General features: G+C 44.3%; 2 protein-coding genes and 1 long non-coding RNA gene across 6 annotated transcripts in view; 1 reads left to right on the forward strand and 2 right to left on the reverse strand.

Annotated features, from left to right (window-relative positions):
- The first annotated feature begins 24,751 nt into the window (after positions 1 to 24,751).
- Positions 24,752 to 81,400, forward strand: LOC122920348 (transducin-like enhancer protein 1). 3 transcript variants are annotated; one of them, XM_044269794.1, is made up of 21 exons: positions 24,752 to 24,902; positions 28,514 to 28,583; positions 63,044 to 63,171; positions 63,441 to 63,504; positions 65,583 to 65,627; positions 69,311 to 69,373; positions 69,478 to 69,552; positions 70,010 to 70,199; positions 71,856 to 71,872; positions 72,694 to 72,798; positions 72,974 to 73,018; positions 73,114 to 73,269; positions 73,427 to 73,565; positions 73,650 to 73,819; positions 73,920 to 73,990; positions 75,547 to 75,796; positions 76,236 to 76,483; positions 77,259 to 77,406; positions 77,500 to 77,650; positions 79,281 to 79,357; positions 81,147 to 81,400. In XM_044269794.1, the coding sequence occupies exons 2-21, from the start codon at positions 28,560 to 28,562 to the stop codon at positions 81,252 to 81,254; spliced, it is 2,274 nt and encodes a 757-aa protein (XP_044125729.1). In that variant the 5' UTR covers positions 24,752 to 24,902; positions 28,514 to 28,559; the 3' UTR covers positions 81,255 to 81,400. The 3 variants fall into 3 exon arrangements, with proteins under 3 accessions (XP_044125729.1, XP_044125736.1, XP_044125720.1); XM_044269801.1 differs by having other exon boundaries at positions 24,892 to 25,029; XM_044269785.1 differs by lacking the exon at positions 24,752 to 24,902 and adding an exon at positions 25,114 to 25,266.
- LOC122920368 lies at positions 35,853 to 36,867 on the reverse strand. Its single transcript, XR_006386908.1, has 4 exons — positions 36,632 to 36,867; positions 36,270 to 36,526; positions 36,107 to 36,187; positions 35,853 to 36,028 (listed from the first exon to the last, which is right to left on the reverse strand). It is a non-coding gene; the product is annotated as an uncharacterized LOC122920368 (long non-coding RNA).
- A 38,528-nt stretch (positions 81,401 to 119,928) lies between the features above and the next one.
- TLE5 (TLE family member 5, transcriptional modulator) overlaps positions 119,929 to 144,179 on the reverse strand; it is a 25,785-nt gene continuing 1,534 nt past the window's right edge. The window contains exons 2-7 of one of the 2 annotated variants that reach the window (XM_044269821.1): positions 142,455 to 142,552; positions 139,884 to 139,947; positions 135,429 to 135,473; positions 128,199 to 128,261; positions 124,613 to 124,687; positions 119,929 to 121,153 (exon numbers count right to left, since the gene is read on the reverse strand). In XM_044269821.1, the coding sequence (XP_044125756.1) occupies positions 120,935 to 121,153; positions 124,613 to 124,687; positions 128,199 to 128,261; positions 135,429 to 135,473; positions 139,884 to 139,947; positions 142,455 to 142,552 (564 nt within the window). In that variant the 3' untranslated portion in view covers positions 119,929 to 120,934. The remainder of the gene's footprint in view (positions 121,154 to 124,612; positions 124,688 to 128,198; positions 128,262 to 135,428; positions 135,474 to 139,883; positions 139,948 to 142,454; positions 142,553 to 144,179) is intronic. The other variant, XM_044269830.1, reaches the window with a different exon arrangement.

Raw genomic sequence — 144,179 nt, forward strand, 5'->3', positions numbered from 1 at the left:
AAGCCTCATTCTCTGCTATGACATGCAGACTAATTCTCTGCTGACATGAAGCCAGATTGTCTGTTACGGGACCTCTCGCCTCTGCCTGTGTGCTGGGCCTAAATATATGCCAATGGACTGTTGCAGTGGTGGCTGACGTGAAGCCTCATTCTCTGCTATGACATGCAGACTGATTCTCTGCTGACATGAAGCCAGATTGTCTGTTACGGGACCTCTCTCCTCTGCCTGGGTGCTGGGCCTAAATATATGCCAATGGACTGTTGCAGTGGTGGCTGACGTGAAGCCTCATTCTCTGCTATGACATGCAGACTAATTCTCTTCTGACATGAAGCCAGATTGTCTGTTACGGGACCTCTCTCCTCTGCCTGTGTGCTGGGCCTAAATATATGCCAATGGACTGTTGCAGTGGTGGCTGACGTGAAGCCTCATTCTCTGCTATGACATGCAGACTGATTCTCTGCTGACATGAAGCCAGATTGTCTGTTACGGGACCTCTCTCCTCTGCCTGGGTGCTGGGCCTAAATATATGCCAATGGACTGTTGCAGTGGTGGGTGACGTGAAGCCTGATTCTCTGCTATGACATGCAGACTGATTCTCTACTGACATGAAGCCAGATTGTCTGTTACGGGACCTCTCTCCTCTGCCTGTGTGCTGGGCCTAAATATATGCCAATGGACTGTTGCAGTGGTGGGTGACGTGAAGCCTCATTCTCTGCTATGACATGCAGACTAATTCTCTGCTGACATGAAGCCAGATTGTCTGTTACGGGACCTCTCTCCTCTGCCTGGGTGCTGGGCCTAAATATATGCCAATGGACTGTTGCAGTGGTGGGTGACGTGAAGCCTCATTCTCTGCTATGACATGCAGACTAATTCTCTGCTGACATGAAGCCAGATTGTCTGTTACGGGACCTCTCTCCTCTGCCTGGGTGCTTGGCCTAAACTTATGAAAATGGACTGTTGCAGTGGTGGGTGACGTGAAGCCTGATTCTCTGCTATGACATGCAGACTGATTCTCTACTGACATGAAGCCAGATTGTCTGTTACGGGACCTCTCTCCTCTGCCTGTGTGCTGGGCCTAAATATATGCCAATGGACTGTTGCAGTGGTGGCTGACGTGAAGCCTCATTCTCTGCTATGACATGCAGACTAATTCTCTGCTGACATGAAGCCAGATTGTCTGTTACGGGACCTCTCTTCTCTGCCTGTGTGCTGGGCCTAAATATATGCCAATGGACTGTTGCAGTGGTGGCTGACGTGAAGCCTCATTCTCTGCTATGACATGCAGACTGATTCTCTGCTGACATGAAGCCAGATTGTCTGTTACGGGACCTCTCTCCTCTGCCTGGGTGCTGGGCCTAAATATATGCCAATGGACTGTTGCAGTGGTGGCTGACGTGAAGCCTCATTCTCTGCTATGACATGCAGACTAATTCTCTGCTGACATGAAGCCAGATTGTCTGTTACGGGACCTCTCTCCTCTGCCTGTGTGCTGGGCCTAAATATATGCCAATGGACTGTTGCAGTGGTGGGTGACGTGAAGCCTCATTCTCTGCTATGACATGCAGACTGATTCTCAGCTGACATGAAGCCAGATTGTCTGTTACGGGACCTCTCTCCTCTGCCTGGGTGCTGGGCCTAAATATATGCCAATGGACTGTTGCAGTGGTGGCTGACGTGAAGCCTCATTCTCTGCTATGACATGCAGACTAATTCTCTGCTGACATGAAGCCAGATTGTCTGTTACGGGACCTCTCTCCTCTGCCTGGGTGCTTGGCCTAAACTTATGAAAATGGACTGTTGCAGTGGTGGGTGACGTGAAGCCTGATTCTCTGCTATGACATGCAGACTGATTCTCTACTGACATGAAGCCAGATTGTCTGTTACGGGACCTCTCTCCTCTGCCTGTGTGCTGGGCCTAAATATATGCCAATGGACTGTTGCAGTGGTGGCTGACGTGAAGCCTCATTCTCTGCTATGACATGCAGACTAATTCTCTGCTGACATGAAGCCAGATTGTCTGTTACGGGACCTCTCTCCTCTGCCTGTGTGCTGGGCCTAAATATATGCCAATGGACTGTTGCAGTGGTGGCTGACGTGAAGCCTCATTCTCTGCTATGACATGCAGACTGATTCTCTGCTGACATGAAGCCAGATTGTCTTTTACGGGACCTCTCTCCTCTGCCTGGGTGCTGGGCCTAAATATATGCCAATGGACTGTTGCAGTGGTGGCTGACGTGAAGCCTCATTCTCTGCTATGACATGCAGACTAATTCTCTGCTGACATGAAGCCAGATTCTCTGTTACGGGACCTCTCTCCTCTGCCTGGGTTCCGGGGCCTAAATATCTGAGAATGGACTGTTCCAGTGGTGGGTGACGGGAAGCCAGATTCTCTGCTATGGGACCTCTCTCCAATTGATTTTGGTTAATTTTTATTTATTTAATTTTTATTTTAATTCATTTCCCTATCCACATTTGTTTGCAGGGGATTTACCTACATGTTGCTGCCTTTTGCAGCCCTCTAGCCCTTTCCTGGGCTGTTTTACAGCCTTTTTAGTGCCGAAAAGTTCGGGTCCCCATTGACTTCAATGGGGTTCGGGTTCGGGACGAAGTTCGGATCGGGTTCGGATCCCGAACCCGAACATTTTCGGGAAGTTCGGCCGAACTTCTCGAACCCGAACATCCAGGTGTTCGCTCAACTCTATTTACTATAGCTCCACCTCCATGCTCCACAATCAATTGGGAGAACGATCAGGTTATGCATTAGGGTCTCGATGTCACTCATGCTATCTAGCTACAGTTCAGCCTTTTCTGAGGACTCAAGTGCCACAAAGCCACCAGAGACTGCCTTCCTCATATGCCAGTTATGCAGACGCAGCTATGCTGTTATATAGGTGTGATCTTCTTAATGGAACTACTCCCTACAAGGTCGGGTGTATCTGCTGTCACTTATTGAGACCCAAGCCATGTCAGACTACATTAAAGAGAACCTAGAAAAAGGATTCATTTACAAGCCTTCCTCCCCTGGCTGAGACTAGCTTCTACTTTGTTAAAAAAAAAAAAATGAAAAAAGATGGCCCTGTTCAGTCCTACTAGCTGGGCACCCAGGGCTGCGAAAGACATTAAACTTTATTTCTCAACATTACTGCTGGCCAACACTTTCCTGGGATGTCCATGAGTATGTTACCTCCTGTGCCACATGTGCACAGAATAAGTCCTCTAGGTAGGAGCCTACTGGCCTGCTTCTCCATTTGCTATTGCCAGATGGCAACATGTCGTGATAGACTTTTTTATGGACCTGCCTCGATGCTCTGGATGTACTATAATCTGTGTGATTGTGGACCATTTTTCCAGAATGGCTTATTTTGTCCCTCTGACTAGCCTTCCTCCCACTCTTTATCTTTAGTTTCCTGGTCTGTGTTCTCATATAACAACCATTTAGGTGGGTCAACCCAATTCCTGAGTCCTTTTGAAGTTCTCAAACAAATTAACCCTGTCTGCTGTAAATAACCCCTTCCCTTTTCTCTACATGTTTCTCACCTCAGACCGTTGGTCCTCAATTGCTATTCCAGCCTTCAGTTTCTACTCCCACTCTGGTCACCCCAGAGGATGAGTTTGAGAGTTCTTGATGTTAAGAAGGTTGGGAAAAATACAGAACAGGGGTCCTGTACCTCCCATATGAATTGAGCGGCAGGTCAAGCATGTGCTGTGCCACTCCATTCATTCTCCAAGGAACTGCTGGAGACAGCAGCATACAACGTGGCTGTCATTGACAGTCCCAGAGAGAATGAATAGAGAGGCAGTGCACATGCCTCACTATTCATACAGGGGCAAAGGACCCCAGTTCTTGTGATCAATGGGGGTCCTAGTGGTCAGACCCCCACTGATCACATACTTATCCCCTATCCTGTTTTATTTCTAAGAAGGCTGGGGAAGCTAAGCTCTACTAATGCATATTTATGAGTAGCCATGCTGTGTAAGTTAAATATTAATGAAATAAATAACCTTGACATAGTTCAGAGTATATGGCCTAAAGTTAGTCTAACAACAGGAAATTCACTATGAATCCAGCTAAAATGTCTGGTAGGGCATGCTGCATTTAATAAAACGGTACATTTATGCTTTCTATTGCTGCATTCCCAAGAAAAAGATTTCTCATTCAATATGTAAATGAGCTGTAAAGTGCACTGAGGGTGTGCCTGAGTCCCTCAGTGCTCCTTAGAAGCACCACTGTTCTCTTCTAGACCCTCCCTTTCATAGTTGATGGACAGGATGAGTAGAGATTGTACAGCATGGTGCAAATGCAATATTACAGGAACAGAAGAGTATTAAAGCACCTGTCCACTTCAATCAATTAGGAGAGGGAGGGGAGAAAACCGGCAGAGCTAAGGTGCATCTAGGTGCTCAGGCCCACCCTCAGTGCACTTAACAATTATTTTCCTCAGAAAAGCAGTACTGATCATATCAATGGTCAAAACATCATATGCCTCAGAGGTATACTTAGCTTTCCTTCCCTGTATCGGTACACGCAGGGAAGAAAGCTAAGTATACCTCTGAGGCATATGATGTTTTGACCATTGATGTGATCAGTACTCTGATCCTGTTACACTTTTGCCTTATGTTTTGTATGTTTGATTATTGACCCTGTGATGTGAGGTGACAGGCCAGCCAGGAACATACTACTTGTGGGCTGCACTGCCAAGGTCACTGATGCTTGTATCTTACACATTGGTCCCCTGATGAGTTGGATTGTCACCAACAAAACGCGTCAGGACATTATTGGGACTTTTTCACCTAACCACAAATGGTAACAGGGTCTCTCACCATAGCTTGACGAAGCTGGACAGTCTCCATTGCGGCACAGGGACAAGGAGGGACTTTTTAGGTAACGAGGCTGTCACGGCCTATGGTATGTGGTGTGACACTTTCCTGCATTTGGTTGGCCGTGGCAACGTGTGGTCTTTAGTGCGTGTGGTGGCAGTGTCCCAGCCCTATGGCTGATCCCCAGGACATGATTGTCACACATGCCGTTGCCCGCGGCAACAGGTGTAGTGTGTGTTTTATGTGTGTATTCCCCTTTAAGTGGCCGTCTTCCCTTACCTTGTGTTTGAAGGGTTAATTCCCTTCTGTGTCTGTGAACACTGGGTGTGTTTGTTGGGTGTGGCTACTTGGGCCTATAAAGCCTCACTGTTAGCTCCAGTCTGTGGGTTGCTTCAGCCATGCTTAGCTGGAGCAGCCTCATGTTATTTCACCTGCCAGTGGGGGCCACCCTTGTGGTCATAAGTTTATGTCAAGTTTATGTGTGATGTCTATTTGATGTTGTCCTTGTTTTTCTGTGCAGCTATGGATCTGGGTCTCTGTGTGTGGATGCGTTGGGATCTTCAGCTTGCCACCACAGGGATCCAGTCAGCAAGGCTGTGGCAGGTAGGTGGAACTGGTTCAGTTCACCTGCCATATCCATAGATCTGTTTGTGTTCCCCCTTTTCCCTGCAACTTGGCCAGTGAGACCCCTGATCCTCCGTGTCCAGAAGGAACAGGCCATCTTACCCTGACTCCTAGTCCAGGGACCGGTCGGAGGGTGAGTTAGGGATCCGAGGTTCCTGAGCATGGGTCCTCCTACCTTAAAGGTCGGCCCATGCAGCTAGGAGTTAGGGTCAGATTAGGGATGCAATTAGGAGGTGACCTGCTCCCTAATTCTGTCGATTTTGGGTGCGTATTGCTCTTTAACTGTAGGGATTCAATATATTGTAGGGTCAGGTAGTAAGAGACCCAGTATTAGCCACGCTCATACCCTTAGCTCAAGGTTACCAGTGGCGCAGCGATTATGCAGTTTGTATTACAATTTTTTAGGGAAATGTTAGTGAATAATTAATAAAAGTTATATATTAAGGTGTCCTATTCAAATATGAGATAGTTTATGATCAATTTGGTTACCCATTGTTATTTCAGCATTGACCACTGCTCAATTTGGTTGTGTAAATAGTTAATTGGCCATACACAATGGACTGAAGTAGGTTGATGGTTACCATAAACTTCCCCCCATGTGCTGGGCCCCTCACAGGGAATATACTTACCCCGCTTCCCTCTCCCTGCGCAGCTCCTGCTCCCCGCATTGCTACTGCTGCTTCTCCCCGTGCGCCAATGAAAACATCCGGTGTTGGGAGGAGCAACCAATGGCAGGCGGGGACAGGGACGGGCCTCCCTAGCATCACGGGTCACTCTAGGGAGGCTTGTCCTCATCCTCACCTGCCATTGTTTTCATCGGCACATGGGGAGAAGCAGCAGCGGTGGTGTTGGGACCAGGAGCGGCGCAGGGAGCGGGGTAAATATATCAGGGGCCGGGCACATGGGGGGCAGTTTACGGTATTGGATAACCCCTTTAAAGAACCGTTGAATGAGCAATTTGTTTGTAAATTATCTTTACACCAAAGTAGTCATACACATTTTAGTCCATAATGACTTTTACAGTCATTCAATCTGTAAATACATGCTCAATGACACCGTGACGATCTTTCTGAAAACCTTAGAACATTCTTTCAGGGAAAGATGCAGAATCTCTTGTTTTTTCAGTGTGATGCATATGGGAGACATAATCACAGCTAGTCTACATCCACTAGCTCAGGAAACACTGAGCATGAAAGCAAGATGGAGTCTGCAGAGGAGAAACTGTTACAAAATGTCAGATGCAAGTCATATAAAGGCGTGAATGATGGAATTTCAAGGAGCAATAAACCTATAAATGAATAATAAAATAAACAGAAGATAATCTTACCCGCACTAGAGGGTGTGCAGCATTTTCTGCATGTCCCTGAACAGTCTTGTGGAAATCCTACAGAGAACAGGGGGTTAATTTTTGGCTGGCAGACAGCTGAGAAGCAGAGCTCAACCAAGGGGATGAAAAAGTAGTGGGAGGCACCTTCTACAGACATTGTTTTTCAGCCATTCATAGGATTGGATGCTCTCAGCATTAATTACTGCTAGGGACTTCAGGTACTTATGTTCCTGACCAGCAGCTGCTGGTCCCCCTCCAGAATTCAACTGTATCGCCATCTTTAGGAAGGTTATAATGTTGAATACAATATCTGGATTATCAGCATTTTATGCTACACTCTGATATTTGGTTCTGTAAGGGCAGTATTTTGTGCTACACTACAGTATTGCTGTTCCTGCCTACTTCCATTGTCCCTGCCTACTTGTGTTGCCCTACCTTCTTTCAATGTGGACCCGCCTACAACATGTGGCCACTTTTATATTTATTTTTTCCAGGGCCACTTTAAGTTCCCAGTCCATCCCTGGCGCCATCAATTGGATAGCGTCTGTACTTGGTATCACAGCTCAGCCCCATTTACTTGCCGAGGCCGAGGCGCTCCTCCTCAAACAGCTGAAATTCTGGGGTCCCTGATGCCGAACCCCTCCTGTCAGATATTGATGACGTATCCTGACGATAGGTCAGCAAAATCTGGATCTCGGAAAACCCCTTTAAGAGTGAAATTGCTGAATTTTTTTGATGTTTTGTTTGTATTCTTTTATGTTTACTGTCCCTTTAACTGGTTCCTGAAGCTATGAAAATATACATCACAGTCGGTTACTAGTTTCCACTCTGCAACATACATTATAGTCATGCTAATCAGTGTACCTATGAAATCAGCAGCAGGAGTGGGGCTGTATTACACAACCTTGGTCCTGCTGCAATTGCTGGGCCTGGAGGAAAACTTTAACCAGGGGCCTTGTTAGGTCAAAACATTCGGGGCTTGAGCCCCGGATGTTTTGTCCATTGCCCTGAATGTTATGCTGGCCTGGTAGCATTTTTTTTTATTTATTTGGCTATTACAGAGCCTTTAATATTTATTGGACCTGGGCAACCCACCACAGATCATCCCCCCACCCCTCTTGTACTTGTTACGTTGATCCGCTACTTGCGGGCTGCACGGGCATGAGTTCAGTCACTTTGGTGTGCAATCCCATCCTGGGCGCATGACCCCGTGAGACCCGCCGTGGGAGGTCACAGGTCTCGCGGGATCACGTGACGCAGTACGGCTTTGCTTACCGAAGTGACTGAACTCGTGCCCGCGCAGCCCGCAAGTAGCAAATCAGCGTAACAAGTACAAGGGGGGTGGGCGGATGATCTGTGGGGTTGCCTAGGGTCTACTCTCATGAATATTAAAGGCCCCAAGAAAAGAATTCTGCAGTGGTGAGGAAATGAAACATAACAGATATTGGAAAGTTACTGAATGTTGTATTATATAATGACTGCAGTCTGCAGTACTGCACTTCATTTGCGTAAACCAGAACACCCCTTTAAGCATGCTTTAATGTGCGATTTCCACACAGTGGGCTTGTGCCCCGGATATTTTCAGACCCTAGAAACACACCTCAGTTTAACCCCACTGTATCTAAAAGGGAGAGGACTCCCCACCACCACAACCTGATCACCGGTGTCAATAGATTGATGGCAGCCAGGGACCGAACAATGGGCCCAAGGTCTGCCATCTTAGTACTCCTATTAAACCCTGATTCTATTTGGCCTTATTAGACTTAATAGAATTCCTGTCAGTGTTTTGCTAGAGTATCCATACCTCTTAACTTTTTGGACAGTCAAAGAGGGACACCTATGGTTCATTGCGTGCATATCTATTCACGTCAATAGTTTTATTTTACACATTAGCACAAAAATTGTCTGAATATAGAAATTTCGAAAATCCAAATTGCATTGAATAATGAAATAATATACAAGATGGGCTCATATGTACATATAGGAACCAGAGAAACACTTTCTGGAACAATATTATAAATGTAATAATGTAAATCTTTACCTCACATCAAAAAGAGGGACATTTAAGGAGTAAAAAGGGACAGATGGACATAGATCAAAAATAGGGACTGGCCCTCAAAAAGAGGGATACTTGGTAGTCCTGGAGTATCACAGTGTATTTTATGAGTGATCAAAGCATTGCACAGCCAAGTTCCATAGTTTAATAACATACTAAAGTGTTACACTTTTTAACGGTTACAAATGCCCTAAAATTACTTTGTAATATATTTTATTGATTTTATCATTCTATTAGCAAAACAAGCACCCAAACGTCAGGCCTTTCTGTAGCTCTTTTCACTGCAGAGGATACAGAATCATACACCGCAGCCATATACAGTATGATTTCTACAATATGCGCTGCAGTGAGCACCACACTGGTGCCTGTGGCCGCTCTGCTCCAAGCTCTGTATAGCACAGAGGACAAACAGATGCTATACATAGCATATCGCTGCTCCTGCCTGTCCTCATTCTGCTCTGCTAAAGCCTGGCATAGCATATCACTGCGCCAATGTGCTATGCAGAGCTTTGACCGGCGCAGGCGCTAGGAGTGTGCATTGCTAAGATCTAAGAAGATCAGGAGCATAAGCCCCAAGGCATGTGTTTTGCCCCCACTTAACCCCCTAAAAAATATTTTGAAGACAGCATAGCTATTATTATTATTATTATTTATTATTAAAGCATCATTCATTCCATGGCGCTGTACATATGATAAGGGTGTACATAGATAATAAAAAAATAAGTACAATTAGCATGAGCAAAACAAGTTACAAACTGGTAGAGAAGGAGAGAGGGCTTACAATCTACAAGGAATGGGAGAAGGGTACAGTAGGTGAGAGTAAAGCTGGTCATGGTGGTATAGAGGCAGCAGGGTCACTGGTTATAGGCTTGTCTGAAGAGGTGGGTTTTCAGGTTTCTTTTGAAGGTTTCCACTGTAGGTGAGAGTCTGATATGTTGCGGTAGATAGTTCCAGAGTACAGCGGCTGCACAGGACAAATCTTGGAGGTGATTGTGGAAAGAGGAGATAAGAGGAAAGTAGAGAAGGAGGTCTTGTGAGGATCGGAGATTGCGCGTAGGAAGATGTCTCCTCCCCGGTGTTCCAATGCTTTTAATTAGCATACAGCGTGCCTAAACAGAATGAGGGGCACATCAGCACAACGAAGGAGCGGATCAAGAAAAAAATTTGCCATATCACATCTACTGAACATGGGCTACAGTGTGAGGTATCGCTTTTCTAAAGTACAAACTGGTGAAAGGTCCTCTTTAAGAGTACGTCCACACAGCAATGTGGATGAGATTTTAAGAAAAAAATCTGCAGCATAAATTGACCTGTGGATTTTAGATCTGCAGCATGTCAGTTCATGCTGAGGAACTCCCTCATGGATTTCACCCCCTTGCAATTCAGAGGGTGAAATCTGCAGCAAATCCACTACAAATTCGCATATAACTTATGCAGATTGTCTAGCGAATTTTCCTTTGCATTTTACATCCCTTATGAATCTACCCTACAGCATTTTTTAGAACACTTGATAATAAACTTTGGGACTGCAAGATAATCATTGGGCCACTGCCTCAAATTACAGAGTTTGCTGCACTCCTTATTGCACCACAGCACTGCTATATCTCCATAAAAGCAGTAATAAATACAGAAACTCTGAAGCACTTCAGGCTGCACTATCCCTTTCTCAAAGCTTTGAGAAAAGGCAAGTGTAGCCCGAAACGCGCCAGTGTTTTAATCTTATCGTCTTTGAGTCCTGCTAAGTGCAGGTGTATTGTGATCACAGTGATACTACCGCAGGTTGTGTAAGAGCACACTGGTGCTTGTGCTTACATTGTAATAATGGTTCTTTAGAGGTCCCATCTGTGTCCCACACTATAACAGTGCCCCCACACACTGCCCTCCATAAGTAATGGTGCAACCTTAGCTCCCCTACAGTAATAGTGTCCCCACACATAAGTGTTCCTCCCAGTACTGGTGCCAAATTAGTGCCCTCCACGATGTAATCACACCTCCTTAGTGCCCCCTACTCCATTATAGTGCCTGCTCTCTCAGTACTGGTGGTCTCTTAGTGTTTCCCACTCTATAATGGTATCCCTTAGTGTTCCCAGTTAGTTATGGTGTCCCACACTAGGTAAATGTGGCCCCCACCTCTCAGTAATTGTGCCACCCTTACTGTCCCCTCTCTCCCCCCAGAGAAATAGTGCTAATAAAAAAATAATAATAAAAAAAAAGCAATGGTTTCTTCATGGTTCCTCCTATGTCTGGTGCTGGAGGAGTTAACTACCTGGCTGGGTGTGGCCACTTGGTGTTTATATTGCCTGTAGCTTCCAAGCTGGAGTTAGTTGTAATCCAGCCTTTGTCAGTGCTGGAGCTTTGCTGTCCTCCTGGGTGTTACATCTGCCCAGTCCTTGAGGACCACCTAGTGGGACATTGATGTCTCCCCGTTGTCATCTTTGTCGTGCCGTTGTCTTCCTTCCCTCCACTACCCTTGCATATGTTTGGTGATGTTTATGTATAGGTGGTTGTTGTCTTGTCTAGTGGTTGTTACATGTCTGGTCGTTTGGTGTCTGCAGTCCATGTTAGCTAGACTTGTTCCTTGTGTGATGTGCCTCCGGAAGGGGGTCTCAGGGTTCCCCGGAGGAGGAATCACAAATCAGTGTGCAGCTCTGCCGGGGGCCGCCATGCATCCTGTCCGCATGGGGGTCCGGTCGTCGTTGTTGCCGCGGCAGGTAAGTGCAAGTTGTTTCTGTGCTATTACCCGCAGATTCAGTAGCTGTGCACTTCCGTTCTCTTCTTTTGCAGCTAGGCCTGTGAGACTCCTGTTAATCCATGTCTGGAATGAACAGGTTGCCTCAGCCTTTTCTTTATTTGAGTAATTAACAGGGGGCGACACAGCGTCCTAGGTTTCCTGGGTATGAGCCGTCCTACCATCCAGGTCATACGGTAAGGAGTAAGGGCGAGGATTAGGGATTTAATAGGAGGGGACCAGCTCCCCTTTCCCAGTGTCTTGCTGTGCAACAGTGTCCTGCTGTTGCTGTGGAGCACAGATTATCAGAGGAACCAGGTGAGTATTTACTGTTTGATTTTGTTTTTACTTCCTGTGAAGGGGGCACATATCTGGGCATAAATACTGTGAGGACACACATCTTGACATATTTACTGTGAAGGGGGCACATATCTTGGCATAACTTACTGTGAGGGGGCATATCTGGGCATAGAAACCGTAAAGTAGTAACATATCTGGCCATAACTACTGTGAAGGGGGCACATGTGAGCATTACTAGTGCGAAGGGGGCACAATGTGGGCATAACTACTAGTCAGAATTTGTATATCCCATATATGGCTATGGTATAGAGATTCTGTATGCGCCGCAGTGAAGACTGCTTCAGGAAGGCCCGAACTTCGGGGGCCTGTTTGCTAGTAAAACAATAAAATCAACTAGATGGTGTAGTTTATGAAGAAACAACAGGATGTTGGCTTGAAAACGCTATATAAGCAAAGTCCACATTTGTGCTATTTGAGATTTTTACCATTTAATCATAAAAAAAAAATCTGATTGGCTGATTGGCTGATTGGCAGTCACCCAGTGAGTAATTGTGCTAAGTTTGGGACACTTGGCATTTAAACTGTGATAATAGCAGCAGTTTATCTTTTTTTCATTAAGGTCAATGGCTTAAATCTGATTGGCTGTTGTTGCCCCGCCCCTTTTTTCCTAATTGTGAACCACAGTCACCCAGTTAATAACACTTTAAGGTTTGGGAATTATGGCATTTAATGTGTAAAAATAGCAGCAGTTCTATATTTTTCTATTGATAATCAAAGAGTGAAATTTAAATCAAAGAAATCTGTTTGGTTGTTTTTGGTCCCACCCACTTTTCTGAATTTTAATCCCAGTCCTCCAGTGACCAACTGTGGCAAGTTTGAGGAGCCTGCCATTAACAGTGTAAGAGCAGCAGCAGTTTGAAATTTTCCCATTTAAACAAATGGCTGAAATTTGATTGTCCGTTGTAGACTCCACCCACTTTTTATAATTTTTAATCCCAGTCACCCAGTGGCCCACGGTGCCAAGTTTGGGTATTCTGGCTTAAATACTGTGAAAATTTTCTCATTGAAGTCAATAGGGAAAATCTGATTGGTTGTTTCTGGCTCTGCCAGTCCCTAAAATGTGACAGAAATTTTCAGGTTGACCCCATGACTAAGTGACCCAAGTTTGGTTAGTTTAACTTTAAAGCTGTACGACTGGCAAAAGTTTACAATTTTCCAATGAAAGTCTATGGCAAAAAGTCGGGTCTTCAGGGGCCGCCCCACTGGCACGGAGGGTGGGATCGGTTAACAAAGCACAAGCAACCTATTCGGGTATGTGCCGAACAAGTGTGCAAAGTTTCATAATTGTAGTCCTAAAACTGTGGGAGAAGTAGCATATAGAAAATAGTAAAATTTTCATTAGCCGTTTCTAGCTCTGCCCACTTTTGGGTGTCCTCCCCCCCCCAAAATGCACTTTTTATTTGGGTTGACACCAACAATGTGTGGTCCGAGTTTGGAATTTGGGGAGTGTAGCTTCAAAACTGTGCGAGTGGGAGCGATTAGAAAATTTTCCCTGTCAAAGTCAATGGCGAAAAAGGAGTCTTCGGTGGTCTTCCGCAGGGGCGCAGAGGGTGGGGACACTTATTAAAGCACAAGCAACTTACTTCGCTATAGGTCGAAGAAGTATGGAAAGCTTGGTGTATGCACCCCCAAAACTGTAGGAGGAGTAGCGCATAGAAAAAGGGGGGGCGGAGAAGAAGAATAACTAGATGGTGTCGTTTCTGAAGAAACCACAGGATGTTGGCTTGAAATCCGATTGTGGCTCCACCCACTTTTAAAAATTTGAACCCAAGTCACCCAATGACTAACAAATTTGAGGACCCTGCCATTAACAGTCAAAGAGCGGCAGTAATTTAAATTTTCCCATATAAAACGAATGGCTGAAATGTGATTGGCTGCTAAAGGCTCCACCCACTTTTCCTAAATTCTAACCACACTCACCCAGTGACCCATGGTGCCAGTTTGGGAACTCTGGCTTTCATATTGTAAGAATAACAGCTTTTTACATTTTCTCATTGAAGTCAATAGGGAAAATGTGATTGGTTGTTTGTGGCTCTGCCCACTTTTTAAATTAGAATTTCCGTCACCCAGTAACCGAATGTCCCAAGTTTGAAGACCCTGCCAATAACAGTGTAAGAATGGCAGCAATTTAAATATTCCCATTGAATAGCACTAGGTAATATTTGATTGGCTGTTTTAAGCTCCGCCCAGCTTTCTGAATTTTAAAGGGAGTCTTTCACGCCGATTGACGCTATTAACCTATTAACACACTTATGTCCATGGCATCCCCCCCTATTAAAACTGTTCTTACCGTTAGTTCCCTGCTAGCATCGTTCGTCCAAAAAACACTTATTCCGTATGCAAATGAGGCTGTGAAGGTGCCCTGGGGCGGCCTTACAACGGCCGGTGCCCAGGCCCCTGGGTCATTTTCATACCAATTCACTCCCCCTCCTCCGCGTCTGCCCGCCCATCCGCCGCGTCTCCCCGCCCTTGGTCTCTTCACTATCTTTCCTCCTACTGTCCGTAATCCCGCGCATGCGCCGATGACCGCGATATCGGCGCGTGCGCATTGAATGACCACAATCTGGCCGGGGCATCACAGTTTACTGTGCGCATGCGCCGGCCCGGGCCTAACTTACGTTCTTGCCGAGATGCTGAGATCACGGCAAGAACGTAAGTTAGGCCGGGGCCGGCGCATGCGCATGGTAAACTATGATGCCTGGGCACCTTCACAGCCTCATTTGCATACGGAATAAAAGTGTTTTTTGGACGAACGATGCTAGCAGGGAACTAACGGTAAGAACAGTTTTAATAGGGGGGATGCCGTGGACATAAGTGTGTTAATAGGTTAATAGCGTCAATCGGTGTGAAAGACTCCCTTTAAGCCAGTCACCCAGTCATGGTCTGTGCCAAGATTGGGGCCTCTGGCTTTAAAACTGTGAGAATGGCAGTATTTGAAAGTATTACATTAAAGTCAATAGGAACAATAAAACGGAATAATACGCTGAAACAATCAGAAACAGGATGTTGCAGGATTTTTCAAGCCAACATAATATGACTTTCAATGGGTCCGTGGAAAACTCGGATAATGCAACGTTTGTCATCCGCGTCCGTGATCCGTGTTTCCAGTCCGTCAAAAAAATAGGACCCATTCAAGTCAATGGGTCAGTGAAAAAACATGGAGGCACACAAGATTGTCATCCGCGTCCGTGATCCGTGTCCGTTTTTTTCCTATAATTTTTAAGGCAAACTTGACTTAGATTTTTTTTTTCACCTTTCTGGTCTGGTGATCCTCCAAAAATCAAGGAAGACACACGAAAGAAAAAACGAACACGGATCACGGAACAACAGAACCCCGTTTTGCGGACCGTGAAAAAATACTGTCGTGTGCATGAGGCCTAATGGACATGATTGTTGTTTCTTGTTCATCCTGCTTCACAGAATACAAACCGACCCAGAGGTTTTCTGTGGTACCAGTGATGGAAGGCCCTGTCCAGAGAACAAAAAAAACCTATTGCAAAGAAAAACTTTGAGATTACTGTTTTTCCCATTCACCTCCAAAAAAGTAACAGGGGTTTTCCCAGCAATTTTATATTGAAGACGTATCCTTAGGATAGGCAGGCAATATCTGATGGGTGGGGTCCGACAGCCGGCATCCCTGCTATTGTATTGACACTAGTCAGTACAGGGCGTGCAGGTAAACAATGGAGAGACCAGAGTGGTCTCGTGAGCGGCACAGCTGATTGTGAGGGTGTGACCCCCACCGTTCTGATATTTATGACCACTGTTATTATTCTAAACCCCGAAAACCGTTTTACTTTTGTAATTGTGTGTGATTAAAAATGTATTAAAACAACTGAGTTATTCAGTAAAATATATCCGTATAACATTGTTCTATTCCTTACCTCTCTGTCCACTTTGCTGAGGTGGACGCACATGCACATTCCATCCTTCCACTGCCTCTAGCCAGATCTACTAGTAGAAGCTGTGACAGTTACAAGAACAGAGCTACAGCAGAAAGGACACACCCTTTGATCTGCAACAGAAAACACATGCTCCCTGAGGTGGAGCATAAGGCCTCTTTCACATTACAGTATGTTGATTTCAGTGTTTTGCGGTCCGTTTTTCACAGATCCATTGTTCCGTTTTTTTTGCTTCTGTTGTGTTTCTGTTTCCGTTCCGTTGTTCCGTTCTGTTTTTCCGTATGGCATATACAGTATACAGTAATTACATAGAAAAAATTGGGCTGGGCATAACATTTTCAATAGATGGTTCAGAAAAAACGGAACGGAAACAGAAGACATACGGATGCATTTCTGTATGTGCTCCGTTTTTTTTGCTGACCCATTGACTTGAATGGAGCCACGGACCGTGATTTGCGGGCAATAATAGGACATGTTCTATCTTTGAACGGAACGGAAAAACGGACTGTATACGGAAGGCAAAAAACGGCCCGCAAAACGGAAACAAACGGTAGTGTGAAAGAGGCCTTAGGCTGCATTCACACATACGTGGATTTTCACTGACCACTGCTGTATTGATAGAAATCTAGCAGAACAATTAGAGCATTGAAGGAGGAGATATCTGGATCCATGTGAGGTACAGGGCTGGTTCTAGCTTTGTTAGAAAGAGATTGTCATGTACTATGTGATATTTCATTTTTTACATTAAAGGGGTTATCCTATGATTAATGCAAAACATGAAAATCAGATATCACATAGTACATGATAATGTCTTTCTAACAAAGCTACAATCAGCCTTGCACCTCACATGGATCCAGAGATCTCCCATTCATTGCTCTGCTAGAGTTATATCAAACTGGTAGCTCAGGGGAGTGTCCTTTCTGCTGCAGCTAAGGGGGCGTGTCTCAGCTCTCCCTATCACAGCTCAAGGGGAGGGTCTTTCCTGCTGCAGCTAAGGGGGCGTGTCCATGCTCTCCCTATCACAGCTCAGGAGGAAGTTGAAGGATGAAACTGAACATGTGCGGCCTTCTCAGCAAGCAGGACAGAGAAATAAGAAAAAAAGAAACAGCAGGTGGCGCTATACAGTATATTTTATTAATTAACTCAATGGCTATACTAAATTTATAATTACATGCAATTATAAAAGTATTCAGATCCAGGTGCTGTTTAGCAAACTATAGAAAACCCCTTAAAGGTCTATTGAGATGGCTGATATCAATGAGCAATGATCAGGAATGATCATTTACATGGTTTTCTGCTCGTTAGCTGCATTTACCAGTACGATTGTTTGTTGCAGTATATCCCGTCTTAAACAGGGCTAGTTGACGCTAATAATCGAGGATGATTTGGATCACCCAATGGATGAGCGATGTGCTCATCTGTCAGGTGATCAGCGACACACAGGGCTATTATCGGGATTCGTACAAGCATTCGTTCCTAATAATTGGCCGAATAATCTGGCCATATAAATGGCCCTTTACCATAGTGGCAGATTTGGTGGATGACGGAGGCGTACATAATGTAGACGAGGCTTTGTGGTAGAGATAAAAATGCATGTCGCTTGTTGATGTCTCCATAGACCCTCATTCCCAGTTATCCAAAACCATTGCTTGCCCCTCCCCCAACTGTGTTGGTTTACCTATGAAAAGGATGAGTGTGAAGGGGCCAGTCAGCTGGAGAAAGGGTGGAGGGTGCAGAAAGTGCCGTCCATTACAGTCACATAAGAGGACACTAGAATCATAGTAGATAGAGGTTCATGATGATGAAGAAGCTCCTCTCTCTCAGATGGCTATGGGGGAAAAAAATCAGATTTATATGAAGAAAATCCACACGATAACAGCATCATAACCGCACATAAATCCACATTATTTATCACATTTATGTGTTTTTTATGTGGATTTTCTAGCAATATTTTATTAGCTAGAATGCGTCCCATCAGAGGCTGCTGTTTGCAGGACATTGTGCGGAGGACATGATAGATACATAAGACATGAGCAACTTCTTCACGGACCTGACAAGTGTGAGCTAGAGACAGGGGACAGCAGACATATAGCTTTATATTCCAGTAATTCTCTACTGATTGAAGAAGCCTCATAGAATATGCAGAGCCATCTCCCAGGAGATCTGAGGAAAGGGTTAACAGCAAGGCACCCTTAGGATGTAATTAGAGGGACCTTGTTATAAAGAGGCTGAGGAGGGGGGCAGAGGCCACCAAAAAGGAAACAAAAGGAAAGAGAAAAGGAAGGAAAGGGGGGTATGGAGGGAAGGGAGGAGGGAGAAGGTGGATAGAATAGGCAGAGGGAGGGGAGGGAGGGTTCTCCATTGTATTAATCTTGTTTATCCTTCTCCAGGGTTAACCCCCATCCCCATGAGCATTCCATGCAAACAAGAAGGTATGTGAAGGGAGGGGTGAGCAAATTCAGGAAAAGATGGATGAGAGGAGGGGAGATGAAGGATTAGGGGAGAGCAATAAAAAGAACAGCCCCCTCCTCTCTCTCTCTCCAGTTAACAGTCTCAGGAGGAGAGGGGGAGCTGGAGATACCAGGTCTGGATACAGGAGGTGCATCATCATCATCATCACAGTGCCTGTGTACCACAACACCTCCCCTCATCATATAATACTGAGATAGATATGAGAGAGATAGATATTAGATATAGATAGATAGCTATGAGATGGATGGATAGATATATAGATATGAGATGGATGGATAGATATATATAGATAGATATGAGATGGATGGATGGATGGATGGATAGATATTAGATATAGATAGATAGCTATGAGATGGATGGATAGATAGATAGATATGAGATGGATGGATAGATAGATAGCTATGAGATGGATGGATAGATAGATATGAGATGGATGGATAGATATGAGATGGATGGATAGATAGATATAGATAGATAGCTATGAGATGGATGGATAGATAGATAGATAGATATGAGATGGATGGATAGATAGATATTAGATATATATAGATAGCTATGAGATGGATAGATAGATAGATATGAGATCGATATATATTGTGGGGATTCGCTCTGGTAGACAGGGTGTGCGGACGCAGTACAGAGGCAAATTACCAGTTCTTAAATCAAACTTCCGTGTTTATTCACACATAAAGCAAAAACAAAACGTCACTTTGCAGTCTTGGTGCTAGTTCACACAATGGAAAGTCCACATAGCAGAAATCACCTTGTTGGCAGTTCTATCTCCAGCAGTCCATAGCAGGCTTTTAGGGGGCCCATTTCCCTTACAGACGGGTCTCAGCCCTCCAGCACGCGCAAGCCTCAGATCCCAGCACACACACTTTGCTGCTGAGCCCAGCTGTCTTTTAAGGACAGTTAGGTGCTGTCAAAACCCCGGACCGGCACTTAAAATCCAGTCCGGTATTTGACCCCACCTAGCTGCAAATCAGCCCAGCAGCACATGCTGGGAGGAAAATACCTGTCCTCCCAGACCATACACTTCACTGTGTCACATACCCCCCCCCCCCCCCTTTGTTCAACCCTGAGGGGGTGAACACTCGCCAGACAATGTACTCGGGACAGGGCATCCACGTTTCCCTGTAACTAGCCTGCCCTGTGTTCCACTGTAAATTTTAAGTTCTGTAGGGAAAGGAACCATCGGGTGACCCGGGCATTTCTGTCTTTGGCCTGGCTCATCCACTTAAGAGGGGAGTGGTCAGTCACCAAGCAGAATGTTCTCCCCAACAAAGAATAGCGGAGAGACTCGAGTGCCCACTTGATAGCCAGGCACTCTCTCTCCACTATACTATACCGGGTCTCAGCTGGGGTTAGCTTATGGCTGAGGAAGACAACGGGATGCTCCTCACCGTTGACTTCCTGGGACAGTACAGCACTGAGGCCTACTTCGGAGGCATCCGTCTGTACTATAAATTCCACTTGGAGCCAATTCCGTATCGCCTCTATTTTGTTTACTTGGGGTTTGATGACTCCGCGCCCAATGACATACCCCAGGTACTTAGTCTCTTCTAACCCTATCGCACATTTCTTTGGGTTAGCTGTTAGTCCAGCCTTCCGAAGGGAGTCCACTACGGCCTGTACTTTGGGCAGGTGACTTTCCCAGTCGGTACTGTGAATGACAATATCATCCAGGTAAGCCGAGGCATACCGCCGATGTGGACGAAGCACAATGTCCATTAGACGTTGAAAAGTGGCAGGGGCGCCATGCAGACCAAAGGGTAACACCTTATACTGATATAGCCCCTCAGGCGTGATGAAGGCAGTTTTCTCTTTGGCAGACTCCGTTAAGGGCACCTGCCAGTATCCTTTTGTGAGGTCCAAAACATTAAAATACCGTGCTTGTCCTAAATTCTCGATTAGCTCTTCCACCCGGGTCATGGGATCTGCATCAAATTTAGATATCTTGTTCAGCTTACGAAAATCATTACAAAACTATAATTTCCCATCCGGCTTGGGTATTAATACTATAGGACTGGCCCACTCACTTTTAGACTCCTCAATGAAGTCTAGTAGCAGCATTAGCTGCACCTCCTCCGAGATGGCTTGTCACCGAGCCTTGGGTACCCGGTGTGGCTTTAACTGGACTTTTGCCTGATGCTTAGTGACAATGTCATCTGGATTGCGGAAGCGCGTCGAGGGAGGTCTGAGAACACATCCGTGTTCCGACTAACGAATTCCCTGGCCTCCTGAGTCTGTTTAGAGGAGAGGCTGTCAGCAATATTTACTGTGGCAACCGCTTCCCTCGCATCAGACAGAGGGGCCGGAACCTCTTCCCCTAGAAAACCCGGCCGCAGGCTATCGTCAGTACTGGTCTCCCTATCTTTCTAAGGTTTTGGTAAATTAACATGGTAAACCTGCTCTGGCTTTCGCCGTCCTGGCTGGTGTACCTTGTACTTTACCTCTCCAACTTTCTCGAATACCTTGTAGGGCCCCTGCCACCTATCCAGGAATTTACTGTCCACGGTCGGTACCAGAACCAAAACCCAATCAGCCGGGTTAGGGGCTGCCGATTATAGATCAACTTTGTGCTTGCTGCGCTGCCTCCATATGCTCCCTAACAAGAGGCAACACTGTCTCTATCCTTTTCTGCATCTGGGTAACGTACTCAAGGACACTTTTGTGCGGTGTGGGCTGTTGTTCCCACGCCTCTTTTGCTACGTCCAACAAACCACAATGATGTCTGCCATATAGCAATTCGAAGGGCGAGAACCCAGTAGAGGCCTGGGGTACCTCTTGCACAGTGAACATGAGATAGGGCAGAAGGTCCCAATCCTTCTCATCTATTCTTTCGATACCACCCTTTTTAACATGTTTTTTAATGTTTTGTTAAACCTCTCTACCAGACCGTCCGTTTGCGGATGGTACACAGACGTCCATAACTGTTTAATATGCAGAACCTCCTTAGGTAGCCCCACTCGGGAGAACATCTCCATTAGCTCCTTAGCTATAAGTTTACCCGATGTATGTCGCAGTAGCACTGCCTCTGGGTACCGAGTGGCGTAGTCTAGGACTACCAAGATGTGTTGGTGTCCTCTAGCGGACTTCGGTACTGGGCCTACGAGGTCCATAGTGATTCGCTCAAACGGTACCTCGATGATCGGGAGAGGTACCAAGGGACTGCGGAAAAGGTGCTGGGGGCTAGTTGCCTGGCAGGTCGGGCAAGACTTACAGAATTCGTCCACCTCCCTAAACACACTGGGCCAGTGAAACCGTTGTAGTATCCGGTCCTGTGTTTTCTGCCTTCCTAGATGCCCCCCTGAGAACATGTTGGTGGGCTAACTCTAACACGAGTTTGCGATAAGCCTGGGGCACCACCAAATGTTCAATGGGTTCACCCCGCAGCTGGTTTACACGATCCAACATATCCTGATGAACCACAAAGCGGGGGAAAACCGACTCTGCCCCAAATTGTTGTGGTTCACCATCTACTATTAATACATTTTCCCAGGCTCGGGATAGGGTTGGGTTCCAGTGTTGCACAGTACCAAAATTATCCCTGGAGACATTGAGGTCTGCCAGCACAGGCCCCGGCGGCAAGTCCTCCACGTCTCCCACCATTACACTCAGTGGGGTTGTCTTTTAAGTCCACATGAATGCACATGACCCCGACTTTTTGGCCAGTATACTTAGTGGACCGTACCAGGGGAGCCCTTACTAGGGACACCAGACTCCCTAAGTCCAGCAGGGCCTCCACTGGAGTGTCTGCCACTTCCACCTGGTACAAGTGATTTCGAGTTTCTGGCGTACCTGTTGCACACAGCTTCCTGGCATATAGCGACTGACGGTAGCCATAATTAGTGTCCATGGGCTTAACCCGATGGTGATAGTCAGCCCTTACATGGCCAGCTGACTGTGATATGAGTCAGGTCTGCCGTGGGTACATCCAGGGCTGGTTTTATCTGCTCAAACCTCTGGGCATGTGGTGAAGATTTCCGGGGATTGACTGGCCCCTCCCGAAAGAACTCCCCTTTAGATGCCTGGTAGCCTCATAGCGGTCCACCAGGTCCACCATTTCAAGGGCATTGCCAGGAGACACCTGACCGATCCAGTGCTGGAGAGGGTATGGCAAAGAACCTATCAGCTAACAGACGATCCAGCATAGCATGGGGTTCAGCATGTCAGGCTGTAGCTACTTTTGCAAGAGGTGAAGTAAGTTATAATACTGGGGTATCATGGGCCCCGGTCTTGCCAGAATCTCACCCTTGACTTTCTGGTAGTCGTCCGCTTGATCGTCCGGCAAGTCGAAATACACCCGCTGGGAATCGGATGCCAGGAACGGAGTGATGACCTCAGCCCACTGACCTCGGGGTAGATTCTCCCTTGTGGCCACCTTCTCGTACATTGTCAGGTAGGTTTCGATGTGATCTGAGGGTGTCATCTTGGGGATCACCGTATGGACCGCTTTCTGGACATCATGGACACTCTGGGACGCTCCGGCCATCTGTAAAGCCGTCAGGTGTTGTAACAGCAGCTGGTTTGTTTCTTGCTGCTGTTGGATGGATAGATAGATAGATAGATAGATAGATAGATAGATATGAGATGGATAGATAGATAGATAGATAGATAGATAGATAGCTATTAGAGATAGATATGATATATATATAGATATAGATATGAGATAGATAGATATAGATAGATAGATAGATAGATAGATAGATAGATAGATAGATAATAGATATGAGATAGATATGAGATAGATAGATAGATAGATAGATAGATAGATAGATAGATATGAGATGGATAGATGGATAGATAGATATGAGATGGATGGATGGATAGATAAATATGAGATGGATGGATGAATAGATAGATATGAGATGGATGGATGGATGGATAGATAGATATGAGATGGATAGATAGATAAATAGATATGAGATAGATGGATAGATAGATATGAGATAGATAGATAGATAGATAGATAGATAGATAGATAGATATGAGATGGATAGATAGATAGATATGAGATGGATAGATATGAGATGGATGGATAGATAGATAGATAGATATGAGATAGATAGATAGATAGATAGATAGATAGATAGATAAATCGATATGAGATGGGTGGATATGAGATGGATGGATAGATAGATATGAGATAGATGGATAGATAGATATGAGATAGATAGATATGAGATAGATAGATATGAGATGGATGGATAGATAGATATGAGATAGATAGATAGATAGATAGATAGATAGATAGATAGATAGATATGAGATGGATGGCTATGAGATGGATGGATAGATAGATATGAGATGGATGGATAGATAGATATGAGATGGGTGGATAGATATGAAATAGATAGATATGAGATGGATGGATAGATAGATATGAGATAGATAGATATGAGATAGATATGAGATGGATGGATAGATAGATATGAGATAGATAGATAGATAGATATGAGATAGATAGATAGATAGATAGATAAATCGATATGAGATGGGTGGATATGAGATGGATGGATAGATAGATATGAGATAGATGGATAGATAGATATGAGATAGATATGAGATGGATGGATAGATAGATATGAGATAGATAGATAGATAGATAGATATGAGATAGATAGATATGAGATAGATATGAGATGGATAGATAGATAGATAGATAGATAGATATGAGATAGATAGATAGATAGATATGAGATAGATAATAGATAGATAGATAGATAGATAGATAGATAGATATGAGATGGATGGATATGAGATGGATGGATAGATATGATATGGATCGATAGATAGATTGATAGATAGATAGATAGATAGATAGATATGAGATGGATGGATAGATAGCGGTGAAGGCACAGGGGTCCTGTATGGATGGTCTTCTCCCCTCCCCCTCCTAGCTGCAGTGCTGTGATCCATCATACATCTGTCACAGCTGGAATCGGGGTCAGCCCTAGATCAGCACTGATAGATAACAGGTTTAGGGGGATACTCTGATTAGTTCTGTCCCTTTATTTACACAGGGAAGGAAACTGTCAGCATCCATGTGGTGGGGGGTGTTATCAGAGGACTTCCATACTGCTGATCCCTCCATTCTGCTACCTCGTCCGTCCTCACAGAGTCTAATGATGATATTCAGTACCAATTATACACAATTCTGAGAACTGACTGCTAATGACGCCGTACGCAGAGTTCCCCTTTAATATCTGGTGTAGCCTGCTCCAGCACTGATCACATGGTGTTGATGACAAAATAGTCCTGCCATGTCAGTTTCCAGGAAATTCTCCCTTGCAGCGGCAGGGTCGAGAACAGTAAGGGGTTAAGACCAGCTACCATTCGATATGGAGTGGAGAGGCAAGGGTTAAACATCTAAAAGTCTGTAGCTTGCGTGATTGGCAGCTTCGTTACAATCAGCCAATTGGAGAAAAACAAGCGAGGCCCACGTGGGGTGAGGGAAGCGATGATTGGTTGGAGGTGGCTTGGGCAGCTTTGCAGGAGCCCGGACCCACGTGGAGCTGGCGGCTGCTGATTGAGCTGGAGGGAGGGGCTGCACCGAGCACCGGGAGACTGGGCCCGACCGGACACCGGCTCCTCCTACCTCGGGGCCCGGTGAGAGCGGGGAACATGTGGGGGCGGGTGTTCGGTCTTACTGTGTGGCTGGGATACATATGGAGAGGCCTGTGGTGGTCGAGGGAGGGATCTGCTGGAGAGGAGGACGCAGGGAATAGGATGAGAGGTAATTTGGGGAGAGGAGTGAGGTAGGCTCAGTGTGGGGGTGTCTGCAGGCAGCAGGACAGAAGCCATCGGGGGTGGCGGGAGAAGACGTGGGAAGAAGGCCACAGTAAACACTGGGAGGCCACAGCGGGAGAGGACGCGTCCGCTGCATGGAGCCCTATGTGGGGGCGCCGGGTGGGAGCTACCTGTGTGTGATGGCAGACGGCACTGCTGACCGGCTCCCGGGCGCTAACTTCATGTGCGACCCTAATACTCGGCTTGTATTGTCTGATCCCTACCTTATATGTTACACACGGTATAATGTCTGATCCCTACCTCATATATATTACACACGGTATATTGTCTGATCCCTACCTCATATATTACACATGTTATAATGTCTGATCCCTACCTTATATATATTACACGCTGGTATAATGTCTGATCCCTACCTCATATATTACACATGTTATAATGTCTGATCCCTACCTTATATATATTACACGCGGTATAATGTCTGATCCCTACCTCATATATATTACACGCGGTATAATGTCTGATCCTTATATATATTACACGCGGTATAATGTCTGATCCCTACCTCATATATTACACATGTTATAATGTCTGATCCCTACCTTATATATATTACACACGGTATATTGTCTGATCCCTACCTCATATATTACACATGTTATAATGTCTGATCCCTACCTTATATATATTACACGCGGTATAATGTCTGATCCCTACCTCATATATTACACATGTTATAATGTCTGATCCCTACCTTATATATATTACACACGGTATATTGTCTGATCCCTACCTTATATATTACACACGGTATATTGTCTGATCCCTACCTTATATGTTACACACGGTATAATGTCTGATCCCTACCTCATATATATTACACACGGTATATTGTCTGATCCCTACCTCATATATATTACACACGGTATATTGTCTGATCCCTACCTCATATATTACACATGTTATAATGTCTGATCCCTACCTCATATATATTACACACGGTATATTGTCTGATCCCTACCTCATATATTACACATGTTATAATGTCTGATCCCTACCTTATATATATTACACATGGTATATTGTCTGATCCCTACCTTATATATATTACACATGGTATATTGTCTGATCCCTACCTCATATATTACACATGTTATAATGTCTGATCTCTACCTCATATATATTACACACGTTATAATGTCTGATCTCTACCTCATATATATTACACACGGTATAATGTCTGATCCCTACCTCATATATTACACATCTTATAATGTCTGATCCCTACCTCATATATTACACATCTTATAATGTCTGATCCCTACCTCATATATATATTACACGCGGTATAATGTCTGATCCCTACCTCATATATATTACACGCGGTATAATGTCTGATCTCTACCTCATATATATTACACATCTTATAATGTCTGATCCCTACCTCATATATATTACACGCGGTATAATGTCTGATCTCTACCTCATATATATTACACATCTTATAATGTCTGATCCCTACCTTATATATATTACATGCGGTATAATGTCTGATCCCTACCTTATATATATTACATGCGGTATAATGTCTGATCCCTACCTTATATATATTACACGCGGTATAATGTCTGATCCCTACCTTATATATATTACATGCGGTATAATGTCTGATCCCTACCTTATATATATTACACGCGGTATAATGTCTGATCCCTACCTTATATATATTACACGCGGTATAATGTCTGATCCCTACCTTATATATATTACACGCGGTATAATGTCTGATCCCTACCTTATATATATATATATATATATATATATATATTACACGCGGTATAATGTCTGATCCCTACCTTATATATATATATATATATATATATATTACACGCGGTATAATGTCTGATCCCTACCTTATATATATATATATATATATATATATATATATTACACGCGGTATAATGTCTGATCCCTACCTTATATATATATATATTACACGCGGTATGATGGCTGAGCCCTACCTCGTCTCTATTACACGCGGTATAATGTCTGATCCCTACCTTATATATATTACACGCGGTATAATGTCTGATCCCTACCTTATATATATTACACGCGGTATAATGTCTGATCCCTACCTTATATATATTACACGCGGTATAATGTCTGATCCCTACCTTATATATATTACACGCGGTATAATGTCTGATCCCTACCTTATATATATATATTACACGCGGTATGATGGCTGAGCCCTACCTCGTCTCTATTACACGCGGTATGATGGCTGAGCCCTACCTCGTCTCTATTACGCGTGGTATGATGGCTGAGCCCTACCTCGTCTCTATTACGCGTGGTATGATGGCTGAGCCCTACCTCGTCTCTATTACGCGTGGTATGATGGCTGAGCCCTACCTCGTCTCTATTACGCGTGGTATGATGGCTGAGCCCTACCTCGTCTCTATTACGCGTGGTATGATGGCTGAGCCCTACCTCGTCTCTATTACGCGTGGTATGATGGCTGAGCCCTACCTCGTCTCTATTACGCGTGGTATGATGGCTGAGCCCTACCTCGTCTCTATTACGCGTGGTATGATGGCTGAGCCCTACCTCGTCTCTATTACGCGTGGTATGATGGCTGAGCCCTACCTCGTCTCTATTACGCGTGGTATGATGGCTGAGCCCTACCTCGTCTCTATTACGCGTGGTATGATGGCTGAGCCCTACCTCGCACAACACGTTATTACAGAATTAAACTGGACCTCCCCTTATATGATGGAATTCTGCTAATTTCTCTCATCCATCGTGAAGTTTAGCTTATAATACCTGATCCCCACATTATGTCATCATACTTTGTGTGATACTCTGCTTGTAACACATATGGACTCATTTGGTGTGCAGTAGAATTGGCTGAGTTGCCCAGAGCATCCAATCAGATTCCACCTTTCATTTTCCAAAGGAGCTGTCTCCTGAACAGTCTGTAAGGAGGAATCTGATTGGTTGCTATGGGCCACTAGGCCAGTTTTCCTTTACACCAGTTTGATAAATGCTTGTTATACACGATCCCTACCTTACACAATGAAGCTGTACTTATAATATACAATCCCTATATAACATGGTGATACTCTGCTTGCAATACACAATCCCTATCTTGCATGTAGTAACATGATCCCTACCTTACAAGATGATACTTGTGATAAAAAAAAACCTTTGTTACATGATCTCTGCTTGTAATACACAATCCCTACCTTACATGTATCTGTGGGAACGATATCGTATAGTTTATGGGTATGTGTGGCACTGCTGGCCGTCCACCAGTCTCAGCATGTCGGGTTTTAGTTCTATATGAGTCCAAAACACAATGCCTAAATCTGTCATGGCAGTCCTTCTACCACATGTTGTCCCTCCAGGGCGTTTGCTCACCTGCCCATGTGACTCCTCAGCTGAATGTATGTTCTTTTCTTTTGTAGGAGAGGTCCTTATTTCAGTCTGAGACAAGTCCTACCTCCCGAGAAGATGTTTCCTCAGAATAGACCACCAGTAAGTTCCTTGTGGAGTATCTTAGTTATTCAAGGCGGGGTAGAAGACCTATGGAAGCCACTGCTGGTTACCTGTGGATGGAGCTGTTCTTCCAAAGTCTGGTTTACTGTTCTGGCCAAAGGTCTCTTGCAGGCTTAAAGGGAATCTGTCATTTCCAAAACAGCCTCCAAACTAGAGTAGGCGCTGTATAGTGTTACATGATGCTGAGTCTGCAGCGCTCCAGACTAAAAAAATATCAAGGAGCCGTTGTCAAAATTTTGATTCAATTTCGATACCATAGGAGATATTTAGAAATATTTAAATAGTTCGCACTTTTTTGGGCGTGGCGATATGTAATACTTTTTTTTTTTTTTTTTGTGTGTGTAAATAAATATATATGTATTATGTAAAATTGGAAAAGAGGGTGATTTAAGGTTTTGGTATTTTTCTTTTTTTTCTAAACCTTACTAACAGCCCCCTTAGGGGCTAGAACCTGGGATCTTTTAATCCCTTGTCCTATTCACCCCAATAGAGCTCTATTAGGGTGACTAGGACTTTACACTCTCCCTGCTGCCCTGTGCATAGTACACACAGCAGCAGGGAGCGGACTATGGCAGCCAGGGCTTCAGTAGCGTCTTGGCTGCCAGTGTAATGGCGGGGCTCAGATTAGAAGCTGCCACTGCACCACCAATGACGAGGAGGGGACCCTGTGGCCACTCTCACCAATGAATATACCAATGGGGGGAGGGCGTGCCTGTGGCCACTGCGCTACCGATTATTGTAATGGTTATAATATTGGGGGTGCACTGTGCCACCAATGAATATAATTAACACATTAATTTAAGTGCATCTAGTTTAAGTCCCTCTTCCCTGTGCCGCTGCCACTAATGGACTGATAGCAGGGAGGAGGAGGGGAGGGGCTGTGGCCACTGCGCCACAAATGAATATAATTTACGCCTGAATACAAACGCAGGCTGCTGGTGCTGGCCATATCCCGCGATCTGCCGCAAGTAACCCCTCAGATGCCACACCTGAAGGGATTAATTGCAGCGGATCGCAGCACGCAGTCAGAGGCTGGGTGCAGGATATGGGACATGGCCAGCACCAGCAGCCTGCGTTTGTATTCGGGCGTAAATTATATTCATTTGTGGCGCAGTGGCCACAGCCCCTCCCCTCCTCCTCCCTGCTATCAGTCCATTGGTGGAAGCAGCACTGGGGGAGGGACTACCTTCTTCTTCCTTGTGCTGCTGAGGAGATCATGGCGCTTGCTGAGAGCAGCGCGATCCCATGTTGGTGCAACTCGCATGTGTCTGCTGGATGAAAGCCCTTTCTTCTTAGAGAGGCAGAGGGTCTTGTCGCCATTTTGCAATTGTAAGTCACATTGGCGACCATTTTGGTTGCCATCTGGAGCCCTGGTCTGGTTATGTAATTTTTATTTTCATACTCTCTCTTGCAATCTGACGCTGTGCTCTGACAAACCAGCAGTAAAATGCGTTTAGAGGACTCCTCTTTGAGTCCTCTCCATTATGTGCGTGAGCTCAGGAGTCCTCTCAATGCATTTTACTGCTGGTTTGTCGGAGCCCAGCGTTACAATGCAAGTGAGTATGAAAATAAAAATTGCATAACCAGACTCGGCATCACTTACATTATACAGCTCCTACTCTAGTTTGGAGGCTGTTTCAGAAATGACAAATTCCCTTTAACCCCTTAAGGACATAGGGCGTACCGGTACGCCCTATTTCCCGAGTCCTTAAGGACCAAGGGCGTACCGGTACGTCCTAACTTAAAATCTTAATTCCGGCGCCGCTGGGGTTAATCGGAACGGGATTTCGGCTGAAATCATTCAGCCGGCATCCCGTAACAACGCAGGGGGGGGTCATTTGACCCCCCGTATCGGCGATCGCAGAAAACCGCAGGTCAATTCAGACCTGCGGTTTGCTGCGCTTTTTGCCGTTTCTGATCCCCGCGGTCCCTGACCGTGGGGATCAGAAACTTCAGAGTGCCCGAAATCAATATTGTTAACCCCCCCCTGCACCCCTGCACGATTTGATGGCGGCGGGTGGTGCAGGGGGGGTGTCGCATGCAGTGGGGGCGTTGCGGGAGGCGGGCGGTGCGGCAGGCGGGATCGCGATCCCCCGCCCGCCTCCCATTGCATAATCGTTGGTGTACAGTGGGTATACCAGGGTGCCAGCACATTGCTGGCACCCTGGTATAAACGGCTGACATCGTTGATGCGATGTCAGCCGTTTAACCCTTTCCATACAGCGGTCCGTACGGACCGCTGTATGGAAAAGGTTAACAGTAAGAGGGAGCTCCCTCCCTCTCCGATCGGGGGGCTGCTGTGCCTTTGCAGCCCCCCGATGGGAGAAGGAGAGAGCCCCCAGACAGCCCCCCCAGAACCCCGTCCTTACCCTTCCCCGTCTGCGAAGTTCTGACCATAACTGAGCAGACGGGGGAGGTTCCCATGGCAACAGGACGCCTGATCAGGCGTCCTGCTGTCCATGGTGCTGAACAGATCTGTGCTGAAAGCATAGACCTGTTCAGTGTAAGTAAAATACAGTGCAGAAACCAATATAGGTTCTGTTCTGTATTTTACAGACATCAGACCCACTGGATCTTCAAGAACCAAGTGGGTCTGGGTCAAAAAAATCAAATAAAAAGTGAAAAAAGTTAAGATAAAAAAAAAAAACATTTATCACTGAATAAAAATTAAAAAAATAAAATACACTACACATATTAGGTATCGCCGCGTCCGTAACGACCTGATCTATAAAATGGTCATGTTACTTTCCCCGCACAGTGAACGCCATAAAAATAAAAAAATAAAAACTATGAGAAAATTGAAATTTTGCCCACCTTACTTCCCAAAAAAGGTAATAAAAGTGATCAAAAAAGTCGCATGTACGCCAAAATAGTACCAATCAAACCGTCATCTCATCCCGCAAAAAATGAGACCCTACTCAAGATAATCGCCCAAAAACTGAAAAAACTATGGCTCTTAGACTATGGAAACACTAAAACATGATTTTTTTTGGTTTCAAAAATAAAATCATTGTGTAAAATGTACATAAATAAAAATAAAGTATACATATTAGGTATCGCCGCGTCCGTATCGACCGGCTCTATATAAATATCACATGACCTAACCCCTCAGGTGACCACCGTAAAAAAAAAAAAAAAAAACTGTGTAAAAAAAGCTATTTTTTGCCATCTTACGTCACAAAAAGTGTAATAGCAAGCGATCAAAAAGTCATATGCACCCCAAAATAGTGCCAATCAAACTGTCATCTCACCCCGCAAAAAATTAGACCCTACTCAAGATAATCACCCAAAAACTGAAAAAACTATGGCTCTTAGACTATGGAGACACTAAACAATTTTTTGGTTTTCAAAATGAAGTTATTGTATAAAACTTACATAAATAAAAAAAATTGTATACATATTAGGTATCGCCGCGTCCGTGACAACCTGCTCTATAAAATTACCACGTGATCTAACCTGTCAGATGAATGTTGTAAATAACAAAAAAAAAAAACATGCCAAAAAAGCTATTTCTTGTTACCTTGCCGCACAAAAAGTGTAATATAGAGCAACCAAAAATCATATGTACCCTAAACTAGTACCAACAATACTGCCACCCTATTCCGTACTTTCTAAAATGGGGTCACTTTTTTTGGAGTTTCTACTCTAGGGGTGCATCAGGGGGGCTTCAAATGGGACATGGTGTCAAAAAACCAGTCCAGCAAAATCTGCCTTCCAAAAACCGTATGGCATTCCTTTTCTTCTGCACCCTGCCGTGTGCCCGTACAGTAGTTTAGGACCACATATGGGGTGTTTCTGTAAACTACATAATCAGGGCCATAAATAATGAGTTTTGTTTGGCTGTTAACCCTTGCTTTGTTACAGGAAAAAAAATATTAAAATGGAAAATCTGCCAAAAAAGTGAAATTTTGAAATTGTATCTCTATTTTCCATTGAATCTTGTGCAACACCTAAAGGGTTAACAAAGTTTGTAAAATCAGTTTTGAATACCTTGAGGGGTGTAGTTTCTTAGGCTACTTTCACACTAGCGTTTCACGGATCCGCTTGAACGGCATTTCAAACGGATCCGTCAATAACGGAGCCAAACAGAAGCAATTCAGACGGATCCGTTTGTACGGATCCGTCTGTATTACGGATCCGTTTGTCACGTTGGTTTCCGTTTTGTCATCCGTTTAGCGGATCCGTTTTGAAAGGAAAAGCATCTCTAGGTTCCATCTTCATGTATTGAGATCTATAGGGTTGTAATGCTCCTATATTTCTCCATGGCTATCTTGTTGAAGTTCCAAAGCTGGTCCGACTTTGATAATGGACCACACCTTTCGGACTCTTGTACACGACTACATGCACTTATAAAGATGTATAGTGTTCGTTAGCGGGCCATATGTCCCTGATCGTCGTACAGGAGTATTACAGAGCATCATGATGCTGACCATGTTGTGCCGCAAACTGGGCTATTGTCCTGCACTCATATGATCTATTAGTGCAAGACTATATCCCCGCGGGCAGCTCAACTAGCACAGGATGATTGTACACTATGATGCTGTGTACTCTCGTGTGCACGATCAATGCCACTACGGGACATATGGCCTGCTCACGGACCGTATGTCTCTTGGGGCATACAGTCGTGTGCAAGAGGCCTTAAAGGGGTTTTCTCATCTCATACAATGGGGGCATACCACTTTAAGATATACCTACATTGTCTTATAGGTGCGGGTCCCACGGCTGGGACCCTCACATATATTGAGAACGAAGCCAAGAAAGTAGATGAGGTTGCACTGTGCTGCCGCCCTCCATTCAGTTCTATGGGAGAGGCGGGGATTAGCGCTTGGTGGTGGACATACCATGGGAAATGTGTCCTACAGCAACAGTGCTCCCCGCTCCGTTCTCGATATAGGTGCGGGTCCTACCAATGTTACCACACCTATCAGACAATGGGGGCATATTCAAGTGAAATCCCCCCATTGTCTATGTGAATACCCCTTTAAAAACTCTATGTCCCTTGCGTGTCCCTTGTGGTAATCACACTAGTTATTTTAGCGTCATCGGGAAATCATTAAACGTTAAAATCACAATTAATGAATTCCTGATGATGCTGACAGACCGTGACTCCCACAAGGGCTCATATGAAAGGGCACAAGATTGAACAATGAACAAGCATTTGCTTGTTCATGTTCCAATCATAGGTTCTACGATCAATAAAGAGCCAAAATTTAGCTCATTATTGATGGGCAGGTGTTAATGGATCTTACGACATTGGCACTAATGCTGTTTTGATATAAAAACTACCAAGGGTGTTGTAATAAACGCACAGTAGTGAGACTAGGGTAGTTTTTATTTCAACACAGCTAGAGTGCCAATGTTCCCTGTACAGGACAATAAAAAGACAGACACAGTGCAGTAAAGTATAATTTTTTTTATTTTTTTTTTATGTCAATCAATAAATAAATAAATAAACAAAATATAAACTTTTTTTATTTTTTTCACAACTGTTCATAACTGGTAGGGGAGGTGGACTGTCGTGGACTTGCGCTGGGGCTGGCAATGGTAGCCCCCCTGTCCTGGCGAGCCACTGAGGATAAACTACGGGCCATAGGAAAGGATGCAGGGCGTAATTGAGGGGTGTGGAGAAAGGAAGGGTCTGAGGAGGAGGAGGGGACCCGAGCATGTGTAGAGGTGGAGGGAGTTTGAAAAGAAGTAGGAGGAAAAGGGGCAGGAGAAGAAAAAGAAGAAGAAGGAAACACATGCTCGGGGGGGTGGGAAGGGAAAGGTTGGCGGTACTGGCCACTGCTGTGGGATGGGGGGTAGGTGTGGGATGGGGGGTAGGTGTGGGATGGGGGGTAGGTGTGGGATGGGGGTGGGGGTGGGGGTTGGGGGCGGTGCATGATTTCCCATGACCCGTTCTCTACCATGATCTTAAACTGATGCAACTGCTCGGGCGTCATTGAGTCCATCAAACCGATCATGTTTAGCCCATAATGGTAGTTTGGGCTGCGTTGATGCGCCGACTCCGCCCCTTGCCAGCGGCGAATCAAGTCAGCACCAAACTCCATTTGATGTCGGGCAAAACCTTCTAGAGCGTCGGAAACGACCTCTACAAGGTTTGCATAATCGGCTCGACTTGGCCTACCAGATCTCTGCCCGCTCACCAGGGCTCTTAAATTTTGACGGAAACCTAAGAGCCTCTGTTGAGCGGAGGGACCCGGTAGGGGACCCGGATTATCCTGAGCCGATGCATCAGGGACAGGAGGGCTGGCGCTGGCGATCTGTTCCGGTTCCGCCTCAGGAGGTTGGTCAGGCTCCCGAGTGAGGCTGGCACTTCTGTAGGAAAAAAAAAAGGAAAGTTAGGAATTGTTCTTTAAATAATAAAACATCTATGTTCTATGCTATGTCTACCGTATAGCATAGGGGGCTGTCCAAAACAGGGGAGCCAAACGCTACCCTGTCTCAGACAGCCCCTTACACTCAGACGGAGAGAACAGTGGTCCATCTGACTGTGGGGGGCTGTCTAAAACAGGGGAGCCAAACGCTACCCTGTCTCAGACAGCCCCTTACACTCAGACGGAGAGAACAGTTGTCCATCTGACTGTGGGGGGCTGTCTAAAACAGGGGAGCCAAACGCTACCCTGTCTCAGACAGCCCCTTACACTCAGACGGAGAGAACAGTTGTCCATCTGACTGTGGGGGGCTGTCTAAAACAGGGGAGCCAAACGCTACCCTGTCTCAGACAGCCCCTTACACTCAGACGGAGAGAACAGTTGTCCATCTGACTGTGGGGGGCTGTCTAAAACAGGGGAGCCAAACGCTACCCTGTCTCAGACAGCCCCTTACACTCAGACGGAGAGAACAGTTGTCCATCTGACTGTGGGGGGCTGTCTAAAACAGGGGAGCCAAACGCTACCCTGTCTCGGACAGCCCCTTTACAATTTATTTTTTAAACAGTTGTTATAAATATTTACCTTTTTGGTGCCATGGCCTTTCGTAGGAACCCCAGGGCCGCCGTATGGATGTATGTGGCCCCTGAGGTTCCTCCGGAGCCACTCGGGGCCTGACCCTCCTTGTTATAATCCCTCCTGAAGCGGTCCCGGATAGATCGCCAACGCGTTATAACCAGTTTGACTATGGAAAAAAACAATAAAAACTAAAATCAGCATGATGAAAGGAAAACAAGAATATTTTAATTTATTAAAATGCATATTGTTTTACTTACCATATTTCTCCTGAGCCGCCGCATCTAGATCCCCCCAGGTCTCTAAAAGTTCTGCAGAGATGTCCCTCCAGAGCCGCTGGGTATGGCGATAATCGGCGTGGTGGCGGTCGGCGTGGTCCCATAACGCTGGACGCGCCTCCACCAGTCGGATGAGGAGCAGGTTATTGATGCTCGGAAACCCGAACTCCTCATCCTCCCTGGTGGAGCCTAGGGAACCCTGAAAAAAAAGGAAATACAAAATTTAATGTAAATCCTAATACAAAATGCTAAATAAACTACTAAATTCAATACTTACACGTCTACGACCGCCACGCTCATTCCCGCGGACTCTGGAGGCGACTGGGGGATCCTCGCTGGCGGCTCTAGGTGCAGATTGCTAATACAAATAAAAAAAATTTTAGAAGACCGTACTTAAACCAATTTTTAAGAAATCTATATATATATATATATATACTTACTTCTTGACAGCCCCGGTCCGGGCTTGGTCCACCTCCCCTGGATGCTGGTGAGCTGGCCCCGGCAGCACCGCCCACTTCGGGAGAGCCCTCCTCTGAAGATGATGAAGAAATCTATAATAAGAGCACATACTGATTAATGCAACAAATCAAACAGTAAAAAGTCCAAGTGTTGATTTTATACTTACGGGCCACTGGATATGGCGGCGCCTTCTGGGTGGGTTACGCCAGTCGATGTCTGATGTCTTCTTAGATGACATCTGTACGCAACAAAATACCAGACAAAATGCAGATACCGTTAAAGGAACTTGTAGAGCACTATTTCCTCATATATCAACATTTTTTTAGTTTTTTTTAATACTTACTTTTTAAAATATCGATATTGGCTTCCCCACCGCAGATCTCTTTTTTTCTTTTTTTGTACGACCCTAATAATAAAATAATTAAAAAAATTAATCCGACAGAAGCCATAATCCCCCCAAGTTACATAAACACCGCGAGAGACAGCAGCCCTGCATAGTGCCAGCAGCCCCCCACAATGACATCAGGCTCCCAGTTCCAAACAACTCTCCCACAGTGCCCAGAGCCCCCCCCAATGCCAGCAGCCCCCACCCACAGTTCCAGCCACAAACACCCCCGCACTGCCAGAAGCACCGCACAGTTCCAGCCTCAAAAAACCCTGCAGTTCCATCCAGAAGCACCGCACAGTTCCAGCCACAAACACCCCCGCAGTGCCAGCAAACCGCACAGTTCCAGCCACAAACACCCCCGCACTGCCAGAAGCACCGCACAGTTCCAGCCTCAAAAAACCCTGCAGTTCCATCCAGAAGCACCGCACAGTTCCAGCCACAAACACCCCCGCAGTGCCAGCAAACCGCACAGTTCCAGCCACAAACACCCCCGCACTGCCAGAAGCACCGCACAGTTCCAGCCACAAAAAACCCTGCAGTTCCATCCAGAAGCACCGCACAGTTCCAGCCACAAACACCCCCGCAGTGCCAGCAAACCGCACTGTTCCAGCCACAAACACCCCCGCAGTGCCAGCAGCAACCACAGTTCCAGCCACACGCGCCCTCCCCCCCGGTGCCAGAAGCCCCCCCATAAAGGCAGCCCACACCACCAGTGGCAGCGGCTCCCATTGTTCCAGACACACACACCCCTTCCCAAGTGCCAGCAGCCCCCCCACCCTAGAAATAGAGAGAGAGATAGATAGATAGATGGATAGATAGTAAAAAAAGAGAGATAGACAAACAGACAAAACTTCATACACTTACCAGTCTCAGCAAGTCGGTTCTCCAAAATGGCCGACGATGAGGGGAGGGACAGATGAGGGGGAGGGACAGGAAGTTACTGGGCATGCGCAGAAACATGAACGGTTTCGAACGGATCCGTGTCAAAGCGGAGCCATGACAGACGGATCCGTCCCCATTGACTTGCATTGTAAGTCAGGACGGATCCGTACGCCTCCGCACGGCCAGGCGGACACCAAAACGCTGCAAGCTGCGTTCGGGTGTCCGCCTGCTGAGCGGAACGGAGGCCAAACGCTGCCAGACTGATGCATTCTGAGCGGATCCGCATCCATTCAGAATGCATTGGGGCCGTATGGATCCGTTCGTGGCCGCTTGGAAGAGCCTTCAAACGGATCCTTCAAGCGGACAACCGAACGCTAGTGTGAAAGTAGCCTTAGATGGGGTCACTTTTATGGAGTTTCTACTCTAGGGGGGCATCAGGGGGGCTCCAAATGGGACATGGTGTCAAAAAACCAGTCCAGCAAAATCTGCCTTCCAAAAACCGTATGGCCTTCCTTTCCTTCTGCGCCCTGCCGTGTGCCCGTACAGTAGTTTACGACCACATATGGGGTGTTTCTGTGAACTACAGAATCAGGGCCATAAATAATGAGTTTTGTTTGGCTGTTAACCCTTGCTTTGTTACTGGAAAAAAAATATTAAAATGGAAAATCTGCCAAAAAAGTGAAATTTTGAAATTGTATCTCTATTTTCCATTGAATCTTGTGCAACACCTAAAGGGTTAACAAAGTTTGTAAAATCAGTTTTGAATACCTTGAGGGGTGTAGTTTCTTAGATGGGGTCACTTTTATGGAGTTTCTACTCTAGGGGTGCATCAGGGGGGCTTCAAATGGGACATGGTGTCAAAAAAACTGTCCAGCACAATCTGGCTTCCAAAAACCATACGGCGCACCTTTCACTCTACGCCCCGCTGTGTGGCTGTACAGTAGTTTATGGCCACATATGGGGTGTTTCTGTAAACAGTAGAGTCAGGGCAATAAAGATACAGTCTTGTTTGGCTGTTAACCCTTGCTTTGTTAGTGGAAAAAATGGGTTAAAATGGAAAATTAGGCAAAAAAATGAAATTCTCAAATTTCATCCCCATTTGCCAATAACTCTTGTGCAACACCTAAAGGGTTAACGGAGTTTGTAAAATCAGTTTTGAATACCTTGAGGGGTGTAGTTTCTTAGATGGGGTCACTTTTATGGAGTTTCTACTCTAGGGGTGCATCAGGGGGCTTCAAATGGGACATGGTGTCAAAAAAACTGTCCAGCAAAATCTGGCTTCCAAAAACCATACGGCGCACCTTTCACTCTACGCCCCGCTGTGTGGCCGTACAGTAGTTTATGGCCACATATGGGGTGTTTCTGTAAACAGCAGAGTCAGGGCAATAAAGATACAGTCTTGTTTGGCTGTTAACCCTTGCTTTGTTAGTGGAAAAAATGGGTTAAAATGGAAAATTAGGCAAAAAAATGAAACTCTCAAATTTCATCCCCATTTGCCAATAACTCTTGTGCAACACCTAAAGGGTTAACGGAGTTTGTAAAATCAGTTTTGAATACCTTGAGGGGTGTAGTTTATAGAATGGGGTCATTTTTGGGCGGTTTCTATTATGTAAGCCTCGCAAAGTGACTTCAGAGCTGTAGTGGTCCCTAAAAATTGGGTTTTTGTAAATTTCTGAAAAATTTCAAGATTTGCTTCTAAACTTCTAAGCCTTGTAACATCCCCAAAAAATAAAATATCATTCCCAAAATAATTCAAACATGAAGTAGACATATGGGGAATGTTAAGTCATCACAATTTTTTGGGGTATTACTATGTATTACAGAAGTAGAGAAACTGAAACTTTGAAATTTGCTAATTTTTCCACATTTTTGGTAAATTAGGTATTTTATTATGCAAAAAAATTAATTTTTTTGACTTTTTTTTACTAGTATCATGAAGTACAATATGTGACGAAAAAACAATCTCAGAATGGCCTGGATAAGTCAAAGCGTTTTAAAGTTATCACCACTTAAAGTGACACTGGTCAGATTTGCAAAAAATGGCCTGGTCCTTAAGGTGAAAATGAGCCCGGTCCTTAAGGGGTTAAAGGGGTTGTCCGTGTTGAGAGCGGAACCTGGACGTACCCATAATTTTACCCATGATGTTGGCCCCGGAGCATTTTGTCCTCTGATGCGATCCTTTACCCTGCGCTGGATCGCGCAGGGTGAGGATTCTTTTATTTACAATAACACACTGCCGGGTGGAGGCTTCTGCCTGGCAGTGTGTTCGGTGACGTCACCGGCTCTAGTGCTGCCCTAGCCGTTTTACAGGCTAGGGCAGCACTAAAGCCTACCCATCAGTGCCGGTGACATCACCGGGCTCACTGCTAGTCGTAAGCCTCCGCCTGGCAGCCCTATGGAGAGCCCGGTTCGTCATCGGAACGCCCGAAAATGTCTTTGCCCTGTGCGATTTAGCGCAAGGCAAAGGAGAGCATCGGAGCATGAACTGATTCCATGCTCAATTCAGGGGGGGCTGCTGGGGTGAAAATAGGGATATGTCCTTTAAGTGATGATTCAGCCAATCAATAGAAACATATCCTAGAAAGAGCTGGGACAGATTATATTGAAGTAACAAGGCACACAAAGTTCTCAAGCTGTAGAGATCTCCATGATTTTTCCTGTTCTGTATTGCATTCTGAGATGTTCATCTGTGTAGTTGTATGTGTAAATCCTGGTATTATACTGCTTGTATGTCTGGTGTAGGTGTGCAGACCACTGTCTCTCATGTATACACTATGAAAGTAAGTAAATTATTATATAGCAGTGTTTGGAAACCCTAATGAGTTGACTGAAAGTTACTTTTCATGTAGTATGGAAGATCTTGTTTTTCAATGGAGAATAAATATGCAGTCGGGGGTCACACACAGATATGATGATGCTACTATAGCATGCGGCAGTATCCGTAGTCTACGTAGCAAAGTGACTAATGTAGTACACATGCATTTTTCTTCAATGGAGCTCTGCAGTACTAAACCATCTTTTTCCATAGCATTACCATGACGACAACAAAGAGATTGACTCTTGCCCTCTGTAGGGGCAGGGACAGAGAAAGGTTAAAATGCCCCCCTTCCACCATACACCAGTGTTTCCTATCCCTACAGGGCAGAGAAAGGTCTCCCTGTGTGTCGGGGAGATGAAGAAAGAAGTTGGCGTTGTTAATATAGCTCTCCCGGTGAGAAGGGTGCTGTGGCACTTATCTTGAACCGCAGGACACACGGTGCTCCCTGCTGGCCGGCAGTCTAGTACCAATGCTGGGCAGGAGAGAGACGGAAGGCTCCTCCTGGCCTTGGTGGCTTCAGCTGGAGAGGGCACCCAGCGCATTAGCGTCACTTCTTGTGCATCCAGGAAGGGACTGTCACAGACGTTCCCGTGGCAGGTACCAGGAGATCGGAGAGACTGGAAACTTGTGGGTTGAATTGACAAGTTCACTGTGGATCTTATTGTGTCTGTGTTTTGGTGAATGGCAAACCCCTTGCTTCAGGTGTTGCTTGTTGGTAAACTACCTTTCCCATAAGTAGCATCTTCTCACTCTTGGAGGTGTGGTTTATAGATTTTCTTCCTGCCTTCTAACTAGCTGGTTGGTTGTACTGTGGTGCTTCTGGAGTTGCCAGTTTTCTACTTTCAGATAAGTCTTGTCTGTTCTTATTGTTTTGTGTTTGTTATATTCCCTGTTGTTTGTATATAGGCCTGAGACAAAGAATTCCATTCGTCCATCTGGGGAGGAATGGGTTGTCTCTGGTCCCAACCTCATTCCAGGGCCTTATAAGGATATAAGGGCCTAGGTATCCAGCATATGAATATTCCTACCTTCAAGGTCTATTCATATTGATAGGTAGTTAGGGCACGGATTAGGATTGTTTAGGAGGTGGCCTGTTTATTCCCTAGTTTCAGTGGCATTTACTGTTCTCCTTCCCTCCTGTGTTTAGTGTGTGTGTTTCCACTAAGGACCAAAAGAGCCAGAGTGTTCCCAATTATTGAGAACATTAGGGATATGATCTTAGAAGAATTCAGACCCTGAGAAGAGACTAGGGGTATCCAGAGAATATAGGAACAGTCTATGGTTTTATCCGGCAGAGTCTAAACTATTTGACGAGATCCCTAAGTCTACTTTCACACTCAGATCAGACCCCCAATGCCTCAGATCAACCCTGCCCCCGTCTGTCGGCCGACATAGCAAATAAAAACTCACTTCTCCTGCATGCCGCTGCTCCTCACCATCGCGATCCTCTTCATCGGCTATGTATCGTGGTGCAGTGTGTGAGGTCACAGAGCGCCCTCACACTGTGCGTAGCCGAACCGAGGACCAGGAAGCGGTGAGTACAGAGCTTTCACTGCTTCCCGGTCCTCTAGTACTAATGAGTATTTGCCCCATAAGACGCAGGGGCATTTCCCCCCCCCCCCCCCCCCCCCAGGGGGGTGCGTCTTATGGGACGAAAAATACGGTAAAACTTTCCTGTAATTTTGTTTCTACAGCTCCTTTGCAGACTGTTTCCTTTGTAAGAGACGGCAAAAAATTACATGTAGTGTAACTGTGTGGCCACGCATTCACGTTTATGCAGTTTTGGAAGCTCCAACCAGGAGTGGAGAAGTTGTACAGGTGAAACTCAAAAGAAATTTTGCACAATATTAACATTTTTCATTTCAGTAATGCAATTTAAAAGGTGAAACTAATATGAGACTCATTACATGCAAAGCGAGATATTTCAAGCCTTTATTTGTTATAATTTGGATGATTATGGCTTACAGCTTATGAAAACCCCAAATTCACAATCTCAGAAAATTAGAATATTGTGAGAAGGTTCAATATTCTAGGCTCAAAGTGTCACTCTAGTCAGCTAATTAATCCATAACACATGCAAAAGTTTCCTGAGCCTTTAAATTGTCTCTCCGTCTGGTTCAGTAGGAATCGCAATCATGGGGAAAGAGTGTTGATGTGACAGTTGTGCAGAAAACAATCATTGACACCTTCCAGCAGGGATGACCGCAGCCTGGAGAGGATTGTCAGGAAAAGGCCATTCAAAAGTGTTGAGGACTTTCACAAGGAGTGGACTGAAGCTGGAGTTAGTGCACAAAGAGCCACCACACACACTGATCCTGGACATGGGCTACAAATGTCGTATTCCTCTTGTCAAGCCTCTCTTGAACAACAAACGTCAGAAGCGTCTTACCTGGGCTAAAGAAAAAAATAACTGCTCTGTTGCTCAGTGGTCCAAAGTCAACTTTTGCATCTCATTTGGAAACCAAGGACCCAGAGTCTGGGGGAGGAATAGAGGCACACAATGCAAGATGCTCGAAGTCCAGTGTGAAGTTTCCACAGCCTGTGTTCATTTGGGGAGCCATGTCATCTGCTGGTGTTGGTCCATTAAGTCCAGAGTCAACACAGCCGTCTACCAGGAGATTTTGGAGCACTTAATGCTTCCTTCCACAGACTAGGTTTATGGAGATGGTGACTTCATTTTCCAGCAGGACTTGGCACCTGCCCACACTGCCAAAAGTACCAAAAACCGGTTCAATGACCATGGGATTACTGTGCTTGGTTGGCCAGCAAACTCGCCTGACCTGAACCACATAGAGAATCTATGGGGCATTGCCAAGAGGAAGATGAGAGACAGGAGACCGAACAATGCAGAAGAGCTGAAGGCTGCTATTGAAGCATTCTGGTCTTCCATAACGCCTCAGCAGTGCCATAGGCTGATGGCATCCATGCCACGCTGCATTGAGGCAGTAATTGATGCAAAAGGGGCCCAAACCAAATACTGAGTACATATGCATGATTATACTTTTCAGAGGTCCTACATTTTTCTATTTAAAGGGTTTCTGTCATCCGAAATTACATTATGTAGCTGACTGGCATTAGCAATGTGCTGTCAGCAGTACATAACAATATGCTTTATAACTCCCTGCCTGCTGCCGTTCTCTTAAAATAAAGACTTAAAATATGCTAATGAGCCCTTTAGGTGCTATGAGGGCATTGCTTCAGCACCTAGAGGCTCGGTCCACTCACCCTTTGGCAGGCCCAGGTCCAGTTGATTGACTGGCGCGTTCTCCTCTTGGTCCAGTAAATACTGTGCCTGCGCCGTCCTGTTTAGTATTAGGCGCAGTGAGTGAAGGACGTGCGCTCCTGCTGCCAGCCTCACTCACTGCGCCTGTGCTGAATACTAAACGGGACGGCGCCTGTGCAGTGAGTGAGGCTGGCAGCAGGAGCGCACGTCCTTCACTCACTGCGCCTAATACTAAACAGGACGGCGCAGGCACAGTATTTACTGGACCAAGAGGAGAACGCGCCAGTCAATCAACTGGACCTGGGCCTGCCAAAGGGTGAGTGGACCGAGCCTCTAGGTGCTGAAGCAATGCCCTCATAGCACCTAAAGGGCTCATTAGCATATTTTAAGTCTTTATTTTAAGAGAACGGCGGCAGGCAGGAAGTTATAAAGCATAATCACTAATGTCACTCAGCTACATAACGTTATTTCTCATGACAGAAACCCTTTAACATCCTTTTTTATTGATTTCATGTAATATTCAAATTTTCTGAGATTGTGACTTTGGGGTTTTCATAAGCTGTAAGCCATAATCATCCACATTATAACAAATAGTCTTGAAATATCTCGCTTTGCATGTAATCTCCTATATTAGTTTCACCTTTTTAAGTTGCATTACTGGCACTATATTAAAAATTTTTGAGTTTGACCTGTATTTGTCCTTTAAAATTTTCTATGAGCTAAATCTGATTTTTGCTTTCAAAACTTCATTAAATAAACCTCAACATACGGCTGTACTTTAATCTTGCAGCCTCATACTTCTTGTCAGTGCTGATGTGCATTTTCTAGGTTAGCCAGAAATAAGAGACACCCAGACTGCCCTGAGATGCGCTTTCATGGTAAACTCCGTGGAGTGCCTCTTCTGAGCTTTCTAGGATACAGGTGGTTTCATTGGTTAACAGCAAGGCGACACCATTCCTTCATTCATTCGTTTTGATTTTTAGATTTTTCTTTTGCCTTGAACCTGGGTGTAATAGAGCGCTGTGTTGTCCCTGCATGACTATAGAAATGTAGAGCGCCTTACTTTTGGACAAGGCTTGGTTACAGATTGGTTGAAGACAACAAGAGGGGATGAAATGCCAAGCAAAATGCTGGCTGAAATTGTGCCAAATATTTTATGTTTTAGACGATTTTTACATTTCACTAGACCGTTGACAAGGGTTGGGGCTAAGTGGAGTTGTAAAATTCCTCAGATTTAAAGTGCATCTGTCAGCAGATTTGCACCTATAGGCTGTATTACACAGCCTGATGTGGCAGACGATTGTTGAGAGGGAAGTGTTCCTTCCCGGCAATTGCTTGCTTGTTAGCGGAGGAGACCACTTTTAACATGTGAAAAAATTTGGATTGGCCGATAAACAAATGTTTGCTCGTTCATCAGGCAATCTGCAGCAGTATTGCACTGCAAGATGATTACCAACGAACTGTCGTTGGCAATAATCTGCTGAAAAATCGTGCTTGGCAGCTGAAGGCATCTGTGTTGGTCCATGTTCATATGTGCCCGCATTGCTGAGAAAGGGGGGCGTTGCCGTTACACCATGAGGCTCTGTTCTGTATACAACTCTCCACGTTGATTGACAAGGTCAGGCGATGTAAACCTCATAAGGCCTCATCTTGTCAAAGTGCAGAAGTCGAGGCATTTTTTTATTTATTTTTTATATAAAATGCTTTTTGAGGAAAATAGATTACCATCCAAAGGTTATTCCATCATGAAATAAAGAGTAGTTTTTTTTATTATGTAGAGTAAGGCTGTATATGTTTTCATTTTTTGGTAAATAAATTGAGAGATTAACCAACATATCCTACAAGTAGCTGCCATACGCGGCAGTTAACCCCTGCCGCACCTGAGGGGTAACTGTCGCGGATCGTAGTTACCACTCAGAGGTTGTGTGCGGCTATGATTCTGCTGCCAGCTCCCGCCTCCTGTATATGAATTAATGGGCGAGTTTTATGTTCATTGGTGGTGCAGTGCCCCCCCCCCCCACACCCAAGTCCCCCAGTATTAATCATTGGTGGCAGAGGCTACAGGGTCCCCTCCCCTCCTCCTCCGATCGGAGCCCCAGCAGTGTAAGCCTGGGGTGCCGATCGCATACCATGGCAGCCAGGACGCTACTGAAGCCCTGGCTGCCATAGTCGGCTCCCTGCTACTGTGTGCACAGAGCCCAGGGCAGCAGGGAGAGTGTAAAGTCCTATTCACCCTAATAGAGATCTATCAGGGTGACTAGGACAAGGCTAAAAGTTGTTTTAAAAAATAATATAAAACACACACAAACTCCATATTAAGCATAAATGAAAGAAAGATTTACAAAAAAAAGCTACACGTTAACCATAAACATGTTCATTTTCAGCAGCTTTGTGTAGGAATTTTTTATTTTTTTTTCAAAAATGAAAATGTACAGAATATCGGTATAAATTATCGGCTATCAGCCTGAAAGGTCATCTTATCGGTACTGGCTCTACTGTATCAGTCGATTCCCTACTGTTTTCTCTCCTGTGGTTATACTATCAGTTCTCGCCTACATGCTGCTCCAAGGCCCTTAGTTACAACCCCTGAAACTGTGCTGCACATGCTCAGTAGTGAAGATCAGAGGAGGAAGTTCACTACTAGGCATGCCTGCAGTCATCTCAGAACTGCCAGACATAGCAGCATTACAGCATTAAAGGGGTTGTCCGGGAATAAGTAACTTCACAGGTTCCTCTTATTCCCACAGGATTCTCTACATTTCCATATACATACGTTATAGTGCTTCTAGTAGATTTCTTACAATTAAGTGTATAGGAGTGTTCTCCTGTTAAATGCATAATACATTGCATATTTATTTACAGGAATTTAAAAAATTTCAGGAATTTGTACCCAATAAATATGGTGTAAAGTTCCATCTAAGTATAATGATTAACTTACATGATAAGAAAAATCCCAATGTTACCATTTTACTACAGGAGCGTTCTTATTACTAAATCATTGGCCATTTAGTAAGGAGGAGCAGGAGTCAGCACTTTAGCTTAGGCTAGTTTCACACAAGTAATCGTCGGATCCGGAAGTCTGTTCCTTGCCGGATCTGATGAACGCTAGTGTGATACTGGCCTTACCGACGCCACAGCCCTGGTTGTACAAAACTGTAGGCACTCTGTGTGCTGCCGTATGACACAGTACTACGGAGATATTCATAAAGCATGTGATGGAGCATGCCATGACGCCAAGGTTATACAGAGCTGTGTAGTATAGCTATGTGCATGATCCCTTAGAACGGTGGAAAATCCTGTTGAATTTGCAAGGACCCACTTTTAAACACCTATGATGTATGGCAAGCTTTACTGCAGAGTTACAGAAAATCCTTTGCTATGCGACAGCATCTCCTTGTTTGTGGAATGTTGACTTTATATTGTTTGTGTATGTATATGCATATATTCTATTTTTCCTGTATGAACAAGCCTTAGGGTACTTTCACACTTGCGTTGTTTTGGTTTGATTCCGGCAGGCAGTTCTGTTGCCTGAACTGGCTGATCAGGTAAACTGTATGCAAACACACGTCCTTTGCAGACTGATCAGGATCCTGATATTAAAACAGATAGTGATCCCTTATATCCCTTATTTTTTGGGGACGTTATGCTACAAGCAAATCTTGAAATTTTTGTGAGGCTTACATAATAAAAACCACCCATAAATGGCACCATTTTTGAAACCACCCCTCAAGGTATTCCAAACAATCCGGCAGGTGTGTATATGTGTGTGTGTATATATATATATATATATATATATATATATATATATATATATATATATATATATATATATATATATATATATATATATATATATATGTGTATATATATATATGTATATATGTTCCGTCTTTCTGGTATCATCCGGAATAATGGATCCGGTATTTAATTTTTTTTCAAAGCCAGTAAGAACTGTGCTTGCGCAGACGGGAAAACCGGGTCCGGCGATGTGGCAATTTCCGGAACACTTGGTACCGGATCCGGCATTAATACATTTCAATGGATCTGGCAAGTGCGGTAGTGTTCCGGAATTTCGTCTGGGAAAGAAAAAAAACCCACAAGCGATGCAATGGAAGACATCCTGATGCACACTGAACCGATTGCTTTCCATTCAGAATGCATTGGGACAAAACGGAAGCTTTTTATTTTTCCGGTATTGAGACACTTTACTGGATTTCAGTACCGGAAATGAATAACGCTAGTGTGAAAGTACCCTAACCCTTTAGGTGTCCCACAAGAATTAAAGGAGAATATAGATTAAATTTCAGAATTTCACTTTATTGGCAGATTTTTCCATTTTAATCATATTTTTATTTTCCTAGTAGCAAAGCAAGGTTTAACAGCCAAACAAAACACTTTCTTACTGATTCTGTACTTTACAGAAACGCCCCATTTGTGATTGTAAACTGCTGTATGGGCACACGGCAGGGTGCAGAAGGAAAGGAGCGCCATGTGGTTTTTGGAGGGCAGATTTCACTGGGATAATTTTTTAGAGGACCTTTCATTTTAATATAAAAAAAAAAAGTTTATTTAAATACCTTTCTTTGCCGGTGATGCTGCCACTGTGCCATTTTTATTTTTTAAATAACGCTCATACGCACCACATGTGCCCCCTGCAGTTTTCTCGCCCAGTATGTTAATATGGAGCATCAGTATAGGCAGGAAGAGACGCCAAGTTTTCTCAATGGGCGTCTCCTTCTCCCTGGCTCTGCTGCGATGCAATCACAGCGGAGAGCGTCACAGCCAGGAGGAGGAGAGCTTTTGTTTTTCCTCCCTGGCTGTGACACTCTCAGCTGTGATTGGATCGCTGCACAGTAGCGGGCATAGCAGGGCGTACAAGCGCTTATTTAAAAAAAAAAAACAGGCAGGGTGGCAGCATCAGCAGGGGGTACCCGGCAAAGAAAGGTATTGAACAAAAAAATAAATCAATGAAAGGACCTCTTTAAGCTGCCACGTCACATTTGAAGACCCCCTGATGCACCCCTAGGCTAGAAACTCCAAAACGGTGACCCCATTTTGTAAACTGAGAGCAGTTTTGTTGGTACTATTTTAGGGTGCATATGATTTTTGCTTGCTCTATTACGTTTTGTGAGGTAAGGTAACAAAGTTGCTGTTTTGACACAGTTAGCTTTTTTTTTTTTTACCATGTTCATCTCACAGGTTAGATTGTGCTATTTTTATATAGCAGGTTGTTACGGACGCGACCATACCAAATATGAAAAATTGCTTTTTTGACTGTTTTTATTATTCACCTGAGGGGTTGGGTCATGTGATATTTTTTTACAGCAGGTCATTATGGACACGCCGATACCTTATATGAATACTTTAAGTTTTACACGATAAAATACATTTTTAAACAAAAATCATGTTTTAGCGTCTCCATATTCTGAGAGCCATATTTTTTGGGGCCGATTTGTCTTCGGTAGTGTCTAATTTTTTTGCGGGATGAAATGATTGGTACTATTTTGGGGTGCGTATGACTTTGATCTCTTGGTATTACTTTTTGTGATGTAAGGTGACCAAAAAAAAATGGTGGTTTTAGCACCTTTTTTTTTTTTTTTCTTTCTCTCTACGGTTTTCAGGTGAGGGGGTGGATCATATATTTATATAGAGCCGGTCGTTACGGACGTAGAAAGAAAATGTCTCTTTTATTTTGGGAAAGGGGCTTTTTCCACACGCTTCCGTAGAAGGCCAGCCCCAATGCAGCAGGCTGCCTTCTCTGCCATCGGTTCCCCGTCACTGCAGCGTGGGGAAGCGGAGGGAACCTGCTGCGCCTGCCTGATCAGCTGCACAGACCCGGCCGTCACTGACAGCCGGGCACCTGCTACATGCACTGGCATATTAACCCTTTGTATGCCATGGTCAAAACTGACCGAAGCATTCAGAGGGTTTGCAGAGGGTACAGGTTCCGTCCGCTTCCCCACTATGCAGTGACGGGGAACCGATGGCAGAGAAGGCAGCCTGATGCATTGGGGCTGGCCTTCTACGGAACAGGTCCTCTACGTGTTAATGAAAAGGAATAGGACTTTACCAATAGTAAGTCATTATTTTTTTATTACAGAGAAATATTAATTTTACAAAGGAAGGAGTTCCCCTTTATATTTGTGGACTGTTGGGCCTGTGACTGGAAAAACTTGCCCTTCTCATTTTTCCCACATGAATGATCTTGGTATACTGGGAGTACAAATCATAGTTCACTGGTCGTATCTATTAAGAAAGGAGCAACAACCTTTTATCATGGGCTTTCATCTTTCTCTCCAGCTCTAGTAAACCATGACCCCTCTCTCAACAACTGCTGTCCCTTGACCGATCGACTACTATATCTTACTGACTCGTAGCTTAATACCAGCTTACTGTCCCCAGAGGGGCTAGCGGTTACAGAAAGTGCAGTAGAATATCAAGTGCCGGTTCACCAGTGGTTGTGGGAGACTGGTCATAGTTCACTGTCCCTAGAGTGACGCATTGCCTAACGGAGCTTGGCCAGCAGCCAGCGGCAGAGCGATCACACGTGACGTGGTTGATAGTCTCTTTGACAACATTAAGCCTCTTGTTGCTGTAGAGATGTAGGTGCGTTGAAAAGAATCTTAATCCTAAAACATTACAAATTGGTAACATCAAGAAATAGGCCATATGTTTTCAACAATAAGATTGGAATTGAAGAAGTGTTTCTGGTTGTGTATTTGGCTAGTTTTACATGATATGATGATCATGCCCTGTGTATTGGGTTTAGTAGCTGACTAGTTGGAACCTTGATTGGGAAACTAACTAAAAGACCATGTCAGGCTTCATCCATGTCTGCTTTAGGAGCCTGTTGCTCCAGTTACAGATTTCGTCAAAATACACGATATAGGCAAAAGTATTGGGTATGCACCTTTTAATCAGCCATGCCGTCTGCCTTTACATACATTTTGGGAAAGAGTGGCTCGTTATAAAGAGCTCACTGGGGGACATTTACTAATGTTTTTATGCTACTATTGTGGCGTAAAATGAAGTTGCAAATTATGGAGCTCGCCATATTTGCTCCATAACTTGCAACTTTTTAAGGGGCGGAGCTTATCACAACTAGTAGGATTTACTAGAACATGCCAGAAACTGGCGTAAGTTATAGCTCAAGTCTACACTAGCTCCTAGATGGCATAGACTTGCATTTCTGGAGCATGGCTGGGCAGAGATGTGAGCAATTATGAGGCATCTGACTCTTAATAAATTAGGTGCTTCTAAGGGTGGGTACGAATCACCTTTTTATGCCTCTGTTTGACGTATATGTTAGGGGAAAAGAGATACAAAAACTAGGCACACCATGTTCTTGTATAATGGAACTCTATGGTGAATGGATGCCACTGTATGGCATCAGTCTGAGGCATCTGTTTAGCGTATACGTTTTTTGGATACATTAAACGGATGGGGGGAAAATGTGATGTGAGCCCACCCTAACTCCAGTTCAGGGAGATCAAAACTGATATATGGGAATACCAGTCTTGATAAATCTCCACTGAACTCCATAAGTCGTACTGTAATAGGATGCCACTGTTGTAACAACTCAGTTTGTGATGTTTATTTTCTCCTAAATATTCCACTGTTAACTGTAAATGTGATTGTAAAGTGGATGTGTTTCGGAACCACAGCGACTCAGCCACGAAGTGGCAGACCACATAGTTACAGTACGGGGTGAGGAAGAGCATAGTGCATAAGTCACCAATTTTCCTCATGTTTCCAGTGAAAGGAAATCCTAATACTACAGCATACCAAGACATTTTGGACAATTGTATACTTCCAATTTTGTTGGAACAGTTTGGGAAGGCCCTTTTCTGTTCCATCATGACTGTGCCCCATTGCACAAACAAGGTCCATAAAGGCATGGACACGTCAGTTTGATGTTGAACTTGAGTGGCCAACACAGACCCTCAGCTTAAATCTCAATTTAAAACATTTGCAATGGACTAAATTGGAGATTGCGAGTTAGGTCATCTCATCCAACTGTAGAATCTGACCTGACAAATCCTCTTCTGGATGAATGGGCAAAAATTCCCACAGATGTATTCAAAAATCTTGTAGAAAGCCTTTACAGAAAAGGGGAAGATAATTTTGCTGCACTGGGAGAACCAAATCCATATAAATGCCTATGGATTTAGAATGAGATGTCAGCTCTTACCCCGGCACGCTGAGCTCCGGCGTTGTCATGCGACGGAGCTGCTCTAAAGTGCCGGAGTTACAGCTCCCTCGGCTAGACAACTGGACGGCTGGTGGAGGTGTTGTGCTCCTGAGTTGGCGCTCCCGGAATTGGTGATGTGCCGTGCTTCCTTGGGTCCCCCCTGTTTCTCCGCAAGTACCGCAAGCCTCGAAGGCTTGGTCTTGGCTTCTCCTGTTTGATTGCCTCCAAGCCTCCCAGTTTATTTGTGATGTGCTGGGCTTCCCAGGGTCCCTCCAGTTTCTCAACCCTCTGGTCTTTGCAAGCCCTGAAGGTTTGGTCTCGTGTCTTTGTCTTCCTTTGCCTTAAAGGGAACCTGTCACCGGGATTTTGGGTATAGAGCTGAGGACATGGGTTGCTAGATGGCTGCTGGCACATCTGCAATACCCAGTCCCCATAGCTCTGTGTGCTTTTATTGTGTAAAAAACCAGATTTGATACATATGCAAATTAATCTGAGATGAGTCCTGTCCCTGACTCATCTCACATATAGGACTCATCTCAGGTTAATTTGCATATGTATTAAATCTGGTTTTTTACACAATAAAAGCACACAGAGCTATGGGGACTGGCTATTGCGGATGTGCTAGCGGCCATCTAGCAGCCCATGTCCTCAGCTCTATACACAAAATCCCGGTGACAGGTTCCCTTTAATCCTGGCTCCTGGTCTAATCCACCTAAGATGATAATTATTCGTGATACTATCAAGGAACTGTGTTTCCGATCAAGCTTCCGGCCTTTAGAACATATTAAACCTCTATATAATTTTTTTTTATTGTACTTGAAGTAGCGCTGACACCCTGTTAGTCCACGTTATGATGAGTGACAGCCATCTAATTATTAGGGAATTTTTACTCCTATGAGTTTTTATTTTTTTATTTTTTGTGTCCTTTTTCATCTCTTCTCTGCTGGTAAGAGGTATATGTATGTTCACATATCTCTATAGCCCGTCCTGGTGGTGATGTTTTAGATCTTGTCGTCAGATTTGCTTTGGGGCTAATCTAAAACTCCCTTGATTAAGATATAAAGGGGGGGGGGGGGAGAAGGTGGAGAATAGGCGTTCAGCGGACCACTCTTCCTCAAAAAACGGTACAGAAGCCATTGGAAATGGCCTAAATTGATCAGTTTTTAAAATCCCCAAATGTAGTCACAAGGGCAGGACAAAAAGGAATGTCTGATTCAAATATTTTTTTAAAAAAATACTGGATCTAGAGTGGAGGAATTATTGGATGATAATAACAATCCTCAGGATGAGGGGCGGAGAAGGAAGATTTAAATGACCAGTCTATTGTAGAATCTTCCCCATTTAAAATAAATATTTGCTGCGGTCAAAAATAATGGTGAAGTAATATAGAACATCTCAATGCAGCTTGGGGCAATCCATATAGATGTGGCCTTGATAAGAGACTACCTTATAAAGATACGGGACAGTTACAATTTTGCGATTTCTCTAAAGATATCTAGGAAAGGAGACGCACCTTCACGGCAGTTAAAAACTATCCAACTATCCAGCAAAATTTGCGCATTATATTCAATGGTGGAACCCTTTTTTTTTTTTTTTTTTTTTTTTGAAACTCCGTACTCTGACAGAATGGCTGGATCAGAATAATATCTGAGCAGCTTCTTTTGTCTTTTTTTTTATATATTTTTATTTATTTATTTTTTGTCACGATATTGGTGAGTGGGGTGATCAGGAAGTTTGGGGGGGGGGGGGGGGAGGGTTTGTGGGTTGGGTTGCGATGTATCGCCTAGGATGGGGTGGAGGGGTTGGGGATTGTGACTATTCTTCTACAATTGTAATTCGTTGGCGGATTTGATGACAGTTAGAATCCTTACTTGGAATGTTCGGGGCCTTAGTAAAAAAAAAAACAATAAGATAAAAAGACAGGCGGTCTTTGACTTGGTTCATAGACATTTGCCAGAGATTGTTTTTGTCTGGAGACTCGCTTCACCGAGGAGTCGGCCCCACGGTTCGGTAGGGAATGGGCTGCACAGACCTATCCCACTTCTACTAGTTATTCCAGAGGAGTTAGTCTTAATTCATTGAGGGATTGACTTTGTCTGCGAGGCATCCTCTATTGATAAGCAGGGAAGACTTTGTTTTTCTATATGGAAAGCTTCATGGGAGATTATTTTGGCTTTTCTTTATATGTACTAAATTGTTTATTAACCTTCATTAATCAATGGCCTGAATGCCCCTCGTTAGCTAATGGGGACTTTAATAGTGTTATTAATCCAGAGACTGATCGCGATAGATGAACGAGTAGCTGTAGTCAATTGAAGAAGCTTCTAACTCGCCACTCCATGGCCTCCCTACTCGGCACTGCACTGGCCAGGGCCTTGTGTGCACACATCATTAGTGCGCTGTCGTACTATGCCACAGTTGCCATACAGGTCTCGTCCACTAGAGACTTCTGGAAGCGAATCCACTGTGAGCACAGTAGATGTTTAAGATTGGTTGGTGTGCCCATACATGATACAATCGGTAAAATAAAATGATTGATTTTGCGCTGGAAGTTTAAATTACTTTGCTGCCACCACTCTAAGTATTGAATCGGGGGCGAAGAGACCCCGGCTAGCTAATCCTAAAGGGAAGAAACTGTTAATTGCAACCTAGCTAACCAATTAACTATTTATAGAAATAGGACAATGCGGTAGTATCTCTTCTGAGGACAGAGTTCTTAGCATAGACCAGATAATCAAGTAACCAAGCCAAAACTGCAACGATTAAATCATTTTATTCTAAAAACTATACATAAAAAAATATATACCTTTAACACGTACAGATGAATATACCTGTCAGTCGAACAGATTGGTTGGATAAAAATAGGTGAGAGGTGGAAGGGAATAGAATGTCTAAGTTTAGAATTACCATGGTAAAGTCCAGTAAAAGATAGTCTTTGAAGGAATAATCCAAGATGGCGGGGTGCCCTTGTCCAGCGGGCGGTCGTGATGTTAGTCGACGTCAGATGGTAGATGAAGGACTAGGATCAGCATGGGTCAGTCTGTTTTACCCACTCTGGAGCTGGGAGTGGCTATGACACGCACAAGTCCAGCCTTGTGTAATTGGAAGAGGGGCAGTCCTTGCCCTGAGAGGGAGAACCAGCTGTATGATAAGGATTTGTCCTTTTTTCTGAAGTTCGCTGCCCAGGCTAAAGGTGTGAGACCTCCTGCGATGCAGGAGCCACACAGACTGGGAAGATGCACTTTTTATGAGGTTTTGTCATGATGATATCGGAGTGATGGATGTTATAACCTGGCAGGGGGTTCTCCTCTGTCCAGGAAGATTCTTTTGGCACGGAGGTGATTTTATTTTTTTTTAAAATTAATTTTATTTTAAAACCGGATGCATTTGCCATTTCTTCGTATTGCTGAGATCACAAAGCGTCACAAGGTCCCTCCCAGTGCATGCTGGGAAGAAGACGCGGTCTGTCTCCTGTGGACTCAATCAGCCTGCCGCACACACTGCAGGAAAGGTAAGTATATTAGCAGGGGCTCGTATCTACCCGGGGGAGGGGGCGGTGGTTGGGTTGGAGGATGGCTATGGCATGGGGCTGATAACGCTGGCTGGAGGACATGGATGATGGCAATGGCATGACAGAAGAAAATATATTGTGATATAGTTTTCGCACACAGTTCAAATTATATTGCGATATAGATTTTGGGCCATATTGCCCAGCCCTAGTTGGGGAGATGCATATCCCCGCCCAAGAGTCCCCTTTAGCAAGTTTTTGCCAGGAATCAGGCTTTGTGGACATATGGGGATCTTTGGGAAAGGGGAAAAGAGACTACTCTTTCTATAGGGGGGGGGGGGGGTCTCTCATTCCATTCTGTCTTTAGATGCCTCTAAGGCGTTTTACAGGGTGGAGTGGGAATTCCTCTAGAAGGTTTTGGAGAAAATGGGATTTGGTACCAGATTCATAAATATAATTAAGCTTCTGTAGAACTCTCCTATGGCTAGATTGAATATTAATGGGAGTTTGACGAGAAGTTTTCCTTTTGAGTAGAGTTACCCAACAGGGATGTCCGCTCTCTACACGACTATTTGATATTTATATTGAACCTCTTGTTGCTAGGGTTAGACAAGATTCTAGGTTTAAAGGGTTTGGGATATCAGGAGTAGAGGACCGTATTTCCCTAAATGCAGATGTTCTCTTTTTTTATAAACTATACTAATACTGTACTTCCAGAACTTACTCGAATAGTTAATCTCTTTGGTGCAGTCTATGACCAGTTAATATCAAGGCCCGAGACAAGTCTTATGCCATTAGATAGACCTGAATATTCTATTGATGGCCCTTTGAATATGTTAAAGATTGTGGATTCATTTGAATACTTGATGATGATATATCCCAAGATTGAAGATCTTTTGCAGCTCAGTCTAATCCCATTGATTAGTAAATTGAGGTCCAAAGTTACGGTATGGCTTCGACTTATCTAGAGCTGATAGAATATCCCTAGTGAAGATGGTGATATTACCTCAACTCCTCTATATCCTTAGGAACTCTCCAATATGGATTGACAATAAGGTTTTCAAACTAATTAAAATAATTAATGATTTACTTTGAGGAAGAACGGGGGTAAGGTTAAGGTTGGAGTACCTTTTTATAAACCGTTGGAACAGGGAGGGTTGAATCTTCAATACTTTAAGGGCTACTTTATAGCTGCACAGCTATGGCTTTATTGCCAATGGGATAAAAGTTTAGTTGTCGGACCTTGGTTAGGGGTTCCTTAAATGATATGTTTGCGCTATTAGAGTCCGGGCGATTACAGAAAAAGGGGTATAACACCACCTAGACGTCCAAAAGAGATCAGGGTGGGGGCATACTTAAGTGGGACACTTGAGTATGCCCCCACCCTGATCTCTTTTGGACGTCTAGGTGGTGTTCTACCCCTTTTTCGGTGTTCATTATATATTTTTGTGTAGTGTTCCAAAGTGTGTACTCTGTCTCCTTCTGTCATAATTTTGACCAGGGCCTTATCAGGGTATCCTATTAGGATCAGAGTTCCTGTCTGGGCCACCCCTTGCGGGGCTTTTTGGACCCCGTCCTTTGGATACTTTATAGGGGGTCACAGGACAAGTAGGGAGGTACTAGGGCTAGTGGGCATTACACAATACTACCCCCGCCGCCCAAATTGACCTTCCACTTTGCACCTGATTTATTCCCCTAGTGACATTTCTGTGTGTTGTCTGTACTTGCCCAAGATAGGGCACGTCTTATTTGTTGTCTGTCTAGTAGGGGCTATTTTATCTCCTATTTTATTAAAAGCTAAGTTTTATTTAGTCTACTGCCCTTTTAGTTTCATTTAGGTGGGGATAAGTATTGGCAAAAAAATATTTTATATGTTGCGCAGGTGGTTAGAAATGAAGTGGTACTCCCATTCTTGGAAATGGCACAAAGGGAAAATTTGGTTTTATCTTGGTTTAGGTATTTTCAGTTACGTTCGGCACTTTCTAGTGTAAAGGGTAAGTTTGTTTGAGTTAGACACTTCTACACCCTTGAATGACTTGATGGGAAATTTTGGGTCAGAAGGTCAAGATTTCCCAACTGTATAAATTAATGTAAGCACTATTCAATAATATATGCTCCCCCGGACAAAGGGCTTGGGAAGTGGATTGTTCAATGAGTCAATTAGTGAGTGGGAAAATATTTTAGCTAATTTAAGACTAGTGTCTCATAATTTCAGTCACGTGGTGGTTCAATTTCATATTTTACATAGAATATACGCCAGTATGGCTTAACGTGGTTTGAGAAGCACTTCTAATTGTCCACTGTGCGAGTTACCCAGAGCTGATTTACACATGTTCTGGTCCTGTAGAGAATTAATAGAATATTGGAGGGCCATTAATAACTATTGCCCAAAAAATTGAAAGTAGTGATTCTGTTTATGGAACAATGCTGGATACTTGGCGATCTTTTCCAGGTTAATTGTTAGATGTATAAAAAGATTGTTAATTAAAATAATGGTTTTGGCGAGACTCTTGATTACAACGGTCTGGTTTTCACAAAACATACCTAGTGTATCTACATGGTTAAATTTGGTTAATAGGATCAAGAGTTAAGAAAGTATTCTATAAAAGCAAAGAAATATTGAAGAGAAATGGAATAGGATATGGGGGAGTTGAAGGTTTCCCTATCCCCACCCCATCGGTATCCCTTCTCCGTTTTGTTGATGGAGGGAATAGGATATGCATCGCAATGAGGAGGGAGGGTAGTAGGGGTAAGGGGGGGGGGAGGAGTAATGTTGATTTGATTTCTGTACGGTGATGATGACTTTATTTTTTTCTTCTAATACATTTTTTGGGGGGGAAAAAAAAAAAATCTTGTAGAAAGCCTTTCCAGAAGAGTGGAAGATAATTTTGCTGCAATGGGAGAACCAAATCTCTGGAATGGTGCGGACCCATTCATTCTCTATGGGGCAGGAATGGATGCATCCACATTTCCAGAGCGCAGCCCCGAACTTCCGGTCCGCGGCTCTGGAAAAAAATAGAACATGTTCTATGGGGGTGGCGGCCGGGTGTACTGCGGATCCGTGTGAATGGACCCTAATGCCTATAGACTTAGAATGAGATGTCAACTCCTGTAAATGTCACAATACTTTTATCCATGTACTGTAGTGTAGCTGAGCTGCAAAATAAGGGACATTATTATGGAAAACCAGCAGCCCTGCAGTTGTGCTGAGGACAGCTCTTCAATAAGTCATATGTGGAAGGTTTATATATACAAAGAAAGTCCAGCTCGCCCACAATCCAAGAACACCTGCGTGCACGGAAAATGGCTGGTGAGCCTCTGTAGCGTTAATACTTGAAAGCAAGGAGTTCCAGCACTTACGTTTTTGGTAGCTAAAATTTCGTCTTATTCAGGCAGTAGACAAATTGTACAGGACATCCACCCACAAGTGTAGAAAACTTGACGCGTTTCGAACAAAAGTTATTAAGAATAAGTACTTTTGTTCGAAACGCGTCAAGTTTGCTACACTTATGGGTGGATGTCCTATACAATTTGTCTACTGCCTGAATAAAAGACGAAATTTTAGCTACCAAAAACGTAAGTGCTGGAATTCCTTGCTTTCAAGTATTAATGCTACAGAGGCTCACCAGCCATTTTCCGTGCATGCAGGTGTTCTTGGATTGTGGGTGAGCTGGACTTTCTTTGTATATGTACCCACTGCTGGTGTAATCCGTGACTCCCCTCACACCTGATGGTTTGAAAGCTATTTCATATGTGGAAGGTTGACTGAACAGTCACCAGAAGGTGAAGCATCAGTACTAGTAAGGATAAAGGGCTAAAGACTTACTACTGTGAATACTTGTATTGAATTCGGAGCACTTAGCCACCAACTGAAAACATTGCTCTTAGGGTCCATTCACACGTCCGTTTTTTCTTTCCTGATCTGTTCCGTTTTTTCAGGAACAGATCAGGACCAGATCTGGACCCATTCATTTTCAATGGGTCCTGGAAAAAATCGGACAGCACAATGTGTGCTGTCCGTTTCCGTTGTTCCGTTCCGCATGTCCGTTTAAATATAAAACATGTCCTATTCTTGTCCTGAAAAATCGGATCCTGGTACAATACAAAGTCAATGGATCCGCAAAAAACGGATGACATTCGGATGTCATTCCGTATGTCATCCGTTTTTTGCGGATTCCGTTCCTGGAAACACATAACAAATTTTTTTTTTTTTTTTTTTTTTTTTTTTTTCAATTTTTTTTCAAAGAAATCCAAGCAACTTTATTTGATTATTGAAATGTATACATGCTCCCGTTTTTTGCGGATCCGCAAAAAACGGATGACATACGGAAACATTTTCAGGAACAACGGATCCGCAAAAAACGGACCGTTTTTCAGGATGAAAAAAAACAGGACGTGTGAATGGACCCTTAACCCATACCAGTGTCACTTAGGACAGTGTTACTCAACTCCAGTCCTCAGGGACCACCTGCCCGCCATATCAGAATATCCCACAGAATGAAGACCTGTGGTTAGTCCTGATGCATTTACACTAATTTATATCACCTCCTCAATTAAAGGAAATCCTGAAAACTTGATCGGTAGATAAGCCCTGAGGACTGCAGTTGAGGAACACTAAGGGTCCATTCACACGTCCGTTTTTTCTTTCCTGATCTGTTCCGTTTTTTCAGGAACAGATCAGGACCAGATCTGGACCCATTCATTTTCAATGGGACCTGGAAAAAATCGGACAGCACAATGTGTGCTGTCCGTTTCCGTTGTTCCGTTCCGCATGTCCGTTTAAATATAAAACATGTCCTATTCTTCTCCTGAAAAATCGGATCCTGGTACAATACAAAGTCAATGGATCCGCAAAAAACGGATGACATTCGGATGTCATTCCGTATGTCATCCGTTTTTTGCGGATTCCGTTCCTGGAAACACATAACAATTTTTTTTTTTTTTTTTTTTTTTTTTTTTTTCAAAGAAATCCAAACAACTTTATTTGATTATTGAAATGTATACATGTTCCCGTTTTTTGCGGATCCGCAAAAACGGATGACATACGGAAACATTTTCAGGAACAACGGATCCGCAAAAAACTGACCGTTTTTCAGGATGAAAAAAAACAGGACGTGTGAATGGACCCTAAGGGTACTTTCTGACTAGCATTTATCTTTTCCAGCATTGAGTTCTGTCCTAGGGGCTCTACTGGAAAAGAACTGATCAGTTTTATCCTAATGCATTCTGAATGGAGAGCAATCCGTTCACTATGCATCAGGATGTCTTCAGGTCAGTCTTTTGACTTTTCAGGACTGAGATAAAACCTCAGCATGCTACGGTATTATCTCAGCCCGAAAATAAACTGAACACTTGCCTGAATGCTGGATCCAGCATTTTTTTTTCCTTAGGAATGTATTATCCGGTATTCTGGTCTGCGCATGCATGGACCTTTTAAAAATGTGAAAAATAAATAAATACCGGATCCGTTTTGCCTGATGACACTGGGAAAACTGATCCGGTATTGCAATGCATTTTTCCAGGATCCTGGTCAGCCTGAAAATGCCTGATCAGTCTGAAAAAATTTTGTGCGTTTGCATACAGTTTGCCTGATCAGGCAGGCAGTTCAGGCAACAGAACTGCCTGCCGGAATCAAACAATGCAAGTGTGAAAGTACCCTCAGTATACATGTGGCAACCAGCTACATAAAGACCAGAAGGATGAGGATACATTCACGTGGCAGAAGAGTGAAGGCACCGCATAAAAGCATTACGTGTGTAGGTCAAGAGTCACAGTAAATTTATGTTCAGTTATCCATGTCACAAATCAACAAACTTGCTATGTATGTTTGATGTGCTAGCCGTTTGTTTGCATGTGTGGCCATTTAGCTTGTTTTTGGCATGTATACAAGTTGTGGTGAGCTTTATCGTTGCCCTAGGCTACATGGATCCCATCAGTCTGGTAGCCTGTAACCCTAGAGATACTGGCTTGTACTTTCTGTTGTCACCAAATTGAAATTGTCTGGAATGTTTTATTTTTGTTGTACTTTGTACCTCTCTGCCATAGCTAGTGTTGAACGAACCTTCTGTTTTCAAGTTCGGGTTATCTAAGAATTCCGTTATGGATTCCGCTACCACGGAACATAACTTATGGTCCGTGGTAGCGGAATCCATAACAGAATTTTTAGATATGCTGAACTTGAAAACAGAAGTTTGCTCATCCATAGCCATTGTGGAGATCCCACGGATTGAAATTATGTTTATTAGAGCTTTTGTGGGGTGCTAGAAAACCCTAAGCACTTGGATTGGTTACAAGTCTGTATTTCTTCCTATGTGACTACAACAAAATGTGTAATCTTTGGGTCCAGTTGCAGGCTCAAGTGCTGTCCTTATGACTAGTCTTCAGCATCTTTTTACAGAAGATAATAATAATAATAATAATAATATTATCATTATCATTATTAGTCTAGCATATTTGCTACTTTACTTGGTGATGGCAGGAAAGGCGCTCTGACGCGCAAGAGCGAACCCAGGCCCATTACCCTGGTATGAGGTACAAGTCAAGTTCCGTCTGCTTGCTGAATGCTGATACCATCTTGGTTTTTCAAGCATTTTAGAATCTAAACACTGTAGGGCAGATTTATCATAGACTGGCGGTGTACGCTGGTCTATGATAAGCAGGCGCGGTGCCGGAGGCAGCACTTAATTTATCAGTAAAGGATACACCTTGTCATAAATTAGGTACAGCATCCGGCAATCCATGCTCCTATACTGATATCTATGCCAACCCTTCCCTTGGATGGCGTAGATTTCAATGTTCATTTATACCAGAAAACTGGCTTAAAACATAAATGTGCTGGGCCAATGTCCTGCCCCCTTTTTGGGAGGGTGAAAAGGCTACAGAGAAATGCCACTTGTGCAAAAACTGGTATACATTAATGATAAATCTGCATGTGTATATGTAGTGGGACATTTATTAAAACTGGTGTAAAGGAAAACTGGCTTGATAGCCCATAAAAATTTATCAGATTCCTCCTTTCATTTTCCCGAGCTCCTTTGGAAAATGTAAGGTGGACTCAGGTGGTCCAAAAGAAACAGTCTTTATTGCTGATGGCAACACATCCAGTTTTCATTTCTTAAAGGGGGTGCACCTTCTGGACATTTATGGTATACCGATAGGTGCAGGCCCACATCTCAAGAACGGGTCTCTGTGAGTAACTGGAGAGTGTGCCATGCTTCCCGTTCACAGCAGGGAATAGTTCTTGAGCTGGCCAATAAATGAGATGGGAATACCTCTTTAAATTATTCTCATAAAAAGAAAGTGGATATCTGGTTGCTATGAGTAACAAGTCAGTGTTTTTTTTTTGTTTTTTTTTTGGGGGGGGGGTTATATGAATATTTAAAAGTCTAGTACCCCTATATTTTGATCTAGTTAGGGATTTGCGATCTTTAGCTTGAATAGCAGCTAACACTAGATTGGTTGTGCTGCTTTCTAATATCTATCACTGGGCTTGCTGTCAGTGAGTGGAGATCCTTGATGCTGTGAACAAGCAGAGCATGTTAGCCAAGGCTCTCAGACGTTTGCTGCTGCCGCTTAATCTTTTAGCTGGCTTCAGCTATCGTTTCTTGTCTGGCTACTTCAGCTGGCATATGGTGTGTGCTCAGATGACTTCTGAGGAGTCCAGTAATTGGTCTTCTGATTTTGGACACACAAGTGTAAGCAGTTTCTACAGATTCAGTTAAATTTTTTATTTTTTTTCCCTCCAGACACACTTGCAAGCATCAGTGGCAGCTGGAGCAGGTTCCGGCCCTCCCCAAAGCCTCAAACTCACCTACCCGGAGACATTGGATCGGATTAAGGAGGAGTTTCAGTTCCTCCAGAGCCAATACCACAGGTAAGGTCCACCATATTAGGGGTTTTCTGTCTTCCTAACCCACAGTGCTGACCATAGTTCTGTATAACAATCATCTGAGCTCCCCCAATGGACTGCTTTTTGGTAACTTGTGTTAATCGGGTGGATTTCTAATAGTAATTCTGTTAGATTGTTATAATAATAATAAGTCACTGTTAGTGCAGGTTTCAACAAGGTGGGCCAGCCCTTCAAGGTGACCAAATTAGAAATGCATTTTACTGATTGCTCTGCTCTTCTGTCATTGTCTGAAGTTTAAAGATGGAGTGTGAGAAGCTAGCAACAGAGAAGACGGAGATCCAGAGGCACTACGTAATGGTGAGTTGACATAAAGATGCAAAATGATCCTTGAGGATGTCAGTATGACAGGTATGTGGCAGTAGACTTGTCCAAGAACTTTGATCAGCATGGTGGTCAGCCCAAAAAAGACAGGGCAGTTTTACTAGATGTGTTCCCCTTTTTAAAAAGGACTCTCAAATGTGGATTGTTTAGAACTTGGCTAAGCAAAACCCAGCACATTTCTATTCACACATGCGTCCAGTGATGCAAGACGAAAAGGACATCAAAAATACATGACTTTCTGGAACAATAGTGTAATGGTTACCTTTTACGTTGGAGGACCTGTCACCTCTCCTGACATGTCTTTCAGGAAATAATTGTATTCTTCATAAAAGAACAATTGTAGACCATTTCAGAACTGAGTTGTAAAGTTCCTAATTGACTGCTATAAATTCACAGCTGAGTGTTACTATTTGGAGGTGTCTCTAAAGACTTGCACTGTCCAGTCAGTGACTGCTGACACTGCACAGACGCACCCTTGAAAAGAATGGTAATACCAAGTTGTCAGTTTTTCATAAATATTCAGGAGGAATAACAGGAACGAGCAGCAGAACATCGTTTTGAGAGAAGCTGCTTCAGAATTGTTGTTTTGTAGAAAATACAAGTATTTAATAAAACGGACATGTTACAGGTGGCAAAAGATCCTCCTTAAGGCTGGGTTCACACCTGAGCGTTTTACAGCGCGTTCCTACGCGCTGTAAAACGTTCAACAAGGAGAAACCAATGATTCCCTATGGGAATGGTTCTCACCTGGGCGTTTTACAGCGCGTACGATCGCGCTGTAAAACGCCCGACGCCCCAAGAAGTACATGAGCTTCTTTGGGGCGTCTTGTCGCGCGTTCCCGTACATAGACTTTCAGGAACGCGCGACAATGGGCGTTCGCTTGTCTCTGTATGCGCGATTGCAAACGCCGGTACGGTACAATCTCGCATACAGAGCTCTCCTTTCAGAACGCTCAGGTGTGAACCCAGTGTAAGGGGTATTCTGGTGTTTGGATGAGAAACTTGAAGGATGGCTGCAGGGTCACTACACACAGAACAGTACAACACTAATCCTAGATCCTAAACATTTATAGTTCATGGTTTTTGTCACCCTCGGTGCAGCAAGGGTAGGCCTGACTTCAGCAGTCCCATCATGCATTGCTGACACCTATTCCATGGTATTCCCCTGGCTGCTGAAGAGCAAGTCTCCCCTGTGTACATTTCACATTGTGCTCCCTCACTGCTTAGCGTCTCACGTTAGTTCCCAGTTACATCCTCCTAGAACTCCTACAGCTGGAACTGAGCATGCTCAACCGGCCGCAGCTGAACTGCAGGACGTGACCCTAGGTCATATTTTGGGGCAGTGCTGAGTGGTTGCGCTTTCAACTGCTGAAAAGCTTTAACAACTATATATTGAGGAAATATATGTATTTAACTTATTATTTTATTTTTTTAATACCCTTCTAAATGGAGCATGTTCTTGGGTATTCCAAGGTGTTGGCAACTGCTAATTATACAAGCCCCTTCTTGAAGGCTAAAAGCATTGCCATATGGCAGTGATGGCGAACCTATGGCACGGGTGCTTGAGGCTGCACTCAGAGCCCTCTCTGTGGGCACCCGCCCCCTGGAAAAAGTCTATGGTGTACCAATATGCCTTAGACTATTCATGCCATTAATCAGCGCAGGGCGCACTATGAGCGGCACAGGCAGCGCACTGAATGTAGGCAGGCTGTTATAGATAAATTATAAAGTACATGGAAGATATACCATATTGGTATTTGGGTTAAATTGTTGGGTTGGCACTTTGCGATAAATATGTGGGTTTTGGGTTACAGTTTGGGCAATCAGTCTGTAAAAGGTTCGCCATCGCTGCCATATGGCATGCCCCTGCAGCCCTGGCTGCTATGAAATGGGAAGAATCAGCGCCAGGGCTCCTTGTTTTTGGGCAGCTGGTGGGCACTAAGCTTTGAAATGCTGCATGTCTTTCTGGACTGCATGGTAGAATCTCCCTGTTATAATGGCCAGCTCTGCGCTCTTACCTGGATACTGATGTTCACCTTTCTTATTTCTTTCAGTATTATGAAATGTCCTATGGGTTGAATATTGAAATGCACAAACAGGTAAATCCCAAATCGTCTTAAAGTATTTTTCTAGTTTTGGCTTAGACTTATTTTTTTTTATTTTTTATACGATCCTTTTTCTTTCTGCCTTTTGTGCTTGTTGTTTCTTTGGCGGTGAACCACACCTGTTTGTTTGTGTTTCTTCTGCCCACTCCTTCCTTCGTCATGTTCTCCCTCCTCTGCTCGCTGTGGTAGCAGCGTACTCATTCCTCATGCTGTGTGAGTTAAAGTAGCAGTAAATTGCACATTAATGACCGAGGCCTTCCTCCTCCTGCAAAGACATAAAATCCATCACAGCCCCTGGAGGCAACGTCTTCCCTGCCGTACTCGCTCAGTCCTGGCAGCGGTGCCATTAAGACAACAGGGGAAGACGTTTCTGTCTTGTGGTGTCCTCTCTTGTGTCCTTCACATAATACATCGCTCACTCGGCTAGGTGTCCCCCACCCCCTCCTTTATTCCGCTGGGATATGGACGAGTCTTTTTGATTAGTACTTTAATGTGGAGATGATTATTCTTAGAATGGGCACAGGCTTTGTTACCCATTATGTGTAGCGATAGATCTTGAGATCTCTATCACTGTACAACTGCATCATGGCTAAAGATTACAGTATGGATTCGTAGATCCTTTGTGTAACAGATGTACATTTCACATATCCTAAATGGCTTCCCTGATATCAGGAGAAGGGTCTGGAAACCTTGCCAAAACTTTGGGTGGCTCGTGCCAGTATCTTGGTATTTCTCCTGCCCTGACCTTTATTTAAAAAAAGATGAAATACTGCTGCATGCAGTGGTATTTCGTCCAGCAGAAAGCTGGTATTCATGCCAGGACACCATTTTATTGATTGGGATTGGCATGTGCCCGATCCAGCAATTCTGTTACTATGCCGGAGCAGGATACTTGAATTTAAATGCCAATCTGTACCCAGCTGTACCAATATCCCAACCACTCCTGTTCGTGTTTCCCGGGTTCCTTAAACTAAACTCTACTTCCTGGTCCCTCTCGACACAGGAAACGTGATTGCTTAGCCAGTCACTGACTGTGGTAGGTCAGTCACAGGCAGTCCTTGTCGGAGTAGTTTTTTCTCTGAAACTTTTACAGAGGACCGCCCCCTCTCCCGACATGTCTTAGTAATAAAAATTCTGGCGCATCTATTCTTATGACTATGCTGTGCCATATATAAATTGCCAGCAGTCTTCTCTTAAGGTCCAACTGGATGTTGGACTGTGTGTCACCGCACAATCAGACACTGACTGCACTGATTTGATATTGTTAGACAGAACCCTAACTGGTAACACAGAGTTGGTTGGACCTCTTTTAAATATGCATACTCTTTAAATCAGTGCTGTTCCACTAATCCAGTGTTATTGACCCCACACACACAGTTTAATAGAGTTGACCCTGCTGACTGGTGCTTAAACCTTCCACAATACCATGTAGGGTTAGCTTAGCTGAATGCAATGTAATGACACCTTTCACTTATCAATCGGTTTGATTCTGGAGGAAAAAGTACTTCTAATCCATATGCAGATGATCAGATAGATAAGTGCACTGAGGGCAGTTCCAAGCCTGCCAGCCCTTCCCTCTACTTGATTGACAGGGCCTCCTCCTTGCATAGTCATTTAGCTACACTAGCCCTACACAGCATTTTGTCTTTGAAGGCACTCAGCAGTTAGCACAGTGAGCTACAACTCGTTACGTTATTTAGCTTACTGCTGCTGTGAAGGAAAGCTGGTATCCGCTAGTATAATAGTACATTATAGAACAGGGATCAGCAACCTTCGGCACTCCAGCTGCTGTGAAACTACAACTCCCAGCATGCTCCTTTCAATTCTGTGGAAGTTCAGAGAACAGCCAAGCAAGTGTGCATGATGAGAGATGTAGTTTCACAGCACCTGGAGTGCCAGAGGTTGCTGATCACTGTTATAGAATTTGGATAAGTGTTGCGGCTCTATTTTCTCGCTAGTCCTAGGTGACTATGTCCACAGAACAGCGTAATGTGTGATGCTCTAAGGTGCAGCGGTATTTGTTGAGCCGATTCTCTGAATATTTGCCGGGTTGCAGTCTGATCTGTGTCAGTCTCCATTATAGTTAATGGGGCCTGACTGCATTCCTGCAGCTTTCGGCAATGCCGGATACAGAGATCCAGCAAGCTTTCCTGCCGTATCTGAGAAACGCTAGGGAGTCACTCCAGAATGATCTGCCATGTTAAAAGTCCAAACAAAGGAGGAAGTTAAAGGGGTATTCTGGTAGGTACAAGTTATCCTCTATCCTGGAGATAGCTGGGTACAGCGCTCTACTACCTCCAGAATTCCAATAGAAATGAGTGGAGCAGCCACGCACATGTGTGACCAGCCACTCCTCTCATTTTAGGGGAGCAGCAAGGGGACTGCTGGAGGTATGGAGCCCCTGTTCTTGTGATTGGTGGGAGTCCCAGCGGTAGGACCCCCACCAATCTGATGATTATCCCCTACCCTGTTGATGGGGGATAACTTTTACCAACCAGAATACCCCATTAAAGGGATAAGCCAGGAGTTGATATTGAGTTGATATCTTTTTCTCAAGATTGTTCATCAATATTAGAATGTATTGGCTCCGATGAACCAAAGTTATTACTTTGCGAAATCTCGCAAGGCTTTGCATAATAACTTCATAAACTTCTACTGTAAAAAAACTTGGAACCGAACCAGAGTTTGTGAAAAAGTTTTTTCCAGTAGAAATGTATTTTTGAAGTTTTTACCCAAAGTCTCGCGAGACTTCGCGAAGTAATAGCTTAGGCTCATCGGAGCCAATACAGTCTAATACTGTACGGAGCGCTCGCTCCATACAGTATTCAAACAAAGTTTTATGCGAATCATCAGAATTTGATTCGCTCATCCCTAATCCAGATCAGATCGGCGGTCTTCTGGGACCCCTGCCGATTAGCTGTTAGAAGAGGCTGCAGTGCTCTGAGTGATTAGGCCAGTGGCCTCGCACTGCCTAGTTACAGCTCTGCTCCATTCGAATTAATGGGGCTGAGCTGCGATACCAAGCATAGCCGCTATACAATATATGGCGCTGTGTTTGGTAAGCTGCCAGGAGTCCGCAGCGCTCACAGGAGCTCTGACAAGCGCCATGGGTTCCGCGACTCAGACCCCTGTCAATGTGACACTGATGAGGATATCCTTTCCAGGATAACTCTTTAATAAAGAGCCAGGACAGGGTGTAGAATACATGGAGTGGCTTCAAAAAAACGGTATCCAGAGGACTATCCACCCAAACTTCACATATAGGCTGTTAATGGGGTCACTATGTTTGATGGCCCTGCACTTACTCCTGATATAACTGCTTACCATTGTATTGAGTGGCTAGTGGTGGGTGTTTGTCCTACGTGATATATACTGAATGCTGTGGTGTGTACGCCGCTTATTTACAGGGTATTGCGCATGGCTAGAGTTATGTGATGGCTGTTTTCGTATGCTTCAGTGAGGAATCTGGAAGCGTGTATCAACACATTTAGACAATCAAATAGTTTTCACGACTTACGGACTGTAAATTTTTTATTAGCATTCTTCTTACCTAGATTTTAATATGCTTTCTGTCCATCTTTTTTTTTTTTTTCTTGCTCTGATGTTATTGCTTTCTACATTAGCATTACAATTCTAGTTTATCCCAGGTTATGTTGACTTATTTTGTACTCTTCTAGACTGAAATTGCCAAACGTCTGAATGTTATATGTGCCCAGTTGGTGCCATTTCTGTCTCAAGAGGTGAGATTTTTCGTTGGCTTAAATTGCTTTCCTTTCTTAAAATGTGCTTTATTCTATTATTTCTTGTAATTTCACCTGACACTTTGCTTTTCTTCAAAATCCAGCATCAACAACAAGTGGTCCAGGCAGTTGAACGAGCTAAGCAAGTGACGATGGCGGAGCTTAATGCAGCCATTGGAGTATGTTTGTTTTGGTTGTTTTTTTTTTTTTTTTTTAGTTTTTCCCCCTGTTTCTATGCTTTGCAGAGAGCCTTCTCGTTAGGTGCGGTGACCTTGAAACTGGTTCATAAATTGGAATGACGGACCTGCTTACTTCCAGAAGTAACTCCACGTTTGTCCACTGGTTGTGTGTGGTATTGCAGCTCAGTCACCTTCGCATCATTGCAGCTAGGCTGCAGTAACACACACAACCCTTGGACAGGTGTGGCGCTGTTTCTGGGGAAAGCAGCCATATTTTTTAATCCTGGAGAACACCTTTTTGAGGATTTTGAGATTCAATAAAATACATTGAATAATTAAGTAATTAAAATGTCAGTGTTTACGTTTATTTCCAAAACTAAAATGTATCTCCTTTTTTTTTTTTTTTTCTGTTTTCTTTTCTTTTCATGAACTGCCCTCTCCACAATGTGAATAACAGCACCAGCTCCAAGCTCAGCACCTCTCGCACCATGCACCTCCTATTCCACTAACGCCTCACCCATCTAGTCTGCAGTCTCACAACCTGGCGGCTGCCACCAGTGCCTCCAGCCTGCTGGCCCTTTCTGGTGTCCTTGGCCTACAGTCTCAGCTGGCAGCAAAAGAGGGGCTGGCCGACTCAGAGCACAGAGGTAAATCTAGATTGCTCAATTAAAAGGGTTGACCCATCTGGGAATTTATGGCATCCATGGGAGGATGTGCTATAAATGTCCAATAGATGATGGTCCCAAGAATGGGGGCTTTGTGATGTATCTCTGGGAATGGAGAGGAGACGACGCATGTGCAGCTCTCATTCACTGCTAAGAGACTTCCAAGAATAGCTGCGCAGGGGTGCTTGGCTGTTTTTGGAAGTCCCATAGCAGTGGATGGAGACCTGCTTCTATCGGTCATTTATAGCATATTCTGTGGACCTTAACTTTAGACACACATGCTCCATGATTAAAATGTTACATAGTGCAATTGCCCATTCTCTGGATTTCTGTCCTAGGAATGCAAAATGGTTTAGTAACCTGGGCGTTTGACTGTAGCGTATTCTTGAATCCCTTTCTTTTTCAGGCTGTCTTCTAATGGTCTGCCTGTTTATTGGTGAATTGCAGTCGACCATGCGGTTGTTGCCTGGTTATGTCTGCTTTAGGCGATCTTATCTTGACTTGCTGGTAATGGGTTTGAATGTGTGGCACATTCAGGAGACCAGAAACCTATATTAAAGGGGATGAGGAAGTGGTGTAAAGGGAAACTGGCTTAGTTGCCCATAGCAGCCAGTCAGATCTATCCTTTTATTTTCCAAAGCTCTGAAAAATGAAAGATGGAATCTGATTGGTTGTGATCAGCAACTAAGCCAATTTTCCTTTACACCGCTTTTGCTAAATCTCCCCCAATGTCTTGGATTGGAGTAATAGGTTTGCTTTTTCCTTCTTAGAAACGGCTCCATTCTTGTCCATTTGGTACTACAGCCCAGCCCCGTTCAAGTTAAAGGGTTTATCCCATGTATAATGTACAAAAATGAAAATTAGACATCACATAGTACATGACTATCTCGCTCTAACAAAGCTAGAACCAGCCCTGTACCTCATATGGATCCAGAGATCTTCCCATTGATTGCTGTGCTAGATTTATTTCAAGCTGGCATCTCACGGGGTGTGTCCTTTCTGCTGAAGCTGGTGGCATTTGAAGGATGGAACTGATCATGTGCTTCCGTCTCAGCAAGCTGGACAGTGAATTTAGAAAATGGGCAAACGGCAGGTGGCGCTATACAGTTAGATTTCAATGAATAAATGGGTGGCTATACAAATTTTTTTTACATGCAATTGCTAAAGATTTGACATCCAAGTGCTGGTTTGAAAAATGTAGAATATTTTTCGTGGGACAACCCCTTTTCACAAAAATGACGCTGTTTCTGGGCAAAATGCCGAACAAGCCATATACAAACATACCAGTAGTGTCATCACAGGCACACAGTAGACTAGAGCCTGAGAGCTGTGAACTCTTATTAATGTGTGGTGCTAAGATTTCTATGCATGGAAAACCAAGTGAAAGAGGATCTTTAGGTGCAAAGGGGAAATCTCATTTAGTGTTTTTCCCTTTCCACATAAGCCGACTGGTCCAGTGTATTGCTGGGGGGAAGGAGACTTCCAGTGGTGGGTGGTATCTGCTGGACAAATGGGGAGATCTAGATCTGTAGGGAAGAGTGAGATTTCTTAGTGGGAAAGCGATGATAAATTAATAATCTTGACTAAAATTAACCATATCTTTCCCTTTTCTCTTCTTGTACGTTTCCATGGAGACAGACAGAGACCCAGGGCCTGTAAGTATAGCGCTGTACTGTGTGAGGGGATGTGGGGAATATTGTCTGTCTAACCTGAGAACATGGGGCCTGCATTTGGTTTCTGATGAAGCTGTATCTGTGTGTGGGGGTGGGGATGGAATAAGTGGCACCCGGCATGGAGCCTTTTATTTACTGTGTCTTCAGATCCGGCACTTGGTGAATGTATTCCAGTTCCTCTGCTCGTCTTTTTACCAGTCTACTGGTTAAGTTCTGGGGCATCTGTCATTAAAGTGCTGTTTAGACCAGACCTTTAACCATTACACACACTACGACGTGCAGCTACATCATGGTGCGCTGTAAGGAGTATGGTGCAGGCTCAAGTGGGTGCGGGTGCCAGCTGTATTATATAGCCACAATGAACGGTGATGACGCTGATCCTAGTCTTTTAACCACTCAGATGCTGTGATCAATAGTTACCACAGCATCTGTGGGGTTAGGCAGAGGGAAGGGGCTCTCTCTGCCTTCCAATTGAAGACCCCATGGTGAAATTGCGGAGCTGCAATCTGTTGCCTTGACAGCCTGGGGCCGTAGGAAAGTTCCCAGGGCTGTCATGGCTAACTGCCACTAAATCCCATGCTCAGTTCCATTCAAGTGAAGGGGCCTGGGCTGCAATACCAAGCTTAACCACTATACAATGTATGGCGCTGTGCTTCGTAAGCTGTGAGAAGGCCGCGGCTTGGTCCCTTTCAAACAGAGTCAGACCCAATGACCTGTCCCTAACCTGAGGATATGTCACCAGTATTGTACTCCATGAAACCCATTTAATCCATTTTTTTATTTTTTTTTTACCTTTTTCACAGAGCTGTCTCACCCTTCCAAATGGGGAGCGTGTGCGAACCTTATCAGATTACCTGAACAGTAACAAAAAACGCAAAACAGAGGAAAAAGACTTTGGAACAGATTATGTGAGTCCTGGTTGTATCTTCTCCACTGTCTTCAAGAGGCGCCTGGCAGGAGAAATGGCTGCACATCAGAGCTACTTAACTTCAGAAACCCCAATAGATTTTTATTTATTTTTTAGTCCACCTATCAGACAGATTTAGGAAAAAAAAGCCCTCAAATCTGGTTTCCTTTTTACAGGGCAGTGATGCTGACCGCAGTGAAGACAATCTTGTGGTGGATGAGGTAAGTTATTTTTTTTTTTTAGATGATCCTTCAGCATCAAAGGAGAAAAATCTAAGCAAATGGTAGTAAGCTCCAATAAGTGATTGTCTTCCCAGGATCCTGCTTCACCTCATAGTGTCCATTCCTATTCCTCACGGGAAAACGGTGTAGATAAATCCAACCTACAGAGAAAGGACCCTCCTTCAGCAAGTCCAAACTCTATGACTTCGTCTAGCAGCGTATCCCCTTCCAGGAGCAAGGATCTTCCCACGGTACTTGCATTCTGACCTCAGTGATACAAAGGGGTAGAGGATGTTAAACGATTCACAGCCAGGGCATGCATACACTGTTGGGATTCATTATGGAGGTGGATCGTTAGAATCCCTCTGTTACTTGTCTTCTGTAGATGATATTGGGTTTCTTTTCTAGCAAGTAGAAAAGGCTGGGACGCCAGGCCTGAAGTCTAGTACCCCAAATTCTCAGAGTGACATGAGCACACCTGGACCTAGTGGTGCTAGTGCTTCTCAGTTCCGACCGCTCTCCAGTAAGTCTGCCATGGACCCTCTAGGTGAGTAGAAGGTATCGGTGGAAAAGTTTAAAGCCATCTCCGTCTAGTTTTGTGCCTAATGTAATCTCTAAAATTACTTCACAGCCCTTGGACTTCGGGGCCCCATGGGAACACAGGGTGGCTATCCAGCTGCGTTTAGTATTGCTCATCCTTCTGTAAATGCTGAGGGAGCCGCAGCCTATGCTGGTCTTCACATCATGTCTCCACAGATCAACGGGGCAGCTGCTGCAGGAACGTACGGAAGATCCTCTTTAGTAAGTGACATCATTTTTAGCCTTTTTGTGCGTTACTTATTGAGGTGGTTTACTTCTTTTTACTAGGTTTTCTTACTCATTACTTCTGTTACCCTTGTAGGTTGGTTATGACCCCCATGCACACATGCGAAGTTTAGGGGCTGCTATTCCAGGAGCTGCATCTGGAAAACCGTGAGTGCTGGGGGTGGTTAACATTTGTTCTCCGTTATCTCTTACTAATCAGTGCCTTGGCAGCAAATACGGAGACATCACGACCATCTCTTGCATGATTACGATTGATCTTTTTCTTTGTTGCATCCTTTGGCGTTATTGGAATATCTATCATTATATGGATTAAGCGGTTCCCTGGTATAATTGAAGGGATTCAGTACACTTCCTGCCATTGTCTCTCCGGCTTAGCAGAATGCCACACTGGATTAAGTGTGTTGAATACACATTTTCATACTGTGTGGGCAGGCTAATGACTAGGTCGACGGATGACGACACAGATTAAATTGTGCAGTGAATTCGCACTTCTCTCCAGAATTACCTTGTGTTATGCCATACGTAACCGTTTTGGTGTGTGTAGACAGAAACATGAGCCATCCACACAGATCTTCCAGATCCTTAAAGCTTTAAAGAAACCACAGAGCACCACCCGTGCTTGCCCTTTGTCTGAACTTAGCCACAGACCCTTAAAGGAGACTTCTCGCCTAACTCTTCTTACTGCAATAAGTTGTGTGTGTGTGTGTGTATGTATATATGTGTGTGTGTGTGTGTGTATATATATATATATATATATATATCATTTTTTATTTTTCATTTACTGTGTAGGTTTTAAAAGGAAGCAACTTTTGTCCTGTGTGTGTGTGTGTGTGTATATATATATATATATATATATATATAAAAAATGTGACCTGTATTGAATAGTCTGCGTAATATCTCTACAGCCTGATATCTTTAAATCTGAAGATTCAAAAAAGTATGGCACAGTCTGCAGAAGGCATGATGGCTATGTGCTCTTTAGTCTTTGTAATATTTGATATGCAGCTTCTTAAAGGGGTGGTCTCACTTCAGTAAATGGCATCTTTCATGTAGAGAAAGTTAATACAAGGCACTCACTAATGTATTGTTATCCATATTGTCTCCTTTGCTGGCTGGATTAATTTATTCATCGCATTATCCACTGCTTCCAGGGGTCACTGCCTCAGCGCAGATACAAGGTGGCTGGGACCGGAGCTGATGTGCATGCATGGCTATGCACGCTGCCACTGTCCCAGCCACCAGAGAGGCTGCAAGCACTTTAGGAAAAAATGAATGAAGCCAGCAGAGGAGACAATATGGCAATATCAGAACACATTAGTAAGTACCTTGTATTAATCTACATGATAAATGCCATTTGCTGAAGTGAGACAACCCCTTTAAAGAAGATGTCCCATATGGACATTAGATAAGCCATAAATGTCCAATAGGTGTGGATCCCACCTCTGGGACCCCATCATGTGCCACCAGGAATGGGAGAGAATGCTGCATGGCGCTATCCATTCACTGCAATGGGAATTTCAAAAACAGCTTAGCAACCGTGCTTGGCTATTGTCAGAAGTCCCATAGCAGTGAATGGTGAAATCTGCCTCCTTTCCATTTCTGACAATGGTGTCCCTGCAGCTGTCAGGCATTGATGGCATATCCTGTGGATGGACCACAAATATCTATATGGGATAACCCCTTTCAATGTTTTCCTCTTGCAGAGCTTACTCCTTCCATGTCAGCGCAGACGGGCAGATGCAGCCTGTCCCGTTTCCTCCAGATGCTCTAATAGGTTCTGGAATCCCCCGTCACGCTCGCCAGCTCCATACGTTAAACCATGGTGAAGTGGTCTGTGCTGTGACTATAAGCAACTCCACACGTCACGTCTACACTGGAGGCAAAGGCTGTGTAAAAGTGTGGGACGTTGGGCAACCAGGCACTAAGACTCCTGTGGCACAACTTGACTGCTTGGTAAGGCTCTGCTGAAGGATGCTGGTACTTCTGTAAATGTTCTCCTACTTTTACTTACCAGTTCTGCTTCTGACTGGGGCAACATTCAAGTGTAAGGAGCTGTATGTTGTACTGGCACCACACCACTTGGTGAAAAATCTTTGTTCTAGTGATTTTATGGGGGTTTAGCCTGTCCTCCAGGATCGGTAAAGTATGCAGTAACTTGGTGGTATGCCATTGCTTAATAATTAATGAATGTCTTGAGAGAGGTCTTCAGTGGAATATGTCCTTAGCGAACACAAAATCTGCATGTGTTGGATGTGTAAAAACCTGACACATTTCCGCAATAGAATGAGCAGGTAGCGGATTTGAAAGTCTACAGCATGTTCTCATTCCCAGGTCTTGTGTCCAGTGTTGTGCAGTAGGTTTTTTAATATAATTTTATTTTTCTCCTGTACAGAATCGAGATAACTATATCCGCTCCTGTAAACTCCTTCCAGACGGCCGCAGCCTTATAGTTGGGGGTGAGGCCAGCACTTTGTCCATATGGGACTTGGCATCACCCACTCCAAGGATAAAAGCAGAGCTCACCTCTTCTGCTCCAGCATGCTATGCTCTTGCCATAAGCCCAGATGCCAAAGTCTGTTTTTCCTGCTGCTCTGATGGCAACATTGTAGTTTGGGACTTACAGAACCAGACACTTGTCAGGTGAGACATGCCAATAGCAGTCAAAACCAAGGTTGTTCATTTCATAAGTCATGTTAAAGGGGTTCTGCAGTTTTTTTAAACTGATGATCTATCCTCTGGATAGATCATTAGCATCTGATCTGTGGGGGTCTGACACCCGGGACCCCTGATGGTCCATTTTTGTTTGTCAGACGTGTAGCAGTTCTTTTGAGAAGTTTTTGGGTAGAAATCCAAAGGGAACATTAATAGGACAGCCCGAGGCCTACTTATGAAGCAAAAATGTAAAGGGGTTCTGCAGTTTTTTTAAACCGATGATCTATCCTCTGGATAGATCATTAGCATCTGATCTGTGGGGGGCTGACACCCGGCAGGGGTCCCGGGTGTCAGATCCCTACAGATCAGATGCTAATGATCTATCCTCTGGATAGATCATTAGCATCTGATCTGTGGGGGGCTGACACCCGGCAGGGGTCCCGGGTGTCAGATCCCTACAGATCAGATGCTAATGATCTATCCAGAGGATAGATCATCAGTTTAAAAAAACTGCAGAACCCCTTTACATTTTTGCTTCATAAGTAGGCCTCGGGCTGTCCTATTAATGTTCCCTTTGGATGTCTACCCAAAAACTTCTCAAAAGAACTGCTACACGTCTGACAAACAAAAATGGACCATCAAAAGCTTTATTACTACTACTTTTTTGCACGTTCTCATGTTTTGAAGTGTTCTTATATTACAATGTAGTTGGTGTAAAAGTAGTAAATTTTTTATCTATAAAGCTTGTTACACTCTTTCATAGGCAATTCCAAGGACACACAGACGGTGCCAGCTGTATAGACATATCTCATGATGGCACCAAATTATGGACTGGTGGTCTGGACAATACAGTTCGTTGTTGGGACCTGAGAGAAGGCAGACAGCTCCAGCAGCATGACTTCAACTCTCAGGTACTGGATGGAGCTAGGTGGTCATTGGGTGATTGTAGATAAAGAGCCTTCTGCGGATGGCCTTTGTAAACCTTATTTTCTCCCCCTATATAGATCTTTTCCTTGGGTTACTGCCCTACTGGCGAGTGGCTGGCTGTTGGGATGGAGAGCAGTAATGTTGAAGTATTGCATGTTTCCAAGCCTGATAAGTACCAGCTTCATCTTCACGAAAGTTGTGTCCTGTCTTTGCAGTTTGCTTCCTGTGGTGAGTACTGTAAGGGTGGAAAAAAGTTTTTCACCATTCCCATTTCAGTGGAATGTGGACGTGGATTCGGCACAAAATCCATCCCAAGAATGAACATGTGGCTTTTTTTTCTCTCCAAGCAGTGGTTTTTAAAACCACAAGTAGGAAGTAACCAAATCATGTAATTTACCATGTGGTTCTCCCATTGAAATCAATGGGAGGTGGAGTGCATGTATTTTGGGTTGCACCAAAAACTCTGCATGGACTGGTGGGTCAGGTAACAACATTGGGAATTTCGGCACACCTAAGCTGCTACCAGAGGTCTCTGCAAGGAGTTTGTCTTCCTGTTCTGCAGAGCATCCATGTTTGTGTGGGTGGTTTGTTGGCCATTGATGTAGTGTTTGGACAGCTTTTAGTTATCATTCGGGCAATTTCTAGCTGTAATTGCATGTGAATTGAGTTGTTTTAAAGCATATTGGAGCAGATTTACTACTACTGGGTTTATGCTTTCTTAATATAGCAATGAGACTGAAGATTCCACAAACTTGTATCACTACAAAGATGGTTTTGGTATCTAGAGGGAGATACTTTTCCTTAGGCTACTTTCACACTGGCGTTAATATTTTCCTGTATTGAGATCAGTCATAGGGTCTCAATACTGGGAGAAAAACTCTTCAGTTTTTTGTCCCTATTCATTGTCAATGGGGACTTAACGGAATGCTCCAAAATGCTTTCCGTCCTGGGATGTGGAGAAAGGCAGAACTGTCATGACCCACAATGCAAGTCAATAGGGACGTATCTGTTTTCTGACACAATAGAAAACTGATCCGTCCCCCATTGACGTTCAGTGGAGTTCATGACGGATACGTGTTGGCAATGTTAAAGATAATACAACCGGATCAGTTCATAACAGATGCAGACGGTTGTATTATCGTGACAGAATGGTTTTTGCTGATCCATGACAGATCCAGTAAAAACACTAGTGTGAAAGCAGCCTTAAGAAGAAAAACTAATGCAGACCATTAACTCTGCACATTATGAATCCCTTTAGCCACATCCATTTACAGAAGTGCCCGGTGAGGTGCAAAGTGTCAGAAACCCTTAATAAATATGTTGCGCCCGGGATTCTAGTGTTTTTTGATTAATCTCTCCCGCTGTGTCCATTGTAAATATTCAAGCAGTGATGGGTCCTTTTAGGAGGTAAGCCAAGTTGAATGCTGCCCTAAAGGACCATGGGGAGTGAAATGACCGGGTCTCTTACTACGTACGGTTGCATTGACCAAATCATTAGTAACTAGCCCTTTTCTTTCTGCTAATTTGTGTAGCCAGCAGTAATTTCTGACCAGTCTGTGTGACTCCTGTATTTTGTACATGCGTCATTGCTGCAAGCCATAATGTATTTAATGGGCGCAGAACCAGGGATGCAAAGTGGTCCATCACCGTGAAGGCACCACAGGTTCTGCTTGGTATCAAACACATGCCCTCTTCGATCTGGCTGCGATGAGAAACAGTAATGAAGTATGCTAAAGAAATAGACTCTTCTACATTCTGCATTGTTTGTTTTTTAAAGAGGGATTTCTACTTAAGAATATGTAGTTTGAGTGTTGTAGTTTATGGAGGTGACTCAAGATTGGCATTCCTTTTTCTTTAGGTAAATGGTTTGTAAGTACTGGCAAGGACAATTTATTAAATGCCTGGCGGACACCGTACGGAGCAAGCATTTTCCAGGTGAGTGATCTGTAATTGCTAAATACTGTGCAGTACATGGGCTTAAAAGCTGTTTCATCTCTGTATGAGCCATCTTCCAGAGACCCTCCTATTAGAGATGTCCACATTCACTGTATTGACTTGAATTTATTACATCTGGCATTGCATTATCTATAAATATTGTTACAGTACAGTGAAAGGCATCATAGTGCAACTTGGGAAGTTTAGAGCCTGGCACAAAGCAGCTCTTGGGGGCATATTGTCCATAGACACAAAACACTAGAGGGAACTCGTTGACTTCTATGGGAGTTAGGCATGCTCTGTGACCTGTGCAGAAGTCATTGTACAGGGAGGGGGAGTTGATAAGTTGTAAGCTTGTTGTGAAAAGCGGATCCTGTGTTTTTATCTAGATAAAGGTGTCGTACGTCATTGTAGTTCTGCCTGTGATGACAATGAAATGACTGCTGAAAAGTGATCTGTACAGAACAGAATTATCAGTCTAGGCCTGGTGTTAAATGTGAAATTTTATGTATTTTTTTTTTTTTTTTTTTTTTTTTTTTTTTTTTTTTCCCCGATTCTAGATGGGGGACATGATTTTTTTTTTTTTTAAATGCCCCCCTTCCCCCCCCCCCCATATCCAAAAAAATAAATACAATTAAAATAGACAGACACACATTTACTTCTGATGACACATTCCCCATTAAAAATAAAAACCTGAACTGAAGCCCAGGAGATGAAGGGATGGACACCACTCATACCAGTGGATCTCCTGCTTCTTTATATATTCGTGTGCAGGAATCTGACATCATTTTGGCTTTAGAATAAAACATGAGGCACATTTACTGATGTGATTGTATTTGCATTTATACAATATTATACAATGCACCCACACTTCACACACTTCATGTGCATAATTTTGCATTAAGTTTCAGACCTATTTGTGAAGCAAGTGCACCCAAATAAATCCCCCGCGCATAGATTGCCTGTTTTAGGTCTTCCAGCCTGTCAAGGGGGTGAGGCTTGGTGGAAAGGCGTGTGGCTTAAGATGCCAACCATTGGGCTTTATAAATTTAGATAAGTGTCTAGCATATAATGGTGTCAGACAGCGTGAGCCACGGTGACAGATTTGGCGTAACGTGAGACGCTGCTCTAAGTTTATGCTCTCTACATTTCACTCCTGCAATTTTTCATCACCTTTTTTAAAGAGGACCTGTCACCTCTCTTGAGGTTTTAGCAACTGTATACATTCAGAAGCATTTATTCTTAGGACCATGTTGTGGCAGTCTGCAGGAAAGGTTCACCTGGGTGTTACCAGTTAGGGGTGTGTCCCTGTACAGTCAGACACTGGCAGCACTGATTGGTTAGTGTCAGACTGTGCAGGGATGCACCCTCCCCCCTTGCTATTCATTCATAAACCTCATAATACAAGAAGAGATAATCTAGAATAGTTATTACATGGGTAGTAATGTAGGGTTATTAATGATCATTGCATGTTAAAGGGAATGTGTCATAAGATGACCTTTTTTATATTTAAATTTTTCACAGATCACTATGCCTAAAATGTCAAGTTTTCCTGTTCTGTACAGTAAAAAAAAGGTCCCTGCCTTCTCTATGGGGAGCCCAGCTGTCACTTACGGCGGGCTCCCCGCTCCATGCAGCTGCTAACTCTGCAAAAGACGTTCAGAAACCTCTTTGCAGATGTTTAGCCAGCCAGTGGTCCTCGGGTGGTTAAAGGAAATGTACACAGCCCATTTAAGTTTACTCAGGCCACGTCTTCTGTAACAGTTATATTTTTTTTTTTTCTTTGCAGTCAAAAGAGTCTTCATCTGTTCTGAGCTGTGATGTTTCCACTGATGACCAGTTCATTGTCACAGGTTCTGGTGACAAGAAAGCCACAGTCTATGAGGTTATCTACTGATGGCCTCTGTCTTCTACTTGGGTTCCCCTTCTACTGCACGGACCCACAAAGGGGGATTATCTGTTCTTTGGGTTAGTTCTGTTTTTAGGTGTATATTTTATCAGTATTGGCCAGCGTGTATTTAATAATAAAACTGGAGAAAATAACTATTGCGTCTTGTCTTTCTCATGTTGGTGCTTTGACCTTCAAGGCAGCGGTGGGAAAAGGGCTATTGAGGTTCATTGGTCTCAAGTAGAAACTTGCACTATCCCAAAAAGTGTTTTTTTTTTTTTTTTTTTTTTAATCAGACCTAAAAATAATGGTTGCAAATATAAAGTATCATTAAGTCTAATTTATACATAATTCATCAAGTGGAGCGAACATTTCTATAGCCGCACCACTAGGACATTTACATTGCAGAGACATGCTACATATTTATGTAAATTTATTGGTATGCTTCTAATGATTGACGCTCCAGTGGGCAGCGTGTAGCAATGCTATTGTCCCTGCAGCAGCCAATCGGTGACTGAGCACACTGGTGGTTCTACGGGAGCTTTGTACACCAGTAGAAGTATTTGCATGGCATTACTGTATCCATTTGGCTAGCTATGCTGTGCAATGGAGCTTACACAATTTGAGTTAGTTTTTTTTTTTTTGTTTTTGTTTTTTTAATCGGAATTGGAAATGTCACAGCTCCACTCCATCCAAATCAAGTGTGGCACAGCACCGCTGGATAAAACAAGTTCATGTCTGCTAAGCAGTGGGGGGCCATGACTGGCAAAATAGCCACCACAATTTTGTTGCAATGTAAGCCAACTAGTAGTTGATATAAAATTATACAAACGTGTCTAACCATGCCTAAAATGCATCATCTGTCCGTAGCTACTGTGATAAATTTACACAGCACTGTGTCTCAACCTGCGGGGGAGGGGGGTATATGCTGCAGGGTAAGTGGGACACGACGGCACAATACTTTATTGCTGGTTACGAAGACTGTTCTATATTCAACTTCATTGCCAAACTCGGGGTGGCGAAACATTTGAACACTGCGGTGGGTCGTGGGAGCTGATGTCTCCCTCCGCCTTCATTCACTCATAGGCCATACGATGCCATTGCGACCGCCAGGATGCCTGTGTCCTACACCACATGGCAGATAGAGGCATGTTTTTTTTTCCTTTATTTTTCTTTGCCACTCTGGAGGAGCAGTGAGGGCAGTCTGGAAGAAAATTATTACTATTCGTGGCAGTTTTGGCAGCACTATTACTGTGCCAGAATGCCTCCCACAATATCAGCATGGCAGTATTATTTTGGGGAGACACTGTTTACGGCATTATTACTCAGGGGTTTGATTTTCTGGGCACTTATTTTAGAGGGCACTGTGTGGCAATTATTGAAGAGGCAGTATCTGTGTGGTAGCATTTTCAGGGAGACTAGCTGTTTCTGCAATATAACGTGGCTTTGGGGAGTACAGCATGTACATTATTGGAGGTTGGCAGCAGGATGACGCTAGGGGCACCAGGATTGGGAGTTTGCATTGGAAAGATGGGGGGGATGATGGGAAAGTGAAGAAAGATGTTGATGTGGCAGAGACAAGATGTGGCTGGAAGTAGTAGTCATGGTGGTCTAGGCTGAATAGAGAAGAGGAAAGAGAAGGCCTACAATCAGAGGAGACACTGGATGCATTAGGTATGTAGTACTGTATTCTCCTGTATGTTTACTGCACAATTCTCTTCACCAAATCTGAAGGAACTGCTAATGGGGACTCTGAACAAAGTCTTTGACAGCAACATGAAAATAGCCTTATTTTAACATTTATCGCTGATCCTTTCCTTGGGAGTATCCAGTTGTAACTTCTTGTCACTAGGAGGTACTCTGCATGAAAAGGTTGAGAAACTGCTCCACAGGATTAGGAAATCCGTCCCACTAAGAGACAGCCCTAAGCAAGCTATGACTATGTTATGGCTCAATACATTTTAATCTGAAATGGAGATATCCTGAATGAATGGGTGACAAGAGCATACATGCTCAGCAGCCAGAAGACCATGCAGACCAGAACATCACATGCATATGTTTTTATGATTACTAAGCTTAGGGAATTGATCTAGAGCTGCTACCCTTTTTGTGCTAAAACATTCTTCAGACTTTGGCCCTATTTATATTATGTCCTAGTTCTTCTGCTGATGTTACTTGGCTGTTAAGAAATCGGTATCAAGAGTTCTTGCACAATATAATACAAAAACAAGTACAATAAATGCGCTGAGTAAGGCCTTAGTCACAGTTATTTCCATCAGTAATTCTATGCCAAAACAAGGTGCGGGTCAAACACGCCAAGCAGGTGCAAGTTTTTCCATTATACCTTATCTCTGTGTAGGCTTCACTTCTGGTTTTGGCTCATGATCACTGATGGAAATCACTGATAACAGACTGGTACAGAGAGGGAGAGGAACCTGCCTATGAGGGCTTACAGAGGAGCTGCTCAGGTGGGATTTCCTGAAGAGCTGGGTTTTCATGTTCCTGTTGAATGTTGCGATTGTGGGGGGAGTTGTGTTGGGGTAGGGAGTTCTAGAAATGCATGGGAGAACTCCTAGCTGAAGTACATTTGTCATTTACGCCAGTAAACTGACGTCAATGGTTGTGAATGTGCTGGGGCCACTCCACTGGCGAGACTGACTTAAAAATGCCAGTTGTGCCTAAATTTCGGTGCAGTGATGCTCAAAAACACAAGGAGGGGGTTTGACTTTTTTACATCAGTTTCTTGGGTAGCTGGTCATAATGGACTGGCAGAGGACATGGTGGATTAACCGCTTCTAATGCAGTTCAAGGTGATATCAACAAAAAGTTAGAAATCTGCATCTCTGCAAATTCCACAGACTAGTTGAGAAACCCAACACTGAGTTCCTCATGTAGGTATTTGACACTTTAATAATTTGCTTGACCCCTTCATACATATTTCTTATCTAATTCATGAAGAAGAAAAAAAATGTATAGCCTGGTGTTGAAGGAGAATTAAAGGGGTTAGCTCATCAAAAATGTTAAAATACTTTTGGAATTGCATGTAATTTTTGTATAGTCAGTTATTCAATTAAATGTATCTCTATAGCACCACCTGCTGTTAATGTCATTATTTCTCTGTCCACCTCACTGAAGAGGTCGCACACACTCAGTTCCATCCTTCAGCTGCCACCTGTATCTACTGTTAGAAGCTGTGACAAGGGTACAACCACATGGCACGATAGTAAAGGTTGCGACTTCGCCATAAAGTTTGCGGTTCTAATTAGAGCCCATTGTGACTTGTGCAGCCACGACATGATTGTGGCACGTGGCTGTACCCTTACAGGCTACAACACAAAGGACATGCCCCGTGAACTGAGAGAGGGCGAGCTGCAGTAGAAAGAGCAGCCTGAAATGTATCTAGTAGAACAATGGGTGGTGGGAGATCTCTGGATCCATGTGAGGTACAGGGCTGGTTCTAGCTTTGTTAGAGACTGTCCTGTACTACATGATGATATTTTTTTTTTCTACATTAAAGGATAACTTCATTAAAGGCCTCATCCAAACCCACAAAGAAAAGTGTTAATGGAACAATTTGCACATGTTCTGTGTTTTGGCTTATAAACACTGATTCAAAATGTGCAAGTGTGAACGAGGCCGAAGATGTGATTCCCACTAAAAGATTTGATTTCATCTGTATGTTTAGAGCAAAATGGATTGGAAATCTTCATGCAGTGCAAGCTGACCTTTTCCAAAGACTTTTGGGAACACTTTTCTGTTTTCCTGTGCCAGGATCAGACCCTGTTCTTGGCTGAGATGATCTCCAAGGCTCTAGTGCTTGAAAGAAGAATAAACATATACAAAAATGACCTAGAAATAGCACCGTCTGTAGCAGCCACTGCCTTCTACACCAGCCCTCCAAATGTAACTGATGCTCGGTGAGAAGATGAGCAGCACTCTGCTTGGGACAACCAAGCCCCCAACATACCGCCTCTTCTGTACTTCTTGCAACGTTGAAGGAAGACAACCAGTAAAGAAGCCCCTTTAGGTGCAGTGTTATCAGGTGACCACCTTGGCGAGCATGCTGGCATATGTCTGACCACACAAGTTAATACAAATAATATTCTAAATAGTGCTCCTCTTTTTCCATTGTGCCAGCACAAGAAAATTGACCACATTGTGAGACTTGGCCAGCAAGGTGCCATGCAAGAGTTAAGGATGAACAAATGAGGCCTAGTTCACACAGCGATTGTAAGCCAAAATCTGGTTCGGTCAAAAACGCACAACGGGGGTAAATCTTACCCTTATACCTTTTAACTCTGTGTAGGCTCTGGTTTTGGATTACAATCGCCTATGGAAATCACTAACAGTATGAAGTACGCCTAAGGCTCGAACATGCTTTTAACCCTTTCGAATTCTGACACCTGTATCCTCTGCAGTGAATCTGCTGCTTGTAGTATCCTGCAAGGAATATTCTAGCTGTCAGTTCTTGGCCTGCATGTGAGAACATCTCCTGACTGTAGGAACAGGTCCTAATGTGCTCTGCAATTAATCCATCCTCTCTGCCTGGAAGCTAAATGGCTCACTCAGGACTAATATAGGTCTAACTCGCATTACTGTGTCCATGATTTATTTTTATTTTTTGCTAGGCTTTCAAAGGTCCCTACACACATTTGCTCTGGAGTTTTTTGCCACTAAAAAAATCCATAGAAACTGTCCTCTCCTCCATAACGGAAACAGGGCGGATCCGTTTTGCAGCCATAGACTTCTATTATGACGGAATGCCTCTAAAGGCATTCCGTCATAGAATTGCGTTATGGTCTGTGGTAGCGGAATCCATAACTCAATTCACCTTTTACCACCAATGGGTGAACGAATTTCATAACCTGTAATTCGCTCATCTCTAGTTACAGCCTTTAGGGCTAGGGTGCACAACCTGCGGCCCATGGGCCAAATGCTGTCCTCAATAGCCTTCTATGCGGCCCCCCCCACCCATCTGGTAACAGATGTGTATAATTAGGTCTTGTGGATGCTCACATGCATTTTTCATGTATTCTCCCATTAGATAGGAGTCCTGGAAGTGCAACTAGACATTTATCATATACAATGATCCCTCAAGATACATTGGCCTCAGCACAATGTTTTCAACATATATCTGTCTTTTCTGGGCTACATGTTCTGTAATGGACCCTGTCTGTGCCAGGATGAGCTGTTCCTTTGGACACCAGGTGTGCCGTCAGGTCACAGTACACAGTGGGACCCAGGAGAAGCCATGGAGCGGTGAGCCCTGGATATGTGGTGCCGTCCAGAGCTAGCAAGTTTTTTTTTTTTTTTATTAACATCTAATTTGAAGTCGGATGGGGGTATGATGATCAGAGGCTGATGGGGTCTAATTTGAGGGCTTGGGGGTCCCATCTGAGGCTGATTGGGGCTGGAGGGTTTGATCTGAAGGTGGGGCGGTCTGATGGGAGGCTGATCTGAGGCTAGTGGAGGCTAGGTGGGTCTGATGGGAGGTTGATGGAAGTTGAGGGGTCTGAGTTTGGGATCTGATCTGAGGTCTGATGGAAAATATTTGTTTTCTTATTTTCCTTCTTCAAATCCTACATGTCTGAAAAATGTTTTGTTTTTGTTTCGTTTTTTTCCCCAGCCCTTGGAATTGGCTTAATCTGTCAATGTGGCCCCCAAACAGACAAGGTTGAAAATCCCTGCATTAGGAGGTATTTAAATGAACTGGTTTAGTGGCAAATATAGAACAATGCCCCCCACCCCACCCCACCCACCTAACCAGAACATGTGGATACACATTTTTGCACAGTCATTTCTTTTAACTTGCATGCAGTTGTTTGAAGCTTGCAGCACTCAGCATTGCATTCTAGCAGACTAGCCGGTTATGGTACTTTATTTGAAAAAGGACGTTTTCCCATCTTCTAAAGGGATGGCATATTGCTGCTGTAACATTATGATCGGCTGGGGTCTGACTTTTAGGACCCCTATTGATCGTGAGAACTGGGGATCAGCGAATCTACTTCGGAGGAAACATCCGAAGTCGATTCGCATAAAACTTAGTTCTCTGTACAGTATTAGGCTCCATTCACACGTCCGTGATGTGTTGCGGAACCCCCATAGAAATGCCTATTCTTGTCCGCAAGCTGCGGACAAGAATAGGACACGTTCTATCTTTTGCGGAGCTGCGGACCCGAAGATCGGGGATGCGCTCCGCAATTGCGGATGCAGTCAGCACACTGTGTGCTGTCAGCATCCATTCCGTCCCCATAGAGCAGGGATGGCCAACCTGAGGCTCTCCAGATGTTGCAAAACTACAACTCCCAGCATGCCTGGACTGCCAACAGCTATCAGCCTACAGCAGGGCATGGTGGGAATTGTAGTTTTACAACAGCTGGAGAGCCACAGGTTGGCCATGCCTGCCATAGAGAATGAATGGGTCCGCACCCGTTCTGCAAAATTGCGGAACGGGTGCGGACACATTCTGTGGACGTGTGAATGGAGCCTAAGAATGTTTTGGCCCCGATGAGCCGAAGTTATTGGGTTCAGTTCCAAGGCACCACTTGGAACCAAACCTGGGTTCGGGAAATGTTGTTTTACAGTATAAATCAATTTCTGAAGTTATTATGCAAAGTCTTGCATTTTTCGTCCCATAAGACGCATTTTCCCCCCTAAAATGGGGGTAAACGCTAGTGCGTCTTATGGGGTGAATACAGGGCAAAGAAATATATAAAATCTCCGGCGCATTGATTATGCTCGGTACATTGCAGGCTGCGCTGCATAGGAACAGCAGCCTGTGATGTAACGGACATCCGAGTTACCTGAAAAGTGAGAGCCCGGTGCAGCGTGTGATTGCTGATGTAGAATGGCCACGGCGTGCACTGGGTGGTAGGGACAGCGCTGCTGCGGTGGGCACTGGGTGGTAGAGACTGTCCGACCCTGTCTGGTGCTGGTCGATAGGGACCTGCTGGCAGATTTGCAGTGAGAACGTTTGTGGGAGCGCGGAGCAGGCTTTCCTGCCACACATGCCTGCTCTGCCTCTAAGTATTCACACTGCCTGCTCCTGTGTACAAGGCATGAGGGCTGATCTGAGGTCTGAATAGAGGTCTCATTTATATTGGGACTCTTATCTGAGGTCTTATTGGGGGTCGTTCACTTTTGGATCTAAGCTGAGATGTGATTGGGGGTCTGATCTGAGGTCTTATTAACATTGGAGTGTTTGATTGGGGCGTTCAGCTGAGGTCTGATTAATATTGGGGGGGGTCTGATTGCTGGTCTGTCCTTAGGTCTAATGAAAAATATATTTTTCTTATTGTCCTCCTCTTAAACTTATGTGCGTCTTATAGGGCGAAAAATACGGTAATAACTTCGGCTCATCGGAGCCAATACATTCTGAAACTGTACGGAGCTCCTGCTCGGTACAGTATTGGAACAAAGTTTGATGTGAATAGACTTCGGATGTTTCATCCGAAGTCGATTCGCTCATCCCTAGTGACGACATAAGAGACATGGGCACTGGTCACCAGCCATGCAGGATTTTTATTTATTTTTTTCCTTTGGGGAAGGAGCATAAAATCCTAACTCGACAGAAATATTTCAGCAGAGTTTCATCCCAGCTCAGTTAGGCTGAGTTCACATCACCGTTAAGCTTCCTGTTCTTATCATTTAGAAGAACAGAGAGAAAAAAACTAATCCTTTAAAAAAATTATCCTAAACATCAGTTATGCAGTTTTGGCGACCGTTTGAGCCATTTCCATCTGAGATCCGATTTATTAATTTTTTTTAATCTGAAAACTGCATGCAGGACTTTTTTTTTTTTTCCCCCATCTAAAAAAACTGAAATCTCAGAAATGGCTCAAGCGGGTGCCAAATCTGCATAACTGATGCAACAGGATCCTGGATCAGAACAGAAAATGAAACCGGGATGTGTGAATCTGAGTCCTGTGTAGGTAGGTCAGTCTCTCCTGTGTGGCTGACTTCCTGTGATCTTACAGAATTATATCAAAGCCCTGACACTTCCCCTCCCTGTTCCGTCCACCTTGTTCCTCATGTATAGAGTTGCTGCTGAAAATATCACTTCTGCCATATTAAGGCTGGGTTTGCATACATCAGCTAGGTCCAGCCAGTAGTTTTACGCCTGAGCCAAACACAACTTAAGACATTTTTGTGTCCTGATCCGATGTCTAAACCTTGATGAAAATGCTGTGTGCTGTATTTAGCAGTCTGGAGACATCCCGCGTTACAAGTGATGTGTTAGGTGCTTAAAACGATCTCATAGAAAGCCAAGGGATCAGTTTCCCCTCTAGTGTTTCACTACCACACTGGAGGGGTTAAAAAACAAGGGATGGTCAGATATATGGTAATGCAGCCTAAGGCTATTTTAACACTAGCGGCAGGACAGATCAGACAGGCTGTTCACCCTCTCGGATCCGTCCTGCCACTATTTTGCCTTGCCGCCGCTCCGTCCCCATTAACTATAATGGGGACGGGGGCAGAGTTCCAGCGCAGCGCAGCACAGCAGTGCACGGCAAAAGGCCGCCGTACTAAAAGTACTGCATGTCTGACTTTTTAGTCTGGCGGCCTCTCACCGAAAACTGCCGTGCTGCGCTGGAACTCTGCCCCCGTCCCCATTAGAGTCAATGGGGATGGAGCGGCAGGACGTGAATAGCCTGTCGGGTCCGTCCTGCCGCTAGTGTGAAAGTACCCTTAGGCTAGTTTCCCAATAGTGCTTTTAGATGCGGCAGGTATTCTACCATTGCTGGAAGCTACTGCATTGCTGTCTGGCCCTAGTCAATATAATGGGGACCGGCGGCGATATGAACGCAAAGCGGCAAATATTCAGAAAAACAGACGCGTCAGCAGTTTTCGTCCAGCCAATTCTCGGAATGTTTGCCAGGTTGAAGCCGATCCTATTATAGTGAATGGGGCCGTCGGGTGTCAGGTAGCGTCTGGCAGCGCCGGTTCCAGACATCTCCAGCAGGCTGCCGGAACAGCCTGCTGGAGATGTCCAACGCTAGTGTGATACAAGCCTTGCACACAAACTGTTTTTTTATTTTTTCCTGTTTACGTTCCGTTTTTTGCTTCCCGTATAGGGAACCATTCATTACAATGGATCCACAAAAAAAATTGAAGGTACTCCGTATGCCTTCCGTTTCTGTATTTCCGTTCAAAGATAGAACATGTCCTATTATTGTCCGTTCTGCAGACAATAATAGGACAAGGATAGTACTGTTCTATCAGGGGTCAGCTGTTCCGTTCTGCAAAAAACAGAATGCACAAGGACGTCATCTGTATTTTTCGCGGACCACAAAATACTGAAAAAGCCATATGGTTGTGTGCAAGAGGCCTAACTAGGAGAGCAGTGGTATAGTAGGGGGGAGCCCATAGAAACAAGTAGCTGCAGAATTACAAAACCTCCATGACTCACACTGCCTGTCTATACTGTGTGTGCAGAATCTCCAGTGTATCCTACACGATGCAGCTTCACACTGCTCTCCTTGTAAGAACTACCAGCGATAAATCTATCACAAGCAAGAGCCGGGAAAACAGGCTGAAGCTGCATCACATAGGATACGCTGAGGGGACAACGTGAGGAGACAGAAGTTTTATGTTATTGATCTTTCACCACTGCCCGTAGTGTGACAAATAGAAGATCAAGTGAAGTATGAAGAGACTCCATCCTGTGTTCTCCAGAGGCAAGACGGGCACTGTAGGCAGCATCACGGGGAGCATATCCCAGGAGAAGGGACCAAGATGGCAGTCAACCCATGTCACCAACTAAAACAGGAGAGAGGTTGTCCGGGCTACAGATATTGATGATCTATCCTCAGGATCGGTCAACGATATCAGGTAAGTGGGTCCGACTCCTTGCACTGCTGCCAATCAGCTGTTTTGCCCGGCTGCAGTATCGAAAACTATACTGTGAACGGAGCACAACTCCATGCACGGTGTAGTGGCCATACTGGGCTACTGCAGCTCTGCTCCCATCCAAGTGAATGGGGGGCTGCTCTACAGTATGGCGTCAGTGGAAACGCCTTAGTGTACGGCGCTTTCTGCTTCCAGCTCTGGACAATTTCCTAAGCACAGCTGCCTGAAACAGTTAATTGGTGTCAGACCCCAACTGATCTGATATTGATGACCTGCCTAAGAAATACGTCATCGATATGTGTAGCTTAGGACAACCCCCTTAATATATAAGAAAATTCTGGAATGCTATATATATATATAGATAGATAGATATAGTAAAGCAGTGCAAGGGATGCAGCGCCCCTTAATTCCCACTATTGGTGGTGGTCCGACCTAGAAGTGATGGCGTATACTAGAAATGTGACCTCACTTTAGAAGATGGGAAATTCCTTGAATTTAATAGCCCCAAAAAGTGGACATGTCTTCAAATGCCATATGGGCTAGGCAGGGCTAAGAGAAATCTTCACCGGTCCGCCATCATGTGAGCACCCTGTGGGCCAGGTTCTTCTGCTAGGTCCCACAGCCATCCAGCTATGCTAAGCAGAAACAGCTCCTCATTTCCAGGCATCACATGCTCCCTCCCATCGCCGATCTATACAATTAGTGACACCCTGACAGTCACCCCAGCCCCCTCCTCCCCCTTAACCCCCACCTCAGGACTACCGTGTGATGTCTTCCCCACCCTCAATCACTGCACAATTGGTTGCAGCTGCCAAAGCCAAGGAACCTATTATATGCGATGGTCCCACGTGGGGGAATGACGCAACTATTCAGGGAGCCAATCAGGAGCGATCAGCTATGAAGCGTCTAGGGCACGGCAGGGGCTGATGGGAGTTTCACTTGCCCATTGCTGGCAGGCGATTTATATTTAACTCCTGCGCTGCCTTGACTGATATGAAACAAAAAATAAAATAAAAAAAATCGCGCCATAAGATAGTCCAGCAATTCCCAGTCAGGCATATGAGCTAGAACTGTAAACACAAGGCGGGCGGGGCCGTGCATTGCTTTCCGTAATCCCGTAGTGGGCTCCTACCCGTTGCGTAGAAGGGGTTAATACACCAACCGCAAAACGAGACCGCAATTGGTTACATTAGGAATCCCACAACGCCTTGCGAGCGGCTTTCCCTGGGCCTGTCAATCAAAGTAACGTGGGCCTGTCTCCGCCTCCTGCTCTGCTGGGAAGCGGCGCCGGCGCCATTAACCCGTGCGCGGCCAGTCATGGCGCTTGTTAACTCTTTTCTCCCCTTGCCAGGCCCGATTATTTTTTTTGTTGCGTTTTTATTATATGCTGGGAATGATTCAGTACGTTTTCTGACTTATTTCCCCTGCAAATTGGAATGTTTTATTGGATGAATCATACCTGTAGAATGAGACCCTGACTGTCAACCTTACAGTAATATAGGGCACTTATGGTATGACCACACGGCATGGTAGTGGCACGGTTGCAACACAGGCAGCGCTGTTGCGACCGGCTCAGGAGGAGCGTGCGGAGGATGGGAGTGGTAGTGGGTCTGACGCATGGATCCATGCTCCCTAGGGCAGTGACAGGAGGGTGCACCCTTTCTGGTGATGGGGGTGTGCTTGTTGTTACGTGTTTTGGCAGGATGCATGCAATGGCCGGCGAATGATGACCAGGCCAGATGGTGCAAATAGGTCTCTCTTTACTAAAGTGCAAAATAGGAGTAGTAGTTCATCCAACAGTATCAAGTCACAGTTCAAAAGCATATAACACAGTGCAAACCTGTCTTTCTAAGGGTCCATTCACACGTCCGCATCCGTTCCGCAATATTGGGAACGGGCGCGGACCAATTGATTCTCTATGGGGCCGAAATGATGGGGAGAACACACTATGTGCTCTCCACATCTGCATTTCCGGAGTGCAGCCCAGAACTTCCAGGCTTCAGCCCCGAACCTCCAGGCCGCGGCTCCGCAAAAAAATAGAACATGTCCTATTCTTGTTCTATGGGGGGTAGTGGCCGGGTGTATTGCGGATCCGCAATACACCACGGACGTGTGAATGGACCCTAAAGTCCTTCTTGCAATTGAGGGTTTCTGGTATAGGTTCTGTAATTCCCGGGTGAGGGGAACATATTTAAGATATGGGTGGCCAAACAGTCTCCAAGTGTGGAAGGATGCATTGGCATCAATGTCTCTATCAGCCTTGCTGACTGACTCCGATGCACGGCCTTGCATGTCCTGGACCTTCTACTGTTCTTCTCTTTCTCTCCCTGGAGAACATTGGATAAAGCTGCAACTGTGTAAGAAACAATGGTTCTCAGAGACTCGGGCCTAGGACTGAGGAGCAAGCACAGCTAGGCTGGAACTCTCTCTACTGACTAGGGCAGACCCAGGTCCATCTCCTAGCAACATAAAGGGGCTGAGTCAGGGTTGTTAACCCTGGCCTATCCATACAGTAATATTGAGTAGTCAAACATAAATAAAACAAATCTTAGCATTTTATTTAAAGGAATTATCCAAGACGTATAACGCCTCCCCATGTGCCCAGGCCCCTCACACAGATTGAACTTACCTCGCTCCCCGGCATCCGTGTCGCTTCTGATGCCGGCATAGCGACGGCTGTATGTCCCCGTTGTGCGGATAAAAATATCCAGTGATGGGGGGATAGGGGGGATGTGTTAGCCAATAGCAGGCCGCGACAGAGACAAGCCTTAGCTTCGCGGGTGATGCTAGGGAGGCTCATCTCTGTCGCAGCCTGCTATTGGCTGCCAACAACCACCTCCCCGTCGCCGAATGTTTTCATCCACGAGACAGGGAGATGCTGTGATGCGGATGCCGGGCAGCGAGGTAAGTACAGTCTGTGTGAGGGGCCTAGGCACATGGGGAGGCGTTATACGTCTTGGATAACCCCTTTGAATCAAATGCTAAGATTTTATTTATTTATGTTTGCCTACTCAATAGTACTGTATGGCTCGGTCAGGGTTAACAACCCTGACTCAGCCCCCTGCCGTGGAGCGAGGGGCCTGGACATATGGGGTGCATTATAGGTCTTGGAAAACCCCTTTTACATTAAAATAATCAACCTTTTTGCAGTGTCCCTTTTCTGGGGTGCTACACTGTGCATGCCGCAGGGGCCCTAATTAAATTACTAAAGACCGTATAGTGTTTAGTCAGTCTGCATTATTAATGGCAGTCCCGCACCACGCATTGTGTGAAGTCCGTGGCAAAATCCACATGTGACGCAGGTTTCCTTCACACATAGCTCTTTGTGTTATTTTTATGGGGGACTTTGTGTGGTGTTTATTATTTCCCCTATTGAGAATTGTATGCAAAAATGCCTGGAAAAAAACTCTATACCCAGAGCATTGTGTTTTGAAAAAAAGCACATTGGACTTTCTAACAGAAAAAAACACAAGTGAAGAACAGCACAAAACCGCACTGTTTGTAGTGGATCTCATAATCAGTGATCGCCATTTTGCCCGTGAACACATGCAGGCTGCCATCTTAACTCACAAGTCCGGTGATGCACAGGTAAGCCCTTACCTGTGCCTGCGCCGCGAGCCGGTCTAAAACACATGCGGTCATCGGGAGCAGGAGCAGGCAGTTCTGAGAACAGCCGCCGGGGGCCTTCATCAGGCTGTTCTAGGAACTGCCTGCTCCCGGTGACCGCATTTGTTTCAGACCGGTTCGCGGCACAGGCACAGGTAGGGGGTTACCTGTGCATCGCCTGACTTGTGAGTTAAGATGGCAGCCCGCATGTGTTCGCTGGCGAACTGGCCATCACTGCTCATAATTTCCTAGTTTCATGCAGCTAACATCCGGCTACAGCGTTTTTTGCAGAGTGAATAAGATTTGCCAAATCTAATGTACACACTGCATATTTTGTAGGAATTTGACCTCAAATCCGCAGCATGTCAATTATATTTGCAATTCTAATGGGGTTGTTAAAATAAACATAAAATATGCAACAAAAAAATGCATGAAAAGGGCAAGAAACGCCCAAAACAAATAATAGATAAATAACGAATAGTGCTGATTTATGTTTGGTTTTCTGTGTTTTTCATGCAGATTTTCAATTCATACTGCAATTTTTATTTGAACTATTTTTGCAGTGCGTGTATGCGACTTCTTAAACTCTCATCCACTCCGCTAGTACTGTAAAACACTTCAGACCTGCTGGACGCAAATCATCAATGGCGAATGAGCAGCATATCTGCTACATATGAACATACCCCTAGGGATAAAATAGTTTAGTGAGCTATGGCTTTGCTTTTATGGCATTTCCGGACATTCCGGGCCTGACCTTCAGGGGAAGGCAGATAGTAGAAGACCCCCGGAGTCTTCTTTTATTCTACTGCTTTAACAGAAAGAAAAGATCCCATTCTCTAACCCCAGCAATCAGCCGTTACTGTTGGAGTAAGTAACATTTGCCCCCTCAGTTCTCATGTAGATTTGCATTGCACAAATTGAAATGAATAGTCGTGAATGTAATGCATGGATAGGGCGTGTCCAGCCTTCTGGTTTATTCGATGTCATATCAAGCAGGGGAGAGATAACCCCTTTCAAAAGAACCTGGTCCATACATGGAAACATTTACAACCCCAGTTCCAAAAAAGCTCTAGATCAGCGAGTGTGGATCCACTCTGCCAACTTTCCACTATGACTTTGGGCTAACCCTAAGGGCGTTATTCTGGTGCTCCCCTGGTATTCACCGTTTAAACCCTGTATAGGTATCTGGCCTTTGCTGCAGGGAAGCATCCAGACTGACACCTCCTGGGATAGTCCGGTTGTAGTTTGCAGCTGACCCACTGGGGTCAGGGACTTCAGTACAAGCACCTGGATCTCAAGATACCGAACACGCGCCAAAACTGCAGGAAAAACGCAGGAGCAGGCTGAACGGTCAATAAGGCCTAAATGCTGGTCACTAGATCCAGACTGTACAATGGTAGTGTAGATGAGCGGAGACACAGGACAACAAACTGGCAGGCTGGTTGGTAGTGAAGACACAGGCAGGGCACTTGACAGGAACACAAACAAGGCAGACAGACAGGGTTAAATTAAATACGAACAGAACTGAAACTGGAAGTGTAGGAGCACACAAGCACTGTGGGTATAGGGCTGAAGCACAGACAGGAACAAATGCATGAGAATCGCAGAAGCACACAACTTCACCACCATGAACCTTACGCTCAGGCACCATCTGACTGGAGAAGGTGTCTTTATTACCTAGAGACCACCAGCTATCGCCTGTGGAAAACTTTGGAAGTGTGCTTGCTGGCCCTTTAAGAAGCTGATGTGAGCATGCCCTGAGGGCACAGATACTAGGAGGCTGGAAGGGAGCGTGCTGGCCGCAACCTGCAGAGGACCGGGTTGGGCAGTATGGTGAATAACAAAGGCCGGTACTGACTGCTGACCTAACAGCAGTAATGCAAATCTCATTGACTCATATTCTATTCATAATAGATCATAGAACACATATCAAATGTTGAAAGTGAGACATTTTACCATTTCATAAATAAAAAAAAAATGGTACATTATTTAGAACTTAATAGTAGCACCACATCTTAACAAAAAAAAAAAAATTGGGATTGGGCCATGTCTATTCTGCCTTTACTCATAGTTTACCCAGAGTCCCTACTTTTTTGGGGGGAATTGGGGTTGTAGATGCCCTACTGACAACATATAGTGGGTGCAAAGGGCTCCTAAACTGCAGATGAGGCGAAATGTAAAAGACACTGCGCTATGTGCTAAATAGTGGATCCCCCCATGTAGAATGGCCTAAAGCGGAGGTATTTAACTGGCGGACTGTGGTTGCCAGTAGGGATGAGTAAACTTGTGTTTTCAAGTTCGACATACAAGGTTTGGGTTATCTAAGAATTCCGTTATGGATTCCGCTATAACTTATGGTCCGTGGTGGCGAAATCCATAACGGAATTCTTAGATAATCCGAACCTTGTACGCCGAACTTGAACCTGCATGTCGCGCTTTCAACTGTATCTGCGTACTCAGGATGCAGATACAGTTGAATATATTGGTGAAGCAGTGAGCCTTTAGCTCCATGCTTCTCAATTCCCCTGCCATCGGTGGTTCAGCGCTGGCAGAAGCGATGCAGTGATGTCATCCCACCTGCTGAGCTCTGCCACAGACAGCATCACTGCACTCTTTGTGAGGGGGCACTTGAAGGGAATCTATCACCAGCAACCTCCCTATCAAGCTGTTAGCATAGACCAGGGATCAGCAACCTCCTGCACTCCAGCTGTTCTGGAACTACAACTCCCAGCATGCTCCATTCACTTCTATGGGAGATATAAGAACAGCCAAGCAAGTGTACATGCTGGGAGTTGTAGTTTCACAGCAGCTGGCGTGACGAAGGTTGCTGAACCCAGGCATAGACGCATAGCTGTTTTTCACCTGATTAAAACGCTGTTTTTATTTTGTTGATCCGAGGCTCAGTTTCTGAATTATACTTTTCATTAATATGCAAATTAGACCTTTGGTGCAATGAGGGTGTCACCATTTCTCTTGCTGCACCCAAGCTTCACTCATTTCTGTGCCCAGCCCCTCCGTGGCTGCTGTGAGTGGCAGAGCCAGGCAGTGGCAAAGCAGCAACGGAGCGGCTGACCACTTTCTGAAAGGGACATTTAAGGGGACCTCATTCTGTGTGGGGGGGTCATTTAAAGGGTTGTCTCACCTTAGAAATAGCATTTATAATCACAATACATTAGTAAGTGCCTTGTATTAACGTTATCTACGTATTAAATGCTATTTGCTTTAAGGGATTATCCTGCTGAGAGGGGGTATTTAGGGGACATCCGCACTTAGGGAATATCCTACTGTTAGAGGGCCACTAAGGAGGTGTGGCTCATTGTCCCTCCTTACATTTTTATTTTTTTGCTGCTCAGACCAGTGGCGGAGTTACCACTCTTAATAGCTGCTATGAGTCTACAGTGGTAGTGGCCATAATGGATGACAGACACAGCAGCCAGACTAGGGCCCGAGTCCGACTGTTGTGTCTGTCATCCACGAGGGCCCGTGCATCATTCCCATTCCCTGAGCATGCTAGACCCAGCACGCACAATGCAGTGACATAATCATGCCTGCTGGGCTGAGTGGAAGAATGCACAGGCCAGGCATCATCCCTTAGCCTGTGCTCTTTCCTGCCCAGCCCAGCAGGAGCGATGACATCACCACATCATGCCTGCTGGGAAGAATGGGATGTGCTCTGTTCTTTTGGGGAACAGGACTAGGTGTGTATTGCCTTTTTATTTTATGAACACTATAGGGACATAACAACTGCAAGGGGGGAACTTTACTGTAAAGGGACCACAAAGGGGGCAGCAGTACTGTATAAGGGGGACTAAGAGGGGAGTACTTCTTTGTGGGGCCATCAAGGATACATTCTGCTGTGTGGTGGCACAAAGCGGGAATGTCTACTATGTGGGGGCACTAGGAGCCCCCAGGGGGAATAACTACTGTGTATAGGGGACTAAGGGGCATACAACTAGTATGTGGAGGTGCTAAGGAGGCACAAAGGCGGCATAACTACTGTGTAGGGGCACTGAGGAAGCAGAACTACTGTGTGGGGGCACTAAGGGAACATTTTAGTGTGTGGGTCACTAAGGGGGCATGTCTACTGTGGAAAGGGCACTAATGTAGCATTCTACTGGTCGGGGGGCACTAAGAGGGAATAAGTACTGTGGGGGGCACTAAGGAGGTAAACAGGGCCTAAATGGCATACTGTAAAGTAAACTCTTAACTCCTCTTGTCCACCGTGGGACTAGCCGTGGAATGAGGGTTGCTAGGGAAGGATGCACTTTTTAAAATTTGCAATGGGTCCCAGCCTTTTCTAATTACACTCCTGGTTGGGACCTTAACCCAATGGCAGACCCATGTATGTGGACCTTTACAAAAAGTACCTCAGTATCTCACCTAAAAGCAGCGGCAGACTGGCCATAGACCCTGTAGGGAAATTTCCCCCTTTAGTGCCTCCATCACAATAGTGATGCAACCCCCTTAATGGGCGGGAGGCAGCAGGGTCCTGGGCAATGAGCGCTTCCATTGTGGAAGAGCTCATCTCTGCATGTTCTACTTTATCTCCGTCCCCCAGATGGCAATACAGGTAAATGCTACAGCGGGGCATGGGAGTGATGTCTCCCTGCCCCGCCATTCACTCTGGCTTGAGGCCTAGTGCTTGTATCCTCTCAGAGGCTGACATAGGCGGTGCAATGTCATCGTCATAGTGCCGATTGAGCCGGGCTGCATACAGCTTAGGGCACAGACCTGAAGAGGCCTGTGTGCTGCACCGTATCCTGTCAGCCCCATGGAGGTAAGTTTTTCAGTTTATTATTTTTCCTTTGCAACATGATGTTGGGCAACTATAGGAGGGGGGGCATTATTTATAACTGTGGGGCTCACTATGGGGACATTGGAGGCACGAAAAAGGTACATTTTTGTACTGGCACACATTATAAGTAGGGGACACTATAGGGACATTAGTTCTACCGGGGGCACTAAAAGCAAGTTGTTGTTTTTTTGTACTTAAAGACTTATTAAACTTATTTTTAAGGGGGCATTTTTTGTACTGGCACACATTATAAGGGAGCATTTTTTGTACTTGTTATTTTTAAGGGCACTGTGTGCCAGTAATTATTGAAGGGGCACTATCTGTGTGGTACTAGTATTTTCAGTACAGTATATTATCTGTTTCTGTAGTATAGTATTGGGGAGCATGGTGAGCACAGTATTGGGGGTGGCAGGATGGGATGTTCAGAAGGTCAGAGGATGATGGAAAAGTAGGAAACCAAAATGTCGTGTTACCAGGGGAGGGCTGGCAGCCTTAGTCCTGGGGGGCAAATCCAGTCAAGTGGCCCATTTTTAGCCCCGCCCATTATTAAAAGCCCCTCCTACATATAATAGGCCACTCCCAACAAACACTGTACAGCTGACATTCTATAGTTGAGGCCTGTCTCTACACATCATACGGAGAGGGGAGGCCTGTCCTGGCTGCACTGCCTGCTTATACAACAAGTTACAGCCAGGAAGCTCCTCCGCTCTCCTCCCTCCCCAGATTCTGCTCAAGGCCTGTTGTTCCCTCCACCATCTGCCACCCGCCCGTGGCCTCCTCACCCAGCTCTGAATCCTCCTACTGCAAATGGCAGGGGGAGGAGCCGGAGCATCTCTTCTCCTACATAGCGCCCCATACCTCTTACATCTAGTGATGTCACCTTTGTTGTAGACGTTCTCTTTCTTTATCTTCTCCATTCAGACCAGATCACCATGATGATTTATAAGCCATCTCCTGTCTCTGCAGAGATTGACAAACAGATATTAGTTTCCCACATTTCTATCATCTTCACATCTTCTGAACACCCTTTCCTGCCACCCCCAATACTATACTGCAGAGAAAGTCCCCCTGGAAATACTACTACCACACAGATAGTGCCCCCTTCAACAATTATTGGCACACAGTGCTCTAAAGAATAACTGTGCCCAGACACTAATAGTATAAAGATAATGTCCCTCAAAAATAATTGTGCTAAGCTGATTGTGCCAGGGTGCCCCCCAAAGTAACAGTCCTCCCTAAAATCCCACCAATAGAAATAATTATCTGCCAGAGCACACTTAGTAGTAATAATGCCCCTATAGTGCCCATACTAGTGATCATGTTCCTCATAGCCCCCCAGTAGTAGTAAAGCTCCGCATAATACCTCATAGTAGTAATAATTCTCCCTATAATATGACAGTACATGAAATACCGCCGCTTAGTGCCTGCAGTTGAGCTAATGTCCCCATAATGTGTTATAGTGCTCCTCTCCCCCATAAAATGCCAGTAAATAATGCCCCTTCTTAGTGCCACCAGATGCCCCAATAGTGCTCCACTCCCCCATAGTGCCCCAAAATAATGCCCCATAGTGCCGCTCTCCCCTATAATGCCTCCCATAATGTGCCAGTAAAAAATGCCCCCTTAGTGCCACCAGATGCCATAGTGCCTCCCATAATGTGCCAATAAAAAAAGGCCCCTTTAGAGCCCCCACTTCCCCATAGTGCCCCCAAATAATGCCCCTATAGTGCCACCAGATGCCCCATAGTGCCGCTCTCCCCTATAGTGCCCCCCATAATGTGCCAATAAAAAAAAGCCCCTTTAGAGCCCCCAGATGCCCCCATAGTGCTTCTCTCCCCCATGGTGCCCCCATAATGTGCCAGTAAGAAATACCCCCATAGTGCCCCCTCAAATGGGCAAGAAATAAATGCCCCCAGAATTCCACCCCAAAAAATGGGGCTGTAAGAAATGCCAGCTCCCCCCATAGTGACAGCCCCCCCCTCTAGTGCCAGCTCCCCCCATAGTGACAGCCCCCCCTCTAGTGCCAGCTCCCCTCATAGTGCCAGCTCCCCCCGCAAAGAAAAAAAACCAAAACACTAATACTTACCTCCATCAGCAGTGATACGATGCAGGCTTCTTCCGGCCTGTGTCCCTGCTGTGTGCTGCCCGGCTCAGGCGGCACGATGATAATGATGTCATCACGCCGCCTGAGCCGGCCTCTGATAGGCTGCAGGCATTAGTGCCTGCGTCCTATCAGAAGAACAGGGAAAGGAGACACCTCTCCTTGCCCTGCCACAGCACAGCCATCTGTATCGGCGATACAGATGAATATGGAGATGAGCGCTTTCACCATGGAAGCGCTCATCTCCTACTTCCTGCCGCCACCCCCTGAGGAATAAAAAAAATAAAATTACAAAAAATTATTATTTGTTAAAGACGGCCCAGCGGCCGTTTTTTTAGGGTGGCCTGGGGGGCAATTGCAGAGTTACTCTGCAGAGACAAGAGATGGCTGAAAGAAATCATCATGGCGGTCTTGTCTGAATGGACATATAGAGAATGTCTACATCAGGGGAGACCTCACTGGATGGAAGAGGTATGTGGCACTGTATTATGCTGTATGTTTTGTAGCTCTTTATGTAATGTTTTCAAAGTATGCCTTTAACAGTAGGGCCGGAGAGAATTTGTCATGGGGAGAGGGGGGAATTTACATTTTTGCTTAAGGCGCAGAAAAGCTAGGTACACCAGTACTTCCAGCTCCTCTTGACTGTACTTCCTGGGTTCCAGCAGGCTCGGACTGGTACACATGAATTCTCCAGTGGTCCCCTGAGTAAGGTGGGCCCCGAGTCTCCCACCCCCTGCATAAGTGGCACATAACACAGTAGACTTACTGCACTACATACATATATTCAATGTACAGCACCACAACTAGTCTATGTCCATATAAAAAAACCTTATAGGATTATTAAAGAAACTCCCCAGTTTATTGTTCTAGACACGATCAGAGCTGAGATGACTTCTAGGTATAGAGGAAAGCTTCCATTATCCTCTTATCCCCAGGACCTACCTTCTCAAAGGTGCTGCAGGGACCCCACATTCAATCATCTGGTAGCATCTTGCTGCTGTGTGAGCAGGGAATATTTTAATGTATCCGTATGGTGTGCCCACAAAATACATTTTACTGGCGGGCCCTAAGCACCCCAGCCTGACACTGGTGATACTCTACCAGCCCCACTGAGTCAAGTTCTCCTAGGGGCTGATGCATGGCCCAGGGCGTAATTTCCTCTTCAGGCTTGGCAATAACCCAGCTCTTCATACCTACATAAATGAAAGAGGGGAGCCAGGAATCGCAGAGAGAGCTCGCAAGGGTGTGTGAGACCTGAATATGAGGTAGGCCATACAGTTTACTCATATCTTACCATATTGACTGCAATATGGCCCCATATTGTACTCTGTATTACAGATCTAAAGTCCCCCATAGGGCGAATAAGGCCTAGCTACAATGGTGGGGACAGAACATCCCTAGTTGGCCCACTAAATATAGAAGCCTCTGTCCCATTTACTGGTCACTTCTGTTCCAGCTCATCTAAAATATGGAAAATCTACTTTACCATGTTTTATAGATGACAGTTAGTAGAGTGGTAGGCTGGCACAGAGCCACAGGAATCAAGGAAATGTGGTCTTGCTACATATGGAGATTGCTAAACTCTGGTGGTTTCAAGTCTATGTTGCAACTTGCATAGTATTACTAGCTCTTCCAGTCATCATTATTACAAGGTTCCCATCTCAGTGATATCTGTTAATCAAGCTTGTGTAGCATGCAGAAGCAGTCTCTTCTGTAGAAGAACTTCCTGCGACCTACCTGTACAGCAATATACAAGCAAATGGTGGGTAAAATGAAGTCAAACACACTGCCTAATGCACTAAAAGAGGATAAATATACAGGTTCTTCAAAGGTCTGTGATATTAATGAAACAGATCATGTTCCTATTGCAGTGAAGTTAGACTTGAGATAAAAACGACAAAAATATTAACATAATATTACTGGTCTTTAGCATAACACTAGACTCATATAATCTGGTGTAATTCATGCAGGCGGCAGGGATGCATGCAATGCTATTGTGCAGGCAAGGCAACATGCATTGATCTGAGAAAGTCTACCCTAAAAGTGTACTTCCAGTTTAGATGCACTGAAGTGAATGACTGCATTAGATAGCCCACTTACATATCCTATACAAAGGACAAAAGTGTTATGACACACCTCTTAATCAGGTGATTCATTCAGTCCCATTGCCACAGGTGTATAAAATCCAGCCCCTAGCCATGCAGTCTGCCTTTATAAATATTTGTGGAAGAATTGCTGTAAAGAGCTCACTGAATTCCAGAGTAGTACTGTAATAGGATGCCACCATTGTAACAAGTGTAACATTTATTCCCTCCTAGATATTTCACCATGAACTGTGAGTGTTATTATTGTAAAGTGAAAAAACCAAAGCAACTGGGCCATGAAGTGGAGCCAATGTTACAGGGCGGGGTGCTCAGGCGCATAGTGCATAAAAGTTGTCAACGCTCTGTTGACTGCAGACTTCAGAACCTTCTCTGCCATTAACATCAGCACAAAAAGTCCACCAGGAGCTTCATAGTATGGGTTTCCATGGCTGAGCAGCTGCTTACAAGCCATACATTACCGAGAACAATGTTGGCATTGGATGGAATGGTGTAAAGCATGCCATCACTGGATTTTGGAGCAGTGGAAACGTGTTTGATGAATTACACCTAACAGTCTGATGGATGTGTCTGGGTTTGTCAAATACTAGGAGAACATTACCTGCCTGACTGTATTGGACAAACTGTAAAGTTTGAAGGAGGAGGGATAATGCTGTGGATTGTTTTTCAGGGGTTGACCTAGGCCCCTTAGTTCCAGTGAACAAAAATCTTAATGCTTCAGCATACCAAGACATATTAGACAATTGTATGCTTCCAACTTTGTGGGAACAGTTTGGAGATTACCTTTTTCGGTTCCAGCATTGCTGTGCCCCAGTGCACAAAGCAAGGTCCATAAAGGCATGGTTGGGTGAGTTTGGTGTGCAAGAACTTCACTGGCCTACAAAGTCCTGACCTCAAGCCTGTTGAATACCTTTGGGATCTACTAGAACAGAGACTGTGAGCCAGACCATCTTATCCAACATCAGAGTCTGACCTCACAAATGCTCTTCTGGATGAATGTGAAAAATTCTCACAGACACACTCCAAAATCTTGTAGAAAGCCTTCCCAGAAGAGTGGAAGATGTTTTAGCTGCAAGGGGGGAACATCATCATATTAATGCCTGTGGATTTAGAATGTCATAAAAGACCCTGTCGGTGTAATGTGTAGGTGTCCCAATATTTTGGTCTACATAGTGTATGTCCTGTGGTAGTCTATGGATATAATAGTGTGGGGTCTTTGCCATGCCCCTCCCTCACCTATTAATTGGAACGGTAAAATGTGTCTCTACTTCTCATTTATGCATTACATGGACAGCCAGGAATGTGATAAAGAGTGTGTACTAGCACTTTGGCACTAGGGCCAAAGCTGGTCCAGCAGCCACTACAAAGGAATACCCATGTTTATTGTTTATACTGTCACATTATCTAAAGGGCCCTTTACACGGGCCAAGAATCACCTAGATAATCGCTAACGAGCATTCATAGTAACGCTCGTTTGCGATGATCTGGCGGTGTAAATGCACTGCCGATTACCCGAAAATAAACGGGCGAAACACGAAAAAAATCCTCTTTTCCTGGTGGTAGATCGTGCTGTGTAAACACAATTTGCTGCTGGTAAACAACGAGTCAGTATAGGGAAGAGCGATGGCATTAGCGATCGCTCCTTCCCATACTCTGGAGGAGATCTCTACATGTAAATACAGTGGTTTCCTCCACCAGCGATCAGCAGATTGTCGGGAAGGAATGCTTTCCTCCTGACAATCTGCTGGTACATCGTCCCATGTAAAGGGACACGTACTGACATCTTTGCATAAATTATCCCTGTATCATGAAATCATTGTACTTACCTTATTACCGTACCGCTCTACTGTGACATCACTGTGTGTTATGTGTATTATGATACTGTTTTTATAATCCCAGTACTTTCACAGTACTATAGGGAGGAGTGATCGGTAATGTCATCGCACACCAACCGATCATGATCATCAGTAATAAGTGTTAATATGAATGCTCGTTAGCGATAATCTTTGCAATTCTCGGCCTGTGTAAAGGGCCCTTTAGACATTAAGTGTGATGTCATTACGATTAGCCCTTTTCTATGAAATCACTGTGCATATTATTCCATAGTATCAGGTTAATGTGTTTAGTAGACCATTCCTATGATTTCAGTGTTTAGTACTATGACATCACTATATTTATTATCCCTTTGCTGATTATATCACTGTGTGCATTATCCCTGTTCTGTGACATCATTATTTGTTCTATCCCTGTACTGTAAAAAAATATATGTATAGCACGCAAGGAAGAGGATTGACCCCGTGTAAGGGGGTCTAACCTTGCAAAGCAAGGTACCTTGGATAGATCAAAAAATATATGTGGTAACCCTTTAGAACATAACATTTATTAAATCAATCAATAAAATAAGCCCCACCACTGTGAATGGTGAATATGAGTACCAGTAGCATACAAGGTGCGTATACACTGTTAGAGACCATAAGAGGTGAAAATGGAAAAGATACAGGATCGGGTCTCTCAGACCTGTAGTTGCCCTGCGTCTACCTCATAAACAACCCCTCAATCTCTCCCTCAGACTGTCCCTGAGTGCGGCGCCAAGGTGGCCTGCCCGATCATTCGCCCAAAGCAAAAAGAGGGACAGAAAGATGGTAACAACACTGAGCCGTCAAGGCCTTGACGCTCAGGTACACTAAACAATGAACAAGTTACAGTCATCCCTGTACTGTGACATTACTGTGTTTATTATCCCTGTACTGTGACATCACTGTGTTTATTATCCCCGTACTGTGACATCACAGTGTTTATTATCTCAGTACTGTGACATCACTGTGTTTATTATCCCTGTACTGTGACATCACAGTGTTTATTATCCCCGTACTGTGACATCACAGTGTTTATTATCCCCGTACTGTGACATCACAGTGTTTATTATCTCAGTACTGTGACATCACTGTGTTTATTATCCCCGTACTGTGACATCACTGTGTTTATTATCCCCGTACTGTGACATCACTGTGTTTATTATCCCTGTACTGTGACATCACTGTGTTTATTATCCCTGTAGTGTGACATCACTGTGTTTATTATCCCTATACTGTGACATCACAGTGTTTATTATCCCCGTACTGTGACATCACTGTGTTTATTATCTCAGTACTGTGACATCACAGTGTTTATTATCCCTGTCCTGTGACATCACTGTGTTTATTATCTCTGTACTGTGACATCACTGTGTGTATTATCCCCGTACTGTTACATCACAGTGTTTATTATCCCCGTACTGTGACATCACAGTGTTTATTATCCCTGTAGTGTGACATCACTGTGTTTATTATCCCTGTACTGTGACATCACATGTTATTAGTCCCTGTAGTGTGACATCACTGTGTTTATTATCCCTGTACTGTGACATCACAAATGTTAGTCCCTATACTGTGACATCACTGTGTTTATTATCCCTGTACTGTGACATCACTGTGTTTATTATCCCTTAATGTGACATCACTGTGTTTATTCCCTATACTGTGACATCACTGTGTTTATTATCCCTAGTACTGTGACATCACTGTGTTTATCCCTGTACTGTGACATCACTGTGTTTATTATCCCTGTACTGTGACATCACTAGGTGTTTTTATCCCTGTACTGTGACATCACGTGTTTATTATCTCTGTACTGTGACTCCACATGTTTATTATCCCTATACTGTGACATCACTGTGTTTATTATCCCTGTACTGTGACATCACTGTGTTTATTATCTCTGTACTGTGACATCACTGTGTTTATTATCCCTAGTACTGTGACATCACTGTGTTTATTATCCCTGTACTGTGACATCACTGTGTTTATTATCCCTGTACTGTGACATCACTGTGTTTATTATCTATGTACTGTGACATCACTGTGTTTATTATCCTGTACTGTGACATCCCTGTTTATTATCCCTGTAATGTGACATCACTGTGTTTATTATCCCTGTACTGTGACAATCACTGTGTTTATTATCCACTGTGACATCACTGGTTATATCTGGACTGTGTTTATTATCCTTCTGTGACATCACTGTGTTTATTATCCCTGTACTGTGACATCACGTGTTTATTATCCCTATACTGTGACATCACTGTGTTTATTATCCCTGTACTGTGACATCACTGTGTTTATTATCCCTGTACTGTGACATCACTGTGTTTATTAGCCCGTACTGTGACATCACTGTGTTTATTAAGCCCCTGTAACTGTGACATCACTGTGTTTATTATCCCTGTACTGTGACATCACTGTGTTTATTATCCCTGTACTGTGACATCACTGTGTTTATTATCCCTGTACTGTGACATCACTGTGTTTATTATCCCTGTACTGTGACATCACTGTGTTTATTATCCCTGTACTGTGACATCACTGTGTTTATTATCCCTGTACTGTGACATCACTGTGTTTATTATCCCTGTACTGTGACATCACTGTGTTTATTATCCCTGTACTGTGACATCACTGTGTTTATTATCCCTGTACTGTGACATCACTGTGTTTATTATCCCTGTACTGTGACATCACTGTGTTTATTATCCCTGTACTGTGACATCACTGTGTTTATTATCCCTGTACTGTGACATCACTGTGTTTATTATCCCTGTACTGTGACATCACTGTGTTTATTATCCCTGTACTGTGACATCACTGTGTTTATTATCCCTGTACTGTGACATCACTGTGTTTATTATCCCTGTACTGTGACATCACTGTGTTTATTATCCCTGTACTGTGACATCACTGTGTTTATTATCCCTGTACTGTGACATCACTGTGTTTATTATCCCTGTACTGTGACATCACTGTGTTTATTATCCCTGTACTGTGACATCACGTGTTATTATCCCTGTACTGTGACATCACTGTGTTTATTATCTCTGTACTGTGACATCACTGTGTTTATTATCCCTGTACTGTGACATCACTGTGTTTATTATCCCTGTACTGTGACATCACTGTGTTTATTATCCCTGTACTGTGACATCACTGTGTTTATTATCCCTGTACTGTGACATCACTGTGTTTATTATCCCTATACTGTGACATCACTGTGTTTATTATCTCTGTACTGTGACATCACAATGTTTATTATCCCTATACTGTGACATCACTGTGTTTATATCCCTGTACTGTGACATCACTGTGTTTATTATCCCTGTACTGTGACATCACTGTGTTTATTATCCCTGTACTGTGACATCACTGTGTTTATTATCCCTGTACTGTGACATCACTGTGTTTATTATCCCTATACTGTGATATCACTGTGTTATTATCCCTGTACTGTGACATCACTGTGTTTATTATCCCTGTACTGTGACATCACTGTGGTTTATTATCCCTGTACTGTGACATCACTGTGTTTATTATCCCTGTACTGTGACATCACTGGTGTTATTATCCCTGTACTGTGACATCACTGTGTTTATTATCTCAGTACTGTGACATCACTGTGTTTATTACCCCGTACTGTGACATCACAGTGTTATTATCCCTGTACTTGACATCACTGTGTTTATTATCCCTGTACTGTGACATCACTGTGTTTATTATCCCTGTACTGTGACATCAGCATGTTTATTATCCCTGTACTGTTGACATCACTGTGTTTATTATCTCTGTACTGTGACATCACTGTGTTTATTATCTCTGTACTGTGACATCACTGTGTTTATTATCTCTGTACTGTGACATCACTGTGTTTATTATCCCTGTACTGTGACATCACTGTGTTTATTATCCCTGTCCTGTGACATCACTGTGTTTATTATCCCTGTACTGTGACATCACTGTGTTTATTATCTCAGTACTGTGACATCACTGTGTTTATTATCCCTGTACAGTGACATCACAGTGTTTATTATCCCTGTACTGTGACATCACTGTGTTTATTATCTCTGTACTGTGACATCACTGTGTTTATTATCCCTGTACTGTGACATCACTGTGTTTATTATCTCTGTACTGTGACATCACTGTGTTTATTATCCCTGTCCTGTGACATCACTGTGTTTATTATCCCTGTACTGTGACATCACTGTGTTTATTATCTCAGTACTGTGACATCACTGTGTTTATTATCTCTGTCCTGTGACATCACCGTGTTTATTATCCCTGTACTGTGACATCACTGTGTTTATTATCTCTGTGGTGTTATTTCACTGGGTGCATTATCCCTGTACTGTGACATCATTACATGTACTGTGTTTATTATGTCTCTGGTGGTATATCACTGTGTGCATTTTACCAGTTCTGTCACATCCTGCATTAAAGGGAACCAGTCACCAGGATTTTGTGTATAGAGCTGAGGACATGGGTTGCTAGATGGCCGGTAGCACATCCGCAATATCCAGTCCCCATAGCTCTGTGTGCTTTTATTGTGTAAATAAACCGATTTGATACATATGCAAATTAACCTGAGATGTTTTAGTGCATTATTATGCAATAAAAGTTTGTTCAGAAGAACAGGCGATGTATAGCGTCCTTCATCATAGCTAGAAAACCTGCTAGAGTCCATAGTGTTTAGGCATTCTGTAATCACAGAGACACGTATGCCCTGGATACAACTGAATGAAATTCTCAGCTGTGAGAAACACAACATAAGGTTATCAGTCACTGCAAATAGTAATGTTCTTATACACTGACACAAACAGAGATCTTGACAATGGTGGGGAATTTCATTCAATTATTTTTACATAAATCCAGAGGACTCCTTTCATACTAACTGCACTAGGCTACAGGTTGCATATCTCTGATACTGTTTAAAGGGGTATTCCAGTAGGTACAAGTTATCCCCTATCCACAGAAAAGGGGATAACTATCAGATCAGTAGGTGTCCTATGCCTGGGACCCCCACTGATCATGAGAACGGGGGCCCTGTACATCCTGCAACTCCCCTAAAATGACCGGAGCAGCTGGCTAGATATGCGCACAGCCACTCCATTAATTTCTACGGGATTTCCGGAGCTTGGCTATTTCCAGAACTCCCAAAGGAATTGAGCGGCCGCGCGAATAGGTGACCGGCCACTCCTGTCATTTTAGGGGAGCTGCAGGGGGTATGCGGCCCCATTCTCGTGATTGCTGGGGGTCCCAGCGGTAGGACCCCCACTGATTTGATAGGGGATATCTTGTACCTACTGGAGTACCCCTTTAAATTGCGCATGAGCCAGTTGAAGCCATACTAAAGCAGTAACGGAGATTAGAGAATATGCCTATAGACAAAAATAAAACGGTCCAGATGTGTACAATACCCTTCTGTCGGAGGCCTCTGTGCTTTAAATAGGTCTAATGCTCTGCAGACATTCATGCATGCTATCTGACGGGGTTAAGTCACTGAGCTGTCTGGCAAGGAAGTTCCCTAGAGATGCAGCCCTTGAATATTTCATGCCGCCTCATCTTTTATGAATGAACGTGTTTACTGCCGGATGCAAGGGCAGAGCGTGGGTGGAATAAAGATGGCAGCAGCCTGGACCTCTCTGCGGGTTATTAAATTATTCTACATGTTACTTATGTGCCTCTGTGAGGCCTACGGTAGCCGTTCGGATTTATGATGTCACTCTTTGTATTAACCCCTTTGGATTATTACATCCCTCTCTTTATAACACCCTTGTGGGGCTTTTCTATTCAGCATTGGTTATATTGGTATTCATTTACAATTTTTTAATTAGTGTTTATATATCTGTGAGATAACCATAAATGCACAACGGGCCCACAGCTTTTATATAGGTTCTGTGACTATTATATCGCTATTGCACAGTAAAAAATGCCTCCGCGCGCAGCAGGTTTTGTTGGAGAAATTTCTATGCCTGAAAAATCAGTTCCATTCATATCCTAGCGATATCCCACCAATGTCTGAGGTGGGACTACCCCTTTAAGAACACAAACATTAACAGGTACCAAGAGAACTAGCCCACTAGGAATTTGGAAACACAGACCATGTGTTTGGGGCAGTGATGCATCAACCGCCAGTTTACAAAGATTATGGGGGTCAGTTAATAAGCAGAGTACTAGAGTTGCCTTTCTCTGTTGGACCCATAGACCAGTGTTCCTCAACTCCTGTCCTAAGGGCCCACCTACCAGTCATGATTTTAGAATATCCCACAGGATAAAGACCTGTGGTAAGTCCTGATGCATGGACACTAATTACAGGTCCTTCTAAAAAAAAATTGTATATTGTGATAAAGTTCATTATTTTCTGTAATGTACTGATAAACATTAGACTTTCATATATTTTAGATTCATTACACACAACTGAAGTAGTTCAAGCCTTTTATTGTTTTAATATTGATGATTTTGGCATACAGCTCATGAAAACCCCAAATTCCTATCTAAAAAAATTAGCATATCATGAAAAGGTTCTCTAAATGAGCTATTAACCTAATCATCTGAATCAACTAATTAACTCTAAACACCTGCAAAAGATTCCTGAGGCTTTTAAAAACTCCCAGCCTGGTTCATTACTCAAAACCGCAATCATGGGTAAGACTGCCGACCTGACTGCTGTCCAGAAGGCCATCATTGACACCCTCAAGCAAGAGGGTAAGACACAGAAAGAAATTTCTGAACGAATAGGCTGTTCCCAGAGTGCTGTATCAAGGCACCTCAGTGGGAAGTCTGTGGGAAGGAAAAAGTGTGGCAGAAAACGCTGCACAACGAGAAGAGGTGACCGGACCCTGAGGAAGATTGTGGAGAAGGACCGATTCCAGACCTTGGGAGACCTGCGGAAGCAGTGGACTGAGTCTGGAGTAGAAACATCCAGAGCCACCGTGTACAGGCGTGTGAAGGAAATGGGCTACAGGTGCCGCATTCCCCAGGTCAAGCCACTTTTGAACCAGAAACAGCGGCAGAAGCGCCTGACCTGGGCTACAGAGAAGCAGCACTGGACTGTTTCTCAGTGGTCCAATCCAAAGTACTTTTTTCGGATGAAAGCAAATTTTGTATGTCATTCGGAAATCAAGGTGCCAGAGTCTGGAGGAAGACTGGGGAGAGGGAAATGCCAAAATGCCTGAAGTCCAGTGTCAAGTACCCACAGTCAGTGATGGTCTGGGGTACCATGTCAGCTGCTGGTGTTGGTCCACTGTGTTTTATCAAGGGCAGGGTCAATGCAGCTAGCTATCAGGAGATTTGGGAGCACTTCATGCTTCCATCTGCTGAAAAGCTTTATGGAGATGAAGATTTCATTTTTCAGCACGACCTGGCACCTGCTCACAGTGCCAAAACCACTGGTAAATGGGTTACTGACCATGGTATTACTGTGCTCAATTGGCCTGCCAACTCTCCTGACCTGAACCCCATAGAGAATCTGTGGGATATTGGGAAGAGAGAGTTGAGAGACGCAAGACCCAACACTCTGGATGAGCTTAAGGCCGCTATCGAAGCATCCTGGGCCTCCATAACACCTCAGCAGTGCCACAGGCTGATTGCCTCCATACCACGCCGCATTGAAGCAGTCATTTCTGCAAAAGGATTCCCGACCAAGTATTGAGCGCATAACTGAACATAATTATTTGAAGGTTGACTTTTTTTGTATTAAAAACACTTTTCTTTTATTGGTCGGATGAAATATGCAAAATTTTTTAGATAGGAATTTGGGGTTTTCATGAGCTGTATGCCAAAATCATCAATATTAAAACAATAAAAGGCTTGAACTACTTCAGTTGGTGTGTAATGAATCTAAAATATATGAAAGTCTAATGTTTATCAGTACATTACAGAAAACAATGAACTTTATCACAATATGCTAATTTTTTTAGAAGGACCTGTATATCAACTGCTCAAGGAAATCCTGAAAACATGACTGGCAGGTGGGCCCTGAGGACCGAAGTTAAGGAACCATGCCAGTTTGCAATTGGTTCGACCCCCATCAAGCTGTCATCTATAGCCCATCAATTAAATAGATGCCAAATGATAAATGCTGTGACTGGAATACCCCCTTAACAAAAGTCCTATTCATAGCCAGCTGCTTGGCAGTGATAGCCTGTGGCTCTCAGGGCATGATGGGAGATTTGGAACAGCTGGAGAGCCACAGGTTGGAAATCACTGCCCTACATACAGCAACAAATAAAATCTTTTAAAGCTCTGATGATAAATAGGGATGAGCGAATCTAATTCGGATGAAACATCCAAAGTCGATTCGCATAAAACTTTGATCCAACACTTTATGAAGCGAGCGCTCCGTACAGTATTAGAATGTATTGGCTCAGATGAGCCGAAGTTATTACTTTGCAAAGTCTCGCGTGACAACTTCATAGATTTTTACAGTAAAAAAAACATTTCCCGAACTCAGGTTCGGTTCCAAGGTACCACTTGGAACTGAACCAGAGTTCAGGAAACGTTTTTTTTTTACAGTAGAAATTAATCTATCAAGTTATTACGGGAAGTCACGCGAGACTTCACGGAGTAATAACTTCGGTTCTTCCGAGCCAATACATTCTAATACTGTACGGAGAGCTCGCTCCGTACAGTATTGGACGGAAGTTTTATGCGAATCGACTTTGAACGTTTCAGCTGAAGTCGATTCGCTCATCCCTAATGATAAAGTTTCATTCCTTCATTTAGTAATTGCAGGGTTAAGGTATTTGTCTGTTCCTGCCAATGCTTAATCAGGCGGTCTGGGAAGGCACTGCCAGCCCTCTGAGGATTCCTTGGCACAGTCTTACAGTTTATTGGTTCAACTCTGCCAGCCAAGGCTGTGAGTTGGGCAAGATCTAAATTCCTCCCTCCAAGAAAATGATGAACCTGATGAAAAGAGGTAGGGATTGATGTAGGAAGACCCAGGACCATGAGCTGGCATCAAATGCATAGCCTACTACCATTCACAGAAGGGTATCCTGGATGTTACCAATACATTTCTTATACATTGCAGTATGGGACATGATGTGCATTGAGTTACATGTGTATTTGTGTCAGTATAGGAGAACTGCACTGAAAACAAGACTGTGTGAATGGGAACATGACCGTATGTATTTTGCGGTCAGCAAAAAATACGGAAGATGTCATTTTGCATTCCGTATTTTGCAGAATGGAACAGCTGGCCCCTAACCGAACAGCACCATCATTGTCTGTAAGGCCTCATGCACACAACAGTTTTTCACGGTCCGCAAAACGGGGTTCCGTTATCAGTTTTTCTTTCCGTGTGTCTTTTTTGATTTTTGGAGGATCACCAGACATGAAGGAAAGTGAAAAAAAAAATCTAAGTCAAGTTTGCCTTGCAAATTATAGGGGAAAAAAAAACGGACACTGATGACAATCTTGTGTGCCTCTGTCTCTTTTCATGGACCCATTGACTTGAATGGGTCCGCGAAAAAAATAGGACAGTTCATATTTTTTTTCACAGACTGGAAACACTGATCACAGACACGGATGACAAACTGTGCATTTTCCGAATTTTCCACGGACCCATTGAAAGTCAATGGGTCCGCAGAAAATCACGGAAAACTGAACAATGGACACGGAACACAACAATGGTCGTGTGCACGAGGCCTAATGCGGACAACAGTACTCAAAGCAGCCTGCATGGCAATCATTACTACGATCATTTGTTCCCTATGCAGTTTAGGGTGCTGTCACACATTCAATTTTTATTTTTATTTTTAAAGCCAAAATCAGGTGTGGAACATACAAGGAGTGAAAGTATTAGGCCCCTTTCACACAGGTGTCTTATTTTTAGCCCGAATAAGAGGCGGGTGCGTTGCGGGAAAATGTGCGATCTTTCAGTGCGAGTGCAAAATATTGTCATGCGTTTTGCACTCGCATGAGAAAAATCGTGCATGTTTGGTACCCGAACTTCTTCACAGAAGTTCGGGTTTGGGATCAGTGTTCTGTAGATTGCTATTTTCCCTTATAACCATGTTATAAGGGAAAATAATACATTCTGAATACAGAATGCATAGTAAAACAGCGCTGGAGGGGTTAAAAATAAAATAAAAAATAATTTAACTCACCTTAGTCCACTTGATCCCGAAGCCCGGCATCTCCTTGTGTCTCCTTTGTTGAATAGGAACTGTGGTGAGCATTAAATATAGGTAAAGGACCTTTGATGATCACTCCGGTCATCACATGGTCTTTTACCATGGTGAATCACCATGGTAAAAGATCATGTGACGTACCATGTGATGACCGGAGTGACGTCATCAAAGGTCCTTTACCTGTATTTAATGCTCACCACAGTTCCTATTCAACAAAGGAGACACAAGGAGATGCCGGGCTTCGCGATCAAGTGGACTAAGGTGAGTTAAATTATTTTATTTATTTTTTAACCCCTCTAGCGCTGTTTTACTATGCATTCTGTAGTCAGAATGCTATTAGGGAAAATAATGATCGGGTCTCCATCCCGATAGTCTCCTAGCAACCGTGCGTGAAAATCGCACTGCATCTGCACTTGCTTGCAGATGCTATGCGATTTTCACGCTTCCCATTCACTTCTATGGGGCCTGCGTCGCGTGAAAATCGGCTAATATAGAGCATGCTACGATTTTCACTCAATGCATAAGTGATGCGTGAAAATCACCGCTCATGTGAACAGCCCCACAGAAATAAATGGGTCCGGATTCAGTGCGGGTGCAATGCGTTCAACTCACGCATCGCATCAGCACAGAATACTCGCCCGTGTGAAAGGGGCCTTAGGCTATGTGCACACAATTCGGAACACACTAGTTTTTCTGCACAGAATTTTGTTTGGAAAAATCTCAGCAAAAGGGCTCAAGCACACAACCGTATGTTCGGTCCACATCCCATCTGCATTTTTCGCGGACTGGATGCAGACTCATTCATTTCAATGGGACTGCAAAAGATGCGAACAGCATACCGTGTGCTGTCTGCTTCTGCATATCCGTTCCATGGCTCCGCAAAACAGATAGAACATGTCCGATTCTTGTCCGTATTGCAGACAATGATATAAAATAAATGGTGACATGCACATGGCCCAGGATCTGCGATTTGTAGACCGCAAAACTGATATGGTCCTGTGCATGAGGCCTTAGAAAGTATAAGAAAAGTAAATGATATTTAGCAAATCTCATGTACACTTAGTTTTTTTCCCACTTGAGGGCATTGACCTGTCGTGCATATACAGGTGAATCTAAAAAAAATTAGAATATTGTGCAAAAGTTCATTTATTTTAGTAATGCAGCTTAAAATTAGAATTTTGTGAAAAGGTTCAATATTCTAGGCTCAGTGTCACACTGTAGTCAGCTAATTAATCCATACCCACTGAGCAAAGGGTACCTCAAAATTGTGACTTTGGGGTTCCATAAGCTGTAAGCCATAATCATCCAACTTATAACAAATAAAGGCTTGAAATATCTCGCTTTGCATGTAATGAGTATCTCATATGTTAGTTTCACCTTTTAAGTTTCATTACTGAAATAAATGAACTTTGCACGATATTCAAATTTTCCGAGTATATATATTACACACACTTTTTTTGCGGGACTGTGGAATAGAAATACGGATGGTGTCCACATCTTTTGTGGCACCATTAAAATCCCATATGCCAAAAAATATATATAAATCTGATCACATGTGGACCACAGATACGGTCATGTGAATGAGGCCTTAAAGGGCAGATACTACTACTATTTTTATTTATTTTTCATGAAAAAACCTGAAAGTTTAAACAGTACCCTTATTTAATGTTGGCAGACAGCTGCCTTGATTACACTGGGCAATGTTCAGGAACTATCCTTATAAAATCCTGAATGGCATATAAATCTGCTTTATTATAGAGGAACCCATACATAATGGCAGACCTGACCTCATTTAGAAGCAGTGAATGATGACAGCTCCTATGTACTAGTCTAGTAAACAGGTATCTTAAAGGTGTTGTCCCATGAAAAATATTCAGCATAGCCACTGAGTTATTCAATAAAATATACTGTATAGTGTTCTTTTTCTGATTTCTTTGTCCTGCTCACTGAGAAGGTCGCACATGCTCAGTTTCATCCTTCAACTGCCTCCTGAGCTGTGATAGGGAGAGCATGGACACGCCCCCGAGAGGTCAGCTTGATAGAAATGTAGCAGATCAATGAATGGGGTGATCTCTGGATCCATGTGAGGTACAGGGCTGGTTCTAACTTTGGTAGAAAGAGATTGTCATGTACTGTATGATGTCTGATTTTCGTTTTTTTACATTAGACGTGGGGTAACCCCTTTAAGGTGGATTTAGATGGGACGACTGAATGGCCGATTGTCGGGAAAGAAGCGTTCCTTCCTGACAGTCGGCTACTCGTTTAGTGAATGAGACCGTGCATTTACATGTAGTGATCTCCTTCACAGTATGAGGACGACCTCTTGTCCTCATACAGAATAATGGCTTCTGAGCAAGCAGTTCACTGTTTAGACCACACGTTCTGCTGCCCAGAAATATGATCAGTGGTGCCTGCATGAATGACAGGATCACCCGATGAACGAGCGGCACATTTAGACGGCCAGATGATCAGTTCACGATAATCTGGATGACCATTGGGGTGTCTAAATGCACCTTAAGGCTTTGTTGACACTATGGGGGAGATTTATCAAACTGGTGTAATGAGGAACTGGCTTAGTTGCCCATAGCAACCAGATTCCACTTTTCATTTTCAAAAAGAACAGTTAAAAATGAAAAAGTGGAATTGGTTGCTATGGGTAACTGAGCCAGTTCTGGAAGCAGCACTGAAAACCTATGGGTCTGTTTGGGAAAAGAAAAAAATGCAACCGTGACATGGCCCTGAAAGCCACCTATTATGCATGTTTTACTACATGAATCCAAACGTCAATTAAGAGGCATAGAATCTGAGCAGGCATTGAAACAATTTATTGAAAAAGGCACAGTCACACCCTCCACACAGAATATCAACATGGTCAGTGATCAGACACAGAATTAAAAAAGAAATAAAATAAAAAAAGTACATAAAGAAAAAAAGGAAATAAGAAAATATAAAGGAGGCATCTGAGCATTTCTACAGGACTATGTACAGAGCACACACCTGGTCTGGGTACACGCTACCTTACAAATATATGGAAGGGTGTTATATATTTTTCTTTATCTGAATTACTTTTAACCTCCACACTGCCATGCAATGTTTTGGTAAACAGAGGGTAGTTATTTTTCCTTTTTTAAACTCCTCTTCCTCCCTGTATTGGGATTAAAGATGCAGCGCCATTTTGCAGAGACCGAGTTTCTAATCCTTTCCACAGTAAAGAATTGACCATATTAATTTACTAATGGGGGCTACTGAATGTTAAAGGGGCTTTTGGCATTATTGAATGGCACCAGAGTAATGCTGCTGAACCGGTATAATTTATACAACAGGCAATCTTGGAGACCGCGGTGGACTAAAAGTGTAGCTTTCACTATGGGTAGGTTACCATAGCAGCTACTGGGTGTAAATAAAAATAAATCAATATGTAGTCCTTGAGAGTGCAGTCTGGGGACCAAATTGTCACGTAGGGTCAACTGAGTACCATTTTATAACACTGGACAACCCACTCTAGTGAGAGAAATCTAATATTTATTGGAAACGACACCCTTAACAGGACCAACGTTCTTCCAAGGCCGTCCATGCCTCTGTTATAATGGGATGCAGATTTTATTGGGCATTAAATGGGTTCTACCTGCCGATAAACCTTTAATAATCACTGAAAACTAAAATGATGACGTTTTATACCCATAAAAAATAAATAATCCTTCCTGTCAGCAATTAGAAAAATATCTTCCAAGTAATAGTAGAAGCTAGAGCAATACTCAGTAAAAGGTGGAGGGCTATCTGAAAAGTTCCCTTCACCCAAATTTTAGAAAAGCACAGAAACCAACAGAACTGAACAAGAACTTATTATGGATGTGCCGCAAGAAGGCATCAGTCGTGAAGAAACTTAAAGGGGTTGTCCTGTAAACAGGCTTGGATCAGTAAAATAATACAGTACTCATCTTACCGATCCTCTAGCGCTCCCATTCTTGTTCTTCCACAGGTCCCTGCCAGTCTCTGCCCACAGGAAATGTGACCTACTTAGGCCCCATGCACACGGCCGTGTGCGGGCCGTGGAACCGCGGCCTGGATCCCTCCTGAGAGCAGGAGCGCACGGCGTCACTGGTTGCTATGACGCCGTGCGCTCCCTGCTGCCGCCGCAATACAGTAATACACTGGTATGATCTATACCAGTGTATTACTGTACTGTACCGGCAGCAGGGAGCGCACGGCGTCATAGCAACCAGTGACGCTGTGCGCTCCTGCTCTCAGGAGGGATCCAGGCCGCGGTTCCACGGCCCGCACACGGCTGTGAAACACGGCCGTGTGCATGGGGCCTTACATGGACACATGAAAAGCGACCAGTGATTTCCTGTGTGTCGAGAGCTGCCAGGAAGTAGGGAACCGGGAAGTGTCAGAACCGGAGTGCCACAAGGATCGGCGAGCATCACTTATTTGGTACCGATCTGAGCCATTGTTCAGACAACCCCTTTAAGTAAAAACCGCCATCCTGCAGAATGATGTCTGACTTCTACTTTGTATGATATTAAATGAGCTTCTCCTTTTTTCATCATTCATTTCAAAAATGAGTAAAAAGGACTTAGTGTGTCTGTCCCTAAACCTTGAAAAACCAGCGGCCGCTCCAAGGTTCAAGGGGCCGGTGTTAGTAATTTCTTCACATCAATTGAAGTTCAATGCATTTCCCAAAATACAGAACAAAGAACAACCTCCTCTATTGCGAGTGGTGGATGGGTGCACTTTATAATGGCCTCCACTCGTTCTCTATTGGATTACATTCTACTGCCATGCGACAAGGGAGAGGTGGAAAGAAAGCCAATTACACAGCAGTAAATAAGGGGCCAGCTAAAATCTTCTCCTCAGTCTATATCGAAACCTCTGCAAGGAAGCCTCACAATAGCCTTCATATAATCTTGCTCCATAGCTGCATTTAAAATAAGCACTACACTAATGGATCACCATGGAAAGGTAAACTCTGTAGAAAAGATGGGGGTTGTGCTTTTAGTAGAAGTCAAATAAGCCAATTTACAATACAGTTCGCGGTACATTCCATATATGTACACATACATATACAGTGTGAAGAAATGCGTTAACCCCCTCGGCTGTCAGTGTCCTGCTTTTATTAACCCTTGGACACAAGAAGCTGTTCCAGTGCATGATGGGATAAGGCTCTACAATGTAACTCCACCTGGCAGTGCTAGAGTTACTACTGCGCTGCACCTTTATCCATCTCGTTTTCATCCGTTTTTAATCTGATTTGTCACCATCATCATCAGGCCGAGGGTCTCCATCGTGACCATTCTTGTCTTCCTTCTGGAGATGTCCTTGGGAGCCCAGTGCAGACAGGGAGAGAAGCCCGCTGCTGGCACTGACAGGCAAAGAGTGCCCCTGTAGTCCCACAGGTAGTGGCGTCAGCGGGAGGGCAAGGGCCTGGAGTTGGGACAGCTGATGAACTTGAAGTTGCTGCTGTATGAAAGGAAAATGAATTAAAAAAACATGTCAGCCTGGACAGTCATCGCTGCCAGAAAGAGCGACAAAAGGAAACTAAAACTGCCAGTCCGTGTTTTATTAGTAACATGTCAGAAGTGTTGATGGGAGATCTGGGCGGTGATCCTTTCTATGGATTTGCAGACCTGATACTCTGCCGATAAAAACAGAAGTGCCAAGTGCTCAGAGTAGGTCACCGATCAGAACTTCTGAAATGTCACTATGTCAAAAGTATAGCTACCCTTTAAAAGGGAATCAGTCATCACAACCTTGGACTATCATGTGCAGTAATACACATCTACTACTGTAGATGAGCAGTCCAGATCACTGGTTTTTATTTTCCTACTGCTCCCGTTCCTCTACCACTGCTGCGCAGAAATACACAGTCAGGACTGCTGTGCCAAGCCAACATAATGGAGAGGACTCCTGTGCGCATGCACAGCAGTCCTGACAATGTATTTCAGAGAAGCTCTGAGCAATCACAGTGGTAAAATAATAGTGATCTGGACACCTTAGGTGCAATACTACCCATTTATTACCGGTTCTAATCTAAGATCGTGGTGGCAGAGAATGTTCTTCTCAAGCTGTTCATGACACTCAGATTCTAATGCTTTATAAATAAAATATGAATAACTATTAGAACAATTTGCAGTTCCAGCTCGGGAAACATGCATTAGTTCATTAGTTCGGGTAATAGAGGAAGTTTATTATTGATCTGGGAACCAATAGAAGAGGTAAAAGTCAACCCTGCCCGATCCTTTTTTCCTAATGGCAACCTATGAGGGTCTCCCGATTCAGACACGGGTACAGTGCAAGCAGACTTTAAAGGGGTGTACTGATCGTATGCAACGACCAGCGGTGGTCAGAACGATGAAAACACCATTTCTGTAACTCCTATAGAAGTGAATAGGAGCTACAGAGACAGCATACCTCATTGTGCTAAACCGTTTCCGTCACTCCCTTTCACATTTATAAAAGAGTTAGGCCGAATGCACACGTTTTTCACGGCCGTGAGCTGTCCGTGGAACCACGGGCTGGATTCCTCCTGAGAGCAGAAGCGCACGGAGTCATTGGTTGCTATGATGCCATGCGCTCCCTGCTGCCGCCACAATACAGTAATACACTGGTATGATCTATACCAGTGTATTACTGTACTGTGGCGGCAGCAGGGAGCACATGGCGTCATAGCAACCAATGACTCCGTGCGCTTCTGCTCTCAGCAGGAATCCAGCCCGTGGTTCCACGGACAGCTCATGGCCGTGAAAAACGTGTGCATTCAGCCTTAGAGAAACAGTTGTACCACAGCCTACTCGGCTGTTTCCACAACCTCAGCCACCATCACATATGACAGCTATTCTGATGAATGGATGAGAAAAACCCTTTAGTAGCACAAAAACTTAGAGGTTTTCCAGGATTGCTATGGTATTTACTCGTGTAGTTGCTTTTTTCCCCTCCAAACTGGACCCTCCTGACCCATAGTCACCAAGTAAACAAACCACTCTCACTTGCAGACATCCTGTATGTAGCACTTTCTGTTGCATCCAACCAAACCCATCATGCACTCCTTTGTCACAGCATCAGCACCGCCCCTAACACCCAACTAGTTTTATAGCCCCTCCCACCCAGAGTTACCACTCCCCTATCACCCAGCCATTTTATAGATTCTCCCACCCAGCTAGTTACACAGACACTCTCCTATCACTGCCCCCAACACCCAGCTAGTTTATAGCTCGTCCCATCCAGCTAGTTACATAGACACTCCCCTATCACTGCCCCTAACACCCAGCTAGTTTATAGCTCCTCCCACCCAGCTAGTTACATAGACACTCCCCTATCACCCAGCTAGTTTGTAGCTCCTCCCACCCAGCTAGTTACATAGACACTCCCCTATCACTGCCCCTAACACCCAGCTACATTATAGCTCCTCCCACCCAGCTAGTTATATAGACACTCCCCTATCACTGCCTCTAATAACACTCCGCTAGTATTATAGCTCCTCCCACCCGGCTAGTTACATAGACACTCCCCTATCAATTCCCTTAACACCCAGCAAGTTTATAGCTCCTCCCACCCAGATAGTTACAAAAGTTTGATCAAACGTGCGCTAAGAGCTTCCATTGATCCATCTATAGTAGGTATAATACCACTTGAATTTAGAATGAGCCCCATTTCTCAGCTTTACTGCCTATATGTGTGTGCAGACATTATTTTCTGCACACTGCCCCTGTTACAGTCTTGACATGCCCATGGACAGGGTCATGTGAGCACAGCCCAGAACAGAAGATGGGAACAATAAGAGTAAAAAACAAACAAACATACATTACACAGTTACAGCCACCTTTACAAATGGTTATTTTAATGGATGTTAATCAGACAGGAAAATCCTTTTAATCTGCCAGGTTATTTTTTTTTCTTCTGGAAGCCATACCAACCACGTTTTAATTTTCGAGCAGATGACAGCTAATGATAGATGAAGTTAGAAGTTCACAGATATCTGTACAGGGAAATGCAGGGAAGACAAATAACATGTCCCCTCTGCATACTGTGACAGACGCAGGCACATGGGGGAGATTTATTAAGACTGGTGTTTTATATGCCAATCTTAGACCAGAAATCATTGGAGCAACATGCACCAAATGCATCTAGAATATTTAATTTGGCGCTTCTTGGGCTGTCGCAAAGAGACAATGAGATAGCCATGACTTATGTCCCTAACAGTTCTGGAATGTACTGGATAACACTGACAGCATTATGTCAGTATGGGCCCGACATACGTTTGATCAAATATGTGCGCCAAGAGCTTCGATCGACTCATTTATAGTAGGTATTGTACCACTTTTATTTAGAATGACCCCCATTTCTTAGCTCTATTGTTTGTATGTATAATGGTGTGCAGCCATTTTCTTCTTTATTATCATGTTTGCTTCATGGATATGCACCTGTGATTCTGTAGGTTCTAGTCTACATTTTCTTGTAGCATTATGTCAGTGTTATCCAGTACATTCTAGAACTCTATAAATCAATATAATGCTATGCGACCCCGGCAGTGCTGGGAGGTCAGGCCGGGAGCTGCCGCAGACACACGCTGCAAGTTCAATGTGCCGACCTCGCTGGTGTGAAACCAGCCATAAGCAAGAGTAAATCCGAGCGATAATTTGCGCATTAGAAATATGCTGAAGCTTGGGGGCCCAACCCACTCCTGGTGAACCCATTTGGCTTGACTGATGTACAGGTAACGGCAATATTATGTAACAACCCAACCTGGCAGATCTAGCCTTCTCCCGCTTACCAACATGTCTGGACTGGTGAGAAGTTTCTTAGTGTAATCAAGAACATTGCCTGATGTATCAAAGAGAACGAAGTCTTCAGATCAAGGGAACACTAAGAAAGACCTCATCAAGATCAACATCTAAAAGTCCCAGCATATTTTTCACGTACACGAATGATGGAGTTCAACTCTGGCGCTGTGACTTGCTTTGCCCGCTCAATAGCTCCAAGGACCTGCTGCTGGTGCTACAAGTAGAAAATTCAAGATTGGTATAAGTGGCTGCATTTGTAAACCAGGCTTATAGACTGCACAGGAATAGAAGATCATTACTTATATTTTTCTTACATTTTCCGCTACTTAGAACTTTTCCCCAGAGAGAAAATAAGGCAAGGGAAGTGAGGTATGTGGGAAGAAAGCTCATGATTGCCACAGAAATTAATGGAGCCGCAGTGCGATTCGAAGGTTTGCTACGACTGCATTGTGCGAATCACTAAAAAAAATTCAACACTGCTGGAGCTTTTGAGATTTGTGCAGCAAATGTGCTAATAGCGCTGTGAAGCCATTTATTCCTATGGAAGCCTGCTAAACTGCAACCTTTGGTTATGCGGTAGCCAAAAAGACGTACCCTTAGGGTCCATTCAGACGTCCGTAGTGCATTGCGAATCCGCAATACACCTGGCTGGCACCCCTAAAGAACTGCCTATTCTTGTCCGCGGACAAGAATAGGACATGTTCTATTTTTTTCCGGAGACGCGGACCGGAAGATCGGGGGTGTGCTCCGGAAATGTGGAGACCACATAATGAATCTCTGCATCCATTCTGTCCCCATAGAGAATGAATGGGTCTGCACCAGTTCCGCAATTTGCGGAACAGATGCAGAGCCATTATATGGACATGTGAATGGAGCCTTAAAGTGTAACTGCCATTCTATTTTTGTGTAATGCATAAGGGCAGTGATGCTGACCTTTTTTGTAATATACTTTCATTACTGAAATCGTACATTTTTATTAGAAAAATAGCCAATTTTGAGCCTCAGAAATGCTCCTGTCTTCTGTTTACATAACACAGTCAGTGCTGAGCAAGTCTCCACTGTTATGTAAACAGAAGACAGAGGAGCGTTGCTAAGGCTCAACATGGGCCACTTTAGAGCTATTTTTCTAATAGAAATGTGCGATTTCAGTAATGAAAGTAGATTACAAAAATGGTCAGCATCACCGCCCCCTATACATTACACAAATACAAATAGAATGGCAGTTGCACTTTAATCTAAAACACAGTATTTGGGCATAACCTTGGTGGTCCTTTGATTACATTAACTACAGGGTACTTGGCGTGGAAACATTAAGGAACGTTGCTTGAATGATTATTCCACAATTTTAACATTGATAGCCTGTCCTCAGGATATGGCCATCAGCATCAGATCGTCAGGGGTCGGACAATCTACATCCCCACCAATCAGCTGTTTAGGGGTGGCGCCGGAAGTACATAGCTACGTCCATTGTGTAGAGCTGGAAACCGCAGTTCTGCTCCCACTGAAATGAATGGGAACAATGCTGCAGTTACACGCTCCGTTCACTGCACAATGGATGGAGCTGTGTAGTTCCAGGATCACAAACAGCCAAATAATGGGGATGCAGAGTGTTGGACCCATGACAATCTAATACTGATGGCCATATCCCGAGAATAGGCTATCAATGTAAAAATTCTGGCATACCTTTTATAGGCTACATGCACACGACCGTATGTGTTTTGCGGTTCGCAAAACTAAAAAAAAAACTGATCTTTTTATTTTGCAGATCCATTGTTATAATGCCTATCCTTGAAAAAGGAGGACATGTCCATTCCGTTGCCCCGCAAAAAAAAATAAAAAAAATTGTGCATGGGTCCGCATCCTATCCGCAAAAAAACGGAATGGACACGGAAACAAAATACGGTCGTGTATGAGGCCTAAAGGAGAATGGTTCTAAATAAAAGTTCTACACCATTCATTGAATCTAGATGACTATTTCTGTATCAGAAATATTCCAAGACGCCAAAAAACATAAATTACGACCACACAGGGAGGATATGGTATGGATTTTGTGCAGTGGAATTGCATGCAGAAAATCTTCAGTGTATTACAGCAGCAGCAAAGTAGATGAGATTGTAAAAAAAAAAAATTAAAAAAAAATCCACACAGAGGAAAATGTTGACAACAGAATCCTCATGGCAGATTTCACTCTTTGTAATGCAGAGGGTGGAACATAATGTAAACTCACATCATTTACCTACTGGATTCCACAATTTAATGTGGATTTTGCTGCCGCAGAATCCCGGCATTAAACCATACAGTTATCCAAAGTGTAACTCATGCCCCCTAATGCCCAGGCCCCCCACATGGGGGGCACGTTTTACACTTTGGATAAACACTTAGTGACCACCCATGTGTGTTTTCACGGCAGTCACTAAGGGGCCTTAGGCTGGGCCGCCGCTTTTTTACGGCGGCCCAGTCTAAGCGCTGCTCGGGTCCCCCATGCAGCGGGGACCCAGCTCTTACATGAGAGCCACAGCCCTGCTCTAACAGCAGAAGTGCCGATCTGGGCTGTTTAACACTTTACATGCTGCGGGCAATGGCGTCCGCCGCATGTAAAGTGCTGACAGAGGGAGCAGACCCTCTATCTCCCATCGGCACCCCGCAAATGTGATCCTGGGGTGCAGAGGTGTGTGAAGGCTGCCTGGGGTCTGATGTAGGCACATCCTGCTGGTCAATGTCAGAATAGCATTGCCATTAAAATGCAACAATAGGTATAGTGCACTGAATTTTAAAAGAAATTAAAAAGCTGTTTGTTATAGTCCCCTTGTGGGACTATTAAGTGGTAAAAAAAAAAAAGAAATAAATCAAACACATTTATGCAATAAAAAATAAATAAAAAATCCCATAAAAAAAATAAAAAAAATCTGCTTTGCGGTCTTGAGAAGCAGCAATGCCAATTTTCTAAAAAATGTTTTGCATTGCTGCTTCTCAAGACCCATAACCTTTTTCTTTCAATGGAGTTGAGTGAGGGCTTGATTTTTGCAGGACGACTTGTATTTTTCATTGGTATCATTTTGTAGTAAATGGCTCTTTTTTATCGCTTGTTAAGTTTTTTCTGTGGCAACTGAGAATAGATTAGCAATTATCTCTTCTGTAATCGTACTGAACCAGAGAATAAAGATATTGTTATTTATTTATTTTGTTATTTATACCGAAAAATGAACGCTGTAAAATTTATAACATAAAAACACAGTGGCAGTATTGCTGTTTTTCCCATTTTCCTCCCAGAAAGAGTTAAAGTTAAATCAGAAAGTTGTGTGTACCCCAAAATGGCGCCATTAAAAACTACAACTTGTCCGGCAAAAAACAAGCCCTCAAAGCTACATAGAAGTAAGAATAAAAAAGGTTATAGCTCTTGGAACATGATGACGAAAGGAGGAAGAAAAACGCTTGGTCAGTAACGCCCACGAAATAACAATTAGAGATGCAATATATTACACGCTGAATGTGGTGCTGGCACATGGCGTGGCCGTGGCTTTGGTGCAGCAAAAATAAAACCACAAAAAGGGCTTTTTGCAACGACCTACCTGCATTTATGGTGCAGCAAAGGGAAACTCAGTTTTTTTGGTGTGGCAGCACCCTTACACATGCAAAGTATCCATGACTGAATTAAATACAATAAAAAGCTTAACAAAACCTGGAAGGCGTTCTAGATCTGGTACCAGCGCTCTGGAGAAACGTACCTCCTGAGAGAGATAAGGCAACACCTGCGCACAGATTCCATTCAACCTCTTGACTATTTCAGCCTGGTAGACAGGAAGAGAAGAGAAACCACAGATGGATTAACTTATTATAAAGGCAAGAATGAGCAATTCTACAGAGAGAATTCATAAATCCAGCAAAGCCTGGCATTACCACTCCGCCACGTGATTAACGTTCACAAATAACATGGTCTGGGGCTTTCTTTTTTAATAACGACTTGTGTTGGATAAATACAGAGTTGTACGGATCAGTAAATGATAGGCTTGTAGTTGTACTGTATTCACAGCCACATAACATCACCAAAATATACAAGTTCATTGTGCAGGGACAGTCGGACTCGGATCCTTACTAGCACTAGGACGTTTGCAGACCCTTTTCATGCTATTCGCCCTCAAACTGCACCGAATCTAAATTCAATGGACCGAAAGGAGGATTTTTGCCAAACCCTAGCCTGAACAAAAGGAGTTTGCATGTCATTATTTTAATACATTGCAAAACGGTCTTAAGATAGCAGCTTACTGCAGATCTGAACCACCAAGTGACTGATTGGCACAGACATCTTATAATAATATGGCGTGCAGGCTCTTATCCTGCTATTAGTGGGAAAGCAAGTGGATGGTATGTGTGTGAAACCAAATGCAGCCGACAACTCCAGCATTCAGGAATGGTTACACTAAAGGGGTTGTCCCACAAAAAAATAAAATGTATACTTTTTTAATTGCATGTAAGTAAAAATATATATCGTAGTCCAGGGGCGTAAATAGAGTTCTATGGGCCCCAGAGCAAACTTTGAATTGGGCCCCCCCCCACAAGCCTCATCCCCAACCCATCCCTCCGTATAAGCCATACATAAAAAAAAAAAAGTCAATAGAGTATTTTTTTATTTATTTATAATATTTTTCATGTATGGCACACACTGGCTTCATATGAGGAATGGGGGGGGGGGGGGGGAGATGAATGATGATCAGTGGTGCCGTGTGGCAGCGTGTCTGAATTCAGAAATGGGGGGCCCATGCCGGCCATATGAGGGCAGCAAATAATGAGGGGGCAAAATGAAAATGAAATACTCTGTAGGCAAAACATTTTTAATATATAGAGGGAGTGGGGGCAAAATGAAATACAGTGAGACTTACTATATTTCATTTTGCACCCGCCCTCTCCCTCTATACATTTCACAGAGTATTTCATTTTCATTTTCCCCCGGACCCCTCATTATTTGCTGCCCCATTATGGCCGGCGTGGGCCCTTCTGAATTCAGACACATTGCCTCACGGCACCACTGATTATCATTCATGTAGTACCCCCTCCGTATAAAGCTGAACGCCGGTGTGTGCCATTTTTTACATAAAAAACAAAAACAAAAAAAACAACTACCTACTCTTGTTCCGCTCTCCTCACTTGAGGGCTACATCGGCCGGCAGGCTCGTCATTCCTGGCTGCTGTGATCCCGCGAGACCCGCTGCGGAGGTCATGGGATCGGAAGAAGAAGAGAGCGACCAGCGGGACGGCCATGAACGACGAGACCCCAGGTGCAGAAACGGAAGGAAGGCGGCGGATGTGGTGCTGAGGTTAGTAGATATTAGTATCGGGGGAGGGGACTCGCGATGACAATTAAGCGCAGCACAGCAACACAAAATAAAAAAAAGACTTGTGGGGCCCGCTTTACTCCATCTCTTGTGGGGGCCCCGTGGGCCCCCTTGACTTAGGGGCCCGGTCGCAGTTGCGACCGCTATAGCTACACTACTGTCGTAGTCACTGACTTATTCACCGAAATCAATCTGTATAGCACCACCGCTGTTTGTTCATTTCCCTTTTTTTTTTCCTTGGTAAAGGTGGACGCACATGCTCAGTTTCATACTTCAACTGCCACCATCTCTATTGCCTGTTAGATGCTGTGACAATTACAAGGAGAGCGATGCAGCAGAAAGGACACCTCCCTATGAGCTGAGATAGGGACACACCCCTGAGGTGCAGTGGAAAGAACACACTCCCTAAGCTGCAAGCTTGAAATACATCTAGCAGAACAATTGGAGCAATGATGAATGAGGAAATCTGGATCCATGTGAGGTACAGGGCTGGTCCTAACTTTGTTAGAAAGAGATTGTCATGTACTATATGTCCGATTTTCGTTTTTCACATTATTCATCGGTAGACATCAGATCACCAAATACAATGTGGAACCCCTTCCTCATAGTCATGCACGTCTGCATTACAGAGCCAGGGGTTGAGTCTGACCGTTTCTAGCACAGTTGAGACTGGCATGCTATCGCCTTTCATTACCTGGTGATAGAATATGTGTGTGTGACATTCCTGTAATATGGGCAGAAAATTTCAAGCTTCAACAAATGAAAGCATTATGTTAGCAGTGAACATAAAAACAAAGCTAAGTAAAAAAAAAACAAAAAAAACACATAACATTGAGTAAAACAGTTCAACATGCACTGTGGTGCCTCTATGACACACTTATGTCGTGTCGACGGGACTATTTTTTCTGTCATGTATAATGGAAACAACTGAAACCATCATGTGCCCCCATAGACATGTATTAGGATGAAGAAAAACGGAATGCCTCTTAAAGGTTGGTTCCATTATGACGGAATCTATAATGGAATTCAATAATGCCGATGTGAACCCCCACCCTAACCTTTACAGGTGAACTTAACCACCTCAGCCCCGCTAGCTAAAACCCCCTTAATGACCAGGCCACTTTGTACACTTCGGCACTACACTACTTTCACCGTTTATCGCTCGGTCATGCAACTTACCACCCAAATGAATTTTACCTCCTTTTCTTCTCACTAATAGAGCTTTCATTTGGTGGTATTTCACTGCTGCTGACATTTTTACTTTTTTGTTATTAACCGAAAATTTTACGATTTTGTTTGCAAAAAAAATGACATTTTTCACTTTCAGCTGTAAAATTTAGCATAAAAAAAATAATGTTTGGGCCAAAAAAAAAAATGGTTTGGGTAAAAGTTATAGCATTTACAAACATGGTACAAAAATGTGAATTTCCGCTTTTTGAAGCAGCTCTGACTTTCTGAGCACCTGTCATGTTTCCTGAGGTTCTACAATGCCCAGACAGTACAAACACCCCACAAATGACCCCATTTCGGAAAGTAGACACCCTAAGGTATTCGCTGATGGGCATAGTGAGTTCATAGAACTTTTTATTTTTTGTCACAAGTTAGCAGAAAATTATGATTTTTTTTATTTTATTTTTTTTTCCTTACAAAGTCTCATATTCCACTAACTTGCGACAAAAAATAAAAAAATTCTAGGAACTCTCCATGCCCCTCACGGAATACCTTAGGCTGGGTTCACACTTGAGCGTTGCGCAAACGCGCGTTTTACGCGCGTTTTTGTTGCGCATTTTTATGCGCGTTTTTGTAATAGTAAACGCGCGTTTGAGTGATTCACTACAGTGTCCTATGGCCACAAACGCCCCAAAAGTCGCTCATGTACTTTTTTGAGCGTCGGGCGTTTTACAGCGCGATCGTACGCGCTGTAAAACGCCCAAGTGTGAACCATTCCCATAGGGAATCATTGGTTTCTCCTTGTTGAGCGTTTTACAGCGCGTAGGAACGCGCTGTAAAACGCTCAGGTGTGAACCCAGCCTTAGGGTGTCTTCTTTCCAAAATGGGGTCACTTGTGGTGTAGTTATACTGCCCTGGCAATTTAGGGGCCCAAATGTGTGAAAAGTACCTTGCAATCAAAATGTGTAAAAAATGGCCTGCGAAATCCGAAAGGTGCACTTTGGAATATGTGCCCCTTTGCCCACCTTGGCTGCAAAAAAGTGTGACACATCTGGTATCGCCGTACTCAGGAGAAGTTGGGGAATGTGTTTTGGGGGGTCATTTTACATATACCCATGCTGGGTGAGAGAAATATCTTGGCAAACGACAACTTTTCCCATTTCTTTTTATACAAAGTTGGCATTTGACCAAGATATTTTTCTCACCCAGCATGGGTATATGTAAAATGACACCCCAAAACACATTGCCCAACTTCTCCTGAGTACGGCGATACCAGATGTGTGACACTTTTTTGCAGCCTAGATGCGCAAAGGTGCCCAAATTCCTTTTAGGAGGGCATTTTTAGACATTTGGATCCCAGACTTCTTCTCACACTTTCGGGCCCCTAAAAAGCCAGGGTAGTATAAATACCCCACATGTGACCCCACTTTGGAAAGAAGACACCCCAAGGTATTCAATGAGGGGCCTGGCGAGTTCATATAATTTTTTATTTTTTTTTGCATAATTTAGCGGAAATTAATTTTTTTTTTGTTTTTTTCTCACAAAGTCTCACTTTCCGCTAACTTAGGACAAAAATGTCAATCTTTCATGGACTCAATATGCCCCTCAGCGAATACCTTGGGGTGTCTTCTTTCCGAAATGGGGTCACATGTGGGGTATTTATACTGCCCTGGCTTTTTAGGGGCCCTAAAGCGTGAGAAGAAGTCTGGAATATAAATGTCTAAAATTTTTTACGCATTTGGATTCCGTGAGGGGTATGGTGAGTTCATGTGAGATTTTATTTTTTGACACAAGTTAGTGGAATGAGACTTTGTAAGAAAAAACAAACAAAAAAATATATATATATATTTCCGCTAACTTGGGCCAAAAAAATGTCTGAATGGAGCCTTACAGGGGGGTTGATCAATGACAGGGGGTGATCAGGGAGTGTATATGGGTGATCACCCCCTGTCATTGATCACCCCCCTGTAAGGCTCCATTCAGACGTCCGTATGATTTTTACGGATCCGATACATGGATCGGATCCGCAAAACACATGCAGACGTCTGAATGGAGCCTTACAGGGGGGTGATCAATGACAGGGGGGTGATCAGGGAATCTATATGGGTGATCCCCGCCTGTCATTGATCACCCCCCTGTAAGGCTCCATTTAGACGTCCGTATGTGTTTTGCAGATCCGATCTATGTATCCGTGGATCCGTAAAAATCATACGGACATCTGAATGGAGCCTTACAGGGGGGGTGATCAATGACAGGGGGGTGATCAGGGAATCTATATGGGTGATCACCCGCCTGTCATTGATCACCCCCCTGTAAGGCTCCATTCAGACGTCCGTATGTGTTTTGCGGATCCGATCCATGTAGCCGTGGATCCGTAAAAATCATACGGACGTCTGAACGGAGCCTGACAGGGGGGTGATCAGGGAGTTTATATGGGGTGATCATGGGTTCATAAGGGGTTAAAAAGTGACGGGGGGGGGGGGGGGGGGGTTAGTGTAGTGTGGTGTTTGGTGCGACTTTACTGAGCTACCTGTGTCCTCTGGTGGTCGATCCAAACAAAAGGGACCACCAGAGGACCAGGTAGCAGGTATATTAGACGCCGTTATCAAAACAGCGTCTAATATACCTGTTAGGGGTTTAAAAAAAAAAAAATCACATCTCCAGCCTGCCAGCGAGCGATCGCCGCTGGCAGGCCGGAGATCCACTCGCTTACCTTCTGTTGCTGTGCGCGCGTTCACAGGAAATCTCGGCCCTCGCGAGGTGACGCGTATATGCGTCACTGTGCGCAGGGCTGCCGCCTCCGGACCGCACATCTGCGTTAGGCGGTTAATGTGACCTTCTCTAAACCTTTGAATATACACGTCCAACTGTTCAATGTTTCAGTACTTTTTGCACAACTTGCTTTTCTCCAACATCTCTAAATCGCCCAGTAAATCTCCTGGTTCAATTAGAATTGGTATTTAAACAGCCCTCCTCATCATGCTGCTCACATTTTGATATCATGAGACCAAGACGACAGCTAACAAATGATCATTGCAAGGCTTCAAGCAGGATATTCTCAGACAGAGGTGGCCACTGAGCTGACACTGTCAGAGTGTCATCATCAGGTTGCAACACAGATACAGAGAGACTGGAAGAGTCACAGAAAGATACAAAAGTGAACGTCCTTTTGCCACATCCCACACCAAGGACCACTTCATTGTGTACAATGCCCTGCAGAACGGGATGATTAATGCCACACAACTCCAGGCACATTTAAGGGAGGTGAGAGGCACCCAAGTACCACGTTAGACCATTCAAAACTTCTTACATCAGCAGTGGTCTACATGCTGTACGACCTGCAAAGGTACCTGACCACATCACCAGGCACAGGCATCATGGTCTTGCATGGGCCAGGTAGCATCTACGCTGGACGAGGGACCAGTGGGCCTCAATGCTATTCACTGATGAAAATCGATTCACGCTGAGCAGAAATGATGGCCACCAACGATGTTTGAGACGTCAAGGAGAGCACTAACTGTTGTCACCAGACGAGCCTTTGGTGTTAGAGTGGGCAGGTATGTCTAGTCAGTACACTTTGTGAACGGTACAGTGACAAGCCCATACTACTTGAATAACATCATTAATCCAGTCATTGTGCCTCTGCATGAACAACACAGGCCTAATTTCATCGTCATGGACGACAATGCGCCAGCTCATCGAGGTTGCATCGTTAGTCACAAGATTAGATGCTCCAAATTGTTAGTACATGGGGAACACAAGTACTTACTAAAACAGACATGTCTGGAGAGGTGACAGTTCTACTTAAAAAAAAGTTTGTCAACAAAAATGGCATTTGAGGTTAATTTATTTTTTGAAAATTGCCTCCAAGACCACATGCACAGATGTCAATATCAACTATTGTGCAATACCTGTTTAAAGGGAGACCTCCCTATCCAGCTGTTTCCATAGACACATAGCTGTGGCTCACCATGCCCACGTTATGTTACTTTTTCTTAACATGAATATTAGCCCTTTGGGGCAATGAGGATGTCACCATTGCTCTTGCTGCTTTCACGCCTCGCTCCCTTCTGTGCCCAGCCCCTCCCTGGCTGCTTTTATCGATAGGGCCAAGCGGTGGCAAAGCAGCGAGGGAGGAGCTGGCCTCAGAAAGGAGTGGAGCTTGGGTGCAACAATAGCATTGGTGACGCCCTCATTGCACCAAATACCTAATATGCATATTAAGAAAAAAAGTATACTTCAGGAACGGAGCCTCAGATCAACAAACGTAAAACTGAGATTTTATCAGGTGAACCACAGCTACGTGTCTATGGAAAAACAGCTGGATAGGGAGGCCGCTGGTGAGAGGCTCTCTTTAAAGGTTCATTTCAGACCAGCTTCATTGTTGCTAAGAAACATCCCAAATGAACAATGAGTTCCTATGGATTCTACAGAGACCTCTAGACAAGCACTCACCTGTTTGTGCATTTCAATATTCAGTCCATAGGACATTTCGTAATACTGGGAAAAGAGAAAACAAATTAGCATGAGTTATATACATGAATATAAGAGAAAGCAACACTGTGATGGGATCCCCAACGTTTAAGGGGCTGAATCATCTGAGTCGTTGGTAGCAAATCACCAATGTCAGATAGATGCGTGTTCCAGAGATGGGACCTGCACCTACCTCTAGAACAGGGCCCCCAAAGTGAACCCCGTAAGTACGGCCACCCTCCATTCACTTCTATGGGAGATGAATGCTGGCTTGGCTATTCCCGGTCACGGTGACTCTTCTAGAGATAGGTGCAGGTCTGATCTTCACCCATCTGACATTGGTGGTAATATTCTGACATTCTGGTATATACTTTGTACTTTTCGCTTCCATCCTATAACTGGGAAGAACTACATTTTATTTTACAGTTAAATGGTTTAAAGGGGATGTCCGGGACATTAAAAAATCTGGTAAAAACCATGGGACGTGACAAAATAACAGATATTATTCAGCTGGGGAATCCGCTGCTGCTCCAGCCAGTCTCTGTTGCTGTCCTGTGGTGATGAAGTTGCGACCACCCACATGTGACCACTGCAGCCAAACACATTATCTTTAATGCAGGAAAGCAACAGAAACCCATGGGAGTAATGGCAGACTTTCCAGATCATGCCCCAGACAACCCCTTTAAAATCATATGTTGGTCAGACTGGGAGCACCAAGCATAGACTAACCTTTATACCCATCTCTATTAGAGGATCATTTACGCTTTACCAACTTCTATCAAACATACGATTCAGCAACCTGAAAACGTACTGATCTGATCTGATCGTAAAGGAAGTGTACGCCATGTGGCGACTACTGCATATAGAACGGAAGTAGAAATCGGACATCAAATGGCAAGAAGGTGGCAGAGCACCAGTTTAAGGGCAATTTACAAACAGATGGTCAAAATGGCTACATGGTTGTCTACAAGTCTTCACACTAACCGAGAGTGAGAGAATTCTTTTACGCCTTTGGGCATCTGCAAAATGTTAGGATCACAAAGATGGACGCTGCTAGTTTAGAATAACCTTGCCAGGGCTATGGTTGCGGCCATTTTATAGTTTGCAAACAGCAACAAAAGGGCCTGAAACAGTTAAAATAAAAAAATCTGGCGTCTGGGAAGCTGCCCCCTTCACCTCCTCCCTAAAGTCTGACCTCTTTGTCCCAGAAAGATTTGCAGTCAGACTTACACTGTGCCCTGGCCCTCTCCCCTCCCCACCCTCTAACAAGCAGCTGTCTGGAAGAGTGAATGAATGGCATAACCCCACAAGAGAGGGATAAGCCAGGAGACCTGCTGAGAGGGGAAGAGCAGGGGGGCAGAAGGGAGGTGGATTTATTTTTTGGCAGCCAGCTCTGAACTACTCAAACTCTGGTTTCTGCTGCTTCCAAGTCTTGGCTATCCAACATAACCTCTTCTTTCCCAGCATAGGTCAGGAGATAAACATGCTGATCTTCGCCTTGTGGAATCTGCAGGCAGAAATACGGGCGATGCCAATGATGCCTATGCACAAGCTCTGCTTGTTTACACTTACTGCCATTATGGTCCCAAGAGGTGGATTTTAGGAGGCAAGGATCATTACCCCATATAAAAACAGGAAGGTTTCTGTAATTGCCCTCAGGGGTTAATGCCGAGCAGGAGCACTGGTGGCTGCTTAAACATCTGCAGCTACATCTTGGCAGACATAATTAAAGACCTAATTGCCCTGAACTGAGAGAGTAAAGAGCTTCTCCTAGGGGATAAAATAAGGGAGGCCTCCTAAATTGGTCACAAAAACTTGGCGCTAGCCAAGGACCCTCGAATGAGAAGCTGGCCTCTTAAGCGGGAAGAAAATCAAGCAAATTGCGTTAAAAACCATGTGCAAAATAGAGAGGCTGTGCTTTACTGGATGACCCCCAAAGTCTAAAGCAGGGGGTTGCTGTCTGCTGGAATGACGTCTCCATGTCAGCTCTATGACAGGCAACTTACTAAATTCCTCAGCACAGATTTATACATGTTCATCTTCCAAACTAGCTCATATACCCCCCAAAATGCCCCGACAAGGGGCTGGTGCAGCTGCAAATTTGCCCTGCCTTACCTTTCTTTGCTCATGAAATCCCGAGATCAGTGTCACCAGATGTCCAGCTTTGAAATCAAAACCTATGTGTTACTCTATAGGTTTAGAGAGTAATGCCAAAAGTTTTTTTTCAAAAGTGCGTCCCGCTGGTGATCTGAGTATATTATATCTCGAGTAAAGAGCAAAGGTAACAAAGCACAAATCTGTGAGAAATGTTCGCTTCCGAAATCACCCCCCCCCCCCCCCCCCCCCACAGGCAGTTGCCAGGAGAAGCCGCCAGAACCTACACAATTCATAAGAAATGTAGTTTTACATGGGACCCATGGGCGCTTATGTAATACAATGATGTAGCAGCCCCCTGCTCTGGCTGATTGAACATTTTGTTGTGCTGGACAGACTACTACTAAAATTACGTCTACACAGCGCCACAGAAAAGTATTGCAAATAGTGTTGAGCGAACTTGACCATAACTCATCTTCCGTGGTAGCGGAATCCATACTGGAGTTCTTAGATATCCCGAACCTTGTACGCCGAATCTGAAAACACAAGTTCGCTTATCCCTACTTTCAATGCAAACATGTGCTCGACTTGTCTGCAACTTGCGAGTATTTAAGGGCTGTGAAAATGTATTCAAATCGCAGATGAGCAGCACGCGTCTATAGAGTAAAAGCCACGTGTAACATGTGACTTGTGACACTAAGTGCAGCATGTCTGGAGTTTTTGCAACTATTGTGTCACAGCATGCTGCACTGCGACACTATTGTATTAGCATTACATGAATTGTGGCGCGACAATTCTAAGGGTTCAGCTACACCGTGACATGTGTTGCACTACACTTGTTGTTTGTGAACGGTGTTGCAATACAACACGCAACATACTGCGATAGTTGCAAAAGATCCAGACATCTCAGATTTTTGTCGCTGCTGCTCGGCGCGAGTTGGCTGTGCTTTCACAGCTCTAAAATAGTCACGCGACAGCAACACGTTACCATGTAGCACAGCCCTATGCCTTTCTCCGTGGAACTTTTTGCCCGACATTTATTTCAATGGGAGGCAGCTATGAGGATAGCAGAGCTGCGGCTTTAAGCTGCCGCTCCACAACTCCTCAGCGCTGCCTCTCATTGAAATGAATGGGAGGCAGAAACCACACACTGTGGCAGGATTTCGGCACTGCTGTCTCCACCAAAATTCTGCGGTAAGGGCCGTTCACGTGGTGGGATTAACAGGCATAGATTATGTTAGGCATCAGTTGCATCAATATTTTTCATTCTTTGTACAATTACCACTTAAAACATACGCAGCTTAAATTTTCTACCACCTGAGAAAGCTGCAGTAGGCCGATTCACATGTACCATGTCTGTATGACCACCTGTTCTATACTAAGGTAGACACCAGGAATGTTGACCGTCTCCACCCTAACCTTTGAACACAAAAGGCCACATGTTGCTGTGAGCACTCCACTTTGTGTGGCTTTGATAAAACGCGTCTTTACATGCAGCCGTTATTCAATATTGCAAAATGAAAACGTGGTCACAGTCATCAGGGTGTGCGGCTCTCGATGGCTTTGCACGGCAACCCCTTTTGCAGTGCAATATAAGGCTCCATTCACACGTCCACAGCGTGTTTTGCGGACCGCACATCGCCGCCACTAATAGAATATGCCTATTCTTGTCTGCAATTGTGGACAAGAATAAGACATGTTCTATTTTTTTCGGTAATGGAATTGCGGACCCGAAAGTGCGGGTCCGCAATTTCGTATCCGGGCACCACATCGTGCTGCCCCATAGAAATGAATGGGTCCGCAATTCCTTTCCGCAAAATGCGGAACGAAATTGCGGACGTGTGAATGGACCCTTATTGAGCGATCGCTTACACACAAAGCAATTTGCTGATTGAAATTTGGGGTATTCCTGATAATACACTATTTAATCTAAAGTAAGCACTTTGGAATCTTTCACACAACTGTGCTCAGTCTGGGAAACACGGACAGTTGGGTGGCCACAAATCCCAGACCGACGGCCGCGTCTCTAGTTCTGACCCAGACTGGCTGCGTCATAAATGACTGAGTCAGTTTGGGCGACAGGAGCTACCATCAGCCTGGGAGATGCGGAGGGCACACAGCCTTTGTTTTATGAACCAAGCATGGTCGTGCCGAATTGTGCAAATTGTAAAAACCTGTAAATTGTAAAAACCCCCCCCCTTATAGCCCGGTAAAGCTTTGTGCACGCATTGCAGTAAGTGACCTTTATACTGCCATTCAGTGCTCTCCAGTCTTCCTAGGTGAGGCATACAGACACGTATGATAAAAGGAAGATGTCCGACACTCTTCCTTCTCACTACTCACCATGACGTAGTGCCTCTGCATCTCCGATTTCTCGCTGGCCAGCTTGTCACATTCCAGCTTAAGACTGAAACACATAAATAATCTGTTAGGAGAGGGTCACAAGGCTATGTCACACTGGTGTGAGGAGAGCGGCCTGCTGACATTTATCCAGAATGTGGCACCGATTTAGAGGAAATGCTGCCTGTCCTTTCAATCTATAGGAATTTTATTACAATTCTCACATTTTACAATTGATGGGATCTTTTTATAGCCATTTGAGTTTGTGCTGATATTTGATGTTAGATCCCAGCCATGGACTTTATATAGTAGAGATGATAGCTATGTGACCGAGAATGTCAGATTACGTGCGGCAAGCTGTGATCCTAGTGTGTAACCCAGGATTCCAGGCGTCTCTTTGCGCACTCAGCCACATCACTTGATCATAATAGACATTTTCACCATGGCATATGGCTAGGCTATGCCACCAATGTCATCTCTCTGTGACGAGAGGGCACCAGGCATGCTCAGTGGCCCTCCTTTCATTTCTGGCTCGGCCATTTCCAGAAGTCCCATAGATAAATGGAGCTGTGGCTGGGCTTGTGCAGTGTGCTCTCCATTAGTGTAGAGCGAACTTGTGTTTTAAGTTCGGGTTATCGAAGAATCGTGTTATGGATTCTAAATTCCGTTATGGTCCATGGTAGCGGAATCCATAAGGCGATTCTTCGATAACCCAAACTTAAAACACAAGTTCGCTCAACACTACTCTCCAATCATTTCTATGGGAGTTCCAAAAACAGCACAGCGCAGTTAGCCATTTTACTTTACTTTGGGGGGCCCATTCTAGAGATATCTAACATTGGTGGCATATTGCTAGAATATGCCACCAATGTCTGAGGCAAGACAACCCCTTTAATATTTATTTAATGCAGGGATCAGCACCCCGCCAAATGGCAAGTTGTTGTGAAACTACTACTCCCAACAATCTTCATTCACTTCTATGGGAGATCTGAACACCCAAGCAATTGCGCATGCTGGGAGTCAGTTTCACCACAACTGAAGCGCCCATATATAAATCTGTATATACTGCTTATGCTATGCAATCCTCAGTGAGCTAACATGCCGCATTCTAGACTGATACAGGAAAGAGATTTATGTTTTAGGGTTTTCCCAGAGTTTGATACTGAAGACCTATCCTCTGGATAGATCATCAGTATGTGATCGGTGGAGGTCCAACACCCGGGACCCGTCTATCATCTGTTAGAGTAGACACCGACGCTCTGTTTTTCCCTAGGGCGAGTGACGACACGTTCATCAGTCATGTGGCCTAGGAACAGCTCGGCCCCAAGGGAATGGGGCTGAGCTGCAATACCAAGCACAGCCACTATACAATGTATGGTGCTGTGCTTGGTACGGCTACTTTCACACTCGCGTTTGGTGCGGATCAGTCATGCATCTGCACAGACGGATCCGTTCAGATAATCCAACCGCACGGATCTGTTTGTATCATCTGTAACATAGCCAAAACGGATCTGTCTTGAACACCATTGAAAGTCAATGGGGGACGGATCAGTTTTCTATTGTGCCAGTGAAAACGGATACGTCCCCATTGACTTACATTGTGTGTCAGGACGGATCCGTTTGGTCAGACGGACACCAAAGCGGAATGGAGGCAAACTGATGCATTCTGAGCGGATCCTTTTCCATTCAGAATGTATTAAAAGGCAACACTGATCAGTTTTGGACCGCTTGTGAGATCCCTGAATGGATCTCACAAACAGAAAGCCAAAACGCCAGTGTGAATGTCGCCTAAGCTGCGAGAAGGCCATGGTGCTAACAGGAGTGCTGGTGTCTTCTCAAACGGCTGATCGGACCCCAAACTATCAGATACTGATGACCTTTCCAGAGGACAGCTGATCAGTAAAAAAAAAAAAAAAACCACTCAGAAAACTCTTTTATGTTGTTTTCACACCTAAACGCCAGAAAATTTCCAGATTATCAGGTCTGGAGATTTACTGGAGTTGGCCTTTCACACATGTAGCCACCCCCCTGGAGATGCTCCATTTACCGCTGTTTTCACACATGTGCTCACTCATTTAGTACTAGGGCTCTGGGGAGAAAGTCTGGGGCAGATATTGTATTCACATATACAACCCCCTGGGTCAACTCCAGAAAATGTCTGGATTCCACTCTAAATGTGAATGGGGCTGTATGAGACTTCCAAAAGAAGACCATGAAAACGGTTGATTATGAAAAACACAAAAGGATTGATTTACTAAGACTAAATTGGCGTTTCATATGCCAATTTTAGTAAAACGTCCACCGGAGTAAGACGTGGAGAAGGTCTTAACAGGCCAAATCTACGTGATCATGCCCACCTGGAAAATAAACCTATCTACGTCTGTGTAAGATCGATCCAGAGGTAGCAGAGGGAGCTGCAGTGACAGTTGCGTGCACAGTTCATTACAGTAGCAGAGCCTTGGCTGCGGGCCAGGATTTAGGTGTCTGTGGGAAGTACAAGGCGCCTGGCAAGCATGCGGGCTGGATGGCATGCACTCAGGAGGCCGCAGCACACTAGAGAAGGAATATACCTACCTGTGATACTGCGCCTGCAGCAACTGGAACTCATCTTTAATGCGATCACAGGAATCCGAGGTGGTGAACTTGAGCTGCTGGGGCAGGTGAGAGGAGCTCTGCGAACGAGAGAAGAGACATGAAAGGACGGCTAATAGACTTGTACAGCACGACCAGCAGGGTTTAAATGAATGGTCCAGGTACACAGCGCTGCTCACGTTCCATGTGGGAAGAGACGTTTATGGTGTATATATATATTTGGAAGAGCCCTTTAAAAAAACATCACCTTGAAAGCCACGTTCATAATTCCACGGGGAATTGCATAAGTAACCATTCCCTAAAGTAATATCACAATCTCTCCATTAAGGCCTTAATCACACGTCTGTTCGTGTTCCCCATGGACAGCACACGTACCCATTGATTTTAATGTGCTTATTTACACATCAGTGATTTTTCACTGACCCACAGAGACATGCACTACTTTGGTCCGTGGTGCACACCAAACACGTCCACTGGTCTAGGTCTATGGGTGCGTGAAACACGGATGGCATCCGAGTTCTGAGAGTAGTTTTCACGGACCATTTCTAGGAGATACTGGAAACCAATTTTCAGCCTAGCAGTGCACATGGAAAAAATGAACACACAGACCAAACACAGACCTCTTCACGGCTGAATTGTCCTCCATCTTGTCACCGATGTCACCAGCCTAAGGCTACTTTCACACTGGCGTTTCAGGGCTCTCACAAGCTGCCCAAAACGGATCAGTTCAGCCCCAATGCATTCTGAATGGATAAGGATCCGTTCAGAATGCATCAGTTTGGCCTCTGTTGCGCCTTTCAGGCAGACACTAAAATGCAGCTTGCAGCGTTTTGGTGACCGTCTGACGATGCTGAGCCAAACGGATCCGTCCTGACTTGGGCTACTTTCATTCTGGTGTTTTGAATTCCGTTTTGAACCGTTTGAGATCCCTGAAACGGATTTCACAAACGGAATTCAAAACGCCAGTGTGAAAGTAGCCCAAGTCAGGACGGATCCGTTTGGCTCAGCATCGTCAGACGGTCACCAAAACGCTGCAAGCTGCATTTTAGTGTCTGCCTGAAAAGCGCAACAGAGGCCAAACTGATGCATTCTGAACGGATCCTTATCCATTCAGAATGCATTGGGGCTGAACTGATCCGTTTGTGAGATCCCCTGAAACGAATCAGTTCAGCCCTAATGCATTCTGAATGGATAAGGATCCGTTCAGAATGCATCAGTTTAGCTCCGTTTCGCCTCCATTCCGCTCTAGATGCGGTGCCAAATGGATCCGTCCTGACTTATAATGTAAGTCAATGGGAGCGGATCTGTTTTCACTGACACAATATGGTGCAATTGAAAACGGATCCGTCCCCCATTGACATTCAATGCAAGTCAAGATGGATCCGTTTTGACTTAGACTTTTTTTTGTATGAATAATGCAAACTGATCAGTTATGAACGGATGCAAGCGTTTGCATTATCGGCGCGGATCAGTCTGTGCAGATACAAGACGAATCCGCACCAAACATAAGTGTTTTCAGCCTGCAGTTTTTGTAGAACAAATCCGAACCCCTTCATTTCTATGGGGGGGGGGGGGGGGGGGGTCACAAAAAATGTGATCCGCACATGGATGTTATCCATGCCCAAAAAAATTATAGAACATGCCCTGTGCTTGTCCGTTTTTCTGGACAAAAATAGGCATTTCTACAATGGGGCCTACAAAAACTGC

Source organism: Bufo gargarizans, chromosome 1 (genome assembly GCF_014858855.1).
Source record: "Bufo gargarizans isolate SCDJY-AF-19 chromosome 1, ASM1485885v1, whole genome shotgun sequence".
NCBI classification, from domain to species: domain Eukaryota; kingdom Metazoa; phylum Chordata; class Amphibia; order Anura; family Bufonidae; genus Bufo; species Bufo gargarizans.

Coding starts and splice junctions, on each gene's coding strand:
- LOC122920348 (XM_044269785.1), top strand. CDS start 25,178: ATGGAGCCCTATGTGGGGGCGCCGGGTGGGAGCTACCTGTGTGTGATG. Junction 25,267..28,513: donor CTCCCGGGCGCTAACTTCAT/GTGCGACCCTAA, acceptor TTTCTTTTGTAG/GAGAGGTCCTTATTTCAGTC. Junction 73,991..75,546: donor GGAGCTGCATCTGGAAAACC/GTGAGTGCTGGG, acceptor TTCCTCTTGCAG/AGCTTACTCCTTCCATGTCA.